This window comes from Cyprinus carpio, chromosome A4 (genome assembly GCF_018340385.1).
Source record: "Cyprinus carpio isolate SPL01 chromosome A4, ASM1834038v1, whole genome shotgun sequence".
NCBI lineage: Eukaryota > Metazoa > Chordata > Actinopteri > Cypriniformes > Cyprinidae > Cyprinus > Cyprinus carpio.
Window position 1 is genome coordinate 6,659,569 of NC_056575.1, and position 125,223 is coordinate 6,784,791.

General features: G+C 36.1%; 8 protein-coding genes and 1 long non-coding RNA gene across 14 annotated transcripts; 5 read left to right on the top strand and 4 right to left on the bottom strand.

The window, feature by feature from the left end:
* Positions 1–1,233: 1,233 nt before the first annotated feature.
* On the top strand, positions 1,234–8,059 carry LOC109055986 (sorting and assembly machinery component 50 homolog B; the record flags this gene model as incomplete). The annotated part of the gene is given in 14 exon segments (XM_042736307.1): positions 1,234–1,332; positions 1,702–1,803; positions 2,160–2,247; positions 2,700–2,806; positions 3,326–3,456; positions 3,600–3,669; positions 4,493–4,639; positions 4,732–4,803; positions 4,965–5,064; positions 5,236–5,299; positions 6,078–6,145; positions 6,288–6,434; positions 6,915–7,056; positions 7,319–8,059. Coding segments are annotated over 14 exon segments (1,383 nt in total), but the record flags the coding sequence as incomplete, so codon positions are not given.
* Positions 8,060–8,864: 805 nt separating this feature from the next.
* On the top strand, positions 8,865–21,009 carry LOC109056019 (mitochondrial 10-formyltetrahydrofolate dehydrogenase-like). The gene is given in 23 exon segments (XM_042738946.1): positions 8,865–9,069; positions 10,714–10,858; positions 12,528–12,762; positions 13,270–13,435; positions 13,550–13,651; positions 13,767–13,856; positions 14,321–14,346; positions 14,348–14,440; positions 14,565–14,691; positions 14,780–14,871; positions 15,604–15,871; positions 15,943–16,070; positions 16,270–16,420; positions 16,500–16,570; positions 16,653–16,758; positions 17,712–17,799; positions 18,050–18,143; positions 18,303–18,402; positions 18,489–18,587; positions 18,676–18,841; positions 19,650–19,755; positions 19,877–20,076; positions 20,161–21,009. Coding segments are annotated over 23 exon segments (2,757 nt in total). The 5' UTR covers positions 8,865–9,021; the 3' UTR covers positions 20,217–21,009.
* Positions 21,010–22,344: 1,335 nt separating this feature from the next.
* On the bottom strand, positions 22,345–24,194 carry nopchap1 (NOP protein chaperone 1). Its single transcript, XM_019073212.2, has 4 exons — positions 24,014–24,194; positions 23,190–23,261; positions 22,953–23,086; positions 22,345–22,853 (listed from the first exon to the last, which is right to left on the bottom strand). The coding sequence occupies exons 1-4, from the start codon at positions 24,126–24,128 to the stop codon at positions 22,662–22,664; spliced, it is 513 nt and encodes a 170-aa protein (XP_018928757.2). The 5' UTR covers positions 24,129–24,194; the 3' UTR covers positions 22,345–22,661.
* Positions 24,195–24,786: 592 nt separating this feature from the next.
* Positions 24,787–42,818, top strand: LOC109055988 (solute carrier family 41 member 2-like). The gene is made up of 11 exons (XM_042738983.1): positions 24,787–24,937; positions 26,005–26,615; positions 27,310–27,417; positions 29,102–29,173; positions 29,980–30,124; positions 30,318–30,464; positions 33,191–33,338; positions 33,458–33,537; positions 36,318–36,455; positions 38,181–38,350; positions 41,435–42,818. Exons 2-11 carry the CDS (start codon positions 26,046–26,048, stop codon positions 41,618–41,620), a joined length of 1,764 nt encoding a protein of 587 aa, XP_042594917.1. The 5' UTR covers positions 24,787–24,937; positions 26,005–26,045; the 3' UTR covers positions 41,621–42,818.
* A 3,595-nt stretch (positions 42,819–46,413) lies between these two features.
* chst11 (carbohydrate (chondroitin 4) sulfotransferase 11) lies at positions 46,414–85,267 on the bottom strand. Of its 2 annotated transcripts, none has more exons than XM_019073176.2 (3): positions 85,010–85,267; positions 65,085–65,170; positions 46,414–49,941 (listed from the first exon to the last, which is right to left on the bottom strand). In XM_019073176.2, exons 1-3 carry the CDS (start codon positions 85,110–85,112, stop codon positions 49,087–49,089), a joined length of 1,044 nt encoding a protein of 347 aa, XP_018928721.1. In that variant the 5' UTR covers positions 85,113–85,267; the 3' UTR covers positions 46,414–49,086. The 2 variants fall into 2 exon arrangements, with proteins under 2 accessions (XP_018928721.1, XP_018928720.1); XM_019073175.2 differs by having other exon boundaries at positions 84,995–85,266.
* A 3,477-nt stretch (positions 85,268–88,744) lies between these two features.
* On the top strand, positions 88,745–91,643 carry nfyba (nuclear transcription factor Y, beta a). 4 transcript variants are annotated; one of them, XM_042739001.1, is made up of 7 exons: positions 88,745–88,873; positions 89,690–89,792; positions 89,905–90,038; positions 90,222–90,419; positions 90,642–90,720; positions 90,952–91,031; positions 91,175–91,643. In XM_042739001.1, the coding sequence occupies exons 2-7, from the start codon at positions 89,699–89,701 to the stop codon at positions 91,205–91,207; spliced, it is 618 nt and encodes a 205-aa protein (XP_042594935.1). In that variant the 5' UTR covers positions 88,745–88,873; positions 89,690–89,698; the 3' UTR covers positions 91,208–91,643. The 4 variants fall into 4 exon arrangements, with proteins under 4 accessions (XP_042594935.1, XP_042594942.1, XP_042594951.1 ...); XM_042739008.1 differs by having other exon boundaries at positions 88,859–88,913; XM_042739017.1 differs by lacking the exon at positions 88,745–88,873 and adding an exon at positions 88,892–89,031.
* A 1,129-nt stretch (positions 91,644–92,772) lies between these two features.
* Positions 92,773–98,364, bottom strand: hcfc2 (host cell factor C2). 2 transcript variants are annotated; one of them, XM_019073178.2, is made up of 15 exons: positions 98,106–98,364; positions 97,637–97,785; positions 97,371–97,531; positions 97,074–97,282; positions 96,887–96,971; positions 95,776–95,882; positions 95,448–95,675; positions 95,162–95,365; positions 94,961–95,016; positions 94,845–94,872; positions 94,452–94,483; positions 94,223–94,354; positions 93,943–94,128; positions 93,579–93,870; positions 92,773–92,910 (listed from the first exon to the last, which is right to left on the bottom strand). In XM_019073178.2, the coding sequence occupies exons 1-15, from the start codon at positions 98,263–98,265 to the stop codon at positions 92,831–92,833; spliced, it is 2,109 nt and encodes a 702-aa protein (XP_018928723.2). In that variant the 5' UTR covers positions 98,266–98,364; the 3' UTR covers positions 92,773–92,830. The 2 variants fall into 2 exon arrangements, with proteins under 2 accessions (XP_018928723.2, XP_018928722.2); XM_019073177.2 differs by having other exon boundaries at positions 94,815–94,872.
* Positions 93,712–102,236, top strand: LOC122139780. Its single transcript, XR_006156526.1, has 8 exons — positions 93,712–93,847; positions 93,963–95,287; positions 95,458–95,680; positions 95,780–95,929; positions 97,218–97,313; positions 97,608–97,740; positions 100,587–100,643; positions 102,030–102,236. It is a non-coding gene; the product is annotated as an uncharacterized LOC122139780 (long non-coding RNA).
* Positions 102,237–103,402: 1,166 nt separating this feature from the next.
* LOC109055993 (arg8-vasotocin receptor-like) lies at positions 103,403–106,680 on the bottom strand. The gene is made up of 2 exons (XM_019073179.2): positions 105,525–106,680; positions 103,403–104,367 (listed from the first exon to the last, which is right to left on the bottom strand). Exons 1-2 carry the CDS (start codon positions 106,426–106,428, stop codon positions 104,003–104,005), a joined length of 1,269 nt encoding a protein of 422 aa, XP_018928724.1. The 5' UTR covers positions 106,429–106,680; the 3' UTR covers positions 103,403–104,002.
* Between the last annotated feature and the right edge of the window lie 18,543 nt (positions 106,681–125,223).

Sequence of the window (125,223 nt, forward strand, 5' to 3'; positions counted from 1 at the left end):
AAAGTAGCGACTCAAAGTCATGTTAATTAATAAAAAAGACCAATCACTAGAGAGCTTATACTGCCCTCTGCCGGAGAAATGGAGGGACATGATTACAAAAAGCACTGTGGTTGTGCCATGGTAATTTAACAGATAACGATTTTTAAAATAGAATTGTATAGAGATTGCATTTAGCATTCAAAAAGAGCAATTTCTATTAATAAAAAAAACCTAAAACTAAAAATTTCTTTGACTTCGAAAGATTATACTGACGATTAGATTATATTAATGATTAAATATTAGATTAAACTAATTACACTATTTTCCAGATCTGTAAATCGCAAATTTCCTGATAATTCCAAGTTTTCCATGACCACAAAAGCTTTGTATACACCACGGTACTTAATGATTAGCATATTCATGTACTTTAAAAAATTAAAGTAACACAAAACAAACGCAAAAAAAAAAAAAAAAAAAAAAAAACTGGTAATGCCATTGTGCCTTTTAAAGTGAGAAATAATCTTTTGTACGTGAACCGAGGACATAAAAACGAAATCTTTGACGAATTATTAGCAAATTTTGAAACACCTGTCTATGTGTTTACAAACAAACAGTCAGACAAATTGACGGAGTCCTCCTAGCTGTGACCGTAACTGTCTCTGAGGGTCTAAAAGACGCTCTCCATACATAGTTCTTAACTTCCACTCATGTCTTTTTCACAAGTAAAATCTTCCTGTGTCTAAAACGCCGAGTATGTTGGCTGGGCACAAGTTATTAAAAGCGAGAACGCGCGCAACGCCAAGGCACGTACAGCGGAGCACACAACATGGACCCGCCCACTGTGTATGACGTCACATCGTCCTGGCCAATCGCCGTCCTGGTTCGCAAATCATTTGCATGTCATGGCGTCCTCCTTGAAGGGGGTTTGGTTCACTGGTTCATAATAGTGCGATAGTTTACATTCCCACGATCAGCTGAGCGCCTTCAATAAGTGTAGGATCTAATTGCACTAGCAATGGGGACTGTGCACGCACGGGTAAATGTTTTCTTAAAGATTCGAGGTGAAATGTGCTCGTTTTGTCTGTGACCTCTTGTGTTTAGGATTACTGTGCTGCTTTATTGTTTGCTTTGCGTGTTATTGTATTGCTAATGAAAGCTATCCAATGCGTCTTTGTGCACGTGCCAACGGATATGGTTATATATGTCTGCAAAATAATAAAACTGGTAAACTAAACAATATATATTATAAAACAAAAACCCAAGCATTGTCAAAACCTGGGCGTCAACCCAGATGATTTGGAAGTGATGGAGGCGGTGCAAGAAACTAAACAAGAGGTTTTAGAAAACAAAGATGTAAGTTGTGTTAAACTGCTACTGACTTCTTTTTAAAATCGTTTTATACTCATAAAATGGAACTGCATATCATATACATATATCATGGTTATACCGTGAAAATGTCATAGTACATGAATTGGTGAACATGAATATATCTTTCGTGCCATTTTTCAGATCAGACTGTACCACCCTTATAAAAAGTACCATAAGATATTGATAGTATCTGATGGTAATGCCGTAGTATTTTCTAGTACTTAAATTAATGTATTTGCATAGTATTTCAAGGTACTTCCAATAATAGTATGGTACATGTCCAAAAGCATGGTATTACTGTGGTACCATGTCCAGAATCTGCAGTCTGTGACATCTCTGACTGTTCTCATCTAGGTTGTTGTACAGCATGTCAACATTGAAGGGATGGGCAGAACTAAAGAGGATTACTTGGGCTATGAAATCTCTGATGTCTTCGCTGCCAGGAACCTGGTTGAAGTAAGTGAGCTGTCAAGGTCAAAGTGTTTGGACTGGTTAAGTTGTTATGAGTGGGGATTGACCAAAGTCAGCCAGTTTGGCTGATTAACAGAAGGGTTTATTACACCTCGTAAATTTTGTGACACACTTTTCAATGGACAGTGCACATTTTTTGTCATTTTATAATTTGGATAAATTGTGAATATAATTTTGCATTGGATAAAAGCATCTGCTAAATGAATACATGTAAAATAATTTATAATTAAATTTTATGAAACATATCAGCATCATTTTGGCCAAAGATATCAGTCATTCAAAAACCCCAGCTGGTCGATCACTAATTATGAAATAAGGTAACAAGCTCAGTGTTTTTGCAGGTGATGAGAAAATCCCATGAGGCCAGACAGAGGTTGCTCCGTCTAGGCATATTCAAAGAAGTGGAGGTAGTGATTGATGTTTCAGAAGGTACTACATCCAAAACATCTTAATGCTTGTTTCAGTTATAGACAGTTCAATGGAAAGTGTCCAGTTTTTCTGGACTGAGCAGCTGTCTAGCCCTGCTTTTAGCGTATTAACCTACATTGGGTCTAAAGGTCGACCTTTTTACTGTCAGTATTAGATCTCTAGCATATATATATATATATATATATATATATGTATATATATATGTATATATATATGTATGTATATATATATATATATATAGATATATATATATATATGATATATATAGATAGATAGAGATAGAGAGAGAGAGAGGAGCGAGAGAGAGAGAGAGAGACAAGTTAAGAAATTTAACCTGGCTTTATAATAAATATATTTACAAGATTTTTCTATTAACTTCATAGAAAGACCATTATACATTAACATTCAGCTCCGATGTTGTTTGTACAATGTTTTTCTGATCTCCTCTTTAGGAGCAGATGCTCTGCCAAATGGACTTGATGTTACGTTTGAGGTGACCGAGCTTAAACGACTTACAGGCAGTTATAATACCATGGTTGGAAACAATGAAGGCAGTATGGTAAGATCCATAATACACACATATATTGCTTTGCATCCTACCCTTCCCATGTTGCCTTGACAACTAACTGAAATCATTTTAAGTTACAGCACTAAAATGACTAAAACTAAAACTGAAATAAAATAAATGAATGCTGTGTAGAAATAGTATAAATAAATAACAAAAGCACATAACATAATTGCTTAAGTTCAAATAAAATAAAATGAAAACTGGAAATACAAGAATAAAAGCTCATTTAAAATATGAATACAGAGTAATATAATAGTATATAATTACTACTAAAACATCTCTGTTTAAGACACTGTTAATCTCAAATAAGACATCCATTCATACTATGAATAAGAAAGTGAATAAAATAATATTTAATATGAATAATAATAGTAAATATGAATAATATTTATAATATCATGTTCAGTCAGTATGGAGTATTGTTTTATTATCACCATCTTAGATTTTTGATGTGTAGCTTCTGCATAATGTGTCATTGTGTTACTGCATTTGTGTGTTTGTTCCTTTAAGGTCTTGGGCATTAAACTTCCGAACATGTTTGGCCGAGGAGAGAAGCTCACCTTTCAGTTTTCTTATGGAACTAAGGAGACGTCATATGGCCTTTCCTTCTTCAAACCACAGTCGGGATATTATGAACGCAAGTATGATTTCTGGGAAAAACATTAAACCGAAGTGTGTAGTCATTTTCTATGTTAAGATGCTATTACACCCTTCAGCTTTAACTATAAACATAACAGTGATGTTGAATAGATATTAAACAACTTGACTTCTTTGCTTTGTGTAGCTTCACTCTAAACCTGTACAAAGTCACTGGACAGTTCCCATGGAGCTCTCTAAAAGAGACGGACAGGGGAGTTTAAAAAAAAAAAAAAAAAAAAAAACATTTATAAAAAAAAAAAAAAAAAAAAAAAAACCCATTTAGATATATGTAAATAAGTTTGTTTCTTCAGTAGATTTAAATAAGTAAATAAGTTTGTTTCTTCATCATAACAGATTTGGAATGATTTGTCATTACATCACTTGCTCACCAATGGATCCTCTGCAGTGAATGGGTGCTGTCAGAATGAGAGTCCAAACAGCTGATAAAAACATCACAGTAATTCATAAGTAATCCACACGTCTCCAGTCCATCAATTAACATCTTGTGAAGTGAAAAGATGCGTGTTTTTCAGAAACAAATCCATCATTAAGGTGTTTTAACTTCAAACCATCGCTTTTGCCCAAAATGTGAGTCTATAATCCATAATAACGCTTTCACCAGTGAAAAAGTCCATTCTCTGTTGATCATTAGCATTAAAATTCACCAACATATTGTTTTGCATTGCTTTCACTTGTAAATGGTGCTTTATCTGAGCATATTTCTCTCCTGAGTCAGACAAGATTGCTTTTTCACTGCACAATGCACTTTTCACTTCATGATGTTAAGCGATGTGCTGGAGTGGTGTGTATTACTTTTGGATTATTGTGATGTTTTAATCAGTTGTTTGGACTTTCATTCTGACGGCACCCATTTACTGCAAAGGATCCATTGGTGAACAAGTGATCTAATGCTAAATTTTTCTAAACATGATCCCAAGAAACAAACTCATCTGCATTTTGGATGACCTGAAGGTGAGTAAATTTTCAGCAAATTGTAACTTTTGGATGAACTACTCCTTTAATAATGTAAGATTTAAGATGTAATATGTCTTGCAGTTCCCTCTGTGGATGACGGATCACACTCTGAAATGGGAGGGCGTGTGGCGTGAGCTGGGATGTCTGGCCCGCAGCGCCTCCTTTGCTGTGAGAGAGGAGAGCGGCCACACTCTTAAATCCGCCCTTTCTGTAAGATGCTCCCCGCTGCCTTAATCCCAACTGTTTTGGCTCCATGGGTTTAAACTAATGGCTGATTTCACGGATTTCTTGTCTCACACTAGCACACCATGGTAATAGACACCAGGAACTCTGCCATCTTGCCCCGAAGAGGTGCCTTACTGCGGATCAACCAGGTGTGTGGACTTAAACATCAGCCCAGAACATATCAGTAGCTGTTTTGTATTTCTTTGCTCACCATTACTTTTGCCTCACAATGTCCATCATTGATTAAAACTGTCTGGAGAAGGTTTAGAGTCACTGTTAAAGAATAGTTGTGTTCGCTCTGTTGGTTTAGGAGCTGGCAGGATACACCGGCGGAGACGCCAGCTTTCTCAAAGAGGACGTTGAGCTGCAGCTTAACAGACCATTTATCTGGGGATCAGTGAGTAGTCTTGATTCATTTATATTGTTATAGATTGTTCTGGTTTTGACAGTGTCTGTCATGCTTTAATTGCCTTAGAAAGACTGCTGTTGCTATAAAAGTCTGTCTTTAAAGGATATTTGTGGTATTTGGAAATTAATATTAAGTAGGTCTAATGTAATTCACTTATATGATATATCTTAACCTCAACTTTAAGGGAAGATATAACCTATCCTCTTCTCACCCTACCCTACCTCCATTGCTGACAGGTGTGTGTTTGTTTGCTTGCTTTTTTTTAAAAAAAGCTTTATTATTATACAGACTTATAATTATTTTATAATTATGTCTCATGTTGTGTTCAAGTCATTTTTACCCAGAAGAAGCTAGTTAAAGTTATCACATTGGACTAAAAGCTCACACAGGGTATAGCTTATAAATCTCTCATTATGCTATCACCAAATATTGGATTCAAACTTTTTATCAACTTCTTTTCTTTCACTAAGCACAGGTTTTGCATTTCATTTTGGATTGGTTGTAGGCCTCATTAATCTGAGCTCATGTGCCTCAGTATTTAAAGGAACATTGACAAAATTATCCACAAATAATGCTTTTTCACCTAAAAAGTGAGGTGCATAAGCTCAGATCAATGAGGCCTATGACCAATCAATTAAAAAATAAATATAAAACCTGTGCTAATTGAAAGAAAACAAGTTAACAAAAAGATTAAATCTAAGATTTGGTGATAATGTAGCATAATAAGAGATTTACAAGCAATTCTTAAAAGGCACAACATTTTTGACTGGCAAAACCAAATTAGGTAAAAGGTTTTTGGTAGAATAAAAGCCATCTTGTATAAGCACAGATCTAAAGAAACATTTTAGAATAATAAAATTTCTCTGTGCTCAATTAAAAAGCCATTCACCGAGGACATGCAAGCAATTTTGCTAATTTAGACACTGAATCCCTTCAATCCTCGCCCCCTCAAAGACATGTTAGCCACGTTCATACCGTTGTACAAATTACATCGTGTGTGTGGTTTTATGTCAGGTTCTACCTGGGCGGCCCAACCAGTGTGAGAGGTTTCAGCATGTACAGTATTGGCCCTCAGAGTGAAGGTAAAAGTGTATTTAAAAAAAGAAAATCTGAATATAACAGCATATATTTTTGTCTATCATTTTTGTACCTTAATAATTTTGTAAATCTTAATGATAGTTTTCTTAATGATTGTTTCTGATTTTGATATCTGTACCTGATCAGGTGATTATCTGGGTGGGGAAGCGTATTGGGCTGGTGGGCTTCATCTCTACACACCCCTCCCCTTCCGCTCAAACAAGGGCGGCCTGGCTGACCTCTTCAGAACACACTTCTTCCTTAATGCTGGAAACCTTTGCAATCTCAACTACGGTCAGTAGTCATTTATTGAAAACATTATTTCATTATTTTAAACTGAGGAAATGCAGTTGTCTGTAGCCCAAAACTTATTTAAAACTAAAATTAAAATTATTTTTTTCTTTACTTGAAATTAAACAAACGTTAAATTAAATAAAATTAAATTATACATTTTTAAGATGAACTTTATACTACCTTTATTCTAATTAATTTAAATAATTACAAATAAATTACTAAAAAGTATTAAAAAAACATAATAATATCTCGATACTAAAATAACACTAGTCTTTAGATCTTGACTGAATATATGCCTTGAAGCCTTTTGTCCACGTGGTGATGCTGTTGTTGAAGTGAAACTTTAGTATGGCACTTTCAGTTTAGTGGCAACAGTGGCATATTATGTGGTATAAATCAAAGACATTTTGCATGTTTAAATGAGCCTGTTCTTCCATTTACAGTAGTATTAGCTTGACATTATGCATCATGTTTGTGTAGGAGAGGGACCATATGCACATCTGCAGAAGCTAGCAGAGTGTATCCGCTGGTCTTACGGTGCAGGAATAATTCTACGACTGGGAAACATTGCTAGGCTTGAACTCAATTACTGCTTTCCAATGGGTGTTCAAAGCGGAGACAGGTACATGCACATCCACTGAATCACTGCCAAGATAAAGGCAGTTTTGAATTGTAGCCAAACCACTTATTCTTTTACATTTACTCTGATGTTTTGAATTAAACAATGATGGCCTTGACAAAAGGTTTGTTCTGCTTTCACTTGACTTGTGGGTTTTCTGTCAGATTGAATAGTTTTAAATTTCCCCAACCTTTAATATCCACCTCTTTGCAAAGCAGTGTAATCAGCGATTTAAATCATAAATGACTTTTTTGATCCCTGACAGGATATGTGACGGTGTGCAGTTTGGAGCAGGCATCCGTTTCCTGTGATCTCCTAAACTGCCGTCCTACTGTTAAAGCAGGGATTTGCGGGATAGCGATTTGGGGATTTTGAACTGAGGGATCCCTCCTGCATGCAGAGGATGCACTTTGTTTTTGTACCTGTAAGACAAAAAATACGTGGTTTTCCTGCATACCTCTCTCTCACTGTTTGAATAAGAGTCCAGGATTTAGTGAATGGAAAATGAAACCTTTTCCAGGTGCTAAAATAATTAGGCTATTACAGTTGTTTCCAATGAGGAGAGCTTTAGAGAATATTCATGGTAAGGCTGTTAAACCAGAGATTTAATTTAAATCCACACCACTCTTAATATATGCTCTGTCTATGTTTTAAGCAGTCCCTGCTACTCCAATGAAACACTGAATTATAAGAATGAAGAATTGATTATTTAATGATGCATTTATCCTGTAGCCATTTGACTTGAACAAAGCACATTTTCTCCTTTTAAATCTGATTGTTTAATGTTTCAGTCAGTTGTCTCCTCTAATGCCAAACTAGATAAACTAATTGATTCAACCTGACCTCACTGAATGAGCAGTGAGTCGAGTTTCTTCCAGCCATAAGTCCCCTTTGTGAGATCCACCAGCAGTGCTTTATTATTAGGACAGTTTTTATTATTGTCTGAATGTCTGACCTTTAAGGATATCTTTATTGTGCACAAAAAATAAACATTTTGGTTCCCTGATGCATTTGTTCTTATTTTGTGATCATTTAAATTATATATATATATTGCATTAAATGGCTGAAATTAAATTGGTTTTATTCCCTTGAGTGGCAAAACACACACATCAGAGCTGTTTTTCTGTCTGTCAAGGGTAACTAGCAGATCATGAACAGCTTGATATCTGTCATGGAAAAGTAAACAGAAATGTGTCCAAACCATTTGCAAGATCCCTCCAGTGCCAAAAAACTGACCTTGAGGTATAGACCAAACACACACTCTCTGTTCTTACAGTAAAGCACTCTGATGTGCTCTTGGATAAAGAGTTTTATGAGTTCACGTATCATTTTAACTAATATATATATAATATCATATTAGAAGTTCTCATGATTCTGCAGGTCTTAAAAAGTAATTAAGAGCAGAGAGTTTTAAATTCATGGCATTAAATGTTGCATACATTGCAAAAAATGCACAATATCTTCCCAAATTATTTTTGTCTTGCTTTGGGATGAATAAATATCTAAACATCCATAAATCAAGATACATTTACTTAAGGTGCAAAATGAAGACAAGTCTTGTTTTATAAAAAACGGAACTAAATTAAGTTAATTTATGTTTAAAATTATAACAAATATCTGTCAAAGGGGTGTGAAAACTTACTTTCTCTTTTAATAAAGTTGATATTTCAGTTTCATTCATTTTAAATCATAAACTCACTTAATTTAATCAATTTCACAGAAAGCAAGACTTTATCTTATTTAATAAGATTTCTTATTAAGCCGCCGTGACGTATGGGCCGGGAGCGCGCACGTACTGAACGTGCCTTCGCGTCAGTGAGCGTCGGTTCAGTCTGGTTCCGCTGCCACACTGACCACATACAGTCAGTCTGCGAACCGCAGGTGCGAGTTTACAGTACCGCATGTTCCCAGCCCACCGCCCTGGACTTAAAACGTAATCTTTCTCTGAGTGTTTATAATATTTTCACCATGTTGTGGACGGCGAACACGATTATGAGGAAATTCTCCTCGAGCTCTGTGAGTAACCGCATCGTCTGCATTGCTGATTTTGCCACAGATATAAATGAATAAATTAATGCATACGTGAAAAATATGCTGTATTAATGGCAGACACATGCATAGACCTTGAAATAAGTTTATAAATGTTGGTGAACTCTTAAATAACATTATAATACAGGGTTTACCCATGTATAGTTACTGTAAGCATGCTGTCAGCTGATGCGTCCCAGTATCTTAATGCAATGTTGTAACTTAGGTGTTACAATAGTGCATTGATTCACTACATATGCACACTTTATGCATGTTAATTAGATATAGGATTTTATATAGTTAAACCGGCTTGGGATTTAGCATTTGCCACGTTGCTTCGTCGGAGTGGACAGTTGCAGTGGACAGATCCGTGGAGAGTTGCATCAGCGGGGGGCGAGAATATGAAGGCAGATCATATTACTAATGTCACTATTACTAGAACATTAACTATAACTTAAGATCACATGTGCACTGATAGATAAACATGTTGCATGCATGATCTTGCTATGACAGTCCATAATAAACTTCACTGCATGTTTGCAGAAGAAACAATGCTTGAGCTGGTTGTCTCCCAGCAACTCTTTATTTTTCGCCCCATTGTGCAGCACAGAGTTTCACAATTTCAAAGTACTTTATTGGCATGATTGTTTTGCATACAATATTGCCAAAGCATAAATATGTTGTAGACACAAAACAAAAACAGTGTGACTTAAAAAAAAACACAAATAATAACAATACAAAATAGAATGGAATATAATAAATTAAAAATGGACAATTATGTGCTCATTTTTGTCCAGATCTGTAAAGTTATTTAGAAATACAAAAATGCAATTCATGCAGACAGTGAGGATTTCTTAATTAAAAGTATTTTGATAGGCTGTAAAAAATAAGAAGATGAAAGAAAGAAAAATTAAAAATTCTCATCAAAAGGAAGACATTCTTACTATAAATATTTGGCATAATATTTTATTTATTCAAGCAATAATAACATTAATATATAGTATATATATATATATATATATATATATTTAGATATATATATATATATATATATATATATATGTAATGTTGTTATCTGAATTAAATGTCATTTTAAAGATTGTTAAAAAAGGAAAAAAGGGCTGAAATAAGTAGTTTGGCATAAAATGTGTATTTTAATTATTTAATAATAAAAAACAATCATAAAGAATATTATTTGTATTTTAAAACCATTTGTACTACTTTTTTTCATTATCTAAATTAGATTTGTTGAAAGATTGTAAAAAAGTAAGATAAGAAAAGAAAAACAGCTGAATTTTTTGGTGTTTATTACTATTTACCGAATCTCTTATTGATTCAAACATGAATAAATAATAAAACAATAATAGTATTTATATTTTGAAACCATTTGTCCTCTTTTTTTATTATATTTGATATTGTGATTTGTTATTGACCCATAATTGCTGAACACTGAATCAACTGGTATATATGAAGATCAGAGCAACGGTTGGTTTCAGAGAACAAAGGGCCATATTATGTAATTAGACTGATTATGTTTCATATTTTAATGTCAGTGACACTTCACAGTGAACCATGTAGTTTTGTCTGGTGAGCTTGTTTAAATTGTTTTAACATCATAATACTGTTTCTCAGGCTTACTACCAAAACAAGCTGAAGCTGGCCCTGATTGGCCAGAGCTTGTTTGGACAGGAGGTGTACACAAACCTCCGCAAGCAGGGCCATAAAGTGGTGGGTGTATTCACAGTTCCTGATAAGGACGGCAAGGCGGACCCCCTGGGTGAGTGTCAGATGGGTGGGGGTGGGATAGAGTGGAGCACTAACCGTTCTTTGTTACTGTAGTGGTGTCATAGGGGCTGGGAAGTGTCACAGAAGTGGAAGTGAGAGATGGAGAACAGGAAAATGAGAAAGCCCCTTCTTTTGAATGTCTCTAATCAAATTTGTCAGGTTTGTTGATAACATTAAGGTTGTCATTGTTGTAAGAAACTCTTACAGGAAGTGAGGTCGTCCTACTTCAGTCACAGCGCTGCATGCCTAAGCAGCACATTGGCTCACAGCTCAACTGCGTGTGAGTGTTTATGTTTGCATGAGGTGCAGGGGCAGTTCAGTGTTGGTCAGAAAAGCAGAAGTACATCCCGCATAATGACCACATTGTTTTGGTGGAAGTGGTGTGAAGCCTTGTGATGTGAAAAATCCCTCAGTGATCGGAGCATTTGTGAAGTATGTGAGAACAAAGAGGAGACACAAGCATTCTTATGAGAGTTTGTACGAATCATTGCCCAATGTTAAGTGCCCCCAAAAAAGTCAAATCAAAAATACTTAGGCACTATTTAACACTATTTAATATATATAAAAAAAAACAATTTATTATAAAATAATATTGAATAATTAAAATATTATGTATTAATAATTTAATTATAAAGTGCATGCATATTGATAAGTGCAAAAAGAAAACAATTTATAAACACACACACACACACACACACACACACACATATATATATATATATATATATATATATATATACACTCACATATATTTTTATTACAATAAAATGTTAAGATTAATGCATAATAATTTGAATTATAATTATAAAAGTATTTATTATACACACATTTATTTTTAATATTTTTGAATTAATTAATTTATCTATTTATTTGCACTTTATCAACATGCAATTACATATTCTGTGATAATATCTTTATAGTTAGGATATATAGTTATTATATATTATATCATGTAGTATGTAACATATTGTAGGAGTCTCCAAAAACTAAACTTTTCTTAGTCTGTTCGTTTGTAGAAAATTGTTTAGAGTTGCAGGATTATACTTTAAATTCAATCAAATAAAATAGAAATTCACGTGTGTAGTATAAAGTTAAAGGGATAGTTCACAAAAACATGAAAATTCTGTCATCATTTACTTACCCTCAAGTACCATTATTTTGAAGAATGGTAGCCATTGACTTCTATAGTATGGAAAAAATACAGAATTTGATGAAAGATGACAGAATTTAAATTTTTGGGTGAACTATCCGTTAAACCTGAAGAAACCAGGGAACATAATAAACTCCTTTACTAGTATTTACATCTGCTTTCTATTCAGGTTGAATTGTAGAACTAGTTGAAATGGAGTTCAAAAGCACACTGAATTGTTAGTTTTTGATTCATCTCCAACGAATCATGATTTCACAATGTGCTGATTACCATTTTAATGACCGTATTGAGGTTATGAACAGTGCCCAGGGCTCTATAGCTGAGTCTTTTGATGTTGTTACAATCGTAGGACTACTTAACTGTTCTTGACTGTTATATTTATAGATTCAGATATAAAAGACAAGGTCAGTTACTTAAGTATGCGTATCAATTTGATAAGTTCAATAAAGTCTGAATATGGCAGGTGCAACCTTATGTAACTTCTCAGGATCAATCTCTCTCTGACCTTCAGCGGTGGTGGCGGAGAAGGACGGGACGCCGGTGTTTAAGTTCCCACGGTGGAGGGTGAAGGGTAAGCCCATCCCAGAGGTGGTGGAGGCGTACAAAGCGGTGGGTGCTGAACTGAACGTCATGCCCTTCTGCTCCCAGTTCATCCCCATGAATGTGATCGACTTCCCCAAACACGGCTCTATCATTTACCACCCCTCCATCCTGCCTAGACACAGAGGAGCCTCTGCCATTAACTGGTGAGATGTAACCAAAATGTCATTCTGATATCTTTATAACTACTGTATTTAGACACTTAAAATGAATAGTTGCTGATAATTTACTCACCCTCAGGCCATCCCAGATGCAGATGAGTTTGTTTCTTCAACAGATTTGGCGAAATGGAGCATTACATCACTTGCTCAACAATGGATCCTCTGCAGTGAATGGGTGCCGTCAGAATGAGAGTCCCATCATGGGCGCATGGGTTTTGCAGCTTTTCAGCTTCATAAGACATTAATTGATGGACTGGAGTGGTGGGGATTACATGGATTATTGTGATGTTTTTATCAGTGGTTTAGACTCTCATTCTGACGGCACCCATTCTCTGCAGAGCATCCATTGGTGAGCAAGTGATGTAACGCTACATTTCACCAAAACAGTTCTGATGAAGTAACAAACTCACGTCTTGGGTTTCCTGAGGGCGAGTAGATTTTCAGAAATTTTTTGATGAACTATTGCTTTAAATTACATATGTGTGTGCGCAGGACACTAATCGAGGGTGATATGAAAGCAGGATTTAGTATATTCTGGGCTGATGATGGTTTGGACACCGGCCCCATCCTGCTGCAGAAGGAATGTCCAGTAGAGCCCAACGACACAGTGGACACACTTTATAACCGCTTTCTGTTTCCAGAGGGCATCAAGGCCATGGTAACTAACTATGAGGAAAATATTCAAAATGATTTTTAATGCAAACTAAATGTTAGATTTTGACTCCTGCGAGGTTCATGAATCTGAGTTTACTTCCAAATTGTGTTCAAACAGGTAGAAGCTGTACAGCTCATTGCAGATGGCAAAGCTCCCAAGATCCCTCAGTCTGAAGATGGAGCCAGCTATGAGGGAATCCAAAAGAAATCCAATGCAAAGGTGAGACACAAAGATAGTTATGTGAAACAGTCATAATATGTGATTATAGGGCTCCAAAGGTAAGCAATCAATTCAACATCATTTTATCTGTCATTCTCTGCCTCTCTTTCTCCAGGTGAATATGGCTCAGCCAACAGAGGTCATCCATAACTGGATCCGTGGTCATGATAAAGTTCCGGGTGCCTGGGCTGTTATTGATGGAAAGGTGCGCTTTCTAAACACAGTGCATTTAAATCTTGATCGAAATGGGACCACAAAAAGAAACATATACATTTAATAAAATGTATATTTTAAATGTTCCATTTTAGCACAATAATATAATAACATTTGTTCAAAATAAAACAAAAAAAATCACATAAAAGTTATTTAAACTATTGCATATTAAAAATAAATTAATAATACATTTTTAAAATGAAAATTTAAGTCTTTAGAATATCATGATAAATATTTTACTCACAAAGTATATTAATAAGTTTTGAATAAATCAAAATATTTGTTTTTATATTATAGATAAGGGCTTCCTTGTGGGGTAGTCTTCATATTTGGTATCAAAAACTCACTTTAGGCAAATCCAAGAATAATTCTGATGGTCCTGTTATAAGATGTTAAGTGGATGATGTTTTTACTGGATAGTAATGTGTGTGTGTGTGTGTGTGTTTTGTTCTGTAGCCAGTAACGCTGTACAGCTCATCCATTCCCCACAGGTCAGCCAATCGAGGTGGAAGGGGCATCTCAGCCTGGACACATCACCAAATACTCACTTACAAATCTCGGCTCATACTGAAAAGCTCTTATTTAAAAGACTTTTAATCTCCAGAAATTTAAACTACAATATTTTTAATGCTTATGTATGCTGTGTGCTACAAATTCATAATAAAGGGTATCAACTGCTTTAATATAATATCACTATGCAGCTCCAGGTAAAGAACCTGCAGTTTGAGGATGGAAAGATGATTCCTGCATCCAAATACTTCTCATCAGAGGAGACTGCCAGTCTGGATCTGACAGATGATGAGAAGAAAATGGCAGAGGAGATCAGGGTATGTGTATGTTTATGTGCCTCAGAAATGCATTATGGTATTTATTTAAGCAATTACATCATTTGTTTATTGTTTTATACTTATCTAGGTGATCTGGAAAGGTATTCTGAGTAATGTTCCAGCTATTGATGACACAACCGATTTCTTTAAGTCTGGAGCTGCTTCTATGGATGTAGTCAGGTGGGTCTGACCATCAGTTATTTATTTATCCTGTTTATTTTAAATTATCTTATTTATTTATATACTATTATAGTATTTAATAATATTTTAGCTTTTATTTTTTTATAGTCATTTTTATTAGGTTTTTAGTCATTTTTATTAATGTTTTTTTTTTATACAATTTATTTATTTATTTGTTTTTAAGTTTTAGTAATTTTTATTATTTGTTTTTATTTATTTTCTTTCTTTCTTTATCTTTCATTTATTTATATTTCTGGTTTAGTATTTTTAGTATTTAAGCTTATTTTTTGTTAGTTTCTAATTTTGTAGTTATTTTTTTTTTTCATCTTATATTTGATTTTTTTTCAGCTTTATTTCAATTATTGACTTTAAGTAGTTTTGCTAAATTTTCCACTTTAGTTAACAATAATAACACTGAAACTATGATGCAAAAACATAGTGATATTGATGTCACGACCATGATAACATCAACATGATTTACCACATTTACATATCAATGTTGATTCAGTATTTATCATCTTAGCAGAAGTATTTTGAGTTCATTTAACTTGCAAACAGGTTAGCCAGTCATAACAGAGGTCATTTACATACTAAAGTCTTAGCAGCAGCTTGTTTACTTGTAAGAGGGCTGAAAATGGTCACGTAAAACTAAATTACAATTATCTTTTGAAGAATTAGACCTTTATGAAGATTATAAGTGGATCATGGTGTTATTGTGATTGTTTGGTTTAGATTGGTAGAGGAGCTGAAGCAGAAGTGTGGAGGAGTTCAGCTTCAGAATGAGGACGTCTACATGGCCACCACCTTCCAGAGCTTCATCCAGATGTTCGTCCGGCGCCTGCGCGGAGAAGACCAGGAGGAGGAGCTGGTCATCGATTACGTGACAAAAGACATCAACAACATGACAGTGAAGATGCCACATCAGTGTTTTATCAACGGCAAGTTTGAAGATGCCGAAGATGGAAAGACATACAACACGGTGAACCCAACGGATGGCTCGGTATGTTTAGTCATCTCAAACACACACTTAAACTCATCCCTGGCATGACTAATGGTTGTGTTGTGTTTCAGGTGATCTGTAAGGTTTCATATGCATCTGTGGCAGATGTGGACAGAGCAGTTAGTGCAGCTAAAGAGGCCTTTGACAATGGACCTTGGGGTAAGATGAACCCTCGTGACCGCGGACGGCTGCTCTACCGGTAAGATGTGTTAGAGAGTTTTGTTGACTTTTTTGAGCCACTGGATCAATATTTGACTTATTATTAATATTTGCAAAAACAAATAGTAATACAGTGCGATCATTTGACCAAGAATTGATTTCTTAGAGAACTTCCTGTTGGCAGTTTTTATAATTTAATTACAACAGAAATTGAACTTTTTGACTTCTTTTGTGTGTAGTTTGGCTGACCTGATGGAGGAACACCAGGAGGAGTTGGCCACTATTGAGACGATTGACTCTGGTGCGGTTTATACTCTGGCTTTGAAAACACACGTGGGCATGTCCATTCAGACTTTCAGATACTTTGCTGGCTGGTGTGACAAGATCCAGGTGTGTGTGTGTTTGTGTTCACTCAGGCCTACATTTTATAATTTCCTGTCGCTGACGCATCATGTCCTGTTTCTCGCAGGGCTCAACGATACCCATCAATCAGGCCAGACCCAATCGCAACCTCACCTTTACAAAGAAAGAGCCTCTGGGGTGAGTGATTGTAAATGTGTGTGTGAGTGTATTTGAATTTGATTAGCGTAAAGGTGTAACATGATGCTTGTTTGTGTCTTAGTGTGTGTGCCATAGTGATTCCTTGGAATTACCCACTTATGATGTTGGCATGGAAGAGTGCAGCCTGTCTGGCGGCGGGAAACACACTCGTGTTGAAACCTGCTCAGGTACAAAAAACACAAACACAAAAAACTATTACTGGTTATATAAATTAAATTAATGATTATTATTATTAATTATTAATTATAAAAATATACAATATGCGAAATAGTAAAAAAAAAAAAAAAAAAAAAAAAAAGGCAAAATATTATATGAGATATAAAAAAAAAAATACTGAAAACAAACTAGACCAAGGGGTCCACAGCAGTACTGCAGGGGGTCGGCCAATTAATGTTTGATCACAAGTCATTTTTAACATTGTGAGATAGCGAACTGAGATGAGTGACAGGTTTTTAGTGATTGTAAAGTGAGCAGTCTTTCACTCTTTTTAAGCTATTTAGGTATAAATAATAATAATTATAATAATTATAATAATCCATTGAATAAAAGTATTGTTTTTCACTCTGAATCTGCTGTTGACATAGTGATACTAGCAAAAATATGGCATGTCAGAATATATGCATGCAAATGCAGACTAATTGATTACTAGAAAAATATTCATATCAATATATTTTTAAATTCCATTCCAATTTTTTTGCAAAAGTAATAAAATTCAAACAATACAAAAATACTGACTCAACATTCATACCCTTTCACATATATATTTGCACTTTATAATAAAACCCTCACTAATGTCAGATACTCAGCGATTTCATTTACAAAAAAACACAAACTACTGGATACAAACTAGATTATTCTCAATTCTTTTGATATACTTTCTATATTTTCCTACTAACCACACAGAAATTAGTTGATTTTATGTTTATACTTTTTTACATATGTATCTTTCATGTGATATAAATACATATACTATATTTTAATTAGTATAAATACTATTAAATAAATGGAAGTTAAATGATATAAAATAAAAATATAGAAACAATATACAAAATATGATTTATTTATAAAAAACACAAACAACTGGATACAAACTAGACATCAATTCTCTTGATTTTTCCAGGTAACCCCACTAACTGCTCTGAAGTTTGCTGAGTTAACAGTCAAAGCTGGCATTCCCAAAGGAGTCATCAACATTGTACCAGGATCAGGTATCAGGATTCGACTCATCTTTCGGGTTGTAGAAACAAACAGAAATCTCATTTCTAGTAATGCACATACAATGAAAACCTATGGGCCAAGACGTAAGCAGATATGTCCAGCTTATATGTTTGTTAAAGCACATAACAGTATAATTTTTTTTTCTTTTTCATTTTTGTGTATATTGTGCATCAATCGGCAGCTTATGTTACTTTCTTACTCCTTATGACGACTGACATTTCTGTCACCTCTTTCTCTCAGGTGGTCTGGTCGGGCAGAGGATGTCTGATCACCCTGATATCCGTAAGCTGGGTTTCACAGGCTCTACTCCCATTGGCAAACAAATCATGAAAAGGTGAGTCTTATTTATGTCAAAGAACTAAAATCAACACTGTTGTCGATTACTCTGTTGCTATTACTCAAATATATCATGCATAACAGCGAATCATTCAAACGGCTTATATGGGGCTTTGAAAGAGCCTCCAGCTGATGATTTCTGTTGTTTCTGTTGCAGCTGTGCGGTCAGTAATTTGAAGAAGGTTTCTCTGGAGCTGGGCGGTAAATCTCCCCTCATCATCTTCAGCGACTGTGACATGGACAAAGCAGTGAGAATGGTGAGAGGAGACAGCTGTTGCCAGAAGATACAGAAGCAAGCTCATCCTCCTCTTGAACTTACTGTGCGTTTGTGTTCACGTTGCAGGGCATGAGTTCTGTTTACTTCAACAAGGGAGAAAACTGCATCGCTGCAGGCCGGTTGTTTGTTGAGGAGTCCATTCATGACGAGTACATCAGGAGAGTGGTATGTGTTTCCATCGTACATTGATTGTATTTTAAAGTTGCAAGCTGCTTCTAGAATATGACATACTGGTATGTTTTTGTGTGCTCAGGTTGAAGAAATCAAGAAGATGAAGATTGGTGATCCTTTGGATCGCTCCACAGATCACGGACCTCAGAACCACAAGGCCCACCTGGACAAACTGGTGGAGTACTGTGAGATCGGCGTGAAGGAGGGGGCAATGCTTGTCTACGGCGGGAGACAAGTGGACAGACCAGGTGAGACCTCCAATCTAATCAGACAGCCATGATTTAGAAGGGTTCGTAAACATAAATTTGTTTTATACTTTTTTTATATATATAAATTAGGTAATTTTGGTCATGTATAATCATATATACATTATTCCCAGTGTTAATTGTAGTATAATTTATATACTATTATAGTATTTCTTAATATTTTGAAATGGCTTTTATTTTTAGATTTTAAGTTGTACTGATTTCGTTATGTATTTTGGCATTCTTATTAATTTTTTAGGGGCTTATATTTCTATTTTTTCATATTTAGCTTTATTTTTTATTTCAGTTTTAACTTTATCCATATTAGTACTTCAGCTTATTTCAGTCAGCCTTTAAGGCACCATTTCTCATTTTCATTAAAAAAAAAAATTAGTTTGTGTTTAATTTCAATTTTAGTTTAAGTTTTAGTAATTTTTTCATGTTTATTATTATTATATTTAACTTTTTTTTTTTCAGTTTGCTTCCAAGGCACCATTTCTAATATATTTAAAAAAAAAAAAAAAAGTTTTATGTATTTCATTTTATTTTCATTTTAATAGTTTTAGTCATTTTATGAGCTTTTGTCATTTTTATTAGTTTTGGATTTTTTTTTCTTTTTTCAGTTTTAGTATTTTAAATAGTTAGTTACCAAAGCAGCATTTCTAATTTTCTTTTAAGTTTTCTACGTTTTTCTAATTGTTTCATGTAATATTTATGTTTTATTTCAACTTTTTATTTGTTACCAAAAATGATTTTTAATCGTTTTAGTTGTTAATTTAGTTACTCCATTTCTAACTATTTATGCTTACAGGCTTTTATATGGAGCCCACAGTCTTTACAGACGTAGAGGACCACATGTTCATTGCCAAAGAGGAATCATTTGGCCCTGTTATGGTGGTATCCAAATTTAAAGATGGGTAAGCTGGCTTTTTGGACCTAGGTAGTACTTTTTGTGTCAGTCTGACCTGCAGGATGATCTAAATTCAAGGCAGGAGCTCAGTTAAATAACGTCTAATATGGTTGTTTGATGCTCATCAGTGATGTAGATGGAGTTTTGAGCAGAGCCAATAACACAGAGTTCGGCCTGGCCTCTGGAGTCTTCACCCGGGACATCAACAAGGCCATGTACGTGAGCGAGAGACTGGAGGCGGGAACGGTGTTCGTCAACACCTACAACAAAACCGATGTGGCAGCTCCCTTTGGAGGCTTCAAACAGTCTGGGTTTGGGAAAGACCTTGGTAAGACTGAACAAAACACACACTGTATCATTACTCCATAAAACCAGTTTCATGACTATGAGGATCATGTGCATGTGTATACAGGTGAGGAAGCCCTGCATGAGTACCTGCGGACTAAAGCTGTGACAGTGGAGTACTGAATGAAACCTGTGGTGGAAAAGACTGCATGGCCCGTGACTGCAGCTGGAAGTGGCTGGACTGTCTTAAAGCAGGTTTAATAGAAAAGGCATTTCCTGCCATGACTACACTGATGTGCCTACGTTTTTTATTGCCCTTATTTCTGGAAATGTTTGGAAAAGGACAAATGGAAAAATGGCAAAAGACCTCCAAGTGAACCCAAGGACACAGGATCAACCACAAATCACTAGTAGACACTGAAATATCATACGGAGGTGTCTGTTTAACCACCGAAGTAACCACAACACTATAATGATCTTGAGCATTTCCTAACCATGTTTCCAGTGATACGTATTTTGTCTGTCCCCACTGAATATGAAAACTGCTGCATGATGATTTTGCCGTGATGCTGAAACAGAAACCAAGTAACCAACGAAATGTCCTGTCGCTCATATCACAACTGGTAAGGACAAACCTGCTCATTTCCTGTTTAAAGTTTGGGGTCAGTAAGATTTTTTATGTCTGGTGCTCACTAAGGTATTACATTTCTGCCATATGTACATCAATCTGACTTAGTCACCACTGACAGCCTACTACTAAATATATTGTAGAAACTTAATTTTCTGTAAAGCTGCTTTGCAGTGATTTGTATCGTGAAAAGCACTATGCAAATAAACTTGATCTGAATTGAATTTGACCAAAAATACAGTAAAAACAGTAATGTTGTGAAAAATTATCACAAATGTTTTCTAGTTTAATATATTTAAAAATGGAATTTATTCCTGTGATGCAAAGCTAAATTTTCAGCATCATTACTCCAGTCTTCAGTGTCACATGATTCTTCAGAAATCATTCTGATATGCTGATTTTGTACATTTTCTTATTATAAATTGTTGAAAATAGTGGTTCTGCTTAATTTTTTTTGTGGAAACGGTGATACTTTTTTCAGGATTCTATAATGAATAGAAAGGTTTTTTGTAACACTATGTCTTTACTGTCACTTTTCATCTATTTAATGCATCCTTCATAAATAAAAATGTTATTTTCTATATAAAAAAAAAATACTGACCCCAAACTTTTAAATGGTGGTGTTTGTGGCTTAAGCATATTTCTACTCAGCCAATTGCACACACACACACACACACACACACAGTCTTTAGTTTTATATATAGTCTTATATATTAAAGCCATGATTATCACTGCCACTTTATGAAATCTGTATTACCATATTTGTACATCCCGAGGGATTTTAATATGCATAGCATTTTCACAGCACTCATTTTTATTAGAATAACTGTATATATTTTATTAGAGGATGTCAACTTATCTTATATATTTAATTTTGCATTCCAGACAGGTGGTTGGAAAGGGAAACGATATAAACACAATATTCTTTTTGAAAGTATTTATTTTGTACAAAAATACTGGTTATGCTTGATAGAAGCTTACTCTGGAATTCAATACAATGAAGTATTCTGACACATTCTTGTTAAAATTACTGAAAATATCCGTTGCCAAATGTTCGCTGAAGATTCGTGATGCTTTTGTTATGCATGAACACTTCAAGCAATGACATGCATTTGGCAAATGAAATGTTATCATATGCAGATGTTAATATGAGTATGTTAGGTTCTGTTTAAGCTGTCAGTCGTACTGGAAGTGTCATATTGCCAAACAGTCTTACCACAACAGTATTTCAACTTTATATCAACTACAAACACAATTTAAGGAGCGTCTGTAAACCATTTTTACAATAAAGAATGTAAATTGCAAAAACTGTTTTTCTTGATTGAAACACTGAACTTTTTATATAGTTAATGCCAGAATACAATCCATTTTTCCAAGTATAATCAACTGAGACAACAAAAGAGAGTCTCTCTAAAAATTTAAATTTGCTGAACATGTACTCACCTTTGGCCCATCAAAGATGTAGATGATGTTTCTTCATCAGAACAGTTTGGAGAAATGTAGCATTACATCACTTGCTCACCAATGGGTCTTCTGCAGTGAATGGGTGCCGTCAGAATGAGAGTCCAAACAGCTGATAAAAACATCACAATAATCCACACCACTCCAGTTCATTGATTAACATCTTGTATTGTGAAAAGCTGTGTGTTTGTAAGAAACAAATCCACCATCAAGATATTTTTAACTTCGCGTTGCATCCACTGGTGATCAAGTAATGCTAAATTTCTCCAAATCTGTTCCGAAATTCCGAAACAAACTCATCAACATCTTGGTGAGTAAATTTTTAAAAATTTTTGGTGAACTCTTCCTTTAATCGTTCACCCTCTGGATAAAAACATCTCCAAAGAACATGAAAAGCCAGTCTGCCAGCTCACCAGGACATAAAATCATTCCAAACAGCAACAGACGTGAAAGGGTTATATATTTCTTTAATAGGCACAGAAATGGCCTGACGCGAGTCCAGCGATCTCCCAGAGTTCACGTTTGCAGCATGTGTTCTCTCACTCGCCCTCTTTCTCCAACACCTGGATGTTGGCCTTCCTCTTTCCATCACCTGGAAGTTTGAGTGTCTTTGCAGTGACGGTTTGCACCTCTTCCTCTGAGCTGTCTTCCTCTGATGATGATGATGATGACGACGACGACTCATCTTCTTCGCTGCTGTCTGAATCCTCCAGTTCAACCAGAGCCACGTCCTGCAGTGTAAAAACATCCGGTTATTATGGAAAAAGTGAAAGATTTTTATAATTAGGCATGTTAGGATGAGCGACAGCTGGTGGTGAGAGCAGACGCACCATCTCAATGACTTTCTCTGCATCCTCCACACTCTCAATGTCAAAGAAACCAGCAGGAGCCTCGTCCATCTGTCGTCTGAGAGACTCGTTGGCTTGGGCCATTTGAGGAAGAAAACCTTGCAGCCTGTCCAAGACTAGCACACAGAATATGCATTACAGCAAATATGCATTAAAGATAACCCATTCTAATTATAGCATATGACCTACAAATACAACTGATGACATGAACATACTCACCACTACTTCTGGGGACCCTTGCTGTCTGCAGTGAAGCACTTTTAGAGTTTAATAGAAGTTTCTCGTGGATTCCTGGAAACATCAAAGTTAACGATTCATTTATGATTAAGCGTTCACAAATGTATGTATTTGGTTATGATGCATTGCAAATAAGAAGTGACAACAAAGCACAGATGTAGTTTAATTTTAAGATTTCTTCTACATTATGATTTGAAGGGAGTTCTTCTCAACTGATCAAATGTTAATTTAGAAACACTTATTTTTATTTTAAGTTCATTTAGTTATTATAGTTAGTTTATAGGTTAATTGACTTATAGTTGGTTTTCTAAAATGAAATGGTATTATTACCAACACTATCAACATGAAAAAATAAGTATTATAATCTACTTGAGTGTTCTTCAAGACCATTATTAGAGCTTTTTTTAACGTTACAGGACATGATAGATTTTTAAAATAAAATTTAAAGAAGTTTCATTATTCAAGATTTCAATTAGTCACGTGAAAATGTAAGAATCGCACAATAAATGAAACCAGAAACGTATTATATAACTTTATCGAGTCACAAAAATACAAAACGAATCACACCTGATCCGATACAACAGGGATAGGTAACCTTAATCAAACACCTGAACAAGCTAATCAAGCTCTTTTTCAAACTCTTTAAACTCCAGGACCGACGTTGCCTAACCCTGCGATACAAGAGAGTTTCTGAATTGATCTGTTAGAGAGACGAGATTCTCTCCGTAAACTCAGTGTGTCTGCTGCTTAGTCTCTCTTTAAACCTGGAATCGAGTCTTTTTTTTTTTTTTCAAAGAACGTCTCACCTTTTCCGTTGCCACAAGTCAGCAAGTCTCTAGAAGAGGCTTTCTTGGTACTGTTTTGTGTTTGAGCCATGGTTAGTTCCTCACATGTACAAGATAAATTCACTTGTGTCCACATGTGTTTTTGCACGACATAATAACTTCCGTGTTGTATGGTCGAGCCGCTGTTGGCGCCCTCTAGAGGTTTGGATGTACGTGCTGGACGACAAGAGAACAGTGTTGTGGAATTTACAAATAACATAACATAACATAACATAACATAACATAACATAACATAACATAACATAACATAACATAACATTTTAGTGTATAATCTCAAATAACTAAAAGTATAAAATAAATAAAATTTTTGGTAAAAGCATTTTCACAGATTAAAACCTCAACAGAAATTTTAAATAGCCTGATTTATTTTTTATTTTATTTTTTCATTTGTTTCGTTATTTTCTTTTTTCGTCTAGGGTAGGTTTTTATTTATTTATTTATTTATTTGTATTGTGAAAATGCTAAGAATTTTTTCTTAAAAAGCGTCGTTTGATTAGCTGACATTGCTTGACGACATTCTTGTTTGACAATATTGGGCAAGGATGAAATAATAATAATAATAATAATAATAATAATAATAATTGTAATAATTAAACATTAAAGCATTAAATAAATAAACATTAAATCTTAAAACATTAAAGAATATCACAAAAAAATCAAGGTATATTAAAAAAAAAAAAAAAAAAAAAAAAAAGTTTCATTTTAAGTTCTAATCTAATGTGCTTCGACGTGATCTCACGAGCCTTTTATTTTGAAATGAGCGCTCGCTCCCGCTGCTGTCGCAGTGCACGGCAGTGATGACGCGCCGCCGCTGTCATAGAGCTCCAGTCCAGCGATCAGGGAAGAAGAAGCTGAAACTCATCTCGACGGAACTAAAATAGCACGGTACATACATTCCTTTATTATCTTTTTACCCTCCAGAGAGACTGAGAACATCTGCCACACATTAAATAAAGCGCTGCTTTCATTAGACTGTTGAAATGATTAATTATTAATGTTTACCATCAGGCAGCTGGAGAATATTTTAGGATGTTTTGGGGTGATTCCAATGCACTAGTCACCTTCATAAAGGTTTAGACATATAATTGAGTGTTTTTGATAACCACGAACCAAATCTGGCATATTTTCTTAGTTTGTCCAGCTGGAAATGCAACCTGTCCTCTCTCCCTGCCACTACATCACATGCATACTATATTCGTATATCTCAAATATTACAGGTATAATAACCTGTTGTTCTTCACTTGTTAATTTCCTTTAGGTTTTCTAAGTTCTGAGAACTAGCATTGTTTGTTTACAAACATTTTCCATGTAATGTGTTGTTTATTGTTTTGCCTGCGTGATAATATTGAAATACACTCTATCATATTCTACTATTACATATACACTGTGTATGTTTTATGTATTACTTTTATGTCAAATTTCTGATAGTTAATTTGAAAAAGAACAGTTCATACAATAATCAGACTCCTTAAGACAATTAATTTGTGTGTTTTTTTTTCCATACACATCTTATAATTAATGGAAGCTTGTTTCTGCTATGGGATAAAAAAATAAATGTTATTGCAACTTTTTATCTCACAATTGTGAGATAAACTCAGAACTGTAAGAAAGTAAGTCAGAATTCTAAGTTAATTGCACTTTTTTATATTATTTATGTATTTATGCAATTGTCAGTTGAAAATTTGCAGTTGCCTTTTTTATTTTTTCATCTCATGGCGGAAATAAGTTTCCATAAATATTAATACCGAAGGGGATCAGAGGTTAGTTCAAACAAAGTATGATGTACTTAGAAATTGATGTTTAAGTAAAGGTTTAGACTGTGTACTAAACACTATAACTGCCAATTTAGCATCTAGATCAAATAACTTCTGTAAAGAGAGCATATAATGAGGGTGTGACCTTGAATGCGACGCTTTTGTTGATGAATTTCCGTCTGTACTTCTCTTTATCAGGTCACTGCGATACTGTCAGTACTTCTTCATAGCTGTTATGGATGCCATCTGCTGGTTCTGCTGATCTGCTGCTCTTCTCGAAGTCCGGCAGGCCATGGGCCCAACCAGTTTGCATCTGCAGTATGAGCCTCCGAACCATCGGGGGCGCTGTGCTCAGCTCCCTGGGCCCTAGTCTGGCAGCTCAGGCTGGAGGAGCCATCTCTTTTAGACCCATACCCTCCTTGCTTCAGACCATGGTACCTGCTGGTTACACCGCGCTGCAGGAGGAACGGCTGGCCATGGTGGACCTCGGCATGCCTAAGCCTGATTCCCTCAAGAACGGGTTCCAGCGCGAGCCCCGCCGCCACTCAGACCGCAGCAGCAGAACATCCATCAGCCTGTCTGATCCCGGAGATGGACACTATGTGGAGACTGAGCCTATGCTGCCTGATGGCAGGCTTTCAGGAGAAGAGGCAGACGAGGAAGAGGAGAGCGAGGCGGAAGGGCAGCAGCAAGCAACTAGAAATATGCCCAAAGAGTCGCCCCTTGCCATGGCATTACAGATACTGGTACCCTTCCTGCTAGCTGGGTTCGGGACGGTTTCAGCTGGGGTGGTACTGGATATAGTACAGGTGAGATTTTCTAAACCTCACAGGGAGCATTTTTTCATCTTTACGTTGTTCCAAACCTGTTTGACTTTCTCTCTTTTGTGGAACTCAAAAGAAGGTATTTTGAAGATGTTTTTGTCCGTATAATGAAAGTCAGTGGGGTCCAAAATCACACTGGACCCCATCGACATTCATTTTCTGAACAAAAAACACTGAAGCAGTTTTCAAAATATCTTATTTCGTGTTTCACAAAAGGGATGGACTGACCCTTTAAGTATTAAACGTTGACGTGATCGGACTTACAATTTTAGCCCGGCAGATAATAAAACTGGATAAAAAATAAAAAAAAAACAGTCCAGTGGTTCTCAACCTTCTTGACTTCAATATTTGAGGATAACATTTGAAGCTCTCCTATATAAACTGATATGTACCTCTGTTACTTCTGTTGTTATAAAAATAAATAAATAAAAAATACTATATCAGTTTAATGTTGATCTTATATGTTTTTATTTTTGGAATTAATTTAATAAAAAAATCTATTTATTTATTTTTACATTATAAGTAAGATTATGTTAAAATGTTATGTTAACAATTTAAATAATTTAAGATTTTTTGGGACCCCACTGGAAGTTTGTTGAGGCCCCAGAGTGGGCCCCGGTCCACTGGTTGAGAACCACCACATAGACCTAATGGAAATCTCTCTCCTCTTTTTCTTCAGCATTGGGAAGCATTTAAAAACATTACGGAGATCTTCATCCTTGTTCCGGCTCTTTTGGGTTTGAAAGGAAACCTAGAGATGACCCTTGCTTCCAGACTTTCCACAGCGGTTGGTATCCTAACTAACAGCTGTTTGCACATAATTGCACCTTGCTTTAGTTTACACTGGGTGTGCCTGTAATTTGATTAGAAGTGACTTTCAACTCTCATAAGACGTACTCCGTTGCCGCTTAAGTGCTTCATGATGAGATCTTGGCCCGCTTTGGGCATGCTCTCACCTGTCAGGACCTGACGAATCATGCTAGTGCCCGTCTTCACAGACTAGGGCTGGTAGTAAAAAGCATATGTCAGTGATAGACTGACTAGATAGTCTGTTATTATGGTTCTGACTCCATAGGTATTTCCAACCCCCAAACACACACATAGGTTTTCAAGACGACATGTAATCAGCATCTTTACTATCTTAATAACTGTGACTGGTCTTACTGTGCACATTATTTATATTTTAAAGAATGAAAAATAATGTATTATAATCTTTTATCAAAGTGTAGTAACTTCGTCCATTTCAGAAACATATCTTCTGCTGATGTAACCAGTAATATCATAACAGCTCTTCAACCACAATGACAGAACATTTTGTCAGCCATATATACACTTTCACAAAAAAAAAAAAAAAACAAAACAAAAAACACAATTTTATTTTACATTTAAATTAAACGTTTCTGTAGTTAAAGACTCAGGTGTGTTTATACCTGAGTCTTTAACTGCAGAAATATGTAAATGCACAATAACATAAAAGTGTAGTTTACGTAAGCTAGTTTAGTAACAGATTCTGTCCCACTCTCCTCTCCTGACCTTTCCTCTGGGCGCTGGAGTCTCTACCGACTGTGATTTTATTTTTTTGGTAGCTAGTGTTTTTTTTTTTCCTCAGTCCGGGATTTTAGAGCTCAGAGGGGTTTCAGCTCATGCCGTTTAGCATCTAGTGTTCTCATGGCAAATCTGTCGTCCCCCCTCGAGGTGAATGAATAAACAAACCCTGGCGATGTGGGCCGAGCAGAGGAGAGGGGCGAAAGTACAAGCCTTCTGTTCACCCTCATGCAGCTGGGGGAAAAAAAAGAAAAACACACACTGAGTTTATTGCCCTCAGACGGCTCTCTCCTACACGCTGCTCTTTCACATTTACATTTGTTTCCTGTATTTTCTTAAGCACACACACTTGCGCACACACACTGGCTCATCAGTTGTGGAATCGGCCATCTTGTTACTCTGTGGGCAGAGATCCATTCCAAACAAGAAATATTATCTTTTCCTCAGATGGTGGTTTTCTTTTCATTGTAAAATATCCAATACCAAATCCCAGCACTTGGATGTAATTTGGTCACATACTAAAATCAAAATATTAAAAAAAAACATTATTTTTTTAATAATATTTTAAGCCTCTTTTTAGGGCCATTAAGATTTTCTTTATTGTTATGCTTTTTTCTTATCTTTTTTTTTTATTAATATAAATTAAATTATTAATATAAATTAATGTAATTAATAACATTAAATTCAGTACATCTGATATTACAATGATCAATGTTACGATTTAAGTTTTATTAAGTTACTTTTATTTTGGGGTGAACATGTATTTATCATTTATCAATGCTTTGTCAACTTTTTACCTTTGCTGTCCAGTTAGGAAGTGCTAGAAAATGTTCATTAAACATATGTCACATTTTAGTGGCGACAGTACAGGTGACTGAATGCAATAGTGATTTAAAAAACCTGTTCATCAATTCTGTTGTCTTTAGGTGAATGTGGGGAAAATGGACTCACCCATAGAAAAGTGGAATCTTATTATTGGGAATTTGGCGCTGAAACAGGTAAGAGCTTTCAGGAGGCTTTCATGTACAATACAGACGCTAAACAAGCAAACGCCATCAGAAACGCAGTCAATTTAAATATGCTCACAATGGTTACTTTGCATCAGGGTTTTTACCTGGAAAAGGAACAGAGACCTTATCAAGACGATGGGTTTCCATATTTGCATGGACAAGAAAATAATAGTAAATTATAAAACAAAGACAAAGTGAAGTGTCTATATAAGTGTATAAATAATAAGTAATTAAAGTGATAAACCTCTTAAGCACTGGGGTTATTTAGGGGGTTTCCGCCTGGATATGGCATACCCAAATTTAAATGTTTACCCTACACACACACAGTGGAGGAAATGAAAAAAAATGGTGTCATTGTATAGAAATTGAAATACAAAATCAGATTGTAATTCTTCATGAATAACATTATATATGTTTCAAATATTAAAATAAAGACAAAATAAAAATAAATATAATTTAATTTAGTCTATAAATATAATATTTAAATATTATTTATTTTATATATAACATTTTTATATAATATTTGTCATTTTTTGTTTATTTTATTTTTTTTAAATAATAGAAAATAAAAATAAAGATGAAATAATTAACAATTAAATTTAAATAATTTCAGTTCATTAATTTAATAAAATAGAATTTATATATATATATATATATATATATATAGTATATATATATATATATATATATATATCTATATATATATTATATATATATAATATTATTATTATTATTATTTTATTTTTTTAAATAAATGAAACCCATTGTTACCTCTGCCTGTCTCTCTTTCTCAGGTGCAGGCCACAGTAATAGGGTTCCTGGCAGCAGTAGCGGCAGTTATATTGGGTTGGATTCCTGAGGGAAAGTTCCAGATCGGTCACGCCGTGTTGCTGTGTTCCAGTAGTGTTGCTACAGCTTTCATAGCATCTCTGCTGCAGGGTCTGTACTACAGATTAACCTCTAATGCTCTTATATGTAGCTACTAAAGCGGCTCTTTTCACAACAAATAATGGCCACCTTGTTATATCGCAATCCGATATTAGTCATGTTTGTTATTAGTAACATTTCACATTATGAATGTCCAGTTCCAAGTGAGTGGGGTAAACACTGTCTCATGCGTGTCCTCTCTCAGGTATTATAATGGTGGGAGTGATTGTGGGCTCTAAGAAGACAGGCATCAACCCTGATAATGTAGCTACGCCCATCGCCGCCAGTTTTGGTGACCTCATCACCCTGGCCATCCTGGCATGGATCAGCCAGGGCCTCTACAACTGCCTAGGTGAGTAGATGAGAAATGTGTGTGGGTGAAATGGGCTTTGTTCTAAACCCTAGTGAGCTGCCTACCTAAAAAGTACATTATGGACAGTGTTTGACAACCTCAAATGAGTCAGGTTAGCCAGCTATGTAGAGAGCAGACAGCGAGGCAGCTCACTAGGAATTGTAAAAGAGCCAGAAAGAGATTTATTTTTTGCCCCGAATAGATAGTAGGTCAGAATTTGATACATTAGTAGTGGTTTCTCTCAGATCAGACATGCTTTCAGTTTTCTACCACAAGAGGGCGCAAGAATCCGTCACTTTAGACTCCAGCCTTGAGTGAATTACATTTAGATACATTTGTCATAAAGCTGTCTAAAGAATATTATGTGAAAATTTTTACATTTCAGTCTTTTATTTGTCATGTTGAAGTGTGATCAGTTATATATCTTAAACGTAGCAGCACATTTCACACTCTATTGCAGGTGTCAGCAGATGTGAGGTGTGTAAGTTATAGTTTATGGGGCAGTGGGGTTGATATGTTTTATGGGTAGGGTCACGCTGCTAATGAGTCTGGCTCTGACAATGAGAGTGTTGTGACACAGTGCATGACCTCGCTGGGTCTATGTATCCACATTCTCATGAAATACACACACACAGGGCCCACTGTCTCTCTCTCTCCCTTTCTTTCTCTCTCTCTCTCTGTATATGTGTGTGTGTGTGTGTGTGTGTTTATATTAATCAGTATATATATATATATATATATATATATATATATATTTATATGTACTATATCATTGTATATAATACAGTATATAATAAGTAATTATTTATATTTATTTCTTTTAATGATATAAAACATTTCTAAATATTGTATATTATTATGTTTGTATAATAGTTGTGGAACTAGAACTTTGTCAATGCTTGTCAGCTTTCATTTACACTGTAAAGCTTAATGAAACAATCAAGGATCAGTTCATTCATGAGCTTTTTTTAAATATTGATGATCGCTTTAATTTGGTTTTCAACTTGCTTCTTTATGTTTGTGGTGACTTTTTCAATCATTTGGCCCTCACAGGCATAGCCAAATAACCAGTGTCTCTCTCACACACAAACACTACATCTAAAAAGTGTGAAAGTCACATGTGGGACGTCCTGTGCAGCGTTCTGGAGTGTTTGTGCTGCGTTTAATGAGGCTTCAGTCCATGATGACTCAGTGTGATAAGCCCCAGACTAGTCCAGACTGAGTGCCGCGCTCCTTTTTTAGTCTTTCCTTTTCTGAGAGAGGTGAAGTGAGGTGAGGGCAAGGCAAATAGCACCACCGTGCCACGCCAAAACCATATCAGCCATGCCAACCAGCCAAAAAGAGAGGCTTCTGCCATCATAAGTGCACACCGCTGACCTGTCAGGCCCATCTCACACTAAATATAGTCACACAGATGTTGCCTCTATGTTTGGGATTTAAAGATTTAGGCTGTTCAATGTGTAATGAAGAGTATTTAGCAAATACGCATTGCTGTCTGCATCAAAAGATTTGATTTGTTTTTTAAGAAGATCATTTTTTTCCTCAATCTGCTTAAATCCAATTAGAGCCAGTCAGTACTACATTTACACAGCAGCAGAATATGATTGTCAGTCCTGATCGGGGCGCCACATTCATATTAACATGAATGTTTTTGAGCGATGCCGCAAAACAAATTGGGAAACAAATCATCAGTCATAGGATTTGAATTGATTTGAAAAAGAAGAATGTGCTACATAAAAATGAATCAAATTTAAGCAACTATGGAAATGTTTGAGACAAAATAGAGAGGAAACTTATCAAGCAAATAAAAACCGTAATAAAGTTATTGTTGTATTCACAGTGTTACTTAGTTTTGTATTGCCAGCAAAATCATTGTGAATAAATTTCAAATGAATATTCAAAATATTCCCCAACCCCACATAGAAGTCATAACCAAATTATGAGTGTGAGTTCCATTTCGTTCTATTTGAATGAAACTGCAGCTGACAACATGATTTCTGTCATCAACAAGATGTCAGTCATGGTTATTTTTTCCTGTCAGTCTCCCATTATGGCTGTCAATCCCTCTCAAGTTTTGAAAAATGGGTTATAGTGTGGTCAGAGTTTTTCACTACTGTCTCTTATGTTAAAATTACAATAAAAGCAGTAAACCTTTGAAATATTATCACAACTTAAAATAAGTCTTTTCTATTTTATTATATTTTAAAATGTAATTTATTCCTGTGTTTGGCAGTGCTGAATTTTCAGCATCATTACTCCAGTCTTCAGTGTCACATGATCCTTCAGAAATCATATGCTGAATTGTGCTAAGCAACATTTTTTTATTATCAGTGTTGAAAACAGTTTCTGCTTAGTGTTTTTGTGGAAAACATAATAGGATTCTTTGAATAGAAAGTTCAAAAGAACAGAATTTCTTTAAAATATTAATATTTTGTCACAATTTAAATTTTACAGTCACTTTTGATCAATTTAATGCATCTTTGCTGAACAAAAGTATTTATTTCTTTCAAAAAGAAGAACATTTTAATGACCTCAAACTTTTAGAGATGGTATTGTATAATGTTTTTGGCCACAGAACTAAGAGCATGAAAGCAGCTGAAGTGTCCCAAAATGCCACTTTAGAATAATTATCAAATGATGAAAAGTGATTTCTTTTTTTACAGAAGTATTTTACTATAAATACAGAATCTGTATTCACTGGGATGTTCCTCTGTCTATTTTATCAGACTCTCACCCGTATGTGTCGTCTCTGGTGTGTGCCTTCTTCATGTGTCTCACTCCGCTGTGGATGGTCATCTCCTCCAAACACCCTGCCAGCCGTCAGCTGCTGTACTCGGGCTGGGAGCCCGTTATCACTGCCATGTTCATCAGCAGGTGTGATACACACATACACACACACCTCACACACCTGGCCATGAATTTGCACACATACTGAAAAAGCATGTGGAGCTTCATTTGCCCCTCTATCTCAATAACATTTTTCCCTGTTTCAGTATTGGAGGACTCATCCTTGACAAAACTGTATCTGATCCCAACCTGGCTGGGATTGTGGTTTACACGCCTGTTATCAATGGTGAGATATGTTATTATATACAAACATATTCTATAGAGCTTGCACTGTTTGTCTTCCTTTGAAACCTGCAGATAGTACAGCACTTGTCAATACTGGAGGATAATTCTTGACGTTTTGGTCAATACTTTGCATAATAGGTCAAACCACTTCAATATCTCAATTTTTACTTGTCTTACTTGTGTCTTGTCTTTTGAAAGGTTTACGTTTTTAAAACCTTAATTTGTAGACCTTTATTCTTAACGCTCCCATGTCCACAGCACACATTGGCGCTCTCAGCTGATATTTCAGTCCCCTTTTAGACTTTAATTACCTCTGAGAAACATCTCTGTAATAACCACCCTCATTTAAAGTCACGCAAGAATCCTTATGGCAGATATAGCCACTTTTGTGATTTTAATGAACGGTTCCGTATTGAGAAAAGGCCAAAGGATGGAATATAGCTGAAATAGAGTTGGAAGAGATTTAGCTGTAGGGTGAAGTCATTAATTGCGGTAGTTGGGTTTCACGTGGTAACAGGAGAGGAAGCCAGGACCGTGTTACCTCCACAAAGAGCCATACGATTTTTAATTAAAGCACACTAATGAGAGACATTTACGCTGTCTGCAGTCTGTCTGTGTTCTCCCGCCAAGACCACCAAACAGCTGTTTGAATCTCTGCGTGCATGTGTCTGTGAAAGAAGACGGAAGTTTATATCAGAATATCTCAAAATCAAAGGTCTTATTCTTAGTTCTAAGAGAGAAGAAGGAGTTACTTAGGGACTCAAAACTAAAGGAAATAGTGAAATAGGATGAGTAGCAGAGGCTTTTATGGTTTGTCTGCCCAATCAGGAAGTGAGTCAAGGAAGGTTATTTAAATGATTGCAACATACACATGCTCATGTGCCACTTAGGTACTGGAAAATAGTTTGTGTTGTACATAAATAGAGCAAAGTCAGGCTTATCTTATCATCCCCAGTATAAGGATAGGTTAGTGGCTGAATGGTTGCCCAACAAGCAATTAGTGTGATTTATTTAGATTTTTTTGTACACCTTTTTTTAGTATAAAGGTTTTTAGTGGCACTGCTTTAATTAGCGTGCTATTCTTTATCCGTAAAACATATATGATATTTCTCTCTCAGAAAAGTTGCATCTTTAAATTCATCCCAATTTATAACTACAGCATCTAAAGACCTATACATGACAGACCTTTTTGCCTATTACACTGCATCTGATGCTATTTTTGAGTTAAAAGTAGTTCATGTTTACAAAATAATGTTTACAAAAATTATACTGGGCTTATTATGAACAGTTTAAAAAAGTCATTTTGCACATATCAACCAAAAAAGTGTACATACCGAAAACCAAATGGGCCCATACTAGAGCCCTGCTGCACACCCAGCCAAAATCTCATCAGCTGGCATCTCTCCAGGACTGCCACAGTGATGTGTCACAGTGTGGCGTAATGGTAACCTCTGCATTAAACATAAACACAACCTTGTTGGGTCCAATTGTGCAGAAGCCTGAGCTGTGCTAAAAGATAATCATTCTCCCTCAAGTCTGCTCTTTAACGATGGGAAATGTTATTGCCATTGTGGGCATGAATGCACTGCTGTATGTGAGAAATAGATTTGCTGTGTCTTATTGCAATTCAGATAACTGATTTTCTGTTTGGCTGTAAACTGAAGGTTAAAATACATTTAAAAATACATTTTTTAATAATGTTCATTCGTCTTGACTGTCCACTTGCTTGTTTTTCCTGGAGTGGAACAGCTTTTTAAAGCAATTCCCAAATCCCCAACAGTTGGTTGATGGATTTGACAGTGTCTTCCTTCACTAAAATGTCACAAAAAATTCACTAAAATCTTTTCTGCTATTTTCTTTTCAGTCAAAGTGTTTTGTTTTGTTCTGTTCTATTTTGTTTTGTTGCATTGTTTAATGTAAGAATCTATTATGTTTTTTTATTTTTTTCAGTTTAGGTCTACTGTTCTATATTGTTTGGTTCTGCTTTATTTAATTCAGTTCAGTACTATTTTTATTTCTGTTTTATAATATTCTATTAATCTAGATTCATTCTTTGTGTTGTTTGGTTCTGTCTCTGCTCTCTTCTATCTATTCTGTGCAATTATAGTTTCTGCAGTTGTATTTTGTGCTGTTTTTTTCTGTTTGATTTCGTTTTGTTCTGTTTACAAATATCCATTTTATTTGATTCTATTTTATTCCATTCTGTTTTGTGCTATTTCAAAACAGAGGTTTTAGCTCAGCAGAGTGACAAACCAGATGGTGTAAAAAGAGGAGAGAATGTGTATGTTCAGTCAGTCTCTATATTGTTCATTCTGTTCTGTTGTCTGTTTCCTGTCTCTCTCTCTCTCTCTCTCTCTCTCTCTCTCTCTCTCTCTCTCTCTCAATTGCTTGTCTTCTCCCAGAACCGCTGGGCGTGACATATCGTTACTGCGGCTCTGGACACCACTCTACTTTACTCGGGAGAAAGAGAGAGAGAGAGAGGGGAAGGGCTGTGCGTGTTAGTGTGAGAGAAAGAAAGAGAGAGATAAGGAGGCAGGGGACAAAAGCAGAGTTAGTACTGGTGACTCATGGCTGCCAGTCTGACAGTGAAAAAAATTAAGCCTGTATTCATGGATTTCACTGCAGAAGCTTCACTTGCATCAGAGTTATTCAGAGGTTTACTTTAAGTCTTAAACGTGTTAGAAACAGGCATACTGCTTTTTTTCTCCGCATTTTTCATTCAGTTTTTATCCTTGTTCTCTCAGTATATATTTGTCTGATGTGTGTATTATTATATTTTAGGTATTGGAGGAAACCTGGTAGCCATCCAGTCCAGTCGGATATCTACCTACCTGCACTTCCACAGCACCCCTGGAGAGGTTCCTGAGGAGGCCAAGGGTTGCTACTACCCCTGCCGTACCTTCTGTGGCACAGGTAACCCCAACCACTGCCCTAATGTGCTTCAAATTACACCATCATGTGCCCTTATTGTGAAATATAGTGAAATATAGCCACATTTGACCCTGTGGACTTTTAGAAATTAAACTCTTTAAGTACACTTGCTAGTTTATTTCATTTGTCCATGAACAATATCCAACAGTAAATATTCTGAATGAACAAATATCGTTTCCACTACATATCAATTTACCATTCATTCCATGGTGGAAATGAAATTCCGAAACATTTTTGGAATAAAATGACTCGTATGTACATTTTTAAAAATCTCTTGTGTAATTTTAAATCCTCATAACATCCTATAAGGCCTACAGATTAAGACTGTGCGATATTGAAGAAAAATGCGATATGTGATAACTCATTAAATAATGCGATATTCGATATGCGATACGTTAATGCTATAAGTGCCACATACTCAGATGAAACAGTTTTACTCAGCTGTTGCTGAGTCAGTTCTGAGAATTTCTAAAACTATCTTGTGTCATATATATGTGGTTATTTGTATGTATGTATGCATCAAGAGCTCCTGTAAAACCACAACAAATTCCTTGCGTTTGCGCACACTTAAATGGTGATTTTTGAAAAGTCATTCTGATTCTAATATATATAACTAGCATACATGTTTCACTTTTTGTGAGAAGAAAGCACCCCTACAACAACTTCAGAAAGTGAACGGTAGTGTTTTACTCTAGCATTACATAAAAATGTCATTTTAACATGAGTTTAGGAACTGAATAATAAAAAGGAAAAATACAACACAGTATTTACTCTAATATGCACTGATTCTTATTAAAGCTACAAAAGTTATTTAGGTGAGAGCAGTGAGTGATTTTCTCTTTGTCTTTTGTTCATGGCCCCAAAAATTGCAAGTCGTAGCCATATGCATATTGCGATATGTACATTTGTGATGTTTCGATAATTCTGTTATATTGCACAGCCCTACTACAAATTTAAGGAAAGTGATTTAATAACACTTTGAAAGCATTTGTTCTCATAGCCTGTGTTAAAGAGAGCCAGAACAAGTAACCAGTGTTTAGAGCAACATCCCTTACGAGGGCTTGCAAGTGTGTATACATTAGCTTTAATGGAGTGTGTGTAACGGTGGTTTGTGTATATCAATCCATCTCGGAGAAAAGCAGAGAACGCTTCCTATAAACAACAGAGGCAGCGGATGGCGTGTTGATGTAGGAGCTTTGATGCAGAGCTCTTTCTTAGAAAAACAAGAGGACTCTGGGGACAGAGTCCAGATGCCGAATACATGAGGGGCACAGTGCCCACTGCAAGCTTAGCAGTGCCATGTGGAAAGATGGGCATAAATCTTCCTCCTGCAAGAGCTCTGAGTGCACAGAGATGCCATACTGCGGGGGCTGACAGGATGCTAATGGAGTGAGAAGTGTAGTGCTTCTTAATGAGATGTTTACTGTATGCATATTCACTTCTAAATATAGAATAAATCAAATATGAACAGCTTCACGTGTTTCAGATGTCTTCATACTGGATGCTTTAAGATGACAGCTTTCACATAACTTAGTTGAAAACATCTCATTCAAAGCTGTTGGAAGTTCTGAAACTTGCAGGATGGTTTTATAGTGCAGCGACCTTTTATGTCGAAAGATCAGAGAACATTTGATTTCTCATTTCATGACCCCTTCAATGTCATCAATATTAGTGTTATTTAGATTTTATATATTGATATTAAAAATTGATGTAATAGGTCAGCACAGGTACTGCTGTTACTGGTCATCCCTGGTCATTTGATCTTCCTGTACACCATTGATCTGAATTTGATTCCTCTGTACACCATTGATCTGATGGAAAGGGGTCACACCTCACTTACGCCCGTCTTCATGGTTGTGTATTTAGCCGCTGCTCTTTTCCAGGTGAGCTTGACTTGTTGTCATAGTATGACAAGAATGGGGCCTTGTATCCGAGTGTCAAGACACTGACATCTTCACATGAAAGTGTGCAGGCTGTGCGGTGCAGTTATTTCCATGCTGTTTAGAGAACCTGTCATCACTATGTCTTTTTATTAAATCTGACACCTATCTGAGGCTCAGCTGTAAGCACTATTTCCTGTAGCAGTCAAAAATGTCAGCCTATAATCATAAAACCAGACACCCGTTTTATGATACCGGTCTGGGGAATCTATTTCATCTTCAGTTTAATCGCGATGAATGTGCCGCCAGCAGCCCACATGTAACAATGTTACAACATGCTTTTTTTTTCCATCATAAACCTACAAGCCTTTTAGAATCCCCCTGAATGAAGCCGTGATGATGACATTAGCGATAGCGAGCAGGTGTTATTTGTGTGTGTAGGTGGGTGTGTATGTATCTGTGAGTGTTTGGTTATTCCAAAAAGGGTGTTTTCATAAATTGTTTGGATCGCAATTAAGATCGATTACCCGCAGAGAAGCTCAGTAAGTGCATTCAGCGGCTGGCATGTTCCGAGCGTGTGGAATGTGTGGTATTTTTAGGAAGTTTGCGTGTATGTGTACATTGTACGTGAAATGCCCTCTCTAACCTAAACACACACCACCCTCACATCCACACCCCAAATCCATCACAAAAAACCCAATTAGAGAGACACAAAGAGGAGAGAGAGAGAGAGTGAGACATTCTAATGGCATTCAGTGGGGCCATTTATTGGGTTAAACTGCTGCTCAGATATTTATTTTATGTATCTTGTTTCTAAAAACAAACTTTGGTCAAATTGTATAAATTGATTGTAGTAAATTTGCACAAATTTGTGTGCACAAATACTATTTATTTAACTGTAATTGAACAAAAATATACTTAAAAAGTAAAAAAAAAAAGAATAACTTAACAATAAAATAATATATATATATATATAGAATATTTTATTATATATTTATCACAAAATGGGCAAAAAATACTATATGAAACCCTTATATGGGTAAATTATGCTTCTCAAATTTTTTATAAATGTTCACTATTATTAGTCTTCACCAGTTATAGCTTGGCTTGTTGAACATATGTCAAGTGGCCCCCTGACCTCTGACCTTTGTGAGTCTTCAAATACAAGGCATCTATAGAATTCCAGAAAAATTCTGATAGGGTCTGCATTAGAGGAAGTTATTCTAAGGTTAGATGAAGTTCCCAGTATATCGCTGTTAAGTGTTTTTGGTGATGCTGTACAGAGTGATCTGGATATTGGATATTCACATGCCTCTCCAGGGACATTTTTTCCGATGAGGCAGTAAAGACAGTGCCTCCTCCAAAAAATGAAAAAATAATCCACAATCCATAGAATCCAGCTGGTTTATGAGCTAAATCTGACACAACCTTCCTTAAGGGAACCTCAAATAGAGTTTAGGTGCTCATTATATACTCTGTCTGTAATGATTATAATTAGCTTTATATAAAACTACAGAAGTGTATACATCCTCATTTAGATAGCCAAGTAAACCTGTGTGTGTGTGTGTGTGTGTGTGTGAACTGGTACAGTATATATAGTTTATGAGGACACAAATGTGTATAATGACATGGGTACTACAGCGTAAACATGGTTTATGAGGACACTTCCTGTGTCCCCGTAAAACAAAAGGTTTAAAAAACATACAAAACAGTGTTTTATGAACTTCAAAAATTGGCAGTAATTTTATGTAAGGGGTAGGTTTAGGTGTAGGGCAATAGAAAATACAGTTTGTACAGTATAAAAACCATTACGCCCATGGAGAGTCCCCGTAAACCACAAATGCAAGTGTGTGTGTGTGTGTGTGTGTGTGTGTGTGTGTGTGTGTGTGTGTGTGTGTGTGTGTGTGTGTGTGTGTGTGTGGACAAATATGAAAGCCATGCAACATCTCTGACTGCTTTCTCTGTCTTTATGAGTGATGGAAAAGTGTTTCCGTGTGTTTGCGCAGGGTGGAACTACAAGGCTAATCTTGTGAGGCCTCAACGGCTTGTGTACATTAGCAAACCATCTATTTCCTCGGCTATTCGGAAGGCCTCCGGCATTCCCTTCCTAACAGTTTAATCATTAATTAATAGAACCCTTAACAAGAGCGATACGGAAAGAAAATGCCATGCAAAATCCCCCACGGAAAGGTCGATGTTCTGATATTCTCGCACACGGAAACACATGCAAGGTTAATTATTGAAATAATGTCACAAAACTCATCTTGCCTGGCAGGCACAATTAATAGCCTTTAAAACAGCCATTTATTTCCCGCTACCTAAATTGAAGTTTAAAATCTGCAGCAGAGAGCGAATGGCTTTTTAACCATCTCGCGCTGACCTTAATATAACAGATATGAATGAACGCCGCCCGGCCGGTTAACCAGAGCGTCAGACCTCCAAATAGAGTTTCACACCGACCTGTCAGCCTGATTAATGGGCAGGCCTCGTTTTTATTTCACTTAAATGAAAATCCTTCGCTCACACATGCACGGAAACACAGGCGAAAAGCCTTCAGGAAATGCTGCAGTCCATCTTTTTAACTTGCAGTTGAATGCAAGATGAAGATTTGAAATGTTACATCTCCATTAAGCAAACAAACTGGCATCCACTGGGACGCACTGATCCAAAAGAGCATTTTAATAGTCTGCGACGCTCAATGAAGACAAACACGGGGCTAATTTGCTGGTGTTTAATGAGCTGCGCTAGATGGAACGCCTTATGATGTTTAGATCTGAAGCCGATTTTCAAAAGAATGGGATCTTGTTTCATTTCCGAGACGAGCTTTCCAAAGAACTCCATAAACAAAGACATTGTTACTCCTGGAAAAACTCTGTCCGTCTCTTTCGGGTTTAGAGCTTCCTGTTGTGTGTGTGTGTGTGTGTGTGTGTGTGTGTGTGTGTGTGTGTGTGTGTGTGTGTGGGAAAGTTCATCCAAAGGTACAGTGGAAGGGACCGTGGTTTTGTGCTTTACGCAAGAGCTTACGCAGCTTGGCTGTCACTTTTCAATATTCAGTGCATTCTTGTGTGCGTTCTCTCTCCATCCCAGGTGTTCTTGTTGCTTTGCATAGCGGACTGGATGGTGCACTCCATGTGGAAAAGCGGGAAAGATCCGGACAGTTTCTCTATACCGTATCTGACAGCATTGGGCGACCTGTTGGGAACTGCTTTCCTGGCTCTCAGCTTCCAATTCTTGTGGGTCATCGGGGACCAGGACAGTGATGTGGGTGACTAAAAGGTCTTTCTTTGATCTTTGACCCACAGATCAAACTATTCTGTACTTGCTGTCTTCACTTATTGCCTTGAATTGCCGCTTGTCGGATCGGGCATGTGGCATAAAAACAAACTTAGCAATTCTCTGTCAGTTTGTGATTCTTCTTAAAGTGCCAGATGATTTATTAGCTGCATCGAAAGATTCAGCACTTGCAGTAAAGGATAGAAGGCGGTAAAGCTTCTCCATCATCTCAAATGGAGTAATTTCTGCTGTGTCTGACGTGGAACGGTACAAAAAGCTTCTTTAATGCTCACTTCTGCCCCCTCGGGTTTCTTTATCCGCACTAATGCAGTGGATGGACCAAATACAAACCCTAGGTGATTGTACTTAATTTATTTGTCTTTCTTTGCTTATTTACTTATGTTGCTCTTTATCATCTCTTTTGAGACTTGAGACCAGTTCCTCATGTCCAGTCGAGTCAGACCTTATTACAAGTATACACATTTTTACTCAAGCAGTGGCAGATCAATTCATATAAACCTCTGTAATGCAGTTTGGAAGTTGAAGTATGGCTTTGTATTGCTTAATAGTGTAGAATAATGAACTAATATATATATATATCAGTTTTGAGAAAAGGGAATAGACTTTCAGCTGCTCATTTAAAGAGAAGCACAATGGTCTGAGTATCGATTGGAAATGTCAAACTTTCTGTTTTGGTCTGCAACAATGTCTCTGTTTAATGGTCATGTATGCAACCAAATGAAATGGGATGAATGTGCAAAACACACTCTTATACAAGTCTTGTATAAAGTGTGTGAGCGTCTGTTAACATTTTTTTTACATTGTTACTAAGGTGCCATGAACAGCATTTTTCTATGGGGAAAAAAAGAGTTTCTACTGGTACCAATGCAGGATTCTTTGTTTTTCTTGCCATGCTTTTTTTTTGATACTCAAAATGTTTAATAAAGGTTTAATAAAAGTTTATGTCCAATATCTGTCAGTTTGATGTTTATTTTTTACATCCTTAGGACTCTTGAGGCCCTAATTCAATTCTGTTGACTGTAATTACCTGCATATGATGTCTTTCCAACTGCAGGGAGGCAGCGACACCTCCCTTATCGGTTTAGAAACCTCTTGCGCTTTTATGAGAAAGCTTTATGTACATTCAAACAGAAGGTATTTGCTTGCTGTGTGAAAACAATAAAGCGTTAACCATTAAGTGTTTTTATTTGATTCCAAAGAGCTCTGCCAAAAAAATACATCAGGCACTTCATGGTGTGCTCCTAAAATTTGCACTTTACTCCACCTGTCAGCAGTTTTGTCAAACTGAGCAGTTAAATCTCATTAGCCAAGCTCAGAAATTATGTTTTGTAATCTGATTTGCAGTTTCGTGGCCTGCTATTATTTCATTCACCGATTAAAATGGCCTCTGTGGGTAGATATTTATTTAATTACCTTTTGCACAGCTCATTATTGGCTATTAAATGCGACAAGAGTACAAACACTTTCCAGATGTCACTTATCCCTCAACGTTTTTGACATGTCTAGTATATTATTGTCGGCAGTCTAAAACAAAAGGCTTCTGTGTGAGTGTTTGGGAGTCTAGACTGGCCATGTTAATGATGGTGGTTGAACTCTCCTGTCTTCAGGGTTTAATGGGGTTATTTGTGCGGTGTGGTGGATTGGGGGCCCTGAAATCTGAGCCTGCTCATAAACGGCCCCCAAATCGAGCCAGAGGGACCATGCTGTTGCATATTAGCACTCTATTAAAGCAGACCCAATCCCCCAATGCAGCCCACAGCCTCTGTACCGTGATCCCTCAAGTTCACCACTAACAACAAACAGGTCATCAAGCCAATTTACTGCTCTTGTGAAGCTAATCAGAGCATGGCTTTCAAAACTAGCATTGATTTTTGTGGGTTTTTGTTGTTTCCAGCTGGAAAATTCAAGGTTTTACATGGTCTCTAGTTGGGCCAAGCTGGTATGAATAGAATATTTGCTTGACAACTAAATGGTGGACCTGGTAGACCATCTTGGTCAAGCTGGTAAGATCTGGTAGACCACATTGGACTAGCAAAAGCCAGCTACCCTGTTCCAATAACCAGCTTAAGTTTCTTAAAGAGACAGTTCACTTAAAAGTGAAAATTCTCGCATCATTTACTCACCCTGATTTCTGTATTCTCATGAGGAAATGTTATGAGGACTTGGATCAAGGATATTGAACACTAAAGGACCTTAAAATTATCATAAAAGTAGTCCATATACAGTAACTCATACACTATACTCAAAGTCATATGATGGCTTTGAGTGAGGAGCAAACCAAAATAAGTTTAAATTTAACCTTGACAGCCTAAATCAGTTTCATTACATTTTAGATGAAATTTCTCCTTTAAGCTTGATCAATATTGGAAAGCCCTTAGGACTAGCATTTTCACTGTTGTCTATATCATAACCTCGTCTTTTTCTGACAGTACAAGCAGCACTGAACTATGGTAATGATGTAATGTTTGCTCACACTCATGATGTTTCAAATCTGTATGAGTTTCTTTCATATGTGGAATGGAAAAGAAGATATTTTGGAAAATGCCTCTTTTGTTCATACAATGAAATTCAGTGGGGTACACACTGGACCCCATTCATTTTTATTGTATTAACAAAAGCAGTTTAAATATTTTGTCCAAAATAGTCAAACAGCTTCGAAATGAGGATGAGTAAATGATGTCAGAATTTTGTTTTTTGGTGAACTGTCAGGACTTTAACAAACCACTCATTTTGATTGTTCACTTCATCCTCTTCCTCTTTATTGTCAGTATTTGCTAAATTCAGCCATGAGAGAGAAAGATGTCAGGGAAAGTTGTCGTTCTCTGTCATGCTTCGACTCCAACAGAGAGCGGTTTCTGCCATTCAGGTGTGAAATTCCTTCTCGACTAAAGCTGAAGCGAAGGGTTGAAGGAGTTCAACTGTTGTGCAAATGGATTACTATGGACTAATCAAGTATACAGCACTGAGAAACACTTCTTAGGGAAATGGACGGACTGAAAATCTTCTCCGCTGTGATTGAACCACAGCCAATTTCATCCTTGGGAATTAAGGAACACTTCATTGAAAATATCTTCTTTTTTTGTTGTCTTTTGGCTGGGTTTTAGAGCTTGGAGATTAAACCAAATGGTAGTAGTTTTCAGCTACGCCTGCATATTAGCAGTAAACAGCGTAGCGGTCCCTAGGGGAACAACATCTAACTTCCTACCAACATCATCATTTCAGCCCTTCATAAGTTAGATAATGACAGAGAACGGGTGCCAACTCGACCCTGCACGTGTTCGCTGAGAAAACCCAAATCCTATCGCAATGCCAGGTTTGATGTGGCTGAAGGACCTAATTCAGAGGATGAACTTCCAGCGGCTAGGCATTGGTGTATTCTGAGCATTACCGAGAGGTTACAGCGGAGAGTGGAGCGGAGGCGACCATAGCAGGTGCGGTAGCAAAGTTGCATGAGAATTGCACATTCAGCAAGAAAAAAAACCCAGAGCTCAGGATTTTCGATGTGAAGTTAGGCTTTGGCTGCAGTCTCGCTTTTGACACCAAAGTGACAACCCACTACTGAAGCGTACATGAATCTTTCTTCACAGTGGAGTGACACACATTTCTCTGGCAGCCCCTAACACAGATCTGTTGCACCAATGTGGCACAAAAGCTTGGCATGCTTTTATGTTTCCTCTTGCATCAAAGTTCCCACATCAAATCTTGCTGGGATATAACATTTAACCAGACACATCTGGACTCACCACAAGACCTGGGAGGCCCTGCAAGCACCACAAGGTCAGCCATATTGTCAAAGATTCAAAAATTTGGCCTTGCTGAGAGGCTAATAACTGGGTTTTTTCATATAATATTGTTAGGGAGTTTTTAGTCTCACAAAACCACATATTTGACGAATAAGTCTAGTTTGCTTTGCTGCTTATTACACCCTCCTAGAAGCACCATATTGTTGATCGGCATGTAAAACAGACAACAATTTGTTTTACATGCTGTTTAAGATTAATCTAAAAGAGTTGATCGGAAAAAACAAAAGTGTCAGTCCAAAACACAAGACATGAATTGAAATGTGGAAATACTTCGTAATGTGAATTTCTGTCTTTCCAAAAGAATTGAATTATTTCAATTGAATGAATGTTTTTTTGCCCTACAATTCACTGCAAAACCACTAGTGTATCTACAGTGCAACAAATACAGTGATTATTGTTGTCCGATAGCTGAACAAATGATTCTTTTGAGTTGGTTCTTTTTATTGAACCATAAACAAATTGTCCTCTTATGATGAGTCATTCTGTTTAGTGAATCAAATGCACAAAACTTGCTTTTAACTTTGTTGTACAGTAAGAGTGAGACTTCAGAAAGTAGTTTCTGACTGATTATTCACATAACAACAGATATAAAGCCGTCCCTTGGCATTACTGGCATCGAGATCTACCAGCTGAGCTACAGTAGCCATAAATGGTTTCAAACTGCACAGTAAGCTCACAGACAAACTTAGAAGTTGTTTATCTAAAGGTGAGGGATCACATTCAGCCTCTACTAATTTTTATAAGGCCTGTTAAACCCCCTCAGGATTTAAGGAACATTGTAATTGAACAAATCCCCTCTAAGAAGCTGTGAGCAGGGCCGTGCGGTGCAGGATCCGAAAAAGATTTGATGTTTTCCTATGAATCATCTTAGTATAAAATGCCAAATGAGGAGGAAGAGCTGTGTTAAAAAAGATCCCTGGATCCCCGGATGACATTTTCACTCAAGTTTAATGATTATATGGAGACACAGAGGGTTTCAGTTTCAGCTTTATTGAGAAAACGGAGGAGAGAGAGATAGAGAGAGTGTGTGTGAGCGCGTTCTCCAGCGAGCGCATTGATCCGACAGTTCACTTGGTTTGTATTTTTCCCATTTACAGTGCGAGGGTCCGACCCAATGACCCGGCAGAGTCCATCCTGAATACAGAGAAGGAATAAATAAATAAATTAAACTGCCGATAGTTCAAGAATGTTTGTGAGCTCAAGAAAGCGAGCGGGCGCTCACTGAAACAAATAGCTACGGCAGCATTGAACCAATGTAGACACTGATTATTAAACAGGCACATAGAGAAACAGGTAAGCCATGTGAGCATCTGTGTGGAAGGTGAGCCTAGCCGTTCTGTACTAGAGTGTGTAAGGTTAGCTAAATATGATAAAACCTCCATCTGGGGAAGTGCTCAGCTGGAAACATGAATCGTAAATAAAGCAAATCATGTTTTGTATTTCTAAAAATGAAAACTGCTGCATGCAACGTGAGTGAGCTGTACTACATGTGATGGAGTGACAGTTTGAAAGGCACTGTGCCTGCTAATGTGGGCGCTAATGCGTGTATTAGCGTGGCTGTCGTGAGGGTGCTAATGAGGATGTACCGTGTTTGTTGTTGCAGAACAAATGAAATAAACAGTTTATAAACCGAGAAAGCATCCAGGCTTTGTTTTCTGAGCTGATGATTCAAAATGAAGTGATTCATTTCACTTCAGATTCATTTCCTGTTCTGGTGAAGAGGAGAGGAGAGATTTCAGCAGGCAATCTAATAACAACTAGATAAAGGTTTTATGTGTCTTTGTGAAAGATAACATGCTAATTTTATCTACTGCAATCTCTTGCATGTAAATCTGAGTTGTTGTCCTAACCAGCCAGTCAGTTACCATAATTAGGCTACTAAATGACAACTCGGTTAAAAGAAATGAGTTTTGTAATTATGGCTTCCATATGGTTTTACTGGTTTTCCAAGATTAGGAATCTGCATGGGAATTTTAGGGTTTTTTTTAAACTTTTTTTCAATTTTTTTTTTTTTTTTTTTTTTGTAGGATATGATGTATTAAAGGAGTAGCAGTAGAAAAAGAGTAAACAAAGAAAGAGAGGTTGATAACGTGACTTGGTTTTAAAAGTTTTTTTTTTCTTCTCTTTTGCTTTTTTGCCAAGTTTTACCCTCTGCATAGGGTGCTGCCACAAGTGTGTACGAGTGTGTGTGGTCTTCATTAAAGACCCTGGTCTACAGAATTTAAAATTCTGCTAATCAGCACTCACTTATTCAGGCCAAATAAACCCAGGACTTTTCCTAAAAAGCAGAGAGATATGGGAGAGAGGCAGCTAACATAAGCCTTAAGCCAGAGTCAAGACAAGCTACTGACAAAGACAATGAGATAAAGCACTCGGACACACCTGCTTGTGGCCAATTGTGCACATAAATAAGCAATTTTTTATCATTTTTGTGCACCGTCAAAGCAGATTAGGATCATAAAAGACAGCTTACTAAATTAAAGGGTGTTCATTTGAACTCAAATTGGGAAAGACGTTTAAATCATCTAATGGATGTAACAGATTTGCCTGCATTTTCTCTCTCTCTCGCTCTCAAACATACACCACTGTGTGAAACTTTCCCATGAGAACAGCTCAGAAAACAAAGTCCTGCCTGTTTCTGTACACCCGTCACAAAATAACCAGCATAGTATCCCAACAACAGTGTTCTGCAAATGATGCAAGAAGAAATATGAACGAATTATGACAATTAAACCTCAGAAAGTCTCTAGCTCTAAGCGGATTTCCTTTCCTGGAAAAAAAAATTAAGTCTTTCTCATCTCTATTTCACACAGTAATTCAAATGGCATTATTAGAGTGCTGCTCGCAGCAACTTTTTCCATTATAAACAAATACAAAATAAAACAAATTCCTGCTTTAAAAATCCTTACTGAAGACCAACTGAGGGAGGAGGGGTTGTGGGAACAGTGTGCTTGAGGCCAACCCGCAGTGACCTCTGACCCCTCGACTGCTACAGATGCTCCCTGACTGACCCAGTGGGCGGAGCCCCTGCCTGTCACTCACATTTGTACACGCCCCCTTCAGGAAGGCACGATTCAATGCCTCTTTTTTGTCTTCTTTGTTAGTGTGCACCTTTAAATATGCACTGTATAAATACACATACACACACAAAGGCCATCTGAGTATGGGAGAAGTGAGGGCACTTTCAATGGGAACACGAAATTAAAAGTGGGGGGTTGAAGTCAGAACAATCTGATTGTATGTCGAGTCTTATTATTAGTCTAGGTGCTCCTTTCTGTGAAGCTTCAATTATGGCGGCGGCAGTATATTAATAGATAAACCACTTGAGCAGGTATAGCTAAGAATCTGTCATATTGCTTTTGATGTTTGGGAACAGGGGCCTTTACACTGGAAATGTACAATTCAATGGACAAAAACATCAGACTTCAGTCTCAAAAGACTTTCAAAGTGGTCCGCATTTACAGTTGACGATAACTCCTTAGTCGTCTCGAAATAAAGCAACCGTCCCTGCGGATATAAATACAATTTTACAATTGAGTGCTCGGTTGATTTCCCTGCCTGTGTCTTTCAGTTACGGTCCTTCTCCCATTGCTCAACCTTGTTGAACAAGCTCGGAACGTGTGCGCAACTGCGTATGTGTGTTTACTGCAGTTTTAGGTAGCTGGGAATGGAGTAGTTGAACATAAGAAAGTCCAGTTTGTAAAGCTGGTACAGCTGGCCTTGCTGCTGGGAGCTGATGTTGTTGAAAAACATGGCTGCCATTTGGTCGGTGGTACGGGTGGATTTGGCAAACGACGGGAAGCGCAAGGAGTCACCCACCCCTGCCAGTTTGAGCACATAGTTGGCGTCCTCCTCCAGAGTCTCATACTTGCCCACTAAATCGTAGTGGATGTGGCAGGGGTGGCAGAGTGAGTAGACGGTCTGCCAGTGTTCGTTGAGCGGAGCTTCTCTCTGAGTGCCCGGATCCACCAGGTACTCAGCAAACTCTTGGAACTTCACGTCGGCGCCGCTCTGCAGCGCCTCAGTTGTTGCATTCTTGCGGTACCGCCTCACAATCTTCGTCCCATAGCGTTTGTGAAATGAGGTGTTGTATCGGAGCGTGAATTTGTTACGGTAGGCTGACACCAACCGCTCGAAGGGCTCGCGCACGAAGAGAAACTTGAGATAGCTCTTGAGCCGGTGGTTGATGTCGGGAATGCTGTACTGGTTGAGGGTTTTGAGGTTGGAGGGCACGTGGGCCTCATTGGACGGGATCTCCATGGGGTCGCTGTACTTGCCCCGGCCGCTCAGCACCATCATGACCCGCTTCCAGTTGGTGCAGGCCACCTTGGGGACGTAGCAGTAGATGAGCTCATGCTCCTCGTCCACCACAAGGTGCTTGAGGTCGCTGGGGGTCAGGACACGTCGCTTGCGGCTAGACGCGCTATAGGCACGACATGTGTCCGCCACCTTATCCCGCCGGGCCTGATGCAACACTGCCGCCACAGAAAACTCAGCCTAAGAAAGAGAAGAAGGAAAGGGTTGATGGTATTAATGAGAAAACAGACAAAGTAGGTGGAACAGTAGAGCATAGCTCAGAGGTGTCCAGTCCTGCTCCTAGAGGACCAATGTCCTGCAGAGTTTAACTCCAACCAGCTCCAACACACATGCCTGGAAGTTTCTAGTGAGTCTGGTTACTTTGGTTCAGGTGTGTTTAATTAGGATTGGAGCTAAACTCTACAAGACAGTGGCCCTCCAGGAACAGGTTTGGACACCCCTGGCTTCATGGGTTTATTTTTCAGGGAATGCTTGAACTGATAAAATGTAGACATTCAATGCAAGTCGCTTTGGATAAAAGTGTCTGCCAAATGCATAAATGTGAATATAAATGTAAAGACTCATTTCCAATGTGCAATTTAAAGCTCTATAAAGACCATAAATCAGCACGCTGCCATAAAGAGGAAAGTTTTGCACAAGTCAGTACTATTAAAATCTTATCTTAAATCCTCTACAGCAGGGACAATTAATTCTGCTCCTGGAGATCTCCCATCCCGCCAATTTTAGTTTTAACCCTTTAAGTTTAGTTTTAACATAACATCCTGTAACTCCAAATATTAAATGTGTTTAATTAGAGTAACATACAGTAACTGTGCAGGAACCCTTCCTGAAGGGTTTAACCTTATTAAAATTGATTGTTTTACCCAATATTTGTGCATGATATTTATATACTTTTTGCTATTAGCTTAGCATCATGCTAATGTCGAATTCTATTGCAATCAGTTGTAAGTCTTCCAGCGAGCAGAGCTATTTTATGGTGTTTATCCTATTAAAGAGTGCTCTTAAATTCCTGAACTTCTTCCACACTGTAACAAAAGCAGTGAACACACACCTTCTCACCACATCAAACAAACCCAAGACTTGAGAAATGTTCTGCTGAAGGCCTGAGGCAGTGAAAGCGGAATCTTGCTGAGCTGTGTGGACCCTTCCCTCAATCTGCTCAATAGGGGCCAAAAGTTAAAGGTCAGTCTAACAGGTCACTGGTGAATATCTATCTGTCTGTCTGTCTGTCTGTCTGTCTGTCTGTCTGTCTGTCTGTCTGTCTATCTATCTATCTATCTATCTAAACTTTCAGAATTTCACTTTTTGTGTGAACTATTCCCATTTGAGTTGTTCTTTAGTAGTTGAAATCGATATCTCTAGCTCTTGTTTCACTCGGTTTCATCAAGTTTCTTCATGTTGGATGTAATCTAACATTTACAAAGAGAACAGCACTGTACACTTCTCTAAAATCATTATTCAAACCTACAGCCACCCACATGCTCTGTCTCTGTGTGTGTGCGTATGTCTCTCAGCCTCTTTCACTCTCTTTTATACACACCCACTCTCATCAGTTTAAGCGCTTTATTCTAGTGGAATTTTCCCAGAGTTTGTGGCCAGTATCTGCGCTGACAGGTTTTAAGATTCCTAGAATAAAGCACCATTGCATCGCCTTATCAGCAGATAAATTAATATAGAAACCGAAACCATGTCTTTGCATATACAGATCGTAAAATCAGGTTGTGTAGACGTTTATTCTTAAAGGGACAGTTGACGCAAAAATTAAAATTGTCATTTACTCTCCTTCATGTTGTTCCAAACCTGTATGACTTTCTTAGTTCCGCAAAATTTCTTTCTAAAATATATCACAAAAGTCCTGATATTGTACTTTTATGGTGCTTTTTATCATTTTTGAAGCTTGTTAACATCCATCTTCATCTGCTTTCATTTTTTGGAAAAGAGCAGCATGAATATTCAATTAAACATCTACTTTTGTGTTCCACGGATAGAAGAAAGTCATACAGGTTGGAATGACACGAGGGTGTATAAATGAAGACAATTTTTATTTTCGCATGTGCTATTCCTTCTAATTTTAAAAGTTTATAGGAGACAGGCAGCATAAAATAATTAATTACAATGGATAACCATAATAATCAATCATTCAGTAGCAGGGTAAAATTCTTAAAACTTTACACTGAGCCTCATCAGTAGCAGGACAGTGTCTGTATTTGGCAGAGCAGTTCAAAACGCTGAGAGCTTTTCTCGGAAGCACAGTCTCTTTATACATATAGCTAATGATATATTGTTCACTCTGGTTCCTGCAGACACGTCAGGACTTTGGTAATAGAAAACCTTGATATAAAAGCTTGAGCGGACTTTGCTGCTATCGGCCCTGAACTCCATTATGCAGGGGTATAGATAGGAGAAATGGGGTCGTAAGACGTATGTGTATGTGATCGTGAGCTGTGTGTTGAGAGGGCTAACAACAGCTACACGTCAATGACCAAAGCTACGTTCAGTCAGTCTGTGTTTGGGATTGAAAGTCATATTTACCAACAGATATGACTCTCAAATGATCCCGTTCATACAACAGCTTACAGAAGCATCTCCGAGACTGTCTGTATGAATAAATAAATGAAGTCAAGCTCCTTTTCTGTTGTCACAATAGCTATGAATAATGATTGTAATCATAATAGTAAATAGAAACAATAGTAAATATCAGAGATTGTATTTCTGTAATACTAAAAATTAGTGGTCAACCAATATACTGTATAGGCAAAGTTGTTACTGAAAAGCAATTTTAAATCCTAGATTACAAACCCTTGTACATTGTTACTTACATTTTTATTTTTAAAACAAGAATCAAGATGTTGCTATTTTTTAATTAAGTTGAAATAATTTTATGAATAGTAATAATAATGGTATTAAATTATTAGAAATAATTTAATGGAAATTAAATGAATTATTTAAATATTATTTAAAATAAATACTATATATATATATATATATATATATATATATATATATATATATATATATATATATATATATATACACACTGTATATATTCATTTAATTGAGTCAAAAGTATAAAATATTTCTTATAGATCAGTTTTTATTAAGTTATTTTTCAGATAGTTTTTTTATATAATTTTTATAATTATTTCGCTAAACATTATATAAAATAAATCAATTTAACTGCAGCAATGTTGTGCAACTAACTTCAAGTTCATCAAGTTTATCAGATTCAAAAATGTTTTTCATATAGATTAATTGACCAAATTATTTTAAATATTTTCATAAATATGTAAAATAAATATTCATTTTATTGCAGCAATGTTGTGCATCAAAAATTATTTAAAGTTTATATTAATTATTTATTCATTATCTATTTATATTGATTAATGTTCAAAATATTATAGTAAATATTATGTAATAATTTTTTATTGCAGCAATTTTGTTTAAATGTTATGTATCATTCAGTTAAATCATGTGATATTATACACATATACAGTACACATCAGCCTTTCTGAAATAGCGGCCAACAAAACACAGGTTCACCACTACTAGAAAGTCTTCATAATAAACACTCTGATCATACTTTATAAATTCATATTTGCATATTTAAGAGAGTCACTTTGTTTATAGAATGAGGCTGTTTATAACTGAACTGTGTGTGAACAGAGCCAGATTGAGGCTACCGTCCACAGGATTTGTTATTTTTTCCTGCCTGTTTGTCTCCTGCGCTCACACAGATCCAGCATCAATCTTCAACACACACTTTCACCTCGTTATCACAGAGCAGACAACGATGCTAAGATATATGTGGTCTCTCCCTCAGCCTATGTTTCTCTCAGACAAAAACACATTCACATGGTGCTCTGTCAGTCTGTAGATGCCCTGAGCTAATTTATTCCCAGCACACACTGCTCTCCACTGCAGTTATATAGCTGGAATGCATTCACATTGCAATAATACCAGAACGACACACACAGAGATGCCCGTGGAAACAGGCAGAGGTTTGTGGGAAAGAAAAACAGATATATTTGCATTCAGTAGCAAAATGCATTAATAAAGAATTCAGCATAAAATAATTGTAAATTATTTGATAAACAAATATGTCGAATAACAAGTAGATGAAGTGAGTATTCGGCTGGTCATGTGATCTCAAAATATTGAGATATGTAAAATAAAGCAGTTTTTATGAGCCTACTGATATGATTTTAACTATATTTTTTTCCAGAAGTACTGTTAATTTCTTTATGTGTCAAATTTGAATGAGGAAAAAATTACTGCACGCACATTTAATGAGATTCAAATCACACAGTAAAACACAGCTGGCAGTAGCCTGAGGTAACTGTAACATTTTGTCAAGTCGATACGCTACAACAGAGCTTTGATATGCGCAAGTGTGTTTGAGGTACGTTTGTGTTTATGTGCGGTACATTTATCTTCACCACGTTCTGGCTTTCCTGAAATAAACAGAATGCAAACTTGAACAGCACCATGAGCAAAGCATTAATAATCATACATTCAAAGCATCTGTTTGCCCACCAGAGAGTGTTTCTTAAATATATTGGCACTTTTGGCCCTGCGGAAGTTTAGAAAGTAAACTCTTGAAAATACTTTTTTACACTCTAATTTACTTAATTTGTCTTTTAATAATGTTCATCCTTGGAAAAATGATTTTGCCGAGGCAAATTTCAATTTCAATATAAGATATTATTTATTAAGATATTGATAAATATTTTTTTTTCATATTTTTAAATATATATATATATATATATATATATATATATATATATATATATATATATATATATATATATATATATATATGGTTATATAAATATTATAACACATAACAACTGAGAAAAATGAAGGTAAATGTGGTAAACTTTTTAGATTTTTTATTTTTTTTTTATGAAAAAAATATCTGTTCACACTTAAATCGATTTTTCTCAGTTATTTGTGCAAAAATAAAATACAATAAAATAAAAATCTTTATCAGTCTTTTATATAGATATTTTTATTTGTATGCATATAATTGATGCAATTTTTATGATAATATAATAATTATATGATTGTTAAACATATGATGGATTTTCAAAATTTAACACAAAATCTTATTGAAAGTTGAAATCTGTTAGTTTGCATAAAAAATCCACCTGCGCCCTTAGTTGAAGAAACACCCACTATGTCTCACTGAAAGTTCGCTGCTTTTTAGGAGATTGATTCTCGGTCACTGAGGTTATGATTTGACCCCGTGACCACGACGACCTCAGAAGCTCTTATAAGCATGAGATGAATTATTAAAGAAAGTCAAAGCCTTGCCTCTCTCATCCTTTCCTCCATCTGTCCTCATGCTAAGATTTATCATCCATTTATATGAGCTCAGAGAGAGAGTTTAGCACACTCAGAGGGCTTAAGTTTAACTCAGAGAATTCATTTAATTTCCTTACTGGAGACATGCACAATAAAATGAACAGAGTAAAATTTTCAGAATTAGATTCAAATCAGTTTGCACTTCTTAATATATGCATTAACATTTATATTATATTATATTATATTTATTATATGTTAAAACACACAATATGTTATATGACAAATACTGTAAATTTTAATGTAATTTAAATTTCTGTGCAGGTAAAGCTTAATTTTCAGCATCATTACTCCAGTCTTCAGTGTCACATGATACTTCAGAAATCACTCTAATATGCTTATTTGGTGCTCAAATATTATAATTTATTATTAGTATTTAATTATTAACAGTGGTTAGGGTTATCAATGCTGAAAACATTTTTTGCTGCTTAATTTATTTTATTATGTTACTTATTTTTTCATAGTTTTTTGCTGAAGAATTTCCAAATATAAATCTTTTAAACAATATAAATGTGAACTGAATGTACCTTTGTTGAATACAAGTATTAATTAAAATAATAATAATAATTATTATTATATCTTACATAACTTTTAAATGGTAGTATATTATGGTTTCACAAAATATTAAGCAGCAAAAACTGTATCCAACATTTATAATAATCAAAAATATTTCTTAAGATCCAAATCAGCATATTAAAATGATTTCTGAAGGAGCTGTGACACTGAAGACTGGAGTACTGGAGCAATTTAAAATATATTCAAATAGAAAACAATTATGTAAAATTGCAATTTTATATTTATATTATGTCAATTACATTATGCAATCTATTTAAAGCAAGTATTATACATAAATATATTATCTTAATATATTGAATGATATATAACCCGGCTATTCCATGCTAGTATGGTGTTTGAAACTAAATACATTTGTTTGTTTTTCAAAGACTGATCATCTTAATCACATCATGCAGAAATTCGAGCAGAATTGGTGCTGATGCACAGGAAGTTTATTCTTATCATTCTTATCATTCATGCATTACAGCATGGACCCGTCAGGCGGGCAGCGGCTGTTGCTGTGGCGATGATGATGGTGATGATGATGATGATGACTCATGCCTGCTGCGCTGAGTCCAGCTGAGTGCTGCGCTAGTTTGTGTGCCCGCGCGTCTGTCTGTATTTGCTCAGTAAACACCAAACTGCATGCCAGTTCTCAGAGTTCTGTTCAGTTAATACCTCTTTCAGCTCTCGCAAACACATATTCATACACACGCGCGCGCGCTGCTGATAAAGCTGTCCTTGTGCATCTCTCCCCCTCACACTCAGTCCCAGCAGTCCCTGATTCGACACGCTGCTCGTCTTGACGGATCTCTTCTGTCTCTTAAAGCGGAGGGCTTGATTTAGCGCTGCTGCAGTAAAACTGACCCCGTATCAATGAGAGAATGAGAAAGAGACGAACGCGCTTCTGCCCCCAAACCCTTGTTCACAAGAGACCAAAAGTAACTTTTCCATGATTTTCGATAACAGCCACACAGCAGGGATGAACTCCTCCTTTCTCATTAAAACACGAGTTTACACTTCATTTTAACAACCTACTAAAAAGGTCAAGCCACTGTATGATGATGTCTATTCCAGTGTTACATCATAGTATGACTGCATCATCCGACAATACAATCAGTGCCTTTACTGTGGATATTCTTACATCATTTTCATATTTCGTTTATGCTCATACATAAAATAAGGGATTTTAACAAATTAAACAGACTTACTGAAAATATATATTACTTGAAGAAATTGCATAATGTCAAGTAATCATGTGACTTCCTCTGACCTCTAGTGAATATCTAATAGAGGTGTATATGAACACCACCCAGGAGAGGGAGGGAGACTGGAGCGGCCGGAGAGATAGAGAGAGAGATGGGGGTGGGGGGTGAATGGGTGCAGTGTCGAATGCCCTCAGCGCTCAAACAGGAAGTTTCCACTGGCTCTGCCCAACACTGCCAATGTGTCCTTTCTACTGGCCAGGTACACGCGCAAACACGCACACGTCAACTCACAGGGTGCTGCATTGAGAGGTTGAGTAAAAGTGCAAGGGAAATGCTACCATGTGCGCTGGCAGTGTGTGATAGAGGATTATGGGATACCTCTAGAGTGATGTAAGACTGTTACACTAGTATTGAAGAAGTTACTTTGAAACTAAAGCTTTAAAATGAAGCTTTACTTTAAAATGTTTTGACATTCAATAAAAGACAAAAACAACAAAATAGGTAAAACTTATATATATATATATATATATATATATATATATATATATAGTTATATAGTTATTTTTTTTAATGTAAATTAAATATTCCTATTAAAAATGTTGCACTATTGTGCATTAGGTTCGTACACTGTACATTATATAATTGTAAAATATATGTTAAAACAATCAATCAGACCTGAATAAATGTTTCTACACATATAGAAAATATATGTATATATATATATTATTGTACATTTATGTATATTTGATAATATGAATTTGATCGTGTAAGATATATTCTGGTATATAATTTATATACTTTTTTATTATTTTGTATTTTTTTTATATATTTTATGCATATATTATTTTAAAGAGCCATACATTATATACCTGAATCAAAAACGTCACAAACAGTATTTTTTATGGAATACTTTATTTCGCTACTAAATATTCAGAGAGTACACAAATAAGTTATTTAAATCTTTTCCCCCCAAACCAGTTAATTAGAATTAAGCATCCAAATTAAATGACTTACTAAAATTGAATTAAACTTGAAATATGTATTTAAGTTAGAAGCTTTGCTACGTTCCATTAGTTATTCACTGTGTAGATTTGGACACACACCCTCTTTTACCTCGACCCACCTCACCAGAAAAACCTGCCTTAAGATAAACAAATAAAACCACGCATTTCCCACTGAGCCAGCGAAAGAGACTCACACAGAGGACAAGGAGAGGCGAGGGAGGGAGGGTGGGAGTAACAGGAAAAGAGTGAGAGATCCTGAGAAGTCGATGTCAAGCCAGTGATTTTCCACCTCTCGCACCTGAAAAGCATCTTACACTGAGCTACAGAGACAAGTGGCATAGAGGAGTTCAGTTCAGTGAGTTCACAAACTAATGTCAGAGCTGTGTGCTGCTGCTGCTGCGTGCTGAGGGAAATACGAGACAACTGATGATTTGATTATAGTTCTCCTCTGAAGAGTTTAAACGTAATGAAAGGCTGCCTGAACTTTCACCAGATTATCAAAGACTCTCTCAAACACTCACACACACACACACACACACACACAGACAAAGGGTATTAGTTTTACAAACTTGCTTTTATATTAATGATTTACTGATTTCAGTATAGATTATGTGTGTGTGTGTGTGTGTGTGTGTGTGTGTGTGTGTGTGTGTGTGTGTGTGTGTGTGTGTGTGTGTGTGTGTGTGTGTAAATGATCTATATAATCTAAAGTAAATATATATTAAAATATTTAATACAATAGCAAAACCTGGTAGACAAACATTTTAAAATGCTTTAATTTGATTAGTTTAGTTTACTACAGTTTTGCTTTTCTAGATTTCTAGATTTATTTAGATTTATTTCTCTTTATTATATATATATATAATATTAATATAATATTAATAATATTTACGAAAGTAGTTGATAATCCAATAGAACATTTACAGAATATATTAGTAATAAAATGAAGACTTAAAATTTTAAAATAGCAGATTTAGTGGAATAACATTTTTTAAAAAAAAGCTTATATTTATTATATTATTTTATTAAATAAAAATAGAACAGTGAGTTACTTTATTGTGCACTTTAGTGAACCTTAAACTAAAGCCACAAGTCTCTGCTCTGTGCTCCAGCATTCAGTCCCAGAGCAAAGCCACATGTCCGTAAACATCTGAATATGGAATGCTGCAAATGACTCTGACAGTAAAAGAAAGCAGTGAGGATTTTTAAAGACCAGTGAAACTGATTCCGAGATGAGAGTGTGAAATATATGTGTCAGTTTGTGGGTTTCTGAGTCAGATTCATTACGATAAGATACGTCTCTGTGCTTGTCTGATCTTGCATCTTTTCATGTTTTCGTAATTGTTTGTGATGTTTGGGGTGTGTGCAGCCCTCAGGTGTTACCCATCACTCTCTCTCTCACACACACACACATACATACAGTTGAAATCAAGCATCCGTGTTCCAGTAATGAAGGGCAGAAGAGCACATGACAGCTGTCAGCCAACCTCTATAGACTCGCTCATTCATTCCCACGATCCCTCTCTCCCTCTCAAACTGATACATCAGCAATGCCTTTGATATCTGGATAAGTCATTTCTGTAACATGATCTTTCTACATGATACGATTACTCAGGTTTAATATTAAATATTAAAGTCCACCCAAAAATGAAAACTCTGTCATTTACTCACACTCCAGTTGTTCCAAACCTCTATGAATTTCTTTCAGTTGTTGAACAGTTGATGGTAGCAGTTAAAAAAAAAATGTTCCTTTGTGTTCAGCAGAAGAAAGAAACTCATACTGGTTTGGAAAAAGTGGAGAATGTGTAAATGATGACAGGATTTTCATTTTTGGGTCAACTACCTTTAACAACACTATAGCTCTGTTGCAGAACCTACTGAGTTGCCTACCTAGACTGCATTTTAGGTATTAAAAAGTGCAATTATGCTGCATCCTACAGTGTAAAAAAAATAAAAAAGATTTTTTTTTAAAGTTGTAAATAAAAAAAAAGACTGCTTGAAGAAAACTTAAATTGTTCCACTTTAGAATTTCATGTTCATGTTAAAGCTTCTATTAAGCTTTATTTTAATTAATTTTTTTGTCATTTTAGTAATGCAACCTAAACTTTTTTTAAAGTTTTTAAATATTTTTATTTTTACTTCAGTTAGGTTTTTTAACATTTTTCTTATTTTCATTTGAATTTTAAGTTAAGGGAAATTACAGTAAAATAGTTTAAGTTTTTGTTTACAATAACAGCACTGATGCATTCTTGTATAAAATAGATATCCCAGAATGCATTGCAATGAGCTCATTAAACAAACAAACAAAATACTTAATAAGTTCCCAAAATGCATGTGACAGCAAAATTCACTCAAAGTGGCAAAAATCCGATTAAATTCTGTTGATGATCTCACAAAGCATTCTGGTATAATAAAAATGTATACGATAAAGCAGATTTCCCAGAACGCATTGTGATGGATTTAGGGGAAAATAATAAAAAATAAATAAATAAAATTAAGAAATTAATAAAGCAAACCCAGAATACATTGCAGTGATTTCAGAGAAAAAAAACTCAAGGTCGAGAGAAATATCAGTCAATTTCAAAAAGTATGTATCTGATTAAATTCTGTATTTTGGTTTATTAGAGTATTTTATCTTTATAATCACGCTGCCTTCTAAGACACAAGAAGCTTGACGAGCTCATGCATTTTAGCATAAAATAAATGTACGAGCATATATCCCAGAATGCATTGCATTAACTCAAGATGGCAATTGACAGCAATGCCAAGTAGAATTATACTGTATTACACTAAATTATATGGTATTTTTATGCTTATGTGTATTATGATAACATCAAGAGTTTCCTGTATGCTTCCATCCATGTACAGGTAATTCAGAGAATTGTTTCTAAACACATTATAAATATAGTTTTTCACCATTTTTGTGGAAGTAGAGAATACAGCCTATTTTTTCAAGATTTTGAAAACTTTTCTTTACTTGGTGTTAACATATTTAATATTGCTTTACATGGACTTTAAAGGTGTTGTTTGTTCCTATGTACAGCGTTCAAAATCAGCTACTTGTGAGGTTATTTCAGAGCGTATGTGTCGGTTTTCCCACAGTGCATTGCTCTAAAGTCCCTAATAAGCCAAATAAAGCTGATTAAATACTTTATCTACTCATGATTTTTATGATTATGCTTCTGTGCTGAATTTCCACACACGGCTAGACTTAAAGCCAAGCTGCACATCTTTCGGAGTGTCCTCATTAGGGCTGAGATGGTAACATTTACCGAGCAGATGATTCTTGGACCATCCTGCTCATTCACACAGAAAGAGAGCAAAAGCGTTCGGTGGATGAGTGAAAGTCTCATTACCCAGCAGGGTCAGTAAAAGCCGAACAGAGGCACATTACAGCCTGACTAAAAAGCTTTGCTGAGTGCGAACAGCCTGTAAAAGAATAAGAGTGAGAGAGAGAGTATAATCTGCTATAATAGTCTCAGTGTAATAGTTTTAGTACCTGTCACAGTTTCTGGTGGAATAATAAAAGCTGTGTTGCGTTTTACTGCATACAGTATGGTGCTTGTTGAACATTACAACATCATACATTATAAGTAGTGTACGGTGTTCTAGCCTATTAAGTGCTGACTTTAGCTTTATCTGAGTGCCTACAATAACCTGAATCTCCTGTATAGTGTTTCTACAGTCCGCATGAATGTGGCTGCTTTCACAGTAAAGCTACTTGAACTTACATGCAACTGTGTGTGAGCCGAGGGTATTGAAATTCACGAGATAGGCAACGGCCTTTCTGAATGTCCCCTGTAAAAGTGTATCCAAACTCAATGGGACTCTGTTGCCTTTATGCGTATCATATGGCAAATGCTGCACGAGTGGTCAAAAAGAAAGCCTCAAATTTGTGGAAAAAATGAATGGAACTTTACATGTGCCGCTGCATATGGAAACATAGTCTAAATATACTGTACATGTATTCAGACTCGCTTAGAATCCACCGGGGATTGAGCTCAGTTTAAAAGCTTGAATTTACATCAGAACAGGTGTGTGTGTGTGTGTGTGTGTGTGTGTGTGTGTGTGTGTGTGTGTGTGTGTGTGTGTGTGTTTGTGTGTGGGTTGGGTTTTGTTTACATTGCTGGGACCAAATGTTCCTACAAGGATAGTAAAACCTGAAATTAACTACATGTGAAGAGCAGCCAATGGTCACAAAGAGGAAAACGGCGTATTAAACATAGTAAATAACATCTAAATGAAAGTTAAAGGAATATTCTGTGTTCAGTACAAGTTCATCTCAATTGACGATATTTGTAACCAACCAAGGTTGCAGAGATACACATACAAAATAAAAGAAAAAGACCAAAATTTTTTTAAAGAACTTGCGCAGAAATGTGAATCTTGTAATTTTATAAAAACACTCTACAATGGATTATTCTTTTAAAATGTATTTTAGAGCTGTAAACCTGTTTAAATCCTTTTTTACAGTCGTTTTAGTGTTTATAGTGTTCTGTTGTTATGGCAACAAAGCTGTAAAACTGAATATAAGTTTATAAAAAAGGTTAGTGAACTGATCTTTTTCACATTAAAATCATGTTGACATGCATTTTGGTTGTCAGAAATTTAGAGTTCAGTACAAGTTCATCTCAACAACTCCACACTTGTGGCATAAAAAATCGAGGTTACAGTGATGCACTTGCAATAGAAGTGAATGGGGATGATTTTTAGAGGACTTAAAAGCAAAAAAGTGAAGCTTATATTTAAAAAAAAAAAAGCATTTAGTGAAATTTTTCTATTGACATTTGTGTATTATTTGAGCTGCGAACCTGTATAAATCATAATTTTATAGTCATTTTGGGGTTTTAGGGTTTATGGCATTCCACTGTAGTTGTAAAACTGGATATACAGTACTAGGTTTACAAAACAGTTAGTAAGGTTTTTTTTTTTTTTTTTCTGGTACAATGCAAGTTCATCCAAATCAACAACATTTATAATAGTAATGAATGGGGCAAACTATTGTAGGACTTAAAAGCATAAATGTGAAACTTATTGTTTTAGAAAAGCTACTATTGAAACCATGATTTGTGCTGCATGTTTAAATGATATTTTTGTACTGTAATTTTGTGGTTTTAGGGTTTACTGTGTTCTATTGTCATGGCAATGAAGTTGTAAAACTGGAGATAAGTTTATACAGAAAAACTTAGTCAGAGATTTTTTCACAGTAAAATCGTGTTAACACACATATTGTTTACGTCTTGTGTCTACACTATTGAAACAGAGAGTATTTTAACATATTTAGATTGACTAAGATTGAATTCATTCAGTTCAATTAAAATTGCGCTACAAATGCTGTTTATTGATCTTAACTTGTTCTGAGGCCAGAATATGTCTTTGAGGAATAGAAAATATAATTAGCTCAGTATAAATACATTTGAAGTTGATAAAAAGACGTGTGTGTGTGTGTGTGTGTAGTGCCAGACTAGACCACCTACTGCTTGTGCTGTGACATTTCGGAGCTGTCGGCTTCCTTTACGTGCAAAACGTTCTGACAGCACTGAGCCTGATTTCTCAAGGTGAAAGAGTTTTTGAACATGAGATGAAAACAAACTATTACAGCTACACCTTCATTTCCTGCTTTCTGGAACAGGACGGTCGGTCGGGCGACAAAGAACAGACGGGCTATGAGATCAATCACTGAAAGGTGGAGGCGGGTGGAAATATGCAGGAAGGTGAGCATGAGAAATAAGAGAGAGGGATGAAATTAAACCGGATGAATTCAATCCTCGCATATTGTTGGCTTTGTGGTGGAGCGGATCTGCTCGGCTGAGCTCTAGACGTGCATGTTTTACAATTGAAATGTAATGTGAGTGCTCTTATGTGTTTCCATAGTAACATACTCAGGCATTCCAGTGGAGGTCCAGAGGTTATTCTTTTCCCACTGACCTCAATGCAGAGAGGACCAGAAACGTATAGACTCGTGAAATCAAATTTGACTCAATTTACTTTTCAAATACATGCTTCTGATCTTATTGTGAAGTATTCATTGGTGCATTTTATTCTGGATAAAAAGGTTTGTCTTGGTAATGTTTAGTAACTCACTTGGCCACAGAAACAACTTTTTTTTTCCATTTATATTTTCACCCTCCTGCCTTCATTTTTGAATGTAACTTCAATATTTCACAGTCAAATCAATCCCAATTAATTTCTGATTTATTCACTGGATTTCAGATTGAATTTAAACTGCTTGTGAACGATTTTTGAAACTAAAAAAAAATATTTTTTCAAAGTTATAAAAAAACTATAAGATTATTGAATATAAATAATAATAGAAATATTATTATAAATATAAATATAAATGGATATAAATATAAATAAAACTAAAAGATTATTGGAGTTTGTTTTACAAGAAAATACTACTTAAACATTCTACTTTTACTTAATTTCTACTTTCTTAATTTTTTTTTTTATGTTTAAGGTAAAGTGTTACTTGCCGTTTCTTTGTAAATAATTGCGAATTTTATTAGCAATTTCTGGGTGAACATTGTTTCTACACCAAATTTATTAAATACTAAAAATGAAAGTGCACTAAAAATGAAAAAATTAAAGAAAAATATAAACCATTGTAAAATGATATTTTACTTATTCATATTTACTTTAAAATATTTTTTAAAATGGTTCATTTTAAGGAATAGTAAAAATCTTATCTTACCATATATATTTTGAAAAACTATAAATAGTTTAGGATTATATTATGTAATTTTACTGTAAGATTTATGATTTTTGCCAGTAAAAATATGAATGACTATTTTTCATTTAAATCTATATACAAAAATAACAAGAAAATACATGTATTTTAAAGTACATATTGTTAAAAATATGTATTATATAAAATTATACATTTATGTGAAAATATGAGCCACATTTATCATTTACAGTGAAAAACAATAAAATAGCATTCACAGAAATTCCTACATGATTCAATGCATATATTTTTATTAAAAAAAAATTTTGTTAACAGTTATGTACATTTGAATATTTTTGTTACATTTCATGTTATTTAGTTAATGTTTATCACATTATTTAGTGTCATGTATGTCACACTATATTTTTATTTAAACATTTTCCCCACTTTTTACTATTTTCACAGCATATGCAATATCTACAATCCCCTAAACTGATATGTGTAGCATAAGATCCAGCATACTGATACCTGTGTGGGATTGTACAGCTCCTGTAGGGCGTTTCTGGAGCCTTTCCGACAGCAGCCCTCCGCCGCGAATGGGTTCCGCCTCATAACTGCAACAAAACCAAAGAGAGAGACAGATAGACAATTAGACTAACCAATCACAAACTGACAGGAGCAAACTCAACCAAACCCGACAAGCCATGCTTCACCGAAGCGATATGCAGTGTTCATATGGCCACTTGAACACACACACACACACACACACACTTGACTGAATGGATGACCTCATTAAAAGGGCAACTCTTTAATAATGCAAAGCCATCGAACACATCTCCATATAAACAATACATTTAATTCCAAGTCACTGCCTCAAAACACACACATCTCTAGAGTGTGTACAGTATGTTGCAATCGATGAATGATTTAAGCATGGTAATGCATGTGTAGATGCTCTGCCATGTCGTAACTGACAGTAATAGTTTTATACAGTTTGTCTCTCAGCAGCGAGTCCGCAGAGAGTGACCGGCACTGCTGAAATTACACTACATGAAAGCTAATGACCAGCACTGCTGAAATGGTGCCCTATGAAAGCAGTCTCTGTGCTAAGATTGAGACTGACAGATTTAGTACTACATTGGTTCGTTTATTCACGCTCATGTAACATTATCTTGACTTATAGTGTGTATTTGGGTTATGTTAAGAGCCGTATGTGTTTGTGCACAGCACACAGAAAGCATTGTTTAAAAGTGTGTTAATGCCTGTAAGTGCACAGCGTTCTCAGAGCGTCTGATGTCTTACTGTTTAATCCAGCTCGAGGTAAGGGAACCGAATGAAACTGAGACCGCTGGGAATGAGAGATGAAAGGAAAACGAGAGTGATGGAGGAACAGAAAGGATGTGTTAATGAGGGATAAAGAGACTACTGGACAAGAACCAGACAGTTTGGATCAGGGGGTCGACAACCTGAGGGTTTGTCATTAGCGCTGCAGTGATAGCGAGAGATGGGTTTATGTGATTTAATTGGCTGTTTTAGAAATGTTCAAATCCCTCGCACCTGCATGCCAGTTTTTCACTCGCTCATATGAGGAAGTAATCCTTCTTCATAATTGTGCAGTCTGTTGTATTTAGAGTAAATATGCCACCATGGAATCCGAACCCACAGAATTTGAAAACCCGTCATTCAGGTTCTGCATATCCCTCACCATTTCCGTGTATGTTAAGAATATTGGCTAATAAAACAGATCTAAAAGTGTGCATATTCTGTCTGAATCAGGTTATGAAGCCAAAAAAAGACAGGTTGGATACATTAACAAAGGAAGTACACTTTATATGACTTTAGCCAACAAGCAATCAAGAATCTTTGTTACTAGCAAATTCATACCCATTTTAATTGGTCATGCATTGGCCATTTTAAAATGAATGGCATTTTTAATCATTCATGTTTGGCCAAAGTTTTTTTTTTTTTTTACATTGTGTCAGTTTTAAAAGCTACCAGAAATCTTGTAGATGGCAACTTAACATACTTTTTTGGGGATAAATTTGGGGGAATTCGAATAAGTATTGGTTTTTCCATTGTGTCAGGTTGAAAAGCGACCAGAAATCCTGTTGATGGAGAAGTACTTTTTTTGGATAGTTTTGGAAGAATTTGAAGAAGTCCAAACAGGAAAATCAAAGTTGGTACAAAGTGTCATATTTTTTCCATTTCTATTGAAATCCAGATGAATGTCATTCTTTGGATAATTTTGTGAGAAATTGAATTCATATTGCATAAAGTGTTTAAATTAAAAGGTAATGTAAGCTGTCCAAACAATGAAAGATAATGAGAATTATTTCATGTTATTTTTATTGTTTTAACATATTTTAAAATGTAATTTATTTCAGAAATCATTCTAATATTTTTTTCAGGATTATTTGATTAATAGAAAGTTCAAAAGTACAGATTTTATTTGAAATATATTCATATTTTGTAACATTATAAATATCTTAATTGTCACTTTTGATCATTTTAATGTGTTCTTGCAGAATAAAGGTATTAATTTCTTCTTGACCTCAAATACTGGCCTTATCTAGCCTGCTAACTCATTACAACAAAGTGTGTGTATGTGTTTGTCAGAGTTTTAATATGGGTTCACTCTGCCTGAGCATGCACCCACCTGATCCCACCTGTGCCCAGGTGCATAGTGCTGTTATTCAATTGGTGGTCCACTGGACACACACCTGCTGTAATTTCCCATTTGATTACAACTCCATTGACGGTGCCACAGCACCCGCCCCGCTCTGCGCTGCTGACCTTCAGCTCACCCGCTTCAACAGACAGTTGGCCATTGTTTGTGGCAAACCATGTAGTGGGCAGCGTTATGAATATTAAGCTGTAAAGATCTGAGGCTGTACACACTGATGAAATGTCCTCGCTGCTGATAGATGAGGAACGAATGTCAATATTCTATTCCTGAGAGCCGGGAAACTACAGAACCTGAGGTACAGAGATCTTGTTTATTCCAAGGGGAAATCAAAGGACTAAATGAGCAAAGCAAGAATGTTTTAGCATCCTAAACAAGTCAACAATCATAGTTTAAAGCGAATGGACAAGGGAAAGGAGCTCTGAATAATATATAGATGTTAATGCAAAACTCTAACCGGCTGGATTGTTAACTAGCCCAGCTGTACGCATGACCTTGAGTTGCTCATTCCCAGCAGCCCTGTTTCCTCTGAGCCATGAGCACACAGTCACATATCTGCAGCCATCCATCAGCCGAGGATTATGGTATACTGGAGTATTAATCTGTCTCTATCTACCCGTAACATACTCTAAAACACATCAGTTCCCTTATCACCGCTCCGAGCACACAAAACCATAAGACTGCAACTAAAATACACTCACTCATAAAACTGCATATACAGTCATAAAAAGGATGTTTTCTGTCAATAAAGATGACAAGGCTCCATTTGGACAAATACAGGCCATCAGACAAAAAAAACTGTTTTTTTTGTTTTTTTTTTTTTTTTTCAAAAATTAGCAAGAAAATACTAGGGCTCTCGATTGATTATAAAGAAATGTAAATAATATGATATGCTGGATAATTAATAAAATGCTAGAAAATAATTCAAAGACTGCATTTTGAATAGGCATTACAAAAAGTGGCTTTACAAATCAATACATTGTTTATTTTATTTCCATTTTGTTATTTATTATTTTACTTTTACTTTCATTTTTATTTTTTCCATGTCCCATAGAAATGCTGTGTTTTGTTTTGGACATGTACCATGGTAATTCCATGGTATTCTTTTAAATACCTTGGAGTACCATCTAAACACCAAAGAAACATGGTTTTACATGTTACACTGATACAGTGCTTAAAATTTTTAAATATAAATTTAGCATTTTAAATAAGCATTCTACAAATTCTACAAAGTATTTCGGTGGCTTCGTTAAACAATATAAGGCTGATAAGGACTGATTGAGTGTGTGTGTGTGTGTGTGTGTGTGTGTGTGTGTGTGTGTGTGTGTGTGTGTGTGTGTGTGGACTGAGAGGAAATGTGTGTTTATTTCCCATCGGACACAGACATCTGGACAGATTGTTCACTTTCTCTGATTAACTTTGCTGGCATTTTCTCATTTCTCTTTTGCTTAAGCATTTAATCTTCTAATCATTATGATTTTTTAATTTATCAAATAACAATTACAATAATGGCAGAAAGACTCTTTAAAAGACAACAGAAAATAAAGAATATCTTTGCATAGTAGAAAGCAATTTTTTGTTTTATATTTTCGTAATCTGACTGAACAGCTTAAAACGCATTACTCAAGTACACAGAAGTGTGTGTGAGAACTTAAAATGAGATATTCTGACTCACTGCACCCAAACAACCACAGGATGAGCTTTCCCCATTCACCTATGGCCTAATGAATGAGCTCATGTGTGTGTGTATGTGTACTGTGTTAAGATCTTTTTTCACATAGGTTTAACACTATTGTAGCCACCTAATCTTCATTTATAGATATAAAAGACAGCAATAATAATTACTGGACAAAGGTTGTGTGTGTATTGCGTGTATTGCTAACTTTGGTTCAGGTGTGTTTAGAGCTGAAGCTGAACTCTGCAAGACAGTGGCCCTTCAGGAACAGGTTTGGTGTAAAAGTTGTTCTTAAACTGCGTCTTCACCATCACATCTGACTTTCCACTTAGTCAGACAAGTTAAGATGTGTTTGTCATGTTCTCCTACTACATTTCAACAGAGGGGTGTGTGAGTTGCTGTGTGGGTGAGTGCAGTAAAAGTGGTCATCTCTTCATCTGGTCCCTGTAGGTCAACAATGTTGAATCAGAGTAAAATAGCTGAGAAACTGGAGTCTATTAGCCCATGTTAGTTTTTTTCTCTCATGGTGGGGACTTTCCATGGACTTCTATTGTTATTACACTGAGCTAATTATGTTTTTATCTCCCCAAACCTCACAGAAAACTTACATTAAGGCATTATTTACTGTCCTTGAGGGGACATTCTTTCCCACAATTTAGGCAAAAGACTACCAGGAGTCATTAATATGACTTCTTCGAACAACTGCATTATACTTCAATGGACCTCTGCTGTGTGTGTGTGTGTTTAAGTTGTTTGTGGAGTTTTTTATGAGTGTGTCAGCATCCTGGCGGCATGATGCCGACACAGCGCTCTAATTGCATACTGAATATGGACACACACACACACACACACAGCTGTATTCATTATCCAAACTCTTTCTTGAGACTATCGGGACGAATCTGCATCCTTCCATTTCCTGTTCTGTCTCTCTTCATCTTTGTATCGCTGTCCTTGTGCAAAATGAATGTACACACACTCTCTCTTTTGAGCAAACAAGGCTGTCATTATTCATCCGTCTCGCTCTTCCCTCTGTGTCTCCATCCATCCATATTGTCCCTCAGATCACGTTACATCTGAAACTAACCGACAAACGCGTCACCTTGAAGACAGACAGAGAAAAAAGGCTTCACGTCCCTCAAATTCACAAACAACCACAGGCAGATGTCATCAAAAGTGCTTTCTGATTTATATATTTGCAGCAAATATTATCCTCGGCTTTTTGATCTGCGTTGCAGGTGGTCGCAGGAATATTTACATTTACATTTAATCATTTAGCAGACGCTTTTAGTCAAAGCGACTTACAAATGAGAACAATGGAAGCAATCAGATCAACAAGAATATCTGTATCTGTCTTGCAACTCTGGCCAAAAAACTGCCTTAAGCAAACACAAAACACAATGTTCAAAATTAAAAACACATGCATATGCGGTACTTCAGTCTTAAATAGGGCGCTAAGTCACTGTCAAGATGCTGTCACGTTTAAAGGTGACCTGGAAACTCTGATGGAAGACACTCAATCATATACACTCACACACATAATCAGACAAATTGATGTCTAATGGCTGAGTTTGGCTGCCTGACACCATCTGAGCTGATTCAGCACCAGCTATTATCACAAACATACTGATTGCTTATTATACTGTACATGCACTTTCATTAAATATGGCACTGCCCACAAACACTGTAGAAACTGGTGTTGCAATATCGTATAGATATTGCTTAGAGATTGTTTTTAATATGCTAGATATAAAAATGAACATAGTTTAAAAAAACATACAAAATACTTAGTAAATTTACTTTGTACATACAAAGCAAACTACCGCTAGATAAACTCAGTAAATACTTAGTAATCCATTTTTTACATAAATGTTTGCGTTGCCTGTATTTACTTGTACTGTATTCATTTTTATTAGTTAATTATTATTTTATTTTATTTTATTTCAAACTATCTAGCCCTAATGAGTAACCGCATAGATGTTTGCTTGCTTTCTTCTATTTTTTATATTTTCTTTTTTTATGTTTATTGCTTGAAAATAATATAATCACACAAATAAAGGTGGTACCCTGTATTCGGATATCAAATTTTAGTAACAGCATTGAAAAAGTTGCAAAGCTCATATACGATAAATAGAAACTAAAACAGCTTATAAAATATTTTTTGAGGTGGACAAACAACATTTTCTGGAAGCCAAATGTTAAAATAAAATAATTATGCAGTCATTGGTGATACCAGTGGCACAGAAATTACACACTTCAACTTCTTTCACTGACCAAAGAACAAAATAAATCATTTTAAGACTTTTTTTTATTAGCTTTATTTTGTACACTACTTGTGGAAAGTGTCATATAAAGAAATTAAAAACGGAAAAACTTTCCTCTCAATCAAAGAAAGAAGTCAAAATGTTGGTCGTCTAATGCATAGAGCTGTGTTTTTGTGTTCGGACCCCCTGGTGTGTGATAACACGTCTGCAGACTGGAGAGCCATCTGCCACTCAAGAGCTCCATCCATCAAAATAAAACACAACAGACAGTCAAACAAGACGATGCATTCCCTCACAGTCATAGACCACACACACACACTGATAATAAAGACATTGTGAGCGGTTTGCAAATACATATTGAGAAATATGACCTCATAATCTGATTTCATTACATGAAGACAACATAGGTGACCTTTTTGATCTCACCTCTCAAGACCGATATGACTTCTCACATATGAAGTCTTTCCCTCTTTTATGTATAATGCCCACGAGATTCTCATATAGATCCTGAGGTTTAATATGATTGTACTTTCTGACATCATTGATGATGCAATAAAGCTTAAAACCATCGGCGGCTTGTCAAGAGCATTTCCAGGCCAACACTAAGCTCTGCTCTGTGTGCCCATGTGGGTAATTAGCTATCACGAAAATGGAAGGAAGTGCTTGTGTCAGCTAAAGAGAAGAGAGAGTGCAAAAAAAAGAAAAGATAGTTGAAATGCTGCCTGCAGTCATTGTTCATATCCCAACTACAACCGAAGCATTCCCATTGGAACGTACACGTCCTGGTTTGGAGAATAGGAAACAGACACTGGTCTACAGCTCATGCTGTTGTCATTTCAATGAGAGAATATCAACATGTCATTTCATGTTGCTTTCTGTATAGTGATCAAAGACTATGCTTCTCACACTTTGAAAGGCAACGCTTTAAAGAGTTAGTGCAGGTTAGGACTGTAATGAGATGGAATATTTGAAAATCGTATTTAAATTTGGTGCCTCAAGATGTGAAAACTATGGCAGAGGAGAAGATTTTCAATGACTTAAAAGTATGCATGATTGAACTCAATCATAATGATAAAACCGTTATTTGCTAAAAAATAGCAGAAGATGTACTAGGTAGTGACAGGAACCTCACATAAATTATTCCTTCCAAAAACGTTGATTCATTTAGAAACTTAAACAAGAAGTTCTTCACAAGAAAATCATTGAATTAGTCGCTCAACCGTTTCATTCAGAAATGCTGATTTGTTCAGAAACTAAACAAGAGGTTTAACCCTAACCCTAACTCTTTATAACCCTAACCCTAACTCTTTATGAGCGAATCATTTGATCATTTGCTCAAGAGTTTGTTCTGCTGATTCATCCAGACACTGAACAAGTGACATGACTCTTAATGAGTGAATCATTGAATCATTCACTCAACTGATTCATTCAGAAATTCTGATTCATTCAGGAATGAAACATTACCTACTGTGTTGTGCTCAATGCAGCAAATCTGTTATTTAGCAACAGTACTCTTGCTAAATAAATACTGTTATGAATATTAATTTATTTAATAATAATACATCTATATTGCTTTATGTAGAAAATAAAATATGTGTACAAACGAAGAGTAATTTGAAATTGGAGAAGTTCATTATTTTATGGTACATTAAATTATTTTGTCTTTTTTAGAGTTTGACTAACTCAGGAATCGTTCAAGTTCATTGTGTGGGAAAAAAGTAGCTTCTAGCTTTCTCATTCTTCCAAACTCCTTTTGTGTTCCACAGAAAAAAGGCATATGGTTTCAGTAAATGATGGCAGAGCTGTTATTTTTGAGTAAACTTTTCCCTTCATGAACTTTGCTATTGCATTCTGTCTTTCTTATTCTGATGCAACTTCTCCTCTCTCTAACTACTTCTGATTTCAGGTCATTGCGGACAGTTTTGTTGGGAACCAGCAACTAGCCACATCTGACAGCACCAGCGGGTGACATCAAGCAGTAAACCTGGCAGATGGCAAACGTTTGTTTACACCGGGGACCCTGGGAAATAAAATGATGGATACTTAAGCTCTTTGAAGCAAAAATGAGGTATCTGATAAACTCTCTAAAGTGTTTATGCACCATAAGTTTTAGTGAGCGCAGTGCATGAATGTGACCCTTTAATCAATATGCCTCTCTCCAAACATATCCGTCTCTCACCAGATTTGCTTGCCTACCATGTATACCGCCCATCTCAGTGGCTTTTTCAGATTAAAAATGAGGCAGAAATGGAATAAATCACTTTAAATGGGTGTTTAGAAAATAGCTTCAAAATGTAAATAAATCTCTCAAAACTAGACTCAGCAATTAAAACGAAAGCATCTAACTGAGCTGTATAATGTTGTGGCATGTTAGAACTACAGCATGGCCCCCTAGGCATTAAAAAGGCCCTTGGGAGGTTAAAAAAGCATTTAGCCTCCATTTAAGGAAGTTCTCTCACTGAAAAGATCTACGTTTGGTCTCCTTCCCGCATGTGCATATGCCTACTGATGTAATATTTTAATTACACTGTAAAAAAAAAATGTGGGAACATATAAATGAACTTATTTTAAGTAAAATAAATTATGTTTAATATAACTGAAATAACCCTCTGATGCATGTTGTCCACAGTTTGAAAAAAAACTTTTTTAACCATTCAGCATATGATACAATAAAACCACCATGAGGTGATTTACTTTTGACCTTTTGTATAATTTTATATACATCTGACCTCTTTGTATGTCATTATGGTATGGTATTAATTCAACATTTCTGATTAAAGCAAAAACATAATTTAGGAAAATTATATATTATATATTCAAATTATATTCTTTACTGTAGATAGTTAAAAAAGTACCTTTAAATATAAAAAATATATATAAAAAAATGTTTTTTAAAAGACATTTGTAATTTTTAGAGGTTTTTAAGCTTAATTTTTACAGCACCTACCATTTTGTGCTGTATGTATTTAATATATAAAATTATATAAAAATTATTACAGTGTTATTAGTTTTTTTTTCTTTCTTTGTTTGTGAATTATTAATTAATTAAGAGTTAAGGCTCAGGTTAAGTAGACTTAAATTCAATATGAAATCCAATTCATACTAATTCATGATCCCGCTCTTATTGTGAAATATTTATTTAGATATGTTATTCCAAATAAAAAATATATATAATTAATAAATAAAAAATCTAATTTAATAACCATGTGTGGCATGTGTGGGCTATTAGATCATGTTAACCATTAGGCAAATAGCTACTTTGGCATTGTTTTATGAAACTTGAATGTAATGCCCACTTTTCATAACCCAATCACTTCCTGACAGATAAAATCAAGTCCCATCCCACATTTTTTTTTAGCATTTCACAAAAAAAAATTCACATTATTGAAGTAAAATGGGTTGCATTAAGGTAACAACTGTACATTTTGAGTTTTTACATACTTAGTAGCTATTTCCAACCAGCTTAATTCATATTCATCTGAGCTTGACAGAACTGGATCATTGTAAATGATTAATAAATGTCCTTATTGAATGCATAAATTCAGACAGGAACACTTATAGTTATACTGTAGCATATATTGTAAATCTCTCTGTGAAGCAAGCCAGGCACTATTTATAGCTGCTAGGTCACAGTTTCTCCTCTCTCAAACATACTTCCACCACAAACCTCTAATTCTGTATGACACACCCTTGAAGAAGAAGAAGGAGAAGAAGCTGCAGGACAGAAACACAACAAATAGCAACTGAAGGAATGGAAACCAACGGTGTCCGAGTCTAAAGCTAAACTCCGTGTTATCTGAGACTGCATCTTCAGAGCAGCAGAAGCTCTATAATCAGGAGGAACCAGCGTAGGTCTAATGCATGGTTAGATATGGAGAATCAAACAGCAGTCAGCCAGATGCTCAGAAGACAAATGACACTGCAACACTTCAGCCACGGCATGACTTCAATCATCGACCGTTTGAAACATCTCTCTTTCCACTGCAGAGTTTAAAAAACGTTTATCATATCCATATCGCACTGTAATGAGAGGATATGGCCTTAACACACTCGTGTGCAATCTGTACACGTTTACAGTATTGCGAGGCATGCATACCTATTTTATCACACTTTTCTCAAGTCAAATCACATAAATTCTTCATTTGCAACCTATTTAAATTCATGTGGGTCAAATGTTGTCCTCCTGTCTAAGTGGCTGGTCTTTTAACTATCAGTCAAGGTCTAAGTGTGCGAGACTGGAGCTGATTTGACCCGAGGAACCTCATGAATGTTTTAGACTGAGAGTGGCATACAGAAAAGTTGGAGAGATACAACAATCCAAATAATGTGCTCACCGATCCTACCCCAGAGACCCACAACAGTGACCCATGCAGTCTGTTAGCACAGGAGTGTACCATTACTGTTCTGCATGGGGGTGGGAGGGGTCAGTCTGATGGGCCTCTCACATCCACAGTCCTTCTGTTTAGAGTGTGGTTGGATTAGATCACGCACTTACACCTCTAATTAGCTTCATTAAATCAGACAACCCCCGAATTACAAGTGCAGTTGGAGCATTTTCCAGTCTGATTCTCCTCTCCCCTCTTGTGCTTTGCTCACCTTGACATATATTACAGTTTTGGTTCCATACAGTGTTATCAATTATATATGACCATATGTGATTATTTGACATTGCGACTGTTATACACACTAATACGTCGTGTCTTTTCAGTACAGCAGCAGATTTTGTGATCACTCAAAACTCCAGTATGAGTTTTCCAGCACCCTTTGACTGTGTTTAACAATATTATCTTTTAAACAATACCATTCCAAATAGTAATAATAATACATTTTATTATTATTATTATTATTATTATGTACTAAAATAATAATAAATTGTATTAATAAAATAACTATGTAATCTAAACTATACTGCTCCAAATTTTACAATAATAATAATAATAATAATTATTATTATTATTACTGATGATTTTTGGAACCCAACCAACCTAAATATTATAGTAAATTACTACTACTACTACTAATAATAATAATAATAAATATTATTATTATTATCATTATTATTATCGATGTTGTTGTTATTCATTTACTATAATACTAGCAACATTGTTAATGTAAAATTTAAATATTACTATATTTATAGGTAAATATTTTAATATTTCAATTTCAGTTCATTTAAAAAAAATAATGTAATTCTACTCTGTGCAATATTTGTTTGCAAATATTTGATTATCAGCAATTATATATTTCATATTAAGAAGTCTTACGAACAAAAAGATAATGAAATAATTAATGCAATCATTTGATAATAGAATTAATTCTCAGCAGAAATGTCATAAATATGAAAACCCTACTATATATGGTATATCTCAGCAAATAAAGGAGCCACAAAATGGAATAGTACTCATCTGTAAGACTTCATGAAATAATCCCCAGCATCTTATTTGAGACTATCTTAAACACATAGATCTTGCACAATGGCTGCTTTTATAAAGCAAAAATCAGAGGACAATCAGCTTTATGTGTGTGAACGAGCACAGAGTATGAAGCAGTGAACTGCTGTGCAATGCTGTCTGTGCGAGCAGTGTTTTGCACTGTTTTGGCTCTTTGTTTAGTCTTACTATTTTGAGCATGCTCAGAAAATCAGGCCCGTAAATCACCCGCTACCTCTTACCAAATGCCCCCCATAAGGGCCACTGTGGCTGTTGCCATGGTAACGTACAGGGAAGTGCACTGATGGGATGTCTTCACGTCATGGTCAAGGGTGTTCTTTTAAAAACCAAGAAAACTGACAAAAAATATGAATTAAGCAAACAAAACTGCATTGAGACTGTTTAATAATCAGTCTTTGCTCTGGCTTTGAGGTTTGGAATGAGACTCTATACAGCACTACTATTCACTCAAACACACACACACTTCCACATGATTTATAGGCAATATCTTTTCTCTACATAATGTCCAGGTTTCTCTTCCTTATTCTCAAAGCAGAATGGTATGGTTTTAAAGTAGCTGAAATACACATACACATGCACATACCACAAAATTACAGACTGGAGGAGAACTATGCAACAGTGAGATCTTAAAATAGCCCGGAAGGGGGGGGGGTGACAGTAGTCAAGTCAAACCAGTCACTCTGGATGCAAATTATTCCAGGGCCTTCAACAGTGTCACAAAACAAATGCTTCCACTTACTGACTGTGTGAGGGACAAGGCCATTGTAACACATCTAAATGCAGCAGGAATCTGTTGTAGTATACACTTCAGGTTCATCCCATATATTCCCTTTACATGTTAGCAGGACCTTCACATTACTGGAGTTTGACAGTCTGTGCATTAAAGCCCATTCACACCAAAAACTGTAACTATAACACTAACAATATTACCGTCCACATCAATGCATGATAACATTCGGTTTATTATAAAAACACAATAGAGTTATGTTGTCTGTCACTTTAAATGCTCAAGGTCTTTAAAGTTGTGTAAATTCTGATTGGCTGTCAATGTTTTTGTAGTTTTTTAGCTGGGAAAAAAATTATTCTGGAAGTTACTCAAATGATATTGTTTCCTCATTATGAATATTAAAACTTCATAGTTATAGTTATAGCTATAATTGAGTTATCATTATAGTTGTTATCCTTGTTGTGAACGAACCTTTAGTGTTGAGGATATTTCATTGATTCTTTCTGTAGGTTGCATTGTTTTGCCAGTAGGTGGCGACAAGTAACTGTCTTTATTAGAGAGTCATAGATGCATTCATTGGTTTAATGTATTTGTTCAAACATGCAGCTTCATTCAGGAATGAAACAGGTTACTAACTTTACAAGTGAGTCATTGAATCATTCATTTGTTTAACAGCACTGTTCCATTAATGAATGAAACAAGTGACTGTTTCTATGCATGAATCAGTGAATCATTCACTCAACCATTTTGTTCAAAAACACTCAGGGTTCAAAAAGAAATGTATTAGGGAGAGCAAAAACAGATAGAGTAACTGGCAATATTGTTTTTATAATGTATGTTGCTCAATATTAATTCTTCATTTATTGGTATGTAAAAGTCTCCTTGTTACTCCAAGAAGCTCTCAGAAATGACCCAATCTGCCGTTGTTTGTAATAACGTAACGTAACGTAGTAATGGGGGCATGAATATACACCCATATTTATGTGCATTACCTGTTATTGTTTGACATCAAGATTTTAGGTTACAATTTAAGTAAACATGTATATTTTACCACCATTTAAATTTTTTTTTTTTTTTTCATTTGAAATGTAATTTCTATACCACTGAGCACAAATAATTACTGTTTTCAAATGGGTTTCCCCGAACACTCTCCTCATCTGCCATTGGCTGGACAAACTCATAATCCCGCCCCCAAACTAACACCATTGGCTGAACCAGTGTTGTTTTATCTATAGTTGATCATGTGCTCAAACACACACATATTAAAGTAGAATATCAGAAAAAATGTAACATCCAAAAATGTGTCTATGCTTATACACCCGTTTCTTAAGGATTTTACCCCAACCCATGCAATCTATGAATTACACAAGTTCTCTCCATTTCTCTCTTTCACCTCAAATCTGCACTCATATCAAGTGTCATGCGTCTCTTCATACCAGATGCGATTGCTCAATGTATCGATTCCTGCCATTGAAGAAGAGGGAGTAAATGAATGAACATGAATAACAGCCATGGGTTCTCGTGGTATCCACCCATCATCTTATTATTCAAGGGAGTGAGCCCTCACATCCACATGCTTACAAACACCCACAAAAGAAAAGCCTTCACATCGCTAACACACACGCACATGTATGAACACCTGTTTATACTCTCACACCCCATCCCCCAAAACACACATCATACATGCCACTGTTTCCATGGTGATCGCTCACACCCAGTGAAATGTGGTATTTCTCCATCATCGCATATCTTCTCACGCAAGTTTTCACTTGTGCTTTTCTTTGTCTCTTTCTAATCGCCTCTCTAATCCTTTATCTTAACTTTGGCATGTTGCATTGATAAATATGTTTTAATCAACGGACAGGATAAGCTATCAAGTATTGCTAGAACAAATCTACCTCATATGCACATAGTGTGTGTTTAAGACAAGTGTTCTTGTTCAGTAGAAGTGGATAGTAATAGATAACTTATCTATGGCTATTAACGGCAATTTTTTAAAACACACAATAGTCAGGAGAAGTCTGTACAAAATACACACCCCTCCTGAAAGCATATAGACACAGTCAAACCCTTTCCCTAATTAAAAACCATAATTCACTTTAGGACTTTTCAAGAATGTAATTAATTCTGAGCAAATCTAAAGACTTGCTCAGCCTGAATGTGAAAAACTCAGAAATGAACCCGAAGTGATGGATTTCACAAAGAAATGTGCAGGTCATATTTCAGAACCAATAATCAAAAGAAATACTGATAAAAAGAAGATTTTTTATAAAAATTAAGATCCCAAAAATTCTATACAACAGATACTTTACAATTTAAATATTTTTTAATTATATTACATTATATCGATGTGAGTTGGCTGTCAGTTTTTTTTTTTTTCATTACTACTGTGTTACTATTTGTTTCTATTAAATTAGTATATTATTATTATATTATATTGTATTGTATTGTATTTATATTAATTTTATAATCTCTAATAAGTAATTAGAGCTTATAAAATTAATAAAGTAATGTATCATTATTATAATTTAATATCTGATTGTTTTGTTAATAATTTTGCATAACATTAATAAAAATTGGATTCTGAAGTCAGATCATGACATATAACTTGATTTTGCATGAGTCTGTGTGTGTGTGTGTGTGTTTTTATTAGCCATTCTCATCCCATAGTTCACACTGTCACCGAATAAAAATATGACCTCTCCCTCTCATCATGTTAATGGGCATAAATAATAGCCAAATATGGTAAGGTCCCTCTTCTTCTCTCCTATTAACAGTCTAAAGCTCAAGTCGTACAGCAAGATCAATGCTTATCAATACTCTCGCCAGCAAAACACTCAATTCAGTGCGTGTTGACACTCCACGCTGAGCATAATGACTACATCTAGTAGGCTGACAAAGGCCCTAATGAGACACACACACACACACACACACAAACATATCTCCACTTTATTGTGCCCATAGGAAAAAAGCACAAATGAGATCTCATTTGATTCTCCTAGACGTCTCCTGCTGATTTTTCTCCTGAACAAAAGACTCCAAATGTTAAAAATATCAGCACACACACATTTTAGACCTCTATACTTATGCTGTATGTCAACAATTGTCTAATTTTATTCTTCCTAAGGACTTTTCAGGAACAATATCAAAACCAAGTCACTTGTATAAAACGTATCTGAGAACTTTATGTCTCCTAAGCTATAAAAGAACAACCTCCGAGCACTTCTTCTGGGATCTGCACACACCATGACCTCCCGAATCTGTAATTATCAAATTCAGAAAAGGAGCAACACATAATCACGCAAAACAAACTCACTTTACCAAAATATTTAAAGCACCAGCTCCTAAAAAAGCTAAGTTATTATGGGATTTAGGATATAATCAGCCATCACAGAGATCTCTCTTCATTCTTCCAGATGTGGGTGGCTGGCATCCAGATGTTGGATTTGGTGAATGACACTTTTGCCATTTTCCATCATTAAGACGTGGCTCCGCCCACGACAACGCGCTGCAGACAGTGCCAACTGGGCTTAATGAGCCTAATGGGCTGACTCATAAACCACAAACATGTGCATACATTTTATCTTACACATATGGCGGCGCTGGGAATTATTTGAACAGTTAACCATCGGAGAGACAGAAAGGACAAGAGAGAGGGAGACAGATGGGCAGAAAGCGTGTGCCCGTCTTTCTGCAGGCGTGGCTTTTGACATCAACCGAATTGAAAGAACAAGGAAGCCTTTAAGATATGCTGGGGATTCCTACAGTTGACATTCTCCAGAGATACAAGCTTTTTGGAGATACGCTGCATGTTTTGGAGGCAGGTGTGATAGCAGCAGCCACCCAAAAACATGAATCAGGGAGTGTGAGCCACAAATTCAATCCGTTTCAGCAGATGGATATTAACTAAATTGGTCTGATGGGCTCCAACAACACAAGCTCTGGCTCTGGCTTATACAATTTTAAAATAATATATATACAGTTATAAAATGTAAAAAATATATATATACAGTATATATGTGTGTGTGTGTGTGTGTATGTGTGTGTGTGGATAACAATATATATATAATTTTTTACAGTTATATTTTATTATTTGTAATACAAAAACATTATGACAGCATATCATATGATTAAACTATTGAAATGTATTCTGAAATGTTAATACTCCAGCTGTACCAGTGTCTACATCTCTCTGGGACCAGCTTGAGCATGTGGGTGTGTGCAAACTGATGGCAAGAGCTCGAAAAACAACAGGCCCACCAAGATCACACAAACAGGATATCCTACATATGCACTCTCAAAAAAATGACCAAAAAAAACCAACAGTGAGCTCAGAACTGGCAGGCAAACACTTGCTCAACGGCAAACAGAGAGTGTGATTTGAGCTTTGGTATGCCATTTGTTTCCACGTTGGCGTGACCTTTATCATTCATAAACCTAGTCCTCATCAGACACGGAAGATGAAGAAGAAAGACTGCCATACATCAGTCAAAGTCAGTCACACAAATGCAGAAAAATGGCCTTATCTAAGCTCTCAGGAAGAACCGGGATTCTTTGGTCTGCTGGTCTGGGACCTCGTCCTGGCCCTGAGTAACCAACCCCTAAGAAATGTTGAGCTCCCCGCAGACATTCCTTATCTCTTATCTCAATTCATTTTGGTTCCTTTCCACCCCATATTTCCTTCTATCTCTCCAGTCCTGCCCAGAGCAAAACTGTATTACTCTGACATTGCTCTTATCAACAGTTCTCCCTTATTCTTCATTTAAATATCTTTTTCTCAGATGTTTCTTCTAAAATTCCTAATTATTAAAATATCAAAATATTAAATATCGAGAATTAAAAATAGAGACAACTGAGCTATTAAAGTGTATAGCATAGCTCAGATAAATTTAACATACAGAAATGTGATGAGAAATATTGAAATCTCTGGCTTTTGCTTTTGTGTATTGACATATCAGAGCACAGACCTCTTTTGAAAAATATTTGAGATATTATACAAATATTCCAGGTTCAAATGCTGATTACCATAGAAAATAGTTTACCCTCAGTTCCTTTAAAAGAGATTACTGTCTAATTTTTGGAGGATTTAAAAGCAGAAATATGAAGCTAATTTATTCAAAATTAAATCATGTTAGCATGCATATTGTATTAGGTCTCATGAAATCAAAAGTATTTAGGTGTTTACAAATTGGACCCAATCACTGTAACCCTGATTTTTTCTCATTCTCTGATCATATTTATAAACACACTGAAGCATTATGTCAGCCCATGATTCAACTGCTCAGGTCCACTTGTTGGCGATTTCCTGTGTGAGTGTGTGTCTCGTGCTGTGCCAGTGTGTTCTCAGGCTATGTTTGTAGGCTAGAGTGCATAATCAGGTCACATGGGGGAGGAAAGGAGAAAAGAGCAAGGGCATGCTGCCAAAGACACACACACACACACAAACGGAAGAGGAAACTGAAGCACCTGTCAAGCCAATGTTGAGCATAAGGGAGACTGTTGTATTAGACATTGTTCATAAGCATGTGGGATGCACAGATGTGTTTAGAAACAGCTGCTCGTACCACCGTGCTAAAAATGCCCATACATTACAACAGATCATGGTATGCCATTGCACCCCAGTGATGCTTTGAAAAAAAAAAGGAATAGACCACTCAAAAATTTAAATTTGCTCAAAACTGAGATGAGCAGGTAAATGTACATGAGTTTGTTTCCTTATTGGAACAGATTTGGAGATTCGATTTAGCATTATATCACTTGCTCATCAGTGGATCCTCTGCAGTGAATGGGTGCCGTCAGAATGAGGGTCCAAACAGCTGATAAAAACATCACAATAATCCACAAGTACTTCACACAAATCCAGTCCATCACTTAAAGTCTTATGAAGCAAAAAGATGTGTGTTTGTTTCTTGCCAAAACACCAGTCCATAATCCATATTAATGCTTCCTCCGGTGAAAATTCCCTGTTGTTGATGTTTTGGACTGTCTTCGCTTGTAAACAGTCCTTGATCTGTGCATATTTATCTCCAAATTCATACACAACTTTTTCACTAGAAAAAAAAAATATATTGGATAGAAGACTCATAATTTAGCCAGAAGCAAAGATTAAAAATTTCTTAATGATGAATCTTTTGTCGATTTCTTTTGGATTATTATGATGTTTTTATCAGCTGTTTGGACTCTCATTCTGACGGCACCCATTCACCGCAGAAGATCCACTGGTGAGCATGTAATGTATCGCTGAATTTCTCCAAATCTGTTCCGATGAAGAAACAAACTCATCTACATCTTGGATGGCCGGGGGTGAGTACGTTTTCATTTCTCAGTTGAACAATTTCTTTAAATCAATAAAATGCAAGAAGCCATGTGTCATAATGTGCACTTCTGATCTTCTGTGAAACATCAAGTGCAGATCTGGATGAGTGTGCCTGAACTCATCAGTTCCTCTGTCTTGTTTCAGCATCCCCTTTGAGTGAGACGATGATGACATGGGCATTCCAGCGGACTGCTGAGAACCTTCACATGCTGGTGATGCTGATGATTCACCGCTTCCAGACACATTCCACTGTGCCGGTTATCTGGCCACAGCGGTTACTCTCCACTGCACTACAACACAAGGTTTCATTGTCCTTATCTTGATCTTCCATCCACAGCACATAGGAATTCCCCCCAAAAACAGATGACATGCTACAAGTCATCTTGTCAAGATGAACCAAACTGGTGAGTATGACAATGGAAAAGTCTAACAGAAGGCGTAAGTATACATTCTACATCATTCATCAATACAATTTCCAGATATGTTCTATGCACAACGAACGTGGAGTTCCAGTTTAGACTAGATAGATAGATAGATAGATAGATAGATAGATAGATAGATAGATAGATAGATAGATAGATAGATAGATAGATAGATAGATAGATAGATAGATAGATAGATAGATAGATAGATAGATAGATAGAACTTTTAAATTGTACTTTGAAAAAGCCTAAATAAGTAGAAAACAATTTCCAGATGTTTTCTATGCACAACGTATGTGCAGTTCCAGTGGGTTTAGACTAGATAGATAGATTGGTTAATTGATTGATTGATTGATTGACTGATTGTCCCGTGAAGGAAATTGCTCAACAAGTAAAGCACAATCTACACAATACACGAATATTGCGGTATATTCATAGATATCTTTTGATTTAGCCTATATGTTCATCCACTTTACATAGCATTCAATTTCACATCAGCATAAGTAACTGTTATGAACAGAATGTATGTCAGCTGTGTGTCAGTATTGATGTAGGCTATGTAGCCTATGTTTGAATCTTTGATTCAGTACAGTGACTCTACTGTATAGCGGCCACCGGAGACAATGACCGTCCCTCCACAACACTAAACAACGGACCCGGGCTCTGCTCATTGTGTTTCATATAAGTAAAAGATTAAAAATACATAAACAGGCTACAGGCAGCTGGAGCTTTGATGCGAGTTAGTACATCATTCACTCGCTGCTGCTGATCGATATGCGCTCCTTCAAACAGCTCATTGATTATTAATAACATTCTTCAACACTAAATCACCATGCCACGGGCTACAAAAGGGCATCTTAAATCGATTAAAAGGCTTTAAGATGAAACCGTCACGAAGTCCTACCTGGTTGGAACATACTTTGGAAATAGAAGATGACCAGAATAAAAGATCCTAAACAAGTGGCCAGCACCATCCGGCAGATCCTACTCATCCTCATGAGGTCCAGTAACATCTGTTTCATGGCTGGGCACGGAGAGACAGGGACGGAGGGAGGCTGCCGAGCCCCGTACAGCGGGTCTGTGTTTGATGCTGATGCTCTCGCTGCTGCCGCCTGCGTCCGCGTCTCAAAGATCTCAGTGCAGCTCCCTGGAGTGCACTACCTTCCTCCGCACACTAGACTACAGCGGCGAGCGAAACTCCGCCCCCTCTCGCCGCGCGCTGAATGAGCACGCCCACACTCTAAAAATGCTTTCATCTCTATCTTATAACAGCAGCTATGTTTCCATTTGACTTGTCCTAATACTTTCTTCGCATTTCTATTCGCTTTTTACGAATTTTCAAAGTCACAATTATAATTTCTACAACAATTCAAAGAGATCAAAAAGTAAATTTAAGTTTCTTTAAAAAATAATGCCAGCATTGCAATCAAACTGAAGGTTTTTAGTTAGTGGTTTTACACTTTCACATATCCATATGACCCAGTATCTCAAACCAAAGTCTGCCACTGGATTTGATGGTTATTGCATACCTGAAAAAGTGTAAAATTTCCCATATATTGTAGCTATTGTTCTTATTTTGTAAATCTGATTCAAACAATATGGGAAGGTTTGTTTGTTATTCGTTTGTTTATTTAATAAAATTGAATTTTAGCTGAAACATTATTATTATAATTAATAATAATAATAATATTATTAATGTATACATTATACATTGTATCATATAAACTACATGCACATATAAACAAAATATTATTTTTAATACTACTAACTTATATATTGTACATATAATAGAAACGACATGCACATGCATAAAAAAATAACAGTGTAATAAGAAAAGAAGTAGCTTTCAGTTAATTATTTATTTATTCATTTAACAAAACTGCATTTCAGCAGAAAGGATTATTATTACAACAATAAATAAAAATAAACAGGAAATTTAAAAAAAAATTATAAAAAATCCTTAAGTTAAACCTCATCAAGTCGAAAGGCATAGTCATTTGGTTTCTTAAATGATGAACTGCAGTAATACTGAACTCATTCATCATGTATTTACAAGAGCAAGTTCATCAGAGCATGGACTACTGGCCTAAAAATCCCAATCTACATTAAGAGACTGTGGTCAGGTTGGTGGAAAATTTGTGAGTATGTGCTGGTAAATAATGCAGAAGCTGGAAAGACCAGAAAAAAAACACATAGACCGTTAAATATATGCCAACAGGGGTTATTAATGTAAATTAAAATCAGTTTTATTCCAGATGAAAAGCCATAAATCAACACACTGTTTAGATTAATAAATTGGAAGCCTTTAAATTTAGAAAACGAACTGAGTTTCAACCTGTTATACACCAGTTTGCTTATCCAGCTTTAGGCAAACAGTGTTCAGCCGGTGTCCCCCTGTGGTGAAGTGTGCATTTACAACACAAAGCCAATCACAATGGCAGAAATGACTTTTGAGACTTAGAGAAGAAACTAATCATAGGTAAAAACTGAAAGTCAAAAAGAAAATTAAATCCATATTAACGAGATTATCACAGGCATAAATGTCGCAACATAATCTTCAAAGTTTCTTGGGTGAGTGCTGAAGAATTTGTAGCAATTCAAAATTGAAAATTAAGTCTTAATTTACATGCATATAAATTGCCACAACATTTCCTCCTCAATAAGCAGTCGCTAATATAATTATGCATTCACGGTCCACAGTATTTAGTGCTGAGTGAAGCAGAAACGTTTAAAATTCATGAGTGATTTTGCATGGGACCTGCTGATTAGAGGTACTTTCTGGGGTGTCCATTCCCAAGAGGAAGCGCTCAGGGAATTAGGTCAGAATTACAAGGTCATGGTTTTGATGTCCCCTGAGACCATGTGAGCAGAAGAAAAGAGAATTTTTACTGTACAGCGAGAAATTACAGCATAAAATGTATGCTGGGAAACTCCTGGTAAATGCAGTTATTAGTGGTCAGCCTGTGACTGTAAGTGTAGCTTTGGTGCCAGTTTAGACTCAAAATAGGCATCCAGGATGGGGGTGAAATTGTGTTATATTTTTATTTGACTGTAGGCAATTAGTTAACTTATTACTGTACACTAATGGCTATGATTAAAATGCTACTCTTAGGAAAGATCTGCTTCTTTGTACAAGTATCTGGTAAAATACTCTTACAAGAATGTATCACAAGCAGTCAGAAACTGGTAATATATATATATATACAGTACAGACCAAAAGTTTGGAAACATTACTATTTTTAATGTTTTTGAAAGAAGTTTCTTCTGCTCATCAAGCCTGCATTTATTTGATCAAAAATACAGAAAAAAAACAGTAATATTGTGAAATATTATTACAACTTAAAATAATAGTTTTCTATTTGAATATACTTAAAAAAAAAATGTATTCCTGTGATGCAAAGCTGAATTTTCAGCATCATTACTCCAGCCTTCAGTGTCACATGTAACATCAGTCTATCACATGATCATTTAGAAATCATTCTAATATTCTGATTTATTATGAGTGTTGGAAACAGTTCTGCTGTCTAATATATTTGATGAATAAAAGGTTAAAAAGAATTGTATTTATTCAAAATAAAAAAAAAATTCTGATAATATATATTCTAATAATATATTTTCTTTACTATCACTTTTTATCAATTTAACACATCCTTGCTGAATAAAAGTATTGATTTTATTTAAAAAAAAAGAAAGAAAAAAAAATTACTGACCCCAAATTACTGACCAGTAGTGTATGTTATTACAAAATATTTATATTTTAAAAACATAGAAAATTTTTTTTTTTTTTTTTTTTAATTTTTATTCATCAAAGTATCCTAAAAAAAGTATCACATGTTCTGAAAAAATATTAAGCAGCAGAACTGTTTCCAACTTTGATAATGAATCATCATATTAGAATGATTTCTAAAGGATCATGTGATAATGATCCTAAAAATTCAGCTTTGCATCACAGAAATAAATGATAATTTAAAGTATAATAAATTTAAAAAACAATTATTTTAAATTGTAATAATATATCACAATATTATATTTTTTGTCTGTATTTTTGATCAAATAAATGCAGGCTTGATGAGCAGAAGAAAAACTCTTTCAAAAACATTCAAAATAGTAATGTTTCCAAACTTTTGGTCTGTACTGTATATATATATATATATATATATATATATATATATATATATATATATATATATTATACTTTTAAAGTATAATAAAGCATCACCTATAGGTGCGTTATTCACTCATGAAGGGGGAAAAAAACTAAAAAAATATGAAGCAAATAATCCAGAAAATGAAAGGATTCTCAGTTGGTAGTGATAAACAAAGACTGCATTTGAATTTAAAATTCACCTCATTCGGTTCTTTAGTCAAACTGAGCTCTAGCACCATTTATCTTTACCAGAGACATGAAAACAGGAAGGAAAGTGAAATTAGAGGGAAGTATGTATAGGATTTCCACCTATTTCCATAAAATTAATTTATATGATAATTACCCATGTGTGTAGGCCTACATAGTAATGATGGGTCTAATCATGTCATCAAACCAAATGAAGGGAACATGATGAAAAAACAACGTTTTAATTATTAAGGTCAATAAAATCGATTTGTTAGATAAAAGGAACGTAGATATGTCGATAAATGCAAGCTCTTAGTTGGTTTTAATTCACGTTCTCGTTTCCAGCGCGCCCTCTGGTGACCTATATCCGCGCGTGCACAAGCGCGGGCACAAATTGTCGCGCGCAGCCCCGTTTCCGTCCAATCAAGTTGCAGCGCGAGCGCGAGTCAGGTTTGTATTTATGGCTCCGGTCAAATGATCTACTTCAGCGGTAATTCTCGTGTTTAACGGGTGGAAAAGACCGATATTGCTAGGTTTTTACGGGTTTTACCAGGCCGAAGCAGCCGTTAAATGCAGGAAGTCTTAAAAGAATGAATGTTTGAGGATGGGTAAGGGATAATTTGAGTGTAGAGATGGAGGCTAACGTTACATGCAGGCGAGGCCCCGAAGCCGCATCTAACCACATTTAATAAACAACAAGTTTAATTAAAAAGAAGACAGTTAATTTCTGATTAAAGTATCCGAATTGTTCACAAATAAGCTATTTTCTTATTTTTTAACGTGTGTAGTTCGTAAGCGTGAGCTGTTACGATGCTAACCTGCTAACGTAGCTATTAAAACAAAGGCTGCCAGAAATACATACAAATCATTATATGACCAATTATTAACTTATTAATAACAAACCCAGAGCCACGTGCGTATTTTTGCATATTAATTTTATTATTTGAGTTATATTTTGTAAATATATTTGTTGAAAAAAAGTATCTTAATCTAGTTTCTCTGTTGTGTATTGCGTTTTTTGTTCCTCTTTTGTAAGTGTCCTTTTTGTTTCTCTTTGGATAAAAGCGTCTGCTAAATGTGTAAATGTTTTATAAATATTATATATATGGTTATTTTTTTTTTTTAAATATGGGTTTTCAGTATTATTTTTAATACTTTTTGTACTCTGATGGGTTATTTTAGTTGTCTTGGATCATGAATGTATATTTTTTGCCCATCATAAAGCTGTAATTGGAATAAATGTCTTAACCCTCATTGTCCTGTTAGTGTTTTCAGATGGACGGAGACAGCAGCACCACAGATACCACTCAGTTAGGAATAACTGGAGAGTATATGACCGGAGGGACATATGTCTTACAGACCCAGGATGGTATGGACATGACGTCACCATAAATAAATAATGTTTGGTAGAGATAATGAAGAACATGATTATTATGAGGTGAGTCTGATAGTCCATTGTCATGTTTTTTTCTCTTGTGCAGATGATGGGGATGAAAGTTTCAATGACCATGAGGATGGCAACGGCAGCAAAGACTATTTCCGAGAACAGGACATCTACCTTCCCATCGCAAATGTCGCCCGCATCATGAAGAATGCCATCCCACAGACTGGAAAGGTAATATCAGGGAATTTTAAAAATGTTTCCTGGTATAGAGAACTCATAATAACAATAATAATAACTGTTTTCAATATATTTTATTAACTAGAAATTGTTATTTTTGAGTGCAACCTATTTAAAATCCTAATCTTATGTATAAGTAACCTTGATTGCTCCTGTCATCTCTCTTTTTAATCACAGATAGCAAAGGATGCAAAAGAGTGTGTTCAGGAGTGTGTGAGTGAGTTCATCAGCTTCATGACATCTGAGGCCAGTGAGAGATGCCATCAAGAGAAACGCAAGACCATAAACGGAGAGGACATCCTGTTTGCTATGTCCACTCTGGGTTTTGACATGTACGTGGAGCCACTTAAACTCTACCTGCAGAAGTTCAGAGAGGTATTACTCACTCATATGTGCAAAATGAATAATAAATTGCAGCTCGTGGTCTAAAAACACCAATATCAATAACATCAATACAAGTCTTTGAGAGAGACATCGCTTGCAGAATATTGCTGAATGTAATTTGTAGAAAAGCAATACCTGCATGTGTCATCATAAATATCATTTTTAAAGCACAAATTGTGTTTAGAAGTGAAGTAACATATACATGTTTCCAAGGCAATGAAGGGTGAGAAAGGAATCACTCCGGTTACAGTCAGCGAAGGCCTTGGAGAAGAGCTTACAGATGAAAGTTTCAGTAAGTGCAAACTATATATAATATATATTTTTTTATTTTTAGCTTGATTCATGCATGTGTATTTTCCTTCAGAGTTGACATAAGAGACTTATCTAAACTCTTTAGCAAGTGCCTTGTTCAGAAAATTTTATGCAATCAAAACATACGGCACTATTCTCTTGCATATTTACAGCTATTAGTGTTTTAAAAGGTTTCCGTAGTGAATTAATGTTGTTTTACTTTAACTTACAGCCGGTCAGTTGCCTGCAGGACTGATCACTGCAGACGGCCAGCAACAGAACGTGATGGTATACACCACTTCGTACCAGCAGGTTAGTTTGCAAACCAACCCATGTTAAAATACTGATATAACATTGAAAATTCTTGACGTTCGAATAATAAAATCTGACACTGAACCATTTTCTCTAGTAAATTTTATTTATGCTCGGTGTTAAAACTTTTTCTGCTCCTTTAGATCCCTGGTGTGCAGCAGATACAGTTCTCATGACTGAAGACCGGCGCGAATATATCTAGTAGCCTGTCCAGTGTCCAGACAGACTTATCTCTTGCCTTGCAAAGTTTTCAGGTCAGTGCTGGAAGACCAAGAGATGGCCGGTTACCAGAGCAGGAACAAAAGTGCCTGTTGCCAGGAGGCTGATTTGATCTAAAGTTATGTCTTGTAATTCATTCAGTATTATATTAAGGCCAGTTTGTTTTGATTGGTCTGCTTGGTACAGGCCACACCAAATTATGACTTTTTTTCGGGGGGGTTCCTTGTATTTAATAATTTTTAAAGTTTGGGATGGGGCAGTGGGAAGACAGAAAGGCCATATTGACAATTTACATTCTCAGAATTAAGGGAATTCTAATTTGATATGACATTTGATCTTAATTAACCTATTGAACTGACTATGTTGATTCTTTGAATAAAAAAGTGACCTGTCTTTGTTTGAATTTTGTTTAAGACCTTAAAAAAAGAAACTGATAAAAATGGTCAAGACCAAAAATTAATTCGAACAAATTTGTTTTGATAAAATAATTCTTTTGTCAATAAGTGTTTTCCAACTGAATTTTATTGCAATACGTTTTTTTTTTTAGTAAATTTTAGTCTACACAAGAAGATCATTATGGGAGTGTACGCCAAATAATGCTCTATATTTTACCAAAATGTTGTGGGACAGATGTAAAAAAAAAAAATAAGTGGTCACAAAAAGAAATCCCAAAATAATCAAAGATTATTTTGCGATCAATAAAAGGTTGTGGTGCATCACATTCCTGACAAACAATGTATTTAAGAGCTCTGTTTGAAATGGCACAATCTGTCGTTAATACTCTTTGTAGGTCTTTAGGTTAGTGGCATGCTAATGGAACTTAATACAGATATAATCTCTTATGTACAACTGCAGAAGCAATATTACAAATCCCCCAGGAGACAGATTATACTAATTGTGCAGGGTAAATGTTAAAGTAGATGTATTAATATGTTTAATGCACTGAATATTTAACCCAAATTGCATAATTTCAGCTTTTATAGCACAATGTAGAATTAATGTTTTTGTAATGGCAACAAAACTAAAAATTTTGTTAAGAGTAAGACCTGGATGGCTTTTCGGGAAAACAAAAAAAAACAGCTCAATCAAATAAAAATAAAAAAACTGGCAGAACTACTGGCAATTATGCAGTTCTTAAAAATACAAGAGCCTCTTAAGGAACGTACATGCAGTTTAAGATATGGCGAAGTAGTTCATTTTCCATTAAGGCATGAATGAATTTTGCTCACAAAAACCATAGTATGGATTTGGAGATATAAAAAAAAGTGTTGTCTGTGGCTATAACAGTCCATAAAAAAAAAATTTTACTCAATATAAAAAGTATTAAAGTAAAATGTACATTTTACAGTGATAATGAACAGTTTGACTGATACTGATAAACCTAAAGCTTACAGTATAAACAATACCATGACATTAAAAGGCAATCGAGATCTAGAAAAACACAGTGGAATGGGGTCAGTCATCATAGGAGTTAAATTAAAATGGCAAAAGGCTTTGTGGAATAATAAAGAGAGTGAAATGCAGTCCTGAAGTATTAAGAGAGTCAATGGAGCAGCTGGCCGACCATCAGGGGTGAGAGTTCATCTGCAGGTGGTGTCAGGCTCTGCTGCTGGAGGACTGCACTCTGCCTTCGTCACTGACGATTTCAGCTTACTCGCATCTGTAGGACGACACGTTCAGCTGTTAGGAATGGACTGGATGTTGCACTTAAGATTATATTGTAGTGTACACTACTGTTCTGACATTTGGGAAATTAAAGGAATTAACAAAAGTTATTTTATTTGGCATGAAATTGAGCTTCTTGAGCAGCAAATCAGCATATTAGAATGATTTCTAAAGGATAATGTGACACTGAAGACTAGCGTAATAATGCTGAAAATTCAGCTTTGCCATCACAAGAATAAATGACATTTTAAAATATATTAAAACCGCTATTTAAAATTATAATATTTCACACTATTGTTTTTATTGTATTTTTGATCAAATATTTGGCCAGTAAACATCAACAGCATGAACATTGCCATAATAAAGGTAAGTTGGCTCTTAAATATTTTTAATTAATTAATTGAAATTATGATTGGTTTATGTAGAATTGAAATGCCATAATTGCTGTTTTTCTACAAGCAATTCTTCTTAAAGAGCCATGAAACTGAATTCACTTTGCATATATATGTGTTTCATGGCTTTGACATAAAAACCAAAGGCTATTTAAGGCTATATGAGACCCACCCCAACTTACTGTTCATTAGGACTTACATCAACACAAGGAAAAATGAGGATTTGATATAGGTACGCTCATGAGTCAAAGCTTTAAAAGTTCTTGCACACCTTGCAGCCAGCGGATCTGAGTGGCTGGACCGTAGCCCTGCTCATTCTTGGCAGCGATTCGGAAGACGACGGCAGGTCGTGCCGAGCAGTCGATGTGTGCATTGCTCAGCTGGCTTTCACTGACTGTGCATGAGGTCTTGGTACCGCGGTAGATTCGGATAAAGGCCAGCTCGCCAGGTCGCTCCATGCTGTTCCCTCGACTTTTCCTCACTGCCAAGTACATGGAATACTCCGTGACCTTCCCGGACGGAGAGGTGGGAGGCTCCCAGGTGATATGCACCGAATCTTTATCCTGAAATCATGACATAGCATCTAAAGTGCTTGTTTGCTAAATGTTTGTCACCACTGAGAAGAATGATTGTACCTTAGTGATTTTCACAGCAGATGGGGCTCCAGGAAATCCAGGCTGGCAGGTTTTAAACTCGCTGATGGGACTGAAGTCACCCAGGCCACGGCTGTTCAGTCCGGCCACCCTGAATTTATATGTGACTCCTGAGGCCAACTCCTGCTTCTCACGATCCTTAAAACAATGAGGACCCGGCAACTTCCACTGTCGGACAGAAGCTGTGACGTAAAACACACTGACACAACTGGAAACTGTTACAATTAGGTGTAGTAGTACCAAACCAGAACCACAGACAAACCTCACTGTCAGATGAGTTTTGACAAGACAGGGTCGATGCCATGTCACCGTCCTCAGAAGGCAGGAAGTAGTGTGTAGCCTCGCAATACAGTGTTTTAAACACACCCACATCAAACCACACAAAGTCCTTGGACTGTAAGGGCACAGGGCGTAAATGTGTCAGTGTGTTTTAGCTGCTTTATACTTATATACGCTTTAGTACAGAAACGCACTGTAACACTCGACTCTACCTTTCGGAATGGTATTGGAGAGATGTCCCGTTCTGTGAATGAGAACATAAACAGTAAGAGTGAAAAACCACAGTAAAATCTTACCAAAACAGATCCATTGTTCACAGTAAGTGTGTGCTTATACCTTTCTGGCATGCACTATTCAGCTTACCAACTTTATTCACATTTGATGGCATCACGGAAACACCTACTCTACTTGATCTTTGATTATGCACATTAAAAATACATCATCAGGTATGTATATGTATGAGACTAAATCATTGTCCAACATAGAAAGTTCAAAAGTGAGAATGCAAGAGTGGAAATAAACATGTATATTAAACTAGACATCACAAGTAGTGTTCGCTTTTCTACCATTGTCACCTTTTGCTGGGACATCTGCCCCGTCCTCACCTGGTGCTTTTGGCCTCAAAATGCTTTCCTGAAATGAGAAAGGCTCTGTGAGATTAATAAAAATATATATATATAAAAATGAATTTATAAATTCCACTAAAATGCAGAAATCTGACCTGCAATGAAGATTCTCTCTCTCCTCTAACTTTGACATCTGCACTTGCCTGGGAGTCTAGACAGAAAATTAATATAAATAAAATAGCATTTATTTAAATTATAAATAACATACACAGGGTTCTTCTTTTCCAAGAATAAATTCAAGCAACAACAACATTGTTCAAAACACCAGGGAATACCAAATGTTTAAGTTGTAATACCGATTTGTACAGATTCCTTTCTGTCTCCAGTGTCTGGTGGAGGAGTTGGTGTGGTCTGCGGTTCAAAGGAAGTGGACTGAGGAGATTTGATTGGCTGCAGTTGAAGCAGATAACTTTCAGCTGCAGGTAGGGGCCGCCAGCCGACATGCAGCATATTAATTGTGGACTTCACAAGGAACACTGCACTAGGAGAGGAAGGTCTCTCTACACACAACAAATGACAAGCTGTTGATTTCAAACTTCAGATGTAAACTTTATTTAATGACTGTCGTCCTTTATCACTCACCTGTTTCCAGGTACCACAGATCTTTGCAGCACACCTGGTAGTTATTGTACTTTTTGTATCCATCTCGCCCACTCCATACATAAAGTCGAGTTCCGACGGTTACTGCGCAGTGTCCGGCTCGTGCTTTCGGCCAGTGTGCATTACCCTCTTCCTGTTCGACTAACTGTTCACCTGAAGCCGATCGCTGCTGGTGTTCTTCCGGTGTCAAGTCATGCCATGTCATTGTGTCTACAGTAAGCAAACCATACCAAGATAATACATTGAATGTTATTAAAGCAATTTCTGAGATTATCTAGCTGCAGGAATGACGTAATATTCTTGATCATACCAAGGTTTAGCATGGAAAGAGAGCTGGTGCAGACCCACTTGACTCCATCTGCGGCAAGTGCGTCCTCTGCCTCTCCAACGGGAACCCAGCCTCCAAACACATATAACCTACAACAAGAAGATGAGAAATTTTTGAAAAAATTAGACAGTGTGAGGTAAAATTATATACAAGCCAATGGAATAATAACCGTTCTGACTGTCGAACCATCTCTGAACATCTTGACTTTATTGAAAAGTGAAATTGAGAGAGGAAATGGACAATGGAGCTGTTAAGTCTTGACATCTAGAGGCTAATTCACCCCTAATGGATTTCTAATGGGTTTTCTGAATAGCAGTTTTGTTAACATTACATGAAGAGCCTCAATCATTTCTCAGATGGGAATTTTGAAACCGTTGTGACGTGACATGAAACTGCTAATTGCACTGCCCTGCATCATATTTGCTGAATGAAATCCAATACTTTTTTCTAACGAATCTTGCGATGCTGATTTCAAAAATAGTGTTTTTTTTGCTATAGAATGTCACACTTTCTCACAAAACACAATGTGGTTTTTTTATAGCATTTTTGATTTCAACAACAATTTGAAAGGTGAAGAAGTCTTGTATTATCCCTTAATCAGCAGAAGAACTGCCATAAAGACATGATTCCTAATTCAGGTCAGGTTACAATTATTTGTTCAATTCTCATCTGATTTCCACATGTATAAATTATTCTAAAGACATATTTTATGCCTAATCCTGAGGCGACAGAATCTAAACAGTGACGGAAAATTACAGATTAATTTCAAGTTATTTGACATTAAATGGAGTATTTGAACATATTTCTTTACTCCTTTGCAGATTGTAAGTTAAACTATATATTTGAACATTTTTTTTATTTAAACTTGATATTTGACTGTATTGAGTGCATTAAAGCTGATATATATAATATGAGAAATCATTATTGTTTTGTGAAAAAAAAAAAACGTTTTTATTGATATTTTTAACTCTGCATCATCAAATTATTTATTTTTTTACATGCAGAGCTTTGTTATTTTTCCTGTTTTTAGGACTACAAACTGAATAGCTCTCTACAGTTAATCTAATCAAAAAGAAACAGGCTGTGGCATTACTTGTTTCCAATCACATTGGAGGTGTGCAGACTCCTGGGTAGTGGCAGCTGACCTCTGGTTGGAGGCAATGACCAAGTCATAGTCTCTGAAATAATTAAGACATCAGCTTAAATCAAATGAACTACTATAAAAAAGAGATAGAGGTCATACAGCTCTTTTATTTTTAACAATATGAACAAGGCCTTACCGATGTCTAGTTGCCACAAATCATTCAGTCTGTGCCCACACATGCCCCCAAATATATAGAGCTTTGGGGCACTTCCACCCTTGACACAGTACACCACAGAACTATGGGATTCCCTGGCTGACGGGCCTCCCCCTTTGGTTTCAGGAATGTTCCAGCCTTTAACGCCAGACTGGACCTGCAGCTCCAGCTCATAGAAGTCATCTAAATATCTGCGTAAAAACACAAACGTGCATCATCCATGTAAGTATGTATGTGTTTTTGAATTTGACATGAATAAATGCATGTAACTATGCACACCTTGGTACATTGCCATTTGGGTCTTCACTGTCATTGGCCATTCCACCAAAAAGGTAACACTTATTAGCATGAAGAGTGAAGCTGTGGCCAATCCGTGGGCATGGAGGTGATGCGTTCCTTGGTGGGCGGGGCTTCAGTTTCTTCCACAGCCATCGACTGGCCTGAAAGAACAGTAAGAATTCAGGGCCCTCCCAAAGCTGTGCACTACAATCATGACCTATTAATGTTTTAATTTAGGTATCACCTGAACTGCAGTAAGTGCTCACCTGCAGTTCATAGAGGCTGTTGGTATACTGGCCAAATTCAACCATCCCACCAAACACCAGGATCCGTGTGCCTTCACAAACGAACCCATGAGCGGCACAGCCAGGTGGGATATCGCCTCTCACTGCTGGCAGGAACCACTGCTTTGTCACTGAAATGTGTAGTTTATAACTTTCATTAATGCATTATTGTGTACATCAGCATTACATGTGAATTAAAAAAAAAAAAAAATTATGGAATTTCTAGCTATTTTAATGTAACATTACATAAACCAGTCAGCATGAATGAATATGAAAACATCATGATAGAGTTAAGTAGCATTTCTAACAATTTTAATGTATATTAACCAATGATTTGTTACAGTAATTCAATTAATTAATTGCTGGGAACTACATGCAATCTGAAGTCAGGTCTCTATGTGTTTTATAAACTGTGCATCCACTGTACTATGCAGTATATTTAGTGCCCTACCCGAGTTATAAACATGCAGATTGGTCGCTATTCCCTCGTTTCCACCTCCAAACACTACCACCAGCTCTCGTATGGCTACGGCCCGGTGCCCATGCCTCGCCCTCGGAACAGGTCCAGCGTAAGACCGCACTCTTTTCCATATGGGACCCTTATTAATCATAATATATATGCGTTTGATTTTGCACAATTGCAATGTAATAAAAGCGGACTACATGCAAACAGTTAGTAGCTCTTCCCCGTGCGTGAAAGCGTGAATGTGATTTGCTCAACGCTTATCACGTGACCAAAAGGCGGCGCACTTTCGACAAATCGGAGCAGTTTGTGGTTCTTAGGCTCCTCCCATTTAAAAAAAAAATACAGTAAATGAGCCCAAATGCTTTTACATGTGTACATAAGTACTGTAGGAAAAGACTTTAAATAAAAAAGAAAAGCTACATTTATCACAATCTGCAAAAACAGATGTTATACATTTATCATTAAAATTATTTAATATAATATATATATTTAAATTATAACATTGTTTTTTTACATGTAGTAGGCCTATAGACTTATTTAAAATATTCAGTTGTTACATTTTAAATATTTAAATACAATATAGCATATAGGTTATAGGATACTTGGTTTACAACATAAATATTCTATTTTAGTAAAGAAAATAAGTGCTGTTGACATTAAACCAATAATTTAAAAAGCATTATTTGAAATCTGATAATTATTATGTTGACATTAAACCAATAAAATAAATAAAAAAAGGATTATTTGAAATCAGATAATAATAATGTATGTGCAACAAGTAAGGTAGATTTTGTAAAATTCGAAAATGCTAATATGTTATCCATGAGTGGTGATATCCTTAATAGTTAATTTTAACCAAAGATAAAATATATATCAGTTTGGCTTTAAAAGCATCAGAACAGCAGAAGATCTACTGTCCATCAGCTGTGTTTAAGTTGTAATATCTTATGTGAAACCTAGAGGTCAGCAAAAGTCTATATGAGGATTTGGGGGTTTCAGAGGCATGGTAATGAAATCAAGACCTTTTTTGTCCAAGGAAAATCTCACTATGACGATAAACAAAAATCTGTTGAATTTATGTGCAAGTTTATGTCTAAAGTTCTCCTTCATAAATCATTTTCTCTGAGTCAAGCAAATGTGCACATGCCAGAACACATGTGGGGCCTTTTAACAACAGTGTTTTAAATTGAAATGGATTTTGTTTGGTTGTGCAAGACAATTGTTCCATGATGTAATAGTAAATCCACTACTCAAAGATAAATGAGCAATATAAAATACATGGCATTCAATAGGCTACCTTAAGAGTTAAGCAAACATCTATAGAGTATCTATAGAGCTGTGTCTATACATTACATTGAAAAAAAAACAATGGGTTGTGTGGTAGCCAGCTCTTCTCTGGGGTGACGACAGCTTACGCTTCCTTCACTGATTTTAGAGAGAAAAATCTATTGAAAGATGGATAGAGAACAAGCTGTCAGCTAGTCCTTGCATAACAATATCTTCTGAATGAAAAGAGAGCACTACAGAAGTTTTTGCAAATTACAATAATGGAATAAAGAGAAAACGACAAAAGTAGCTTGTAAACATCTATTGAATAATATAGAAATAATGTCACATGCTCTTTCTAAATGTGCCTCACAGCAAAACAGTCACTGAGCAAATGAGGAATGGAGGATTGCACACAGACATATTCCAGGATAAACACAAAGAGCGGTTGGCACCATTGTAACAGAATAATTTCAATGGCAGAGTAAAAAAAAAAAAAAAAACAATTGAATGACAACATTTTGTCTAAGAAGTCTGTTGTTCAGGACTGACCCCTTGTAATGCCAAGTTATTACTGTGTTGTGGCTGGCATTTCATGAAAAAAAGCAGAGAAATAATGAGGGGATGTGGAGATGTGAAGTGAAGAAGATAGGAAGCCATTAGGAGGGTCGTATGAGAATTCTGGATATGTAGAGTTGGGTTTGTTCTCGTCGTCTAGACATTAAGCTCAGCAGGAAAGCTTTCAGTAGGCAAGCTGCATGATGAAAGTTGTTCTATTTTGGATTCTCCCCCATTAACCCTAAGCTAAACTTCCTGTCTTAAACAATGCACTATCCTTCCTGGCAACCTTGCGAAATAATGTAACATTTTGTTTAGGCTCGAGCCAAGCTATAGAACAACAATGCATTCATTCAAACTGATTGTGTTTAAAGTAAGTAATGTTCTTTGATATCCTTGAAACACTCATTTAGTGTTGTGTCTATGGGAAAATGGTGCGCCATTACAAATGAAGTACTGACACGTTTTTGTTTACTTTAATTAGCAGCATGTCAGAGATGCTTAAACCAGAATATTCCTTTAAACCAAGGCTCCAATCCTTGACAAAGTGTGTTTATGAATGGACATTCTGGAATCAATCTGAAGAGAGAAAGTTTTATCATTTACTTCACCTGAACTTATCTAACTTTTCTTGTTATTCAGGGGCATGTGAGGATAAGGTAACAGCTGCAATCCCAATTACACCAGTATGCTGACAATGTGAGTGTTTGAAGAGAAGGTGACACATTAATGAAATACTTAGCACATAAAAAGGCCTCCTTCACTCTATAATTTAAGGTGACAGGTACATCCAGAAGGGTGCTCTCACAGAATTGCATAGAGAAATAATTTCTGGCTCCTCAAAGAATCTTTCAGTCAAAGGTTTGTAGAACCTTTTAAAAACATAAATATTCTAAATAACTTTTTTCCACTATAAAGAACATTCCATGAATGTTAAAGGTTCTTCTTGGAATGATACCCTGGTTCAGTTTGTTGTGTTTGTATGTGTTTCTGCACCTATTTTAGTGGAACCTCCTGGCTCTCAGTTACAGTATATTTTCATTCTTTTTTAAGTCTGCATGGTCCTTGCCTTTATTAGATTTGCTGCCTAAAAAACAAAGAATCTCTCTGGGCTGACTCATTGACAAAGCAGACTTTACCCATCCACAACATTTAGTTTAAACGATGAGTCTGATATTACCTGTCAATGGGGTTACAATTGTATAATAAAACACTGATTGCTTTCCCAGTGGTGTTCAGGTCCGAGGATGAAACCGGCATTATGTGATGTGGTTTGTTCGAATCCTGGCTTAGCCTGAACGTACCGGTTGATAAGACTGGGATTGGCAGATTGGAGCCACTGGGGTTTTCATTTTAAGCAGATAAGGGAAAGCTGTGGGAGATGAAGGGAGTTTAAATGTAAACTGCACTGAGATTGAAGCAGATGTAAAGGATCACCCTTCTACATTTATAGCGGTGTGTTATATCAGATTTACACACACACACATAAGTAGCCCCCCAAAATATTTAGACACCTAAAACGCACTTAAAATGTCATTGTATCAATCACAGTTTTAAATCAAGTGGTATTTATTTGAAATAAAGATAACATAAGCATACTTTTTATTTCCATTTAGTCATTTAGCAGATGATTTTATTTAAAGCAATTTACGTATCTTTTATAAAAAGACTTTTAATAAGTTAAAACCGTAGATAAGTGAAACTTTAGTGGAGCAAGTTCATAGTAAATGTGATAAACTACACCTGTTACCCCACTACACTCTTAAAAATAAAGGTTTATTATTGCCATTTATGGTGCAAGAACAGCTCAGAAAAGTGAAGTTAGTTCTGAGGAATACAATGCAACCTAGATTGCAGACACTGGTCAGCACAGTGGAAAGATTACTCCCACTGCTCACCAGCCCAATAAAAATAACTTAAGTTTATATTTAATCCTTCTTTGATCTCAATGCCATTATTACTAATATAATGTGTCTGAATCTGGAAGAGACCTATCAATCAAAAATCTTTGAGCCAGTATGTTATATTTTTATTTTTTCTCAGTCTTTTTATTTCTGTTGTGTTGCCCTTATGGAACATCACCAGCTACCCGGATGACCCGCTCTGCGCTTTCTACTCCGGACCCAGAGCCCAGCCCACCATCTCCTCGATGTGCTGATCGAACGCCAGAGCCCGCCGCAACCAACGAGCCATCGCCACATAGAGCGACAGAGCTCCTCCAGTTCCTCCGGCTCCGCCTTGGTCTGGTGTCGACCATCCTGCGCCTTGGGACTCCACTCCTCTGGCTTCACCTTCTCCATCCCCCCACCTCAACCTCATTCACCCCCTCGGCTCCACCTCAGTCCACTGTCGCTCTGGCTCCACCGCAGCCTCCCGGATCCACATCTCCGTGTCGGTCGCCGGCGCCATTGGTTCTATCTAGGATCTCCAGATCCTCCCCCTTACCCTGGCTCTTCTGCTCTTCCTCGGGTTCCTCCTTCACCTGCGCCACCGCCGTTGATCGGCCCCCTGGAGTCAGTGGCCATTCCTCCTCCCTGGCTCCTCCCACAGTCAGCTCCACCTTGGGCCATCATTATGGCTGTGGCCTGGGTCCTGCTGGGCTCCTCCTGCTCCAAGCTCCACCTGGCTCCTCCCTCCGTCGTCTCCTCCCTGGCTCCTCCCTCCGTGGTCTCTGTGGTCCATCCTCCACCAGAACCTCCTCCCAAGCTCACCTATGCCTCCTCCTGTTGTTGCCTACGGTGCAAGGACGCATCTTCCGGGAGGGGGGCGAAATGTCAGAACTATGGACTTGTCTGTGTGGTTTTTTTTTTAGTTTTTTTTTTTATTTGGAGGGGTGGGGGGGTTCCCCTGTGATCCAGTTTCTGTCTTTCCTTGATTGTTGATTAGTTCCCAGTTGTGTCTCCTTAGTTCCCTCATTATCCTCATTAACATTCCCCTTATAAGTTGTACTCTGCTCAGTCTTTGGTTGTCCGGTATTGAGTTTACTCGGATGTGTACATGTGTGGATTACCCTCTCTGTGGATCATTAAAGACGTTGTATTTCATCTTCAATCTTGTTTCGTTTCATTGTTTACCAGATTGTGGCAGGTTTTAAGTTTAAAAACATCTTATGGAAGAATTTGTTTATTGCAAACAGATTTTCACAAAACATTATTTGATGGACTGGATTGTTTGTAAAATATTGTGATGTTTTTATCAGCTGTTTGAACTCTCATTCTGACGGCACCATTCACTGCAGAGGATCCGGTGGTGAGCAAGTGGGGTAATGCTAAATTTCTTCAAAATCTTTTGATGAAGAAACAAACTCATCTTATGTCTTGGATGGCCTGCAGGTGAGAATTTTCATTTTTGGGTGAACTATTGCTTTAACCAAACTGGACACACTCATATTGTTTTTAACTGGCATGTTTTATTTGCACTTGTTGATATTTTTATATGTTTACATGTCTTGGGATTTATTCTCTTCACTTTTTTTTTTTCTTTCTTTGAAACATGATTTCATGCACATTTTAATATTTGCATAAACAGTTTGCCAAACACCAGACGAGCTGTTTCAGTTTTATTTTGCTCCGTTAAAGTTTGGCACGATCACAAGCTCAAGTTATACACCAGTGCAAAAATACACTGACACATACACACTCACGATATACTCTTTTACTCCCACATAATCAAAAAGAGCTTCAGGTTATTGGTGTACACACACGTCAGCCTAAGAAATGAAGCTGAAGGTTCTCACCAATATTAAACACAAGTAAAACACGAACCTGAAGTCACAGACTTTAGTCGAAAAGGAAAGTGCAACACTACACAATGTGCTGTAAAATAAATGTATAATTTATAAGAATGAATGCATTTTTAGGTAATCAAAAGTTCATTCAATGTACATCGCCAAAATCTTTTTGAGTAAGGAACTTATATAAGCAGAAAATGAGCAGACTGTGACCACACATCTTATCTTCTCTTTTGTTAAATTCTCATTATGTATAATAAAACAGATTAGTAGATATACTTTATTTATACATATATTTTATGTCTCTTTATTTATCCCCATCTGGCTCCTAGGACTCCACTGGAACGCTCTGGCTTGATTTGCGCGAACAGTCAAGTTGCAAACACTGACTGGATTTGTGAGAATAGTCTAGCCCTAAAGACTGACTGGACTTTCGGGAGTTGCATGGGTCTTTCCAAGAGTCGAACCCATCTTTGGTCCGGACAGCAGCCAGCTTGGTCAGGAGGGTGTTCCTCCGGATGCTGCTTTCTGAGTCCTCTATGTGTAATGTGTTTTGGGGTTTGTTCCAGCAGGGGAAACAGGCAAAGAAATCATAAAGGAGGTGGCCACTGAAGAGCATGTAGATCCATGGGTTACAGCAGCTGTTGAGACTCGCCAGCAGGGCAGAGAGGGTCACCGCTGCATTTTCAGAATCTGAAAAACAGGAAGATTGAGTGATGTAGCCTTGTGGCTAAAGATTTGGGCTGGTAACTGAAAGGTTGCAGGTTGAAATGTTGCAAAGGTTGATGCATTCACGGTTATGACAAATGAAGAATCAGCCCAAGTGAATTGGTCAGACCTATGACCTTTCATAAAGTATTTTGTAATTTATGATTTTTTTTTCTTATACTACATCTAGCAATAACATCTACTTGAACTAAAATCTGTTCTGACTCAAATGATAATCGAATAATAGTAGATTGGCTTTCTTTCTGAAAATCAGTGTTTGTTTGTTTTTTTTGTTTCTTTGGTACTCTTGAGTCTTTGCCCAGTAGTTTTGTGCTCTGATTGTACAGTTCTTCTGTTGTTGTTTTTTTTAGCTTAAATGAATCCTAGATAGATCAATATGCCTTCTCAGACTTATATACTGACAAAGTATTAGGTTATGTAATCAATTTTTTTTTTCCTTCCATGGTGCCCAAGTATGTCTCCAGATTAGAAGACAAACTTCCAATAAGGCAGTATTAGTTTTATATGAGCACTATACAGTACAATGGTACAGTATATAAACACTGATAATGATAGAAAAACAGCAGTACAACTTTTATCCCGTAATCTCAAAGGAATGCTAATGGAATTCAGAGAAGAATCCTCTGAGACAGATAAGATCTTCCTGGATAAACTGAAATTCTGATTTAAAAAAAAAAAAATACGCTTGACTCTGGAATCCAGTATAGTCTTATTAGGTACTTTCTTGGTTAGTCTCTTAAGGTATGGTTCCTAATTATAATAGAAATTCCATCAGCATTCCTATTAGCAAAGAAAATGAAAACCATGTATGCAGTTATTTTTGGAGATGCTTGCAATTGCACCTTGTTAAGTATTGTGATATTGCCAGAATTAGCGAATATATTATGGTATTTTTTTAGCTTATTATTATGCTTGCCTAATTAAGGTTTTTTTATATATATATATATAAACATAGGACTAAAAAAGTTAGGTTACAAGTTACTCAGAATGTGCGAAATAAATGTTCACAGGCTCGCGAACAGAAATCGATTTTCAACCCTCTGAAAGTCTGAATATTTTTTAAAACTTGATATCGTGTTTAAATATACTGTATTTGCTTGTGTAACCATGTGGCAACTTACCATCCCAGGAGAAGTTTTCATCCCAGACTGACCACATTTGCACGATGAAGAACGGAGCCCAGCACACAATGTACGCCAAAACAATCACGAATGTCATCTTCACTGTTCTTAGTTTAGCTCTTGAGATGATGGTGACACTACTGACAGATGCCTTTCCAATCATCCCGTTCTTGGAGCTGTGCGGGGAGCCTCTCTTGGTCTTGCACTTGAAGTTCTTCCAGATGCTGTGGCATATGAACCCGTAGCAGATCATGAGGATGATGACAGGGATGAGGAAGATACCCACGGTGATCCAGGTGATGTAGGCACGGATGCCCCACGGCTCGATGAAATGTCCCCAGCAGTCATACACATCCGAGCCGTTCTGGATCTCGCTCAGAGAGAAGATGAAGTATTGAGGGGTGCTGAGCAACAGGCTGCAGAGCCAAGTGGACCCGATCATGATGTAAGCGCGCTTCGTGGGCTGCTGGAGGGTCTTCAGAGGGTGGCATATGGCGATGTAGCGGTCCAGTGTCATCATCACCATCATATAGGTGGACGCGAACATCCCTAGGACCTGAAGATGCTTGACAATCCGGCAAAGGAAGTCAGGTCCGTAAAACCTGAAGGTGATCTCCCAGCAGAGCTGTGGAAGAACCTGGAAGAAAGCCACCACCAGGTCCGCGAGGCTTAGGTGCTTGATGAACAGGTGCATGCGTGAGCTCTTCTTCTTGGTGTTGTGCATGGCCAGCAGCACGCACAGATTTCCGATCACCGCCACGAGGAAGGTGACGCCTAAAACCGTGATCTCCATTTTGGCCACGTCTTCGTTCCTGCCGAACGGGTCGGTGTCGTTGTTTGCCGTGGTTTGGTTCGACGCGTTGACCATGGTTGGGTTTGGAATCGAACTGTGATTTTCATGCATAAAATCTTGTACGCTCTCTCAGGTATATGGAGAGGTGCGCGCTGCCCAGAGCTTCATTGCGCACGGATACTCGTGCGTAAAAGGCAGCAGATGGGAATTCCTACAGAGTCTTCAAGTGAGCACACTTAGACTGGAGAGGACCAATGCATTTAAGTTTCAGAGACACGTGCCATATTATGGTGGTGCACATCGGTGTGCCTCAATTGCGGTGACGCGTCATGAAGATTGCCTGACAAGTGTTGCATTCCTTAAATCCAGCCCCCACTGAAAAGGCTGGCAAGCTCAAGAGCCGCCCTCTTTCTCCTCGACTGTACGCCTCTAACTGATATTAAATACAACCTTACAAGTAAATGTAAGTGCGCTCGGAGCAAGCCCTCTGCGGAAGCTACCGAGCGCCTCATATTTCATCAGTCAATCATGTATGCAAGTCAAGTCACATTTATTTATATAGCCGTTTATACAGTACAGATTTTTTTTCAAAGCAGCTTCACAGTAATTAACAAGAACATAACGATTTTAATTTTGCAAAGGCCTTCAAATAATAAAAATGTCTAAAAAGATTATGTTATCATTATGCAGTTTTATTTAGTTTCATTTTTTCAAATGTCTTACAAATGTCAGCTTGTCTTTTTTTTTCTTTTGGTTTTAAGGGTAAGCTATAAAACAGTATGGTGGTTTTCATTTGGCAAATGTATTTCTTGCTTATAGGAATCCCCGACTGTCCTCAATGACAAAGGTAAAACGTTTATTAAATTCTCAAATTAGGTCCTATCATGTTCAAAATACAAATTCCATATAGTTAAAGGAAAATGTATTGAGCTTGTGCCACACTCTCAGTCTAATAAACTGGTGTCAGCTGGCAATCTTGAAGGAATTAGTGTCATTATGAACCTGCAATATTCGAGAAATCACAAATTTGGAATGACCAACTGTTCTTGAAGTGGCTGAAAGGGTAATGCATTTGGCCTTTATCTGGACCCTCTCCTGTTTCAAGGTTTCAGTCACATTAGAGCAGCCTGCCATCATGCAGTCTCAGTGAAAAATAGAGGAATGCTGCCAGTTAAATTAGGTTTGGCATATAAATTACTACCATGTGGCAGATTAACACCAATAACTTGTATGGATCTGTAAATGTTCTCTAATTTTGATCAGAGTTCTTTTTCAAATATCTCAATTAAGTTTTCTATACTTTGCTTCAGAATACAATTAATTTATTAAATATGCTTAAAAACTGCCCTTCTACTCCTGTTTGGATAACTTCAAATGTGTGTGTGTGTGTGTGTGTGTGTATGTATTTTGAGTTTGTTGCGATATAGATTTATAACTATACATCAGTCTAAAACACCTAACCTAGTTTTTTAATTCACCTTATTCGGTTGTCGCTGACCTTTGGGTCATTTTATTTTGCCTATGCATGTATGTGTGTGTATGTTAATGACAGAGAGAGAAGAAAGAAATAAAGAGCAAGGTAGAATGAGTATAGAAACTGTAAAATACACTCTGATTTTGGTGTAAAATGATTTCAATTTATGCCTAATTGCACTTGTTCTAATCCATGTTATTTCAGCTGCAAGGTTTTCAGCAGTGATGAAGCGTCTGTTGATTTTCATGAGCCAGATGTGGTCAGGTTTGTACACAATTCTTAAATCTCACTTGTCGTATTTAAGCACTTATGGAAAGCAAGTAGTTACAATGTCACTGATGTCAGAACATCTCCACTTAAGTTTGAGTGCCGATAATGAGCAACAGGTGCCTCAATAACCATGATTCACACAGACACTCTTTACACTTTCGCTTATGAAGGTTGATTGCACAAACGAGTTGAGCGAGGCTCTTGTGTTGAATCTACATCTGTCAAATGAATTAGCACATGATTGAATTTAAAAACATCTGTGGCTTTTAGTGTATGTGTACCTATTAGCAGATATATTTTTTAAAAATAATTTAGGAATTTGAAACTCAGAAATTGCTAGTAAATTCTACAAGCATAACAAAGAAACAGAATGTAACATACTGAATTAAACATGACATTTTCAAGTAAAAAGACTTGTATTTTCTTTACAAAAGAACTCCAATAATCTTTGTTTTATTTGCAACTTTGAAAAACACACAATGTATAGGGTTGCTAAATGGATATGAAAAACATTCTAAAATACTTCTTGTCCTCTTTTTTTCTCCAGATCACTGCTGTGGAGGTGTGGTGAAGAATTAGGGCACAGTCGAAAGCAATTCTAAATTACTCCAGAGTGGTTCTTACTGTGAACAATTGTAAAGTGGTGGATGGACTGAAAGGTTTCTGCTGTTTTATGGCCTGGGGTAAGTGTCTCGAGCTCTTGAAGAAGTATGGTGGCAATACAAAGTGTGACACTTAGAAGACCATTTTCAGCTAGGGCAGGGATTGGAGTCATATGGGAGTGGATGCTTGTCTGTCTTGGATGCTGATGCTGTTTTGCCCTCTCTCTCTGATGAGCCCCCATTATGGATGGAGGTAATCGATAATGCTGCATGATGCATCCATTGACTGCAATCACCTTCGGTGTGCGCTGAGGGTTCACAATTAGAAGAGGCACGTTTGCATTTACATTTCTTCATTTGGCAGTTGCTTTTAGTCAAAGAATCCTACAAATGAGGAATATAACAGAGCACATCATCTTAAGGTGGAAATAACATGAGAAGTGCTGTAATAGAAAGTTCAAAGACTGTTCAGAGGAGTAGGATAGAATAAAGATGAAAGTAAGAAATAGTGAAATATACAAAATTAATAAACAGTGTCCGAGTACGAAATGTTTTTGGACATGAGTCACACAAAATGTCTGAATTTCATTGAATTAAATACAAAATATATCATGTTGTAATGGAAAGTTCAAGATTGTTCAGATGAGTACAGGCTAGAACAGAAGTAGTGAAATGTACAGAAATAATACTTTTGGACATTTGAGTCACACATGAAAAAATGTCTGAATTTCATTAAATTAGATTCAAAATATTTTATTTTAAAACCTAACAATCTTTATTTAAAAATATTATAATAAAAAGTAAATCAAAAATATCTATTTATTTTTAATACTTTTTTTGTCATTTTTGTAATTAATGTAATTTATGCATTTTAACTATGGCTTATGTGACCAAATAAAATCAGAATTACTGTCCACCCAAAAATAACAAATACTGCTTATTGCAAATAAATTAAAAATGTGGAATATATGCTTATACTCATTAATATCTAGTAAATTGCTAGATTTAATTCAATTTAAATGTTTTTCCCAAAGATTTAATTCCACTAACCAAAAACTAGAAAATTCATTTATTTTTAAATTGTGTAAAGCCAGCCAATCAGATTTCGGCCAATTCTTGCTATTTTGTGTATTAGGTGGTCACTGAATCAACTTTGGGCAGTTCATGCATGCTTTCAGAGGTTGAGGCTATTTTTTACAGTAATTTTAGTAATGTCAATGGTGGGTTTGGACTGTGCAGGTCATTACATCTGAATCAAGCAGGTTTTTGGTTTTGTGCAGAAACTGCATTTGTCATTTTAACAGTGTTTTCACTGTATGGGACATTCAGATGTAAGCTTATAGCTGTTCAGGGATTTATTATTAGCAGATGAAGTGTTAAACAGGAAAGATGTGGGCAGCATGAACCAGATAAAAAGAAAATGTGTCTCCTTATTAGAGAACATGAGGGCAATCTTCAGGCAAGAACAGATCTAGAGATCATACGTCCCTCATCTCTGTCTGTATCTCCCAGCCCACATATCTTTTAACCTTGTTACAATGGCTTAACTTGCGTCTTCCAATAAAACAGCAGCTGTGAAGTCGACACAAGCCCATTTGCTGTTTATTGTATTGAAATCATGTCAGAGAGATATGTGAAGGAAAGGAAAGAGATGTGAGTGAGAGAGTAAATAAAACAGAATTTTAATTTCCGTCCCCTTTTACAGATTCCCAACTTTTTTTAATGTCTAATTTATATGCATAAGGCTGCAGTCTAGAAATTCAACTTTTTCTAAAGTTGGTTAAAATTTGGGGTTAATGCCATAGTTGGTGTATTTTAACAGTTGACAGCTGTGATGCATTTGTTTGGGTACTTGAGACTACAAGGATTAATGAACACCACAAACACCATGAACATAATAATTCATTAAAAACTCCTAATTACACAATTTATGTTTCAAACACCTCAAATCATGCAGATTTTAACCAAACAGTTATTTTAGTATACTATTTATTACTATTTTGAATTAGCTTTTATTAATATTTCCGTCTTCATTTACATTTTAGTTTAGTTTTATGTGCGTGTGTGTTTTTTTATATATATTTATATTTAGCTTTATTTTTAGTCAACTTATTTTATTTCAGTTAGCCGCCAAGGCAACTTTTCTAATTTTTGTATTTTACCTTTTTTGTTATTCTTTTAGATTTTTTTTTCAGCCTTATTTTAATTGACAAAAACAAATAGTTTTAATTTTAGTTAACAGCGCTGCTGAGCTTTGCTTTTCTCATCTCATTACCTGATGGGCAATAAAACTGAAAAAAACATACACCAAGGTACCCAAGTCATATTTACAAACGAAGCACCTTAGCAACCAGCCAGAACACCCTAGCAATAGGCAAGCACCAGTCATATTTCTTTCAGTAAGTGTAAAAATCAAGTCTAATACAGGATGTCTATGTCTTCATATTCATAACAGTTTTACATGAATATAAATAGGAATTGTAATTTTCATGAGAACATGAGTACAGGCCCCTTAATCACAGCATGCAGTTATCTTAGCCTTTCTCTCTCTCTCTCTCTCTCGCTCTCTTTCCGTCATTCATTTATTGAAGAAAGTGAGACAGAGAGCTTATAGGATGATTGATTTTGGAGCCAAAGAGCCACTTTTGAAGGATGTCTGGTATTTTATCTGTGGGTCATGATTGCTTTGAAACAGACAGATGTAAAGAGAGATTTCAATATCACACATTTCCTTAAAGCTCAGAGTGTTCATTGACATATCTGTCTCATTAAAAAGGAGAAGGCATATAGGAGTTAGACAAGGAAGTAACTTGAAAGAATGTTTGGGATAGTTAACCTAAAAATGAAAAAAAATTGCTCACTCATGTCATTTCAAACCTGTTTTTGAAAGTTATTTTGGACAATGTTCACCCTAATCTTTTCCATACAATGTTCACCCTAATATTTTCTCCTAAATCGACATAAAATCACCATAAAGAAATTAGAAGTCTGACTTATAAGCTGTTCTGACACAAATGCAAACTTCATGGCAATATTAAATATCAGATCTTATTTGCATGCATTGTAATCTACCATTATGCTCAACATTTAAATATGCAGATATAAATGAGATTTGTAAATCTCAAGCTTAAATTTCCAGCTGTTCCACAAACAAAGCTGTCATATGATTTTGGAAACTCAATAAAAACAAAGCACTGTACTTTCAAATGCACATAAACCTTCTTAATGTCTTTTCTCTATCTTGATGAACCTGGTTATTCTTCACTTGACTGATCTTGCGTCGTCCTGTCCGGTCACGTCTCATCCCGTTCCAAAGGTTTCTAGATCATGACATGTTAATTCCCAGTGAGTTGTGTGAGCTGTATGTTAGTATATAGTATATGAGTTTTTCTCTGTCAGGTCAGTCTGTTTTGTGTCATTCTGCCCTGTGAGATCATCATCTTATGATGGATGAAGTGACGGTCAGAGACCCCAAGAAGACCATCTTTGACCTCTAATTCCTAACTTACCATAGATGACTGGGCGCTTGAGAGAGAAAATGATGTTGTTTTCATCATTAAAGTCTCACTCAGCAGCAATGATATTAAATATTTTTTTAGTCTGTCAGTTTGCTTTTCGGTTTTATTGTCGCACTTTTATAACCGAGGCTTTGCACAGTCCATAATAAAGTGGTTTCACCTGTTAGTTATCTACAAACATTGCAAAATGCTCGTCTTGTTTTTCATGTTTTTGAGGCTTAATGTGGTTTTGTTTTTCTGGAAGTAGGTGACCAGGTGTAGCTGATAAGCCTGCAGTCACAGGAGAACCGTTTGCACTAAGCAGTTAGCAAATAAGCAGTTTGGTGTTAGTTAAGAGAATTCTGATGCACTTTGACAAAAAATATTTGACTTGCGGTCTGCTTATAGAGTGACTAAATGGCTGAAAGGATGTATTTTAGTCAATGTAGATTCCCATATTTGGCTGTTAGCGTGATTGACCCAAGTTCTGACTGTTCAGTTCACATCAAATGTAATTGTCCTCTTGGATGAAAGTTTTAGATTTAGCATCTCAACAGAGACCACCTTCGTCATCTTTTCTGTTCTGTTTCAATTATCTTTCCTTCCATTCTACCCTTTTTTGTCAGCAAAGCACACTTTTGTGAGACATTTCAAGTGTGTCTGAGACTGACAGGATTGTTGAACCGGGTTCACTGTGATTCAGAACATTTGAGAGTAATTCACCAGGGAACTAAGAGGAAAAGGCCAATAAAGAGATGCTAATTTTCGGAACGCACACTCACACACTTTGAGGTTTTCTTATCAGCAGTGCAAGGCTGAGTGACAGAAAGACATTTAGCAAAAATACATCACCAGAGGTGCTTTGTGAGCTTCCTTTTGCTTGTCTCAGAAGCTGTGATTTTTAAAGTTCTCTAAAAATGGCAATTGTTTTGTCATTTACTCATGCTATTCCAAACCATATGCCTTTCTTTGAACAGAATAGAAGAACATTTCAGGAAAATACTGCTGTTTATATATATACATATATATAAAAGTTTGAAATGTTGAGTTTGAGAGACTTTTCTGTTTTTTCTGTCACTCAAAAGTTCAGAAGACTTGGAAGTGCAGTGCATAATTATAAAGGCATAGTTCACAAAAGAAAAGAAAAACTATCTAATTTCTACTGAACACAAAAGAAGATCTTTTATAATAATATGGAGAGAATTTTTTTTTTTTTTTGGATGAATCTCTTTACCTAGTTTTAAAATTCTTACTATTCCCTGAAATATTCCCTTAAGATTGTCTTATATCAGTTTAATTAATGATACAACCTTAACTGTATTGATTTATGTGGTATGAATTATTTTTGTGTTAGGAATTTCTGGCGTACATGTGGGTTCTGAACCTTCCTGCAACAGTCTTTAGTATTTTGTATTGGATTGTCCATCTTTTATTAATGAAAGCCAACACACCCGTATAATTAAACCCAAAGCCTTTACACTCACTGCACATTTCACAACCTCTCCCTTCCTCTCTTCATCTTGCTGAGCCGAAGCATGTGTAAGTGGAGTGTGTGTTTCAGATTAAGTCTGTTTATACTGCCTGTTCAAATGAATGAATTAATCTGATCAGAAAATCACAGCAAGGCTTAGGGCTTTCGTTTTAACAACAAAATGTATTTATTACCCATTTTTATGAATGTTTTGTGCCAGTCAGTTTTAATGGAATGGAGTGAATTTGCTCATTGTATAATGCATACTGTCGACAATTTCCCTGTTCTCTTTCTTTCTTTCTCCCTCCCTTTATCTCTCCCTATCGCTTTTTCTCTGATACAGTATATTATCCAATCTTGTTCGAAATTGAAGGTTTGAGGCTGGAACTCTTCTGGAATCAAGAACCTCTCTCTGTGTGAGTGTTGATGAGGTATGTGTGATGACTGAGATGGATAGAAGGATGTTTTTTCTCTGACTTCTCCTTTTTCATAAATGTTGTACACTTTAACAATCATTTTCTTTTAAGAAGTATTTAGGTATTAGATATTGCGAGATAAAGAAAGAAGAAAAAAATTCATATCCAATTTTGTTTCCTGTTCATGGAAAGTGTCTTCAATAATGAAGTGGTGCACTTCATCTCAGCACAAGTGCAGCGTGTAATACAGTGTGTAGCACGTGCTGTGATCATATTTCATAAACACTTATCTCTGGCAGTATTCACCAGTGTTGTTTGAGGACAGTGTTTATTGCTCTAATGGAGGTCTGTTAGTTAGAGGTTTTGGGTGTGATCAGTTTCTTCGGATGTTATGCGGGGGGTTTGTCTGTGTATGGAAATTCTTCACTATGATAATGATAAATGAGATCTTAAAGATCTTCATAATGGACTTGCTGTTTTGAATTCAAATCCTACAATAGCAGTTTCTCCCACAGGCATACTTTTACATCTGGAGTCACTTATTATGAAATGATTCAGTCAGTTAGAAGAAGAACTGAAACAGATCATATTTATTAGAAAATAGAATAGATAGAACATGTCACTAATTCCACCTCACCATATTTTCTAAGGTTTGAATGTGTATGTGTGTGTTTTTGTGTGAGAGAGAGAGAGCGAGACTGTCCTCTTCATTGTGAGTGAATCTCTCTCTAATATCTCTTATATTAAATGAATCTAGCATTCATCTAAGTCTCTGGTGATGTGCCTAGCTGTGTTTTATAGGATGGGTCAATCTCATGTGCTCTCACCACAGACCTTATCACAAGGCCATGAGAAACACTTAGTGTTGAAAAATTCATACTGTGGTTAAAGGTCTACAGACAGGAAAGGTTTTTTTTTTTTGCATTTTGCAACTGTTGTCATGTTGAATCTAAAAAAGGCTGGTTTTCTCTTCAAGAGAGCACTTGATGCCTTTTGTGCATTCACACCGTTATATTGCTGTATAAAAACATGAAACACGTGTGTTTTGTGCTTTCTCAGACTAAGCTTTAATGGCATGGTCAACTCTAAACACTGTAACCCTCTCAATCCAACGTGACCTCCATGCGTTGCAGTGCGTGCAGCTGTCAAATGAAATTCTCGTGTCAGAAAAATGTGCTTGTTGGTAAGTTGTAGAAGATCTGTATTTCTACCTTTCAGCATCTACCTGTTTGTTAAACCCTGTGGTAGATCTCAGTGGAGCTGTTGGTTTGCCTGCCAAATAACACAGTTTTACAAGGAATTTATGCATGGGCTGTTGATGCTAATCCAACTAAATACTGGACATTCCATGCTGTGAATGTATTCAAATGTAACATGATCTGTGTGTTGGCATCCGCACTGATAGAAATGGTAGGAAAACCAATTAATAGTATTGAAAGTTGGTCATTTTTCTGGACTTTGGCACACAAGGAACAGGCTCAACATGAAAAATGGGCAGTTTTGGAAATGTTAATTTAATTTCTTATAAAATCTAAATTCTAGTGCTTAATAAGAAACAAATGGTATTTTTAAATAGGGACAAAGTTGTTGTTATTGTAAAGGCCCTGTTTATGAATATAGAAGCTGGCAGAGAATTAACAATGATCATTGGCTTGCCTTACTAGGACTGTTGTTATAATGTTATTTAGCCGATAATTACTCTAATTAGACTCCTGTAGACATATCACAGTCTTGTGATTGTATAGCAATCTATTACATTATAGCTGAGAAAATAAATACGGAAATTAAATAATGAATCTTTTGAATCCATGGCACAGATGAAGAGAGAGTTTGAACACCCTAAAATTAAATTTATGGCATTATTGATTCACCCTCATGTCTAGTTATCAATGAATATTATATATACACAAGAACAGCATTTATTTGAAATAGAAAACTTTTGATCAATTTAATGCATCCTTGCTGAATAAAAGTTTTTTTTTTATATTGTACTTACCCCATACTTTTGAACGATGTATCGCAGCTTGAACTATCCCTTTAATCAAAGTTCTGGACTCTTGAGGCCAATAAGCCTGTTTTTGCTGTATTTCCGGTGGAATGTTTGAAAACTCTTTATCTTAAGATCATATATATATATGTGTGTGTGTGTGTGTGTGTGTGTATGTGAAGAACTTGTTTCACACTTTACTTAACTTCAGATGAGGGTTTTAATGGGATACTACAGGAAATGTACAATTAAACTTCCAAGTCCCAAGAAACATGGTTCAAAATAGATCAAAAATTCAGTTTGTTCTTTTTAGAAAGCGTTTGTCCATCTGCTGGCTTCTGGATGTTAAGTGAATCATTATCTCAGTCATCATTTATTCTCCTTTATGCTGTTCCAAAACTGTATGACATTCTCTCTTACATGAAAAAAAAAGAAATGTTCAGTAGATGCTTCTTGACTCTCCAACTTTAAATATGTGTGAATGTGATTTCAGATTTTTAAAAAAACATAGTCTATTTTTTTTCTTCTTTTTTTTTTATTGTGCCTGACTCATGTCCTTTGTGTTTTGGTGTAAAAAAAAAATACATGTACATTGGGTTGCAACTTGGAAGTAGCTGTTGAACTGGAAAGTATTGTGGAATAGGGTATATGCGTGTCTTTTTTATATATGTTGAGCTTTTTCTGAGTAAACCGATGGTGCAAATGTTGACCATTGACACTCCTAATTGGGATTGTAGATAGAGTGTCAATGGTCCATTTGAGAGATAGGTGGCGGTAATGCACTTATAAGTCCGCGATCTGCCATAAAGCAAGAAGAAGAATAAGATGCGTCACGTGCCGACTGAAGAAGAAGACGCGAACGTGCTCAGGACAGTTTAGATGCTGAATCAGAGATGAAAAAACAATATAAATACTGTTTAGTTTCTTGCACAGACTGATCGTTTCGTGTTTTACACATCAATGTATCGTCACGAGCCACAGGGTTTAACTTGGTTTTGTGTATGTATGTTTTTTTGATTCTCAAAGCCATGATTCCCATCCACTTACATTATATGACTGACAGACTGCAACGGTTTGAGTTAAAAATCGTTGTTTGTGTTCTGCTGAAGAAACAAAGTCACCTACATCTTGGATGCCCTGGGGGTAAGCAGATTAACATCAAATTTTCATTTTTGGGTGAGCTATCCCTTTAATGTGCAGTTAACTGCAATTCTCAGCGTTGACTTCATTTAGCTCATGCAAGGCTTACTCACAAGACTCTTGAAGCACTAGTTTTTCTCCATTTTTCATTATACAAGGCACTTTTGCGATGGCCACAGTGACCAAAGCATCTGAATAAGTGTGCCAATTACTGGTGGTTTGGACCGTGAATAGAATTTCAACAGATTTCTTTCAGTCACGTACTGGATAATTGGCCATACTTTGTCAGCTTGACAAATATGTTGTGTTCACAGCCTTTCACTGAGATCAATCACGAGTCTATCAAGCAGTGATTTAATCCATCCTTTTATAAAAGCTGAAATTTAACACATTTTCTCTATGTTCTCTTTCATTCCACTAATACGCTCAATGATACTGACTTCTGTTCAAAACCACTTTTTAAAAGCCATCAAAGCCTAAAACATAAGAACAACAACAGAACTGACTCTTAACAAGGGCAAATCTGTGCAGTAGCTCCTCTCTGAACATAAAGCAGCCTATTTTTGGTAGTGAGAAATATATATATATATACTTCAGGGTTAGCATGTAGGAAACAAACACACACAGCTGAAGTGATTTGTTTGTTGTTTATTTAGCCAATCTGGTTGTCATGGCAACAGCAGAACTTCTGTGTTGACCCTATAACCGTCTAATTCTTTGATTTCTGGACTGGTTCTTTTTTCCCCCCCCTATTGCACAATATCCAGAAGACGATGATTCCAAGCTTCAGTAATCTATTCATCAGTATAAACACAACGAATCATGTATAAAGCGTGTTTTAAATTTCTGCCACCTAGCCATGCATTTGTGTGTGGGCAGTCTACAATGAGTCATATGATTAGGGAGTTGGAAGTTCAGTTCTTCGTGTCCTTTCCTTTCAGTTAAGTCAAGTAAAGCTCTTTATTAATAGCTAGTGATTCACAAGGTGAGAAGATCACACAAATAGGCACTCTTCAAGTGAAGACTATTGATAACATGAAGTATGTCGCTCATATTTGTGCTTGAAAGCTTATCTAATATCAAGTTTTTACGAAAGGTTGGTGCACAGCATTTCCCACTTTAAAATGACTTTATGTTTGGTCCATTTAATGAAAGTAAATGAGGTCCGGTGTTGTTTTATTTTGGACACCCATTGGTGGTCATTATATGGGGAAAAAAACAGCTGAAACATTCTTTAAAATAAAATCTTTTGTGTTTCTCAAAAGAAAGAATGTCATTAAGGTTTGGAGCTACTTGAGGGTAAGTAAATGATGATCGAATAAATATTTGGGTGCGCTACCCCTTTAACATTGATAGTGATTACTAGCAAGTTTTTAATTATGTTGACAGTTCGAGCCGACATGAGTTATGAAGCAGAATTCAGATATATGCAAATGCATAGCAAAAAAACTGGTCCAGAATTCCAATCCATATAGATGTGTTCTGATTGGTTGTAATTGCGTTGTCTGGCATTATTTTTGCTTTCAGACAGACAAATTACTCATCTTCTGCTCACGTCTAGAAGATGAATGTTCAGCTCCAGACAGTCTGAGAGACTAAAAACATATGTATATCACCTCTAAATCAAATTTTAGACCACTTCAAGTCCACTGTCTTTTAAATTCTAGTCATACACATTCAACTGTTGTCCAAAGACCGCAATGCATTTGTATTCTTCAATATTTTTCTAACCTTAAGGTTAGGAGTGTATAAGGAACTCCCTGAAAGATACACAAACAGCTTAACCAAGTTAGTGCACTAGAGACAAAGAAAATAATAATTGTAAATAAAAGCAGTAACATGCCCCAGGCATCCAGAGATGTCAGCAGATAGAATAGGAAAACTGTGTTTGCACCAAAACTTGGATCTTATATCCAAAAAAGCCTATTTAAGGAACCTAACCTTTTCCATTAACAACACCAGAAGTTATACGTTCTTAAAAATAATGGTTCTTTATTGGCATCTATGGTTCCTTGTAGAAATTTTATCATCCATTGCACAAGAGGATCTTAAGGGTGGAAATAAATTCTTTAGATTATTAAAATGGTTCTTTTAAGGGGCTGTTCAAGCAGAACACGTTTTTCCGTGTTTTTGCGCTACTTTTCATTGTTTTTCTGTGTAAACACAGGTTAGACAGATGTGTTCGACTGTTGCATTCACATCTTTTGTTGTGTCTCATGCATGACACGCCATTCTAAAATATGGCTATCAAGTTACAATAAGTTAAACTAAAAAAAAAAAAAAAGCTCCAAAACCTTGCGTTTTTTCGCCATTCCTCAGTTTTAAAAATAAGGTTCTTTACAGGAATTTTTGGTTCCATGAAGAATCTTTAACATCCATGGAACGTCCAATGCACACTGGTTCTTTATGGTGGAAGAATGCTCTTTGGATTATTGAAATGTCCAAAAAATGGACATTTGGGGAACTAAAAATATTTGTTCTATGGCATTGCTGTAAACAATGCAGCAATAAAACCTTTATTTTTGAGAGTTCAAAGCAAAAACTTGTTCTGTGTGAATGTTGACTGAAAGGTTCTTTGGGGACCCAAAATGGTTTTCCTATGGCACTATTACAAAAGCCACCTTTTGTGAACTTTATTTTTAGGAGTGTACGTTGATGAGAATGCTGCTGATGCCTAGGTTTAACCCTAAAATTTGATTGGCTAATAGGAATGTTGTTCCAAAACAATGTTCCATCACAGTCCCCGTGAACACCCGACCATCAAGGCGAATCCTCATGTGCAAAAATTGGGGACAGGGATCCCGTTGTACTCTCCCACATTACAGCATTCCCAGTGCAGGGGTTAATGTATCACCGAGCTGTTGATGTGGGAAACGCTGTGGAGGAAGTAGCCATAAATGTGGGACAGAAGCGAAAGGAAAAAGATGAAATGAAAGAGAGAGAGATGGACAGATGGGAGAATGAGAAACATTTTGATGTGTACACCATTTGGGTTTGATTTGGGCTCTGGGGAATGAGAGTCAGCTGCCTGGGGATCGCGAGGTCTCACATTCATCCTCCGCTCAGTAGGGAGCACCAACAGAGGCCGTAACGTCCTGATCCCTTTGCTAAGTACTCTTCTGATTGTCAAAGCATGTGGTTAGTGTTCATACTGGTATAAAAAGGCGAATGAAATGAGTGTGAAATGTGCAGCTCAGATTGTGTTTGCCCACAGCTTTTGGGCCTTTGATGTTTGAGTGCCTCCAGAATCTATAGACTTGTGGGTGTTTATTAGTGGAAAATGTCAGAATTAGATTAAAGCTTTTGAACCTGGACATGCCCTGCGCCCGGGACCGAAAATAATGGAGTGTTATTCATTACTTGTTTAATTGTGTCAAACCTGATAAGATCCTCTATATAATTGTCTCTGGAATTGGACAGTGTGTATTTTTAAGAATTTTTTTAATTAAAAAAAATAAAAGAGGCTTGCTGCTGTCACTTAACTTTTATGATACATGACTCTTGTAATGAATCAATGCACCCACATGCATACCTAAGTGCATGGATTTATGTTTTTAATTTGAGTGGTAGAATGTAGCATATAAGGCCAAAGCATAATTCTGATCATGACGGAAAAAAGTCAGTGAGATTTATTTGCATTTATGAATTAGGGGAATTATTTCAAGAATGCATGGTTTTTTTCTCATGCTTACTGGGAAGAAAAACCACATGCATGCTAATGAATGTGTATAGACGTGCTTGAATACGGGCTTTATGTCAGCATTTGTGATAACAGAAGTATAGTTCAGACAGGTTCATATCGAAGCTAAATATTCAGATCCATATAGGAGGACATCCTATAACATTTGAAAAAGAGTTAATTTATTAATTAAATTATTTACCAAGAAGATCCAAATTGCTCTTGAATATTTTTGAGGACAGTAAGATTTTTTTTTTTTTTTTTTGAGAAACAGACATTTTTATTTGGCAAGGATTAAACTGATTAAAAGTTTTTTTATAATGATGAAGACATTTATAATGATCACAAAAGACTTTCATTTCAAATAAACACTGTTCTGGTTTCAAAAGGATCATGTGAAACTGAAAACTGGAGTAATGATGCTAAAAATTCAGCTTTACCATCACAGGAATAAATCATGTTTTAAAATATCAAAACAGAAAAAATGTATTTAACATTTTAATAATTTCACAATTTCACAGTTTATATTTAATTTTTGGAAATTTTTGGAAATTTTCTCTCTTGAATTTTGTGTTTTGTCATGTTAATGATGACCTGGAAAGACTTCACACTGATCTTCTCACTGTACTTTAAATGCTTGTTATTAAATATATAACATAAGCCTTCAACTATATTAAAAAAACAAAAAAACAAAAAACATGAATGCAATAAAATTTCATTTATACATGCAGTTCAGTAATAAATGTCCAGTTTTATACAGAACTGTATAAAGCTTTCCACATAATTTTACACACACACAGCTCAGATATGCAGAGACCAATTGTTGGTGATCATCAGTCTGTGTGTTTCCATAAATAATGGGATTCAGCAGTGCTGAGAAACAAGAGATGTGTTGAGGTTTGTTTACAATATGCTTCCTCTGGTTTATATGATGGAAGTTGATCCCAAGACACAGTTTAGGATTATTTACATTTACATAAACTCTCCTTCGGGTCCGTTTGTCAGTTTATCAAATGTTCTGTATATAGCCACATAACATCAATCCACAATGCTCTAATGCATCCTATGAGAATAATATTGGAGCTAGACATCGTAATGAAGACTCTATATGTTGTTGTTCTGTGTGTGGGCTCTAATGTTCTGTTAAAAGGCGTTTAGGAAAGATTGCAGGGCTTTTGTGTGTATGGCTCTCATCACCGCTTTACCGCTGAATCCGCTCTCTAATCTCTCTGTTTTATTACACAGGCTTTACGTTCAGAGATGTTCTAAAACCAGCACTTAGCCCAGATTGCCACCTTCTTTCTTGTTTTCTCTTTACCTCTCCTTCTTTCACATACACTCTCTGAGCCCTTCACCAACCTTAAAGTGCATTGTAGGTATGTATTAGTGATCTTGTGAAAAATAGTGACCATTAAAATAGTGACCAAAGTTGCTTATTTTCAGCTTCTTTTGTTCGAGCAGGTTGCTTGTTGTTCTATGCTGGTGGAGCTCCGTCAGTGTCCTTTAGCCTGGAGCTGCTCACTTGTTATTGCTTCCTATCTCACAGGGCAGGAACAGCAGCGCTGTGACCAGACTCTCAAGCACCACATCTCACACACATCACAACATGTGGCTGATCTGCCCTACTTTCACCCAAGTGTGTAAAACATAACAGAAATTATTTAACAATATTTTAATTTAATTCCATTTTATTTTATATTTTATTTTTTGTAAACATTTTAAATAATTGACTCCATGCATGTTATTATGTTGTTTTTAGTCTTTTTGGAGCTTACAAATATCCTTAGACCCATCTCTGTAAAACACAACAGAAATTTTATTTTATTTTATTTTATTTTATTACTGCAGATGTGCCTCTATTAAAGCTATTACTGCAATGTGTTTCTGTATAATAATATGATAAGAATAAAATGCAGAAATATGAATTACCCATTAGCGATGCATTTTGCTGAGTTTAACATCCAATTACTTCATTGCGTTATATAGGAATCGAGAGGATGCTTTTACCAAGGAGGTGACTTGGATCAAAAAAAGAAAGACGACAAGAGATGAGAGGGGAGTTTTATTGTTTTTGCGTTCCCAAAATATTAGATTACTACCAAGAATGGGATGAGTTCTGATTAATGCAGTATTTATGTCAGGAAGATTTATGCTGTCACTGATGCTGAGTCACACCGCAACAGTGATCCGTGTTGTTATTGAAACTTTTGCGTGCAACAGAGTAATAAAAGTGACAAGGACAGATCTCTGGGATCTAAGAGGCTCTAGAGCACTTTGATCATTATGATAAGTTAACCTCCTGCACTAATAAAATATTTCTCAGGCTATTTAACTTGTACCACTGAGAAAGCACCCCGTCTTTAAAATATGAAAGGAAAAAACACTCGTCCCACTGTTTGAAATATGCATAAAAACATAGCTAATAGCTTCTAGTTCCATCTGACTATATACATGTCTGAGAGTGTCTCACTGTCTCAAAAAGCTTCATGTTAAAGGGATACTCCATCCCAAAATGAAAATTTTGTCATTATTCACTTACCCCCATGTCGTTCCCAACCCGTAAAAGCTTTGTTCGTCTTCGGAACACACTTTAAGATATTTTGGATGAAAACAGGGAGGCTGTCCCATAGACTGCCAAATAAATAAGTATGAAAAGCATTGTCAGAATACTCCATCTGCCATCAGTGATTCAACCGTAACGTTATGAAGTGACGAGAATACTTTTTGTACACAAAGAAAACAAAATTAATGACTCTGTGTCTCTCCAAATCAGCGTAGCACCATTTTGACAAAGCTGACTAGTACGCAAGCGGCTTACGCTCTTCTTTTTTTATGTGTATTTACACTTTGGTTTGAATAAAAACAGCTCATCGGCGCAGCACGGCTGACACAGAAGAGCGTACACCGCCTGCGTACTGCTCAGAATTGCCAAAATGGTGCTACGCTGATTTGGAGAGACACAGAGGAGAGGAATTGTTGAATAAAGTCATTATTTTTGTTTTCTTTGTGTACAAAAAGTATTATTGTTGCTTCATAAAGTTACGATTGAATCACTGATGGCAGATGGACTATTCTGACGATGCTTTTCATACTTTCCTGGACCTTGATACTGTTATTTACTTGGCAGTCTATGGGACAATCTCAAGCCTCCCTGTTTTCATCCAAAATATCTTAAATTGTGTTCCGAAGACGAACGAAGCTTTTACGGGTTTGGAACGACATGGGGTTAAGTGAATAATGACAAAATTTTCATTTTGCGGCGGAGTAAACCTTTAAGAGGTTTTTTAAGGACAGATCTGTCAGGAGAGTTTCAGAAGCAAAAATGTAACCGTGCCAGTAATCATTTCCAGACAGTATAGAGAGGTGCTGATATAAGTTCATTAGTAAATCCCCATGGGCTCATATGTCAATCTCTTATAAGCACGTTGTGTTTATTTACATTCTGTATAGTTATAATGAAAAGCACTTGTGAATGTGGGCTGCTGTTGAGGAGTCGAATACTCTATATACATAAGAATACATACATTCTATCTATCTATCTATCTATCTATCTATCTATCTATCTATCTATCTATCTATCTATCTATCTATCTATCTATCTATCTATCTTTACTTTACTTTACTTTACTTTCATCATTTCACTTTGTTCATATGGTCTTCTTTTATTTTATTTTTCACCATTCATTTCCTCTCTTCTTGTCACTTCATTTTCTCTTTACTTACATTTTATTCCTACCTTGTCTCATGGGTGTTTGCATCTTTTTTAAGTCTTTGTTCTTCACATTGTTTCTTCTCTCTTCACTTCACTTTCACCTCTTCTTGTTTCATCTAGCTCCATTCCTTTACCTTCTCATCTCATGTCATCTCATCTCTACCCATCTCAGCTCGTCTTTTCCTTGCACTTTCCATCTCTTCTGTCTCCATCACAAAAGTAAGAGTCCTCATCTAGGTCTCGCTCTTCAGGCGACTCATTTCACAGACAGACACAGCTGCAGACAGCACTCTATCTATCCTGTCACGAGCTCTGACATGTGACTGATTCTTTACCTGTCGTTTCCACAGTCATTTATGTGTGTGTGTGTGTCATAGACAGTGTGTGACACTTTTATTTATCTGACAGGCCTGTCCTCACATATGCAATGTATCGAGATCACTCCTATGCAAACAGCTCCTTATCTCTAACCCTAAAGCCAGGGTCACACACACATAAAAATATCCACACAAACACATATCCTTTACTGTAATCTAAAGCTTCAATGCAATTTAGCAGTGCAAATAGGCTATATATAGATTAGCATGACCTACAAAAATATATGTGGCTCTGAGCTTTATAATAATATTGACGCAAACAGGAAGTTGGTCAGCTGGTT

Coding starts and splice junctions, on each gene's coding strand:
- nopchap1 (XM_019073212.2), bottom strand. CDS start 24,128: ATGTGGACACAAGTGAATTTATCTTGTACATGTGAGGAACTAACCATG. Junction 23,262..24,013: donor GACTTGTGGCAACGGAAAAG/GTGAGACGTTCT, acceptor TGATGTTTCCAG/GAATCCACGAGAAACTTCTA. Junction 22,854..22,952: donor CAGAGAAAGTCATTGAGATG/GTGCGTCTGCTC, acceptor TTTACACTGCAG/GACGTGGCTCTGGTTGAACT.
- LOC109055988 (XM_042738983.1), top strand. CDS start 26,046: ATGCCATCTGCTGGTTCTGCTGATCTGCTGCTCTTCTCGAAGTCCGGC. Junction 26,616..27,309: donor TGGTACTGGATATAGTACAG/GTGAGATTTTCT, acceptor CTTTTTCTTCAG/CATTGGGAAGCATTTAAAAA. Junction 27,418..29,101: donor CTTCCAGACTTTCCACAGCG/GTTGGTATCCTA, acceptor TGTTGTCTTTAG/GTGAATGTGGGGAAAATGGA.
- chst11 (XM_019073175.2), bottom strand. CDS start 85,112: ATGAAACAGATGTTACTGGACCTCATGAGGATGAGTAGGATCTGCCGG. Junction 65,171..84,994: donor CCAAAGTATGTTCCAACCAG/GTAGGACTTCGT, acceptor GTTTTGTTGCAG/TTATGAGGCGGAACCCATTC. Junction 49,942..65,084: donor AGCTGTACAATCCCACACAG/GTATCAGTATGC, acceptor TCTCTTTCTTAG/GCTGAGTTTTCTGTGGCGGC.
- nfyba (XM_042739001.1), top strand. CDS start 89,699: ATGGACGGAGACAGCAGCACCACAGATACCACTCAGTTAGGAATAACT. Junction 90,420..90,641: donor ACCTGCAGAAGTTCAGAGAG/GTATTACTCACT, acceptor CATGTTTCCAAG/GCAATGAAGGGTGAGAAAGG. Junction 91,032..91,174: donor ACACCACTTCGTACCAGCAG/GTTAGTTTGCAA, acceptor CTGCTCCTTTAG/ATCCCTGGTGTGCAGCAGAT.
- hcfc2 (XM_019073177.2), bottom strand. CDS start 98,265: ATGATTAATAAGGGTCCCATATGGAAAAGAGTGCGGTCTTACGCTGGA. Junction 97,786..98,105: donor TCTGCATGTTTATAACTCGG/GTAGGGCACTAA, acceptor TACACATTTCAG/TGACAAAGCAGTGGTTCCTG. Junction 95,883..96,886: donor TCCAATGTGATTGGAAACAA/GTAATGCCACAG, acceptor TTCTTGTTGTAG/GTTATATGTGTTTGGAGGCT.
- LOC109055993 (XM_019073179.2), bottom strand. CDS start 106,428: ATGCATGAAAATCACAGTTCGATTCCAAACCCAACCATGGTCAACGCG. Junction 104,368..105,524: donor TGAAAACTTCTCCTGGGATG/GTAAGTTGCCAC, acceptor CCTGTTTTTCAG/ATTCTGAAAATGCAGCGGTG.